This window comes from Pongo pygmaeus, chromosome 20, assembly GCF_028885625.2.
Source record: "Pongo pygmaeus isolate AG05252 chromosome 20, NHGRI_mPonPyg2-v2.0_pri, whole genome shotgun sequence".
Classification (NCBI taxonomy): domain Eukaryota; kingdom Metazoa; phylum Chordata; class Mammalia; order Primates; family Hominidae; genus Pongo; species Pongo pygmaeus.
Genome location: NC_072393.2, coordinates 7,637,262 through 7,753,335, shown reverse-complemented (window position 1 = coordinate 7,753,335; position 116,074 = coordinate 7,637,262). Strand labels below are relative to the sequence as shown.

At 50.7% G+C, this 116,074-nt stretch overlaps 7 protein-coding genes and 2 pseudogenes across 17 annotated transcripts; 4 read left to right on the top strand and 5 right to left on the bottom strand.

Annotated features, from left to right (window-relative positions):
- The first annotated feature begins 14,971 nt into the window (after nucleotides 1-14,971).
- Nucleotides 14,972-20,985, top strand: LOC129020370 (CD209 antigen). 3 transcript variants are annotated; one of them, XM_054464624.2, is made up of 7 exons: nucleotides 14,972-15,061; nucleotides 15,162-15,221; nucleotides 16,070-16,141; nucleotides 16,512-17,081; nucleotides 17,506-17,657; nucleotides 18,378-18,490; nucleotides 19,358-20,985. In XM_054464624.2, the coding sequence occupies exons 1-7, from the start codon at nucleotides 15,016-15,018 to the stop codon at nucleotides 19,557-19,559; spliced, it is 1,215 nt and encodes a 404-aa protein (XP_054320599.2). In that variant the 5' UTR covers nucleotides 14,972-15,015; the 3' UTR covers nucleotides 19,560-20,985. The 3 variants fall into 3 exon arrangements, with proteins under 3 accessions (XP_054320599.2, XP_054320600.2, XP_054320601.2); XM_054464625.2 differs by lacking the exon at nucleotides 16,070-16,141; XM_054464626.2 differs by lacking the exons at nucleotides 15,162-15,221; nucleotides 16,070-16,141 and having other exon boundaries at nucleotides 14,990-15,061.
- On the bottom strand, nucleotides 20,453-21,559 carry LOC129020331 (U2 small nuclear ribonucleoprotein auxiliary factor 35 kDa subunit-related protein 2-like; annotated as a pseudogene).
- A 6,247-nt stretch (nucleotides 21,560-27,806) lies between these two features.
- LOC129020371 (CD209 antigen-like protein 2) lies at nucleotides 27,807-33,057 on the top strand. Of its 2 annotated transcripts, XM_054464627.2 has the most exons (7): nucleotides 27,807-27,955; nucleotides 28,074-28,160; nucleotides 28,680-28,763; nucleotides 29,110-29,196; nucleotides 29,623-29,774; nucleotides 30,496-30,608; nucleotides 31,971-33,057. In XM_054464627.2, the coding sequence occupies exons 1-7, from the start codon at nucleotides 27,910-27,912 to the stop codon at nucleotides 32,170-32,172; spliced, it is 771 nt and encodes a 256-aa protein (XP_054320602.1). In that variant the 5' UTR covers nucleotides 27,807-27,909; the 3' UTR covers nucleotides 32,173-33,057. The 2 variants fall into 2 exon arrangements, with proteins under 2 accessions (XP_054320602.1, XP_054320603.1); XM_054464628.2 differs by lacking the exon at nucleotides 28,074-28,160 and having other exon boundaries at nucleotides 27,810-27,955.
- CLEC4G (C-type lectin domain family 4 member G) lies at nucleotides 30,494-46,075 on the top strand. 4 transcript variants are annotated; one of them, XM_054464621.2, is made up of 11 exons: nucleotides 30,494-30,608; nucleotides 41,060-41,198; nucleotides 42,884-42,958; nucleotides 43,235-43,345; nucleotides 43,674-43,727; nucleotides 43,918-43,980; nucleotides 44,151-44,255; nucleotides 44,588-44,677; nucleotides 44,864-45,012; nucleotides 45,095-45,210; nucleotides 45,524-46,075. In XM_054464621.2, the coding sequence occupies exons 3-11, from the start codon at nucleotides 42,904-42,906 to the stop codon at nucleotides 45,660-45,662; spliced, it is 882 nt and encodes a 293-aa protein (XP_054320596.1). In that variant the 5' UTR covers nucleotides 30,494-30,608; nucleotides 41,060-41,198; nucleotides 42,884-42,903; the 3' UTR covers nucleotides 45,663-46,075. The 4 variants fall into 4 exon arrangements, with proteins under 4 accessions (XP_054320596.1, XP_054320594.1, XP_054320592.1 ...); XM_054464619.2 differs by lacking the exons at nucleotides 30,494-30,608; nucleotides 41,060-41,198 and having other exon boundaries at nucleotides 42,617-42,917; XM_054464617.2 differs by lacking the exons at nucleotides 30,494-30,608; nucleotides 41,060-41,198 and having other exon boundaries at nucleotides 42,617-42,917; nucleotides 44,588-45,012.
- Nucleotides 46,076-61,173: 15,098 nt separating this feature from the next.
- FCER2 (Fc epsilon receptor II) lies at nucleotides 61,174-79,500 on the top strand. 3 transcript variants are annotated; one of them, XM_054464765.2, is made up of 13 exons: nucleotides 61,174-61,297; nucleotides 61,606-61,725; nucleotides 62,644-62,754; nucleotides 67,719-67,830; nucleotides 68,722-68,835; nucleotides 69,164-69,217; nucleotides 69,982-70,044; nucleotides 70,272-70,334; nucleotides 70,503-70,565; nucleotides 70,664-70,753; nucleotides 77,803-77,954; nucleotides 78,095-78,201; nucleotides 78,953-79,500. In XM_054464765.2, the coding sequence occupies exons 4-13, from the start codon at nucleotides 67,809-67,811 to the stop codon at nucleotides 79,188-79,190; spliced, it is 966 nt and encodes a 321-aa protein (XP_054320740.2). In that variant the 5' UTR covers nucleotides 61,174-61,297; nucleotides 61,606-61,725; nucleotides 62,644-62,754; nucleotides 67,719-67,808; the 3' UTR covers nucleotides 79,191-79,500. The 3 variants fall into 3 exon arrangements, with proteins under 3 accessions (XP_054320740.2, XP_054320739.2, XP_054320738.2); XM_054464764.2 differs by lacking the exons at nucleotides 61,174-61,297; nucleotides 61,606-61,725; nucleotides 62,644-62,754 and adding an exon at nucleotides 65,432-65,549; XM_054464763.2 differs by lacking the exons at nucleotides 61,174-61,297; nucleotides 61,606-61,725; nucleotides 62,644-62,754 and adding an exon at nucleotides 65,432-65,553.
- A 6,002-nt stretch (nucleotides 79,501-85,502) lies between these two features.
- TRAPPC5 (trafficking protein particle complex subunit 5) lies at nucleotides 85,503-87,737 on the bottom strand. 3 transcript variants are annotated; one of them, XM_054464774.2, is made up of 2 exons: nucleotides 87,479-87,737; nucleotides 85,503-86,120 (listed from the first exon to the last, which is right to left on the bottom strand). In XM_054464774.2, the coding sequence occupies exon 2, from the start codon at nucleotides 86,106-86,108 to the stop codon at nucleotides 85,542-85,544; it is 567 nt and encodes a 188-aa protein (XP_054320749.1). In that variant the 5' UTR covers nucleotides 86,109-86,120; nucleotides 87,479-87,737; the 3' UTR covers nucleotides 85,503-85,541. The 3 variants fall into 3 exon arrangements, with proteins under 3 accessions (XP_054320749.1, XP_054320750.1, XP_054320751.1); XM_054464775.2 differs by having other exon boundaries at nucleotides 87,330-87,523; XM_054464776.2 differs by having other exon boundaries at nucleotides 87,307-87,514.
- An 802-nt stretch (nucleotides 87,738-88,539) lies between these two features.
- MCEMP1 (mast cell expressed membrane protein 1) lies at nucleotides 88,540-91,274 on the bottom strand. Its single transcript, XM_054464743.2, has 7 exons — nucleotides 91,175-91,274; nucleotides 90,625-90,714; nucleotides 90,110-90,247; nucleotides 89,951-90,001; nucleotides 89,747-89,860; nucleotides 89,368-89,421; nucleotides 88,540-89,253 (listed from the first exon to the last, which is right to left on the bottom strand). Exons 1-7 carry the CDS (start codon nucleotides 91,266-91,268, stop codon nucleotides 89,237-89,239), a joined length of 558 nt encoding a protein of 185 aa, XP_054320718.1. The 5' UTR covers nucleotides 91,269-91,274; the 3' UTR covers nucleotides 88,540-89,236.
- Nucleotides 91,275-97,909: 6,635 nt separating this feature from the next.
- Nucleotides 97,910-99,415, bottom strand: RETN (resistin). Its single transcript, XM_054464782.1, has 4 exons — nucleotides 99,312-99,415; nucleotides 98,986-99,113; nucleotides 98,526-98,603; nucleotides 97,910-98,144 (listed from the first exon to the last, which is right to left on the bottom strand). The coding sequence occupies exons 2-4, from the start codon at nucleotides 99,101-99,103 to the stop codon at nucleotides 98,014-98,016; spliced, it is 327 nt and encodes a 108-aa protein (XP_054320757.1). The 5' UTR covers nucleotides 99,104-99,113; nucleotides 99,312-99,415; the 3' UTR covers nucleotides 97,910-98,013.
- Nucleotides 99,416-101,942: 2,527 nt separating this feature from the next.
- LOC129020662 (ubiquitin-ribosomal protein eS31 fusion protein-like) lies at nucleotides 101,943-102,714 on the bottom strand (annotated as a pseudogene).
- Nucleotides 102,715-116,074: the final 13,360 nt, after the last annotated feature.

The window sequence follows — 116,074 nt, the reverse complement described above, 5'->3', positions numbered from 1 at the left end:
TGCCCTCTGACCTCCAGTATCTGCTGTTTTGGTCTGCGGATGCTCTCATTCATGGGAATTTCCTTTGTTGTTGGGAGTTGGAGATGAACGATAATTGTTTATTTCATACCTATGATAGGCACATTTCCAACAGCTTTATAAAACTCATTCATTTAACTTTCCTACCCTTCAGTAGATCATGTGACCTCCAGTTTACAGATGGGGGAAACGGAGGCACCGCGAGATTAAGAAACTAGCCCAAGGTCACACAGCTGGTAAATGGTGGAGCTGAGATTCGAATCCAGGCAGTTTGCCTCCACACTGCACCCAGTTAACCAAAGAGGGTCTAATAATATCAAGGGCAAAATAAAAAGATTTATAGTAACTTTATTAGAATATCCCAAATTGGAACAACCCATGTGGCCACCAGTAGGTGAATGAAAACAAATATCATGGCATATTCAGAGGGTGGAATTCTATACAGTAATGAAAAAGCAAAGTACTGATACAAACAACAATTTGGATGAATCTCACAAGAGTTAAGAAACCCAGACAGAATGAATCCATTCTGTAAGATTTTGAGTTTACATGAATTTAAAGAATAGGCAGAAGAACTAACCTTTGATGGGACTCAAATTGGGGGCTTTCTGGAAGGAGTGGGTGTAAACTGACCAGAACGGCGTAGAAGGAAGTTTTCTGCTGACAATGTTCCATATTTTTTTATTGAGAAGTGGCTGCATGGTTGAATTCATATGTCAAAATTTCTTTTCTTTCTTTCTTTCTTTTTTTTTTTTTTTTTTGAGACAGGGTCTCACTCTGTCACCCAGGCTGGAGTGCACTGGCCGATCTGGGCTCACTGCAACCTCCACCTCCTGGGTTCAAGTGATTCTTCTGCCTCAACCTCCTGAGTAGCTGTGACTACAGGTGTGCGCCACCACATCTGGCTAAGTTTTGTATTTTTATTTATTTATTGGAGATGGAGTCTCGCTGTGTTGCCCAGGCTGGAATGCAGTGGTGCAATCTTGGCTCACCGTGACCTCCCAGGTTCAAGTGATTCTCCTGCCTCAGCCTCCCAAGCAGCTGGGATTACAGGCACATGCCACCATGCCTGGCTAATTTTTTTGTATTTTTAGTAGAGACAGGTTTCACCATGTTGGCCAGGCTGGTCTTGAACTCCTGACCTTAAGTGATCTGCCCTCCTCGGCCTCCCAGAGTGCTGGGATTACAGGTGTGAGTCACCGTGCCTGGCCCGTATGTCAAAATCTTTTGAACTATATATTTAAGACTTGTGTACTGTGTTGTAAATGTGTTATATATCAATTTAAAAATGGGAAATACAGAGGCAATTCAAGACGGCCGATTGGAGCCAACTGGCACTCACCTCCTCCCCAAAGAAGAATTAAATAGTGGGTAGATAATCACACTTTGAATACAGCAACTAAGAGAAAACACTGGAATTCAGCAGAGAAGTGATAGGAAACATCTGTGGCCTGGAAGGAAGGAAACAAGACAGCTGGCCCAGCCTGGATCAGCTGGGAGCACTGGGTTGGGGGGCTTCCCAGTGCAGGAACAGGGTAAGTGAGAGATCCCCTGCAGTCCACATTCCCACCATGAACTCCTGAAATCCTAGCTGTGGGAGAGCTCCTCAACCCTCATGGGCCATGAGACCAGTATAAGGTGCTGCTTGGAGTTCATGTGACAACATTACTCCAGAGACGGAGCTGACTCTGGGTTCCACACATCCCCCAACACACAAGTCGTTGCAGCACAGCACCATTTGGAGAACCCAGTCCTCACCAGACTACATCCTTCCCTGGGGCCCAACGGTCCCTGCATCTCCATGTCCCTGGAGTCCGACTGATATCCCCTCACATCCATCCAGAAGACTACCGCAGTGCCACAGTAGTTGGACCCAGGAATGTAGCAGGGTCCTCAGCACTGCAGCCCACATGGTGTCTTACATACCAGGGAACAGGCAGTGGAGCACAGTGGGGAGCCTGTCCCCAGGACAAAGGTAGGCAAAGTCCCCAGAACTTGAGAGACACCTTCCTGGGGCTGCTGCCATTGACAGCAAACCCCCACCCCTAGCAGCAGGGCCACGTTGCACCTGCAGACACCATGAGGACAGGCTCTTCCCATCCACCACCACTGCAGCCACCATCACCCAAGCACACTGCCTTTCTCTTCCCGTCACAGCCTGCATGCATGAATGCCACTGGGGGGGCCTGAGGACAGGCCTGCATGGCCTGGCACTGTCCTCCAGGTGCCCAAGCACACTACCAGGGGTCCTGGGGATTGCTCTGCTCTATCAGTCACCTTAGGCACATGCATGTACCATCAGGAGACCTAACAACAGGCCTAGAACAGGCTGGACATGGTGGCTCATGTCTGTAATCCCAGCACTTTGGGAGGCCAAGGTGGGTGGATCACCTGAAGTCAGGAGTTTGAGACCAGCCTGACCAACATGGTGAAACCCCATCTCTACTAAAAATTCAAAATTAGCCAGGTGTGGTGGTGCATACTTGTAATCCCAGCCACTTGGGAGGCTGAAGCAGGAGAATCCCTTGAACCCAAGAGTCAGATGCTGCAGTGAGCTGAGATCGTGCCATTGCACTCCAGCCTGGGCTAAAAGGTGAAACTCCATCTCAAAAAACAGGCCCAGAACAACTGCCACCAGCATCAAAGCATGCTCTCTGAAGACCTGCGGTTCACCTCACTTTGTTCACCAATATTGGCATCTGTGTATCCCTCCCAGGGACCCAGGCACAGGTACACCCAGCCTGCCGCTGCCACCACTGGGACCCAAGGACTGGCTCACATGGCACCCCTGTCCCCAGCAAAGCCTCATTGTAGCCTCTGCTAGCAACTACAGCCTAAGACGCTGAGGAATTTACAGATCACTCATGATGTTTATGGTTAAAGAAATCATACAGAGACTACACTGCTGCATGCACCCAGTCAAAGCTAAAGTGACTTACCCAACCAACACCATAGATAAGTCAACAGGAAAAAGTCTTCCCCTATGAAAGCCAATCCAAAAAATTGGAAGAAGCAACTGCTACACCACATACATAGATATCAATGTAAGAACACAGGAAAAATGAAAAGGCAAGGAAATATGACACCTCCAAAGGAACACAATAATTCTCCAGTAAGAGATTACAATGAAAACTAAATTTGTGAAATTGCCTGAAGAATAATTCAAAATAATGATCTTAAAGAAGCTCAGTTAGATACAAGAGAACATGGATAAACAATACAAAGACTACCTGAGTGTGGCAATGCATGCCTGTAATCCTCACTAAGCAGGAGGGTCCTTTAAGCCCAGGAGTTCTAGGCAAGCCTGAGAAACATAGTGAGACCCCCATCTCAAAAAATTAAAAATTCAAAGAAATTAGGAAAAAAATTCAGAATATGAATAAGAAATTCACCAAAGAGATAGAAATTATTTACAAAGAACCAAGCAGAAATCCTGGAACTGAAGAATTCAATGAGTGAAATAAAAAATACAGTTGAGAGCTACAAAAAAAAAGATTAGATGAAGCAGAAGAAATAATTCCAGAACTTGAAGACAGGTCTTTTGAAATAATCTAGTCAGATAAAAACAAAAAGAGAATAAAACATAAAAAGAACAAACAAAGCCTATATGATATATGGGGCATCATAAGGTGACCAAATATTTAAATTTTGGGTGTATCAGAGAGAAAAAGCATAGAACACCTATTTAAAAAATAATAACTGAAAACCTCCCAAGCCTAGGAAGATTTAGACATCCAAATATAGGATGCTCAGAGAATCCCAAATAGATACAAGCCAACTTCTCTAAGGCACATTATAGTCAAACTGTAAAAAATAAAAGACAAAGACAGAATTCTATAAATAGCCAGAGAAAAGCATCTAGTCACATGTAAGAAAACCCCTATCAGACTAACAATAGATTCCACAGCAGAAAACTTAAAGGCCAGGAGAGAATGGGATGATATATTCAGAGTGCTGAAAGAAAGAAACTGTCAGGCAAGAATGCTGTATTAATTTGTTCTCATGTGGCTGACAAAGACATACACGAGTCTGGGTAATTTATAAAGGAAAGAGGTTTAATTGACTCACAGCTCAGCATGGCTGAGGAGACCTCAGGAAACTTACAATTATGGTGGAGGGGAAAGCAAATACATTCTTCTTCATATGGTGGCAGGAAGGAGAATGAGTGCCAAGCAAAGGGGGAAGCCCCTTATAAAAGCATCAGATCTCATGAGAACTCACTTGCTATTACAAGAACAGCATGGCGGAAACCACTCCCATGATTCAATTGTCTCCACCTGGTACCTTCTATGACACAAGGGAATTATGGGAACAACATTTCAAGATGAGATTTGGGTGGAGACACAGACAAACCATATCATTCCACCCCGGCCTCTCCCAAATCTCATGTCCTCGCAATTCAAAACGCAATCATGCTCTTCCAACAGTCTCCTAAAGCCTTAACTCATTCCAGCGTTAACTCAAAAGCCCAAGTCTCATCTGAGACAAGGCAAGTCCCTTTTGCCTGTGAACCTGTAAAATCAAAAGCAAGTTAGTTACTTCCTAGATACAATGGGGGTACAGGCATTGGGTAAATACACCCATTCCAAATGGGAGAAATTGGCCAAAACAAAGGCCTCATGCAAGTCTGAAACTCAATAGGGCAGTCATTAAACCTTAAAGTTCCAGAGTAATCTCCTTGGACTCCATCTCTCACATCCAGGGCACGCTGATGCAAGAGGTGGGCTCCCATGGCTTTGGGCAGCTCTGCCCCTGTGGGTTTGCAGGGTATGGCCCCCTCCTGGCTGCTTTCATGGGTTGGCATTGAGTGCCTGTGGCTTTTCCAGGCTCATGGTGCAAGCTGTCAGTGGATTTACCATTCTGAGGTCTAGAAGACAGTAGCCCTCTTCTCACAGCTCCACTAGTCAGTGCCACAGTGGGGACTCTGTGTGGGAGCTCCAACCCCACATTGCCCTTCTGCACTGCCCTAGTAGAGGTTCTCCATGAGGGCTCTGCTCCTGCAGCAAACTTCTGCATGGACATCCAGGTGTTTCCATACACCCTCTGAAATCTAGGTGAAGGTTCCCAAACCTCAATTCTTGACTTCTGTGTGCCCGCAGGCCCACGGCCCATGTGTAAGTCACCAAGGCATGGAGTTTGCACCCCTGAAATCAATGGCCTGAGCTGTAACTTGGCCCCTTTTAGCCACAGCTGGGGCTGAAGCAGCTGGGATGCAAGGCACTACATCCCAAGGTTGCATAGAACAGGGGGTCCCTGGGCCCAGCCCACGAAACCATTTTTTCCTCCTAGGCCTCCAGGCCTTTGATGGGAGGGGCTGCTGTGAAGGTCTCCAACGTGCCCTAGAGATATTTTCAGCATTGTCTTGGTGATTAATATTCAGCTCATTACTTATGCAAATTTCTTCAGCCAGCTTGAATTTCTCCCAAGAAAATGGAGTTTTCTTTTCTGTCACATCACTGGGCTGCAAATGTTTCAAACTTTAATGCTCTGCTTCCTCTTGAATGCTTTGCCACTTAGAAATTTCTTCCACCAGATACCATAAATTATCTTTCTCAAGTTCAAAGTTCCACAGATCTCTAGGGCAGGGGCAAAATGCTGCCAGTCTCTTTGTATAGCAAGAGTCACCATTACCCCAGGTCCCAAAAAGTTCCCCATCTTCATCTGAGATCATGTCAGCCTGGACTTCATTGTCCATATCACTATCAGCATTTTGGTCAAAGCCATTTAACAAGTCTCTGGGAATTTCCAAACTTTTCTACATCTTCCTGTCTTCTGAGCTCTCCAAGTTTCTAGGAAGATTCAAACTTTCCTACGTTTTCCTGTCTTCTTCTGAGCCCTCCAAACAGTTCCAACTTCTGCCTGTTACCCAGTTCCACAGTTGCTTCTACATTTTGTGGTATCTTTGTAGCAGCACCCCAGCCTCTGCAGTAACAATTTACTGTATTAGTCTGTTCTCATGCTGCTCATAAAGACATACTCAAGACTGAGTAATTTATAAAGAAAAGAGGTTTAATTGACTCACAGTTCAGCATGGCTGGGAAGGCCTCAGGAAACTTACAATCATGGTGGAAGGGGAAGCAAACACATCCTTCTTTACATGGTGGGAAGAAAGAGAATGAATGCTGAGCAAAGGAGGAAGCCCCTTATAAAAGCATCAGACCTCATGAGAACTCACTCACTATCATGAGAACAGCATGGTGGAAACTGCCCCCACGATTCAGTTATCTTTACCTGGTCCCTCCCATGACACATGGGGACTATGGGAACTACAATTCAAGATGAGATTCGGGTGGGCACACAGCCAAACCATATCAAATACTATACCCAGTAAAGTTATTCTTCAAAAATGAAGGAGAAATAAAGACTTTCCCAGACAAGCAAAACCAGAAGGAATTCATCATCACTAGACCAGCCCTACAAGAAATAATTAAGAAAGTCCTGCATCTGGAAGTGAAAGGACAATATCCACCATCATGAAAACACACAAAAGTATAAAACTCATTGGTAGAGCAAAACACAAATGAAGAAGAGAAAAGACTCAAATGTTACCACTACAGAAAACAACCAAACCACAATGACAAACAATAAGAGAGAAAGAAAGGAATAAAAGATATACAAACCAACCAGGAAACAATTAACAAAAGGAAAGGAATAAGTTCTCAGACATTAGTAATAACCTGGAATGTAAATGGATTAAATTTTCCACTTAAAAGATATAGACTGGCTGAATGAATTTTTTAAAAACACCCAACTATATGCTGTCTATAAGAAACTCACTTCACCTGTAAAGACATGTATATACTCAGGAGGAGGCTGAAGCCGGATGATTGATTGAGGTCAGGAGTTTGAGGCCTGTCTGGGCCACATGGTAAGACTGCATCTCTAAAAAAATTGTTGTAAAGTTAGCCAGGTATGATAGCATGTGTCTATAGTCCGAACTACTCAAGAGGCTGAGGCAGGAGGATTGCTTGAGCCCAGGGGTTTGAGGGTACAATGAGCCATGATTGTGCCTGGGAATAGCCACTGCACTCCAGCCTAGGCAACAGAGTGAGACCCCATCTCTTAAAAAAAAAAAAAAAACACATATAGACTAAAAGTGAAGGGATGGTAAAAGAAATTCTAACAAATGGAAACAAAAAGTGAGCAGGAGTAGCTATACTTATATCAAATAAAACAGACTTAAAGTCAAAGACAGTAAAAATAGGCAAAGAAGGTCATTATATAATGATAAAGGGACTGATTCAGCAAGAGGATGTAACAATTTTAAATATATGTGTACCCAACACCAAAGCCCCAGATATATAAAGGAAATCTTATTAGATCTAAAGGGAGAGATAGACTTCAATACAATAATAGTTTGGGGCTTCAACACCCCACTGTCAGCACCAGACAGATAATCTAGACAGAAAAATCAACAAAGAAACATCAGATTTAAACTACACTTTAGACCAAATGAACCTAACAGATATTTGCAGAATATTTCATCCAACAGCTGCAGCACACACATTCTTCTCATCAGCACATGGAACATACTCCAGAAGAGACCACATGTTGGGCCACAACACATTTTTTACAAAATCAGAATTATATCAAATATCTTCTCAGACCACAATGGAGTAAAACTACAAATTAATAACAAGAGGAACTCTGGAAACTGTACAAATACATGGAAATTAAACCATGTGCTCCTGAACAACCACTGGGTCAATGAAAACCTTAAGAAAGAAATAAAAAAATTTCTTGAAACAAATCAAAATGGACACAGAGCATACCAAAATCTATGGGATACAATAAAAGCAACGCTAAAAGGAAAGTTTATAGCAATAAATTCCTACATCAGGGCCAGGCGCGGTGGCTCACACCAGTAATCCCAGCACTTTGGGAGGCCAAGGTGGGAGGCTTGCTTGAGCCCAGGAGTTCAAGACCAGCCTAGGCAACATAGTGAGACCCCGTCTTAAAAACAAAAAAACACACAAAATGCCTACATAAAAAAAGTAGAAAGATTTCAAATAAACAACCTAGGAATACACCTCAAGGAACTAGGAATGTAAAACCAAACCAAACCCAAAATTAGATGGAAGGAAATAACACAAATCAGAATAGAACTAAATGAAATAAAGACTAAAAAAACAAAAACAAAAACTCAGGATCAGCAAAAGGAATTTTTTTTAAAGATAATCAAAATTGATAAACCACTATCTAGACTAACCAAGAAAAAAAGAGATAAGGCCCAAATAAACAAAATCAGAAATGAAAAGGAGATATTACGATTGAAATCACAGAAATACACAGAAAAAAAATCATCAGAGACTATTATGAAGGACTATATGCTAACCAAATTAGAAGACCTAGAGGAAATGGATAAATTCCTGGACAACCTACAAAGATTGAAACAGGAAGAAAGAGAAAACCTGAAACAGACCAATAATGAGTAATGAGATTGAATCAAAGTAAAATGCCTCCCAACAAAGAAATGCCCAGGGCTGGATGGCTTCGCTGCTAAATTCTACCAAACTTATAAAGAACTAACATAAATTCTCAAACTAACCCAAAAAATTGAAGAGGAAGGACTTCTTCCTAACTCATTCTACCAGGTCCACATTACTCCAAGACTGAAACTAGACAATTACACAATAAAACAGAAAACAGTCCTTGCTTTCAATTGTTTTGAGTATATACCCAGAAGTGGGATTGCTGGATTATACGTAATGAAATTTTTATTTCTATTTTTTAGGGACTGCCATAATGTTTTCTCTAGTGACTGCACCATTTTACATTCCCATCAACAACACACAAGGGTTCCAGTTTCTCCACATCCTTGCCATTATTTGTTACGTTATTATTTTTTGTAGTAGTCATCCTAGTGGGTGTGAGGTGGTATCTCACTGTGGTTTTAATTTGCATTTCCTGAATGATTAGTGATGTTGAGCATCTTTTCACGTGCTCCTTGGCCACTTGTATACCTTCTTTGGAAAAATGTTTAGTCAAGTCCTTTGCCCATTTTTAATTGGGTTGTTTTTCCGTTGTTGATCTGTACTTTTGCTCATCTTTAAACTAGGTTTGTTGTTTTCTTACTGTTGGGTTTTAGCAGTTCTTTACTTACTTTGAATATGAGTCTCTCTTCTTTTGAGATTGGTTTTTGCTCTGTTTCCCAGGCTGAAGCTCACTGCAGCCTTGACCTCCTGAGCTTAAGCAATCTCCCACCTCAGCTGCCCAAGTAGCTGGGACTACAGGTGTGCACCACCATGCTTGGCTAATTTTTTAAATTATTTATAGAGACAAGATCTCACGGTGCTGCCCAGGCTGGATGATTTCTTTATATATGTCTTGCAAATATTTTTTCAAGTTTGTGGATTTTCTTTTCATTTGTCTTGATTTCAATGGGAATGCTTCTAAATTTTCTCCAGTAGAAATGGTGTTTGCTGTGGGTTCTTGATGGATACCACAACCATGTTAAGGATATTTCCTTCTACTCTTAGTTGACGAAGACTTTTAAAAATGTAAATCACGAGTCACTGTTGAGTTTTACTCAACACTTTATTTGATCTGTTGTGATACTTATGTAGGTTTTCTACTTTAAGTTGTTTATTTGATTTATTATTATTATTATTTGAGATGGAGTCTCACTCTGTAGCCCAAATTGGAGTGCAATGGCACAATCTCGGCTCACTGCAACCTCTGCCTTTCGGGTTTAAGTGATTCTCCTGCCTCAGCCTCCCAAGTAGCTGGGATGCTGGGATTATAGGCATGTGCCACTGTGCTGGCTAATTTTGTGTTTTTGGTAGAGCTAGGGTTTCACCATGTTAGCTAGGCTGGTCTTGAACTCCTGACCTCAGGTGATCCACTCACCTCAGCCTCCCAAAGTGCTGGGATTACAGATGTGAGCCACCGTGCCCAGATGGTATGCTATTATTAATAGATTTTCTGATGCCATCCATGTGTTTGTCAAAAAACTTTATTTGATCATAATGTTGTATAGGGAGAAACATGACAAACAGTACCTCAGCTAAGTTATCAAGCTTGGCTGATGATAAGTAATAAGTAATATCCATGATAAGTAATATCGTGATAAACAAACAAAAACAAAAAAACTAAAACTGTAAACAAAACATACATTTCAAGTGAAATAAAATAAATAAAATAAATGGCTGATGGAAAAATAAAATGATATTACAGGAGAAAGGACCAAGAAAAGAGGTAATAAGAATGTAGTTGGGCCGGGCGCAGTGGCTCAGGCCTGTAATCCCAGCACTCTGGGAGGCCAAGGCTGGTGGATCACCAGGTCAGGAGATCGAGACCATCCTGGCTAACACGGTGAAACCCCGTCTCCACTAAAAATACAAAAAATTAGCCGGACCTGGTGGTGGGCGCCTGTAGTCCCAGCTACTCGGGAGGCTGAGGCAGGAGAATGGCGTGAACCTGGGAGGCGGATCTTGCAGTGAGCCGAGATCGCGCCACTGCACTCCAGCCTGGGCGACAGAGCAAGACTCCACCTCAAAAAAAGAAAGAAAAAAAAAAGAACGTAGTTGGTCAGATGCGCTACAGGGGACTTTGAATTGACTATCTAGCCAAAAGTCTTATTTCCTGGCTCACACAATACTGTGGAGGCAGGGGCAGAGGGGACACTCACCTGTCTCCAGGAGCCAAAATGGCACTGACTGGTCTCCAACTTAGGGCCTGGGTGAAGGTCTCCTCCACCAAGGCTGGGTCCCCAGGTTTCCCAGCTTGGGCCAGCTCAGCTGTCACAGGGGACCAGTAGCCTATTGGCCTGCTGGTCAGAGTGGCTGGTCCCATATCACATGGCACTACAGCCGAATGTTCATCTGCTCAGCTCCATTGCCTGCTAGGGAAGATGATGGTTCTTAAAAGAGTCCTTGGTTAGTGTTACAGCTCTGCAGTTTTGATTACTGTAGTGCTGATGGGTGTCTTGCTGTCTCTCGTCAACTGCTGCCTCTCCATCTCACCAATCATCATCCTGCTGACCGATGATCACCATCTGATATGGTTTGGGTGTGTCCCTACCCAAATCTCATCTTGAATTGTAGCTCCCATAATTCCCTCATGTTGTGGGAGGAACCCAGTGGGAGATAATTGAATCATGGAGGCAGTTTCCTCCACACTGTTTTCGTGGTAGTAAGTCTCATGAGACCTGATGGTTTTATAAGGGGAAACCCCTTTCGCTTGGCTGTCTCATTCGCTCTTGTCTGCTGCGATGTAAGACTTACCTTTTGCCTTCCACCATGATTGTGAGGCTTCCCTAGCCATGTGGAACTGTCCATTAAACCTCTTTTTCTTTCTTTCTTTCTTTTTTTTTTTTTTTTTACAATCCAGAGGTCTTTTATTTTTTTTAACACCTCTGATGCCATGAATTCATAGGGAAGAGTTTCCAGCAGCTCAGCCTCCTTCCCATTGGTTCTCACAAAGCGTGCTTCTCTGGGTGGAGCAGGCTGGCGCTTCAGTTGAACCCAAGTACCTTTCTCTTTGACTTCTTTCTTTTTCTGATCATTTTCCTTCACGTGTTTCAGGAAGCTATCTCAGCTCTTAGTGTGCTTAATGTTCTCAATACACACATTAATTCTCTTGGCATGAATCTTGCCCTTGTTTGTTTACAATGCCAACAGCATGCTGGGTAACATTGTAGACTCTTCCAGTTTTGCCATGGTAACACTTGTGGGGCATTCCTTTTTGAACAGTACCCATTCCCTTGATGTCTACAATATCACCTTTCTTACAGATTCACATATACGTGGCCAAAGGAACAACTCCATGCTTTCTAAAAGGCCTAGAGAACATATATCGGGTGCCTCTCCTCTTTCCCTTTGCGTTCGTCACTTTAGCAAATTACTGGAAGATGGCGGTTATGGCCAAAAGGCACCTCTTTTTCTTACAAATTGCCAAGTTTCAGGTACGTCTTTATCAGCGGCATGAAAACAGACTAATACACCACCTCTCTGTCTTTCTTTCTTTGCCGCCACTCCACCACTCTCTGATCACCACCTCTCTGTCCCACTGACCTATCACCGATAGGCGCCTCTTGCCACCTTACCAGTTGCCGTCTTGCTGTCCCTTGCTGTTTCACCTCTCTGCCAATCACCAATTGCCACTGTCTCTGCTGTCTTACTAATTCTTCAGTGATCCCCACAGTCTCGCTGTCTCATTGCCGATCACCATCGGCAGTGCTGCATCAGTCACTGCCTCTTGCTCCCTGTCTTTGTCCCTTCGTGGTCACCAAATGTTGCAGGACAGATGAACCCCAAAATTGGGGCTTAGCCGGGGAGGGTTCTTGGCTTCGCTCTGGAAAGAATTCAAGGGTGAGCCAGTGATGTTAGACAGAGATTTTTTTTTTTTTTGAGACGGAGTTTCACTCTTGTTGCCCAGGCTGGAAGGCAATGGCATGATCTTGGCTCACCGCAACCTCTGCCTCCCAGGTTCAAGCGATTATCCTGACTCAGCCTCCTGAGTAGCTGGGATTACAGGCATCAGCCACCATGCCTGGCTAATTTTGTATTTTTAGTAGAGACAGGGTTTCTCCATGTTGGTCAGACTGGTCTTGAACTCCCGACCTCAGGTGATCTGCCTGCCTTGGCCTCCCAAAGTGGTGGGATTACAAGTGTGAGCCACCTTTTTTTTGTTTGTTTGTTTGTTTTTGACATAGAGTCTCACTCTGTTGCCCAGGCTGGAGTGCAGTATTGCAGTCTCGGCTCACTGCAACCTCCGCCTCCCAGGTTCAAATGATTCTCCTGCCTCAGCCTCCTAAGTAGCTGGGATTACAGGCATCAGCCACCATGCCTGGCTAATTTTGTATTTTTAGTAGAGACAGGGTTTTACCATGTTGCTCAGGCTGGTCTCGAACTCCTGACCTCAGGTGATCTGCCCGCCTCAGCCTCCCAAAGTGCTGGGATTACAGGCGTGAGCCACCAGTTTTGTTGTGTTTGTTTGTTTTTGAGATGGAGTCTCACTCTCTCGCCCAAGCTGGAGTGCATTGTCACAGTCTCAGCTCACTGCAACCTCTGCCTCCCAGGTTCAAGCAATTCTTCCGCCTCAGCCCCCCGAGTAGCTGGGACTACAGACACGTGCCAGGCCTGGCTAATTTTTTTTGTATTTTTAAAAGAGATGGGGTTTCACCATGTAGCCAGGAGGGTCTCGAACTCCTGACCTTGTGATCCGCCCACCTCGGCCTCCCAAAGTGTTAGGATTACAGGCGTAAGCCACCATACCTGGCCTTAGGCAGATATTTTCTATGTAATGATACTGCTCCTTGTGAAGCAGGGCTAACTCATAGGCAGTGCACCCGGAGTCAACAACATACAAGCTCTTGGCAACTGTAGTTATACTCATGTCAACTCATTTTCAGTTATATGTCAGTTAAGGGGTGGGTCAATGCAAATTGAGGGGCAGGTTCTTTAGAAGTTTTAAGCAAAAGGGCAATGATGTCCAGGTTGTTTCCATGGAAACAGGTGGGAACTTCTGGGTTGTTGCCATGGCACTGGTAAACAGTCATGGCACTGGTGGGAGCATCTTATGCCAACGAGCAATGAGGCAGCCAGGGATTGCTTTGGTTGCCATCTGCTGGTTCCTGCTGGTTTCTTCACATCATCTCATCTGGACCAGATTCTGTGTGGGTCTGCAGGGTTGTGGCCAGAAAACAAGTTCTGCCAGTTTCCTACCTCATTACCATGTGAAATGTTACCATTAGGAGAAACTGGGTTCACACTAGGGACCCCTAGGTGAGGGATTTACATATGGGAAATCTCTTTCCTACATTTGCAACTTTGCTATAAACCCAAAATTATTCTAAAATTAAAAATTTTTGAAAAAGAATACAAAGTAAAGAGCAGGTCAAAAACCACCATTTGATTATGATACATGTATGTATGTATTTTCCATTTTTAAATTGAGATTTAACACATGTGTGGTAAATGCACATCTCTATGATCAAAATATAGAACATTTCCAGCATACAGAAACCCCGTTGTCAATCTCCACCTGCTCCTTCCTGATAATTCCCATTCTGAGTCTCCTTCAAAGGTTGGTTCTGCCTGTTCTCAAAATCCACATAAAATCAAATCTTACAGTATGTACTCACTCTGTCCGGGTCCTTTTACTGTTTTGTGAGATTTATCTATGTTATTAAATGTATCAGTACTTTGCTTTTTCATTGCTGTATAGTACTCCAATCTTTGAATATGCCATTATATTTTTTATCGTTCACCTGCTGGTGGGCACGGGGCTGTTCCAATTTCAGATCATTCTAAATAAAGCCGCTATGGATCTTTTCTTTCCTCTTTGATGCTATTTCACTCTTTGGTTAACAGCATGCACTGTGGAGGCAGACTGGGTTCAAGTCTCAGCCCCACCATTTACCAGCTGTGTGACCTTGGGCTAGTTAGCTAATCTTGCAGGGCCTCCTCAGTTTCCCCATCTGTATAATGGAGGTCATATGATCTACTGAAGGGTAGGAACATTAAATGAATGAGTTTATAAAGCTGTTGGAAAAGTACCTGACTACCCTAGGCATTAAATAAACAAGCAATTATGATTCTGCCCCAACTCCCAAAGTCAGCAGGAATTCCCAAAAATGAGGACAGCAGCAGCTCAAAGCAGGAAAGCCAGGAGGTCACAGGGGACAGTGCTTCCAGGAACTGGGGGGACTACCTGCCCACCCTTGCCCTAGGTGGAGGGGGTGTAACACAGTAGCTTTCTCTTACAATTTATCAGATTTCACTAAAAGCATCCCACTGCTCAGCCATCCATGAGTGGATGAGTCCTTCTCCCTGTCAACCCCAGACCATCCCCCACTGCCTCCCTGAAATTCTTGAAAGATCCGGCCCATCTCATGCTCTGATCCCTTCCACTAGCCTTTTGGGTGACAGATCCCTACCCAACTTCCTGTTTCTCTTCCTGTGGGAGACTAGATTTAGGAAGTAAAGATCACAGGGTGGGAAATAAAAGCTGTGGCCCCCAGGAGTTCTGGACACTGGGGGAGAGTGGGGCGACATGAGTGACTCCAAGGAACCAAGACTGCAGCAGCTGGGCCTTCTGGGTGAGGCTGGGTTGGGACGCTGGGATTCTGGGAAGGGGGAAGGGATGGCCAGCCATGGCCTCAGCCTGCCCAGGCTCTGATTTCACGTCTATCCATTCAGAGGAGGAACAGCTGAGAGGCCTTGGATTCCGACAGACTCGAGGCTACAAGAGCTTAGCAGGTAGAGAGGGGTTAGCAGTTTGGGAGGAGAGACGAGAGACTCCTGGACTCCTGGGTCCTGAGGAGCTGGACGCTGGGGCCTGGACTGTTGGGTCCTGGGGCTGTGGGGCTAGGGTCCTGGACTCCTGGGACCTGAGGAGGTTGAGTTTGGGGCCTGAATTCCTGGTTCCTGGGAAGGTGGAGGCTGGGGCCAAGACTCCTGGGTTCTGGGGAGGTAGAAGTTGAAGCCTGGGTTCCTGGGTCCTGGGGAGGTAGGGTCAGGGGCCTAGACTCCTGGGTCCTGGAGAGGTAGGGGCCTGGGCCTGGACTCCTGGGTCCTGAGGAGGTGGGGTCAGGGGCCTAGACTCCTGGGTCCTGGAGAGGTGGGGGCCTGGGCCTGGACTCCTGGGTCATGGGGAGGTGGGGACTTGGGCCTGGGTTCCTGGGACCTGGGGATGTAGGGGCTGGGACACAGATTCTTGGGTCTTGGGGAGGTGGGAGCAGGTACCTGGGTTACTGGGACCTGGGGAGGGGGAGGCTGGGTCCTGGGTTCCCGGGTCCTATGGAGGTGGGGGTTGGGGGCCTGGGTTCCAGGGACCTGGGGATGTAGAGGCTGGGGCCTGGATTCCTGGGTCCTGGGGAGGTGGAAGCAGGTACTTGGTTCCTGGGACCTGGGGAGGGGGAGGCTGGGGATGGGGTTCCTGGTTCCCGGTGGGCTGCGAGCTAGGGCCTGGATTCCCAGGTGTTGGAGTGGAGGTGGCTGGGGCTGGGGTTCCTGGGTCCTGGTGTGCTGAGGGATTTGGGCCAGGCTCTCCCTGGGCCAGGCTCAGGTGGGGACACTGGCAGGCTGACGCATGTATCCTCTCTCAGGGTGTCTTGGCCATGGCGTCCTGGTGCTGCAACTCCTCTCCTTCACGCTCTTGGCTGGGCTCTTTGTACAAGGTCGGGGCAGTTTCTGAGGCTCTGGGGTCCCCAGGCCTGGCTTTTGGCTGTGGACACAGCCTGGGGCTGCCAGGTCTGGGAGGGAGGTGGGACTGAGAGCCAAGATGTTCTCCCTGGGGGTCTGTACGGGCCTCTCCCACAGCTCCTCCCCACTCCAGGGCAGGACAGGAGAGGGACGAGGAGGAGGAGGGGAAGAACCTGGCTGTCCTTGGCCTTCTGTGCTGCCTTCTCCAGGTGTCAGCTTTCCTCATCTTCAAAGGGGATTAACCGAGACCTTGGCTCTCACAAATGATGTCCCTATGGGGCTCAGTTCAGGGCTTGGCACACAGTAGGTGTTTAATAATTGCAGTTCCTTTTTTTCTTGCCCTAGTATCCAAGGTCCCCAGCTCCATAAGTCAGGAACAATCCAGGCAAGACTCAATCTACCAGAACCTGACCCAGCTTAAAGCTGCAGTGGGTGAGCTCTCAGAGAAATCCAAGCTGCAGGAGATCTACCAGGAGCTGACCCAGCTGAAGGCTGCAGTGAGTGAGCTTCCAGAGAAATCTAAGCAGCAGGAGATCTACCAGGAGCTGACCCAGCTGAAGGCTGCAGTGAGTGAGCTTCCAGAGAAATCTAAGCTGCAGGAGATCTACCAGGAGCTGACTCGGCTGAAGGCTGCAGTGGATGAGCTTCCAGAGAAATCTAAGCTGCAGGAGATCTACCAGGAGCTGACTCGGCTGAAGGCTGCAGTGGATGAGCTTCCAGAGAAATCTAAGCTGCAGGAGATCTACCAGGAGCTGACTCGGCTGAAGGCTGCAGTGGATGAGCTTCCAGAGAAATCTAAGCTGCAGGAGATCTACCAGGAGCTGACCCGGCTGAAGGCTGCAGTGGGTGAGCTTCCAGAGAAATCTAGGCTGCAGGAGATCTACCAGGAGCTGACCCAGCTGAAGGCTGCAGTGGGTGAGTTTCTGGAACCAGGGCTCCTTGGGCCTGAGATGGTCGTCGTGTGGTGTGAGTGTGCTTGAGTCACTGACCCTGCCTGAGCAGGTTTCCTCATCTGTGATATGAAAACACAGGGTAACTGTGATCATTGCCTTCAGTGTTCACAGCGGGCCAGGTACACAGTAGGCACTCAGTTAAGCCAGTCTCCTGCCTTCTGTTCTGAGTTCTAAAGCCCCAACTTCTCCTAGTCTGGAGGAGATGGGGCCAGGACTCCCGGGTTCTCATGGGGATGGGGGAGGGTCTCGGGAAGTGGGGAGGGGAATGGTCCACCCAGCGTGGACAGTCAAGGAAGGGTTCTGACTCTCAAGACCTTGAAGGCTGGGCAGATACAGGAAAATGGCAACCTAATCTAAGCCCAGCCCTGACCAGCCTCCCCCAACAGAACGCCTGTGCCACCCCTGTCCCTGGGAATGGACATTCTTCCAAGGAAACTGTTACTTCATATCTAACTCCCAGCGGAACTGGCACGACTCCATCACCGCCTGCCAAGAAGTGGGGGCCCAGCTCGTCGTAATCAAAAGTGCTGAGGAGCAGGTACACCTGGTGGGGGTCCCCGTCCTGGCCTAGGGCATGGCGTCTGGCCAACCAGGGAGGAGGTGCTCAGAGAGGACTTTGCAGAAGAGGGGTTTTGCTCCACTTGGGAAGATGGGAGGAGAAGGATATGAATGAAGGATTCTCAAGTACCCTTAGAGCAGATACAAACCAAATCTGAACATGTGTGAATGCTCCAGAAAAAAACATCAAATGTAAGCAAACCCCTGTGGCATGCTGCAAGTGGTTAACAACCAGCTCTCTGGGGGAAGAAGTCCTGATGCGTCGTTTTGCCAGTTTCCCTGGTGTAAATATCCCCATGGTGGCTGATTTCAAGCTGTTGATGTGATGTCACTCAGTGCAGAGCTGAAAGGAGATGTGCATGACCAGCAATCAGGAAATGGTTGGATCTGGCTCCAATACATTAAGCCCAGTTACGAGTAAATGTATGTGGACATGCCCAGAACATGTGAAATGGATAAACATGCAGCATTAGCAAGAGTGTGTGAGGAGAGGCCAGCTGTGCATGGGTGTGTGCACGTCAGGACACATGTGCTGTGGGATACACATGTGAGGGGGACTCAGACACGAGGGGGCTCAGGACCTAGTATACCGGAAGGCTGAAGGTTAGCCTACAAGCAGAACTTCCTGCCAAGAGATGGGGAGACAGAGCCTGGAAAATGGGAAGCAGAGCTCCCTCCTGACTCCTCCTCTACCCTCCAGAACTTTCTACAGCTGCAGTCTTCCAGAAGTAACCGCTTCACCTGGATGGGACTTTCAGACCTAAATCAGGAAGGCACGTGGCAATGGGTGGACGGCTCACCTCTGTTGCCCAGGTAGATCTCAGAAGGGGCGCCCTATCCACTGGGGCTGGAATTGTGAAACTCTGACTTGAACTTTCCCTGGGGGTCCTCCCCAACTCCCTGACACCCTAGACCCAAGAATCTGGGGGTTTTACTGAGTTGAGGAAGGTGGTCTTCATACTCACCTCCAGACAGCATGGCAGATGCCTAGAATTCCACTAGCAGAGCTGCAGGAGGAGCTTACCCCGTGGGTGGGTGTGTTAAAATATAGTGTATTAATAGGAAGTCTGAGGTCTAGTAAGGCTACCAGCTCAGGATACACCTGCCATTGTGAGTAACCTCTCATATACACAGATCCCTAGAGAGAGGACACATCACAGCTGGGGGCCACCTGGGGAAGCACCAGGGTGTGTTATGAGGCAGAGTGGTGGGGAGGGGGGACTGTGGGCCAGAGCCTTTGTTATGGTTTCTATGGAAAGGAAATGTCAAGGCCAGGTGAACAGGCTTAGGATTGGGAAGTATGAAGCATTTTTTGGGCTCTGGGGCACAGGGGCCGCCCCTCGCTGTCTGACACCTGGCCTTGGGGTGATTAGCACAGGATAGTGGCTTGGAGTACAAGAGCCCAGTAAGGCAGGTGGCTAGGGGTGTGGACTCCAGATTGGTTGGTTTGTATTTGAAAATCCCACCCTCAATAGGTGAAGTCCACCCAAGGACAGGTTGTGAGAAGAGAGGCAGGAACTCAAGGCATCGTGAGTCAGGCATATTATCAGGTATGAAGAGGGATTCAAGTCCAGCATACACACGCAGGGCAGATGTTAAGGCATCAAGATGACAGAAGGTAGAAACACAGCTCATGTAGCTGGGGGGGATAGAGGCTCACATTCCGCATGGGTTTTGCAGCTTCAAGCAGTATTGGAACAGAGGCGAGCCCAACAACGTTGGGGAGGAAGACTGCGCGGAATTTAGTGGCAATGGCTGGAATGATGACAAATGTAATCTTGCCAAATTCTGGATCTGCAAAAAGTCTGCAGCCTCCTGCTCCAGGGATGAAGAACAGTTTCTTTCTCCAGCCCCTGCCACCCCAAACCCCCCTCCTGCGTAGCAGAACTTCACCCACTTTTAAGCTACAGTTCCTTCTCTCCATCCTTTGACCTTCACAAAATCTCTGGGACTGTTCTCTGTCAGATTCTTCCTCCTTTAGAAGGCTGGGTGCCATTCTGTCCTTCTTGTCGTGCCTCCAAGTTCCCCTGGTGTAGAGCTTGTTTTTCTGGCCCATCCTTGGAGCTTTATGAGTGAGCTAGTGTGGGATGTCTTTGGGGGTGGACTTGTGTTCCAAGAATCCACTCTGTCTTCCTTTTGGAGATTAGGATATTTGGGTTGCCATGTGTAGCTGCTATGTCCCCTGGGGCGTTATCTCATACATGCAAACCTACCATCTGTTCAACTTCCACCTACCACCTCCTGCACCCCTTTGATTGGGGACTTACTGGTTGCAAGAGCTCATTTTGCAGGCTGGAAGCACCAGGGAATTAATTCCCCCAGTCTACCAATAGCACCCAGAGAGGGCATGGAGGCTCCACGCAACCCCTTCCACCCCCACATCTTCCTTTGTCTTATACATGGCTTCCATTTGGCTGTTTCTAAGTTGTATTCTTTATTTTATTATTATTATTACTATTTTTCGAGATGGAGTTTCACTCTTGTTGCTCAGGCTGGAGTGCCATGGAGCGATCTCGTCTCACTGCAACCTCCGCCTCCCGGGTTCAAGTGATTCTCCTGCCTCAGCCTCACGAGTAGCTGGGATTACAGGCAGGCGTCACCAGGCCCAGCTAATTTTTTGTATTTTTAGTACAGACGGGGTTTCTCCGTGTTGGTCAGGCTGGTCTTGAACTCCCAATCTCAGATGATCTGCCCACCTCGGCTTCCCAAAGTGCTGGGATTACAGGTGTGAGCCACCGCGCCTGGCCTATTATTTTTTGTAAGAATAAAACAGGTTTATCTGGATTTGGGACTCTGAACAGTTCTGTCTCTACTACCTGACCTCCTCCTGCCACGACTTTGGGACCTAGAAGAACTTTGGCTCCGGCTGTGACGGCTCCTGCGATTCTGGCTCCGGCTGCACCGGCCCCCTGCTGCGGTCACTATTTCTTCCTCTACTTGGTGAATTGTGCCTCTCCCGGCTCTTTGACGTGTGCTCGTGAGATTTCTTCGTTTTCCTTTCGGATTCCCCATTTCTTTTGTAGGAATAGTCTGGACTAGGGTTTCTCCTTCCCCGCAGCCTGTGGTATTTGTCGTGGTGGCCCATCCTCTCCCTCCTCTTGGAGCTCTTGCCAAAGGAGGAGCCAGTCAGATCTGGAGACAAGCAGAGGTCTCTATTGGATTTCTCAACACCGGAAGAAAGTTGCAGTGTTTTCCTCTTGGACATTGTTGTATTTCAAATAAACCACAAATCACCATTTTCCACCGGGCCACTGGGCAGAATTCACACTGAAGCTGTCGTCCTGCATACATACCATCGTCCGTTAAACAGAGAAAGAGCTGCTTGGTATTCTTCTTCCGACTGGTACTGAACATATACATTGCCCTCAGGTGAGGTTCCAAGTTGCAACTGAATCACTCTCCCCACGTTATTTTTTAATTGTTATTATTTTTTTAAAGATGGGGTCTTGCTCTGTCGCCAGGCTGGAGTGCAGTGGCGCGATCTAGGCTCACTACAACCTCCGCCTCCCGGGTTCAAGCGATTCTCCTGCCTCAGCCTCCCGAGTAGCTGGGACTCTACTAGTAAAGTACAAAAATTAGCTGGGCGTGCACCACCGCGCCCAGCTAATTCTTGTATTTTTGGTAGAGACAGGATTTCAACATGTTGACCAGGATGGTCTCGATCTCTTGACCTCGTGATTCGCCCACCTCGTCCTCCCAAAGTGCTGGGATTACAGGCCTGAGCCACCGCTCCCAGCCTCTCCCCACGTTCTTGAACTCGGGCAGTACATCCTCATAGAAATCTAGGAACTGTTGGTAGGTTTCTTCCTCGCTGTACTCCAGGCTTTCGTCGGAGTCATAGTCATCCCTCCTGCACTGCTCCATTCCAAACTCTGTAAACATGCTCTTAATAAGAAGGGTAGGACTGGATGTTGGGAAATTATGTGAACATCTATCTCCAAATCTGCAAGCTCCTGTTTTACTGTAGAAGGGACAATTAACTCCATCCTTCTCCATGACTCTGAAATCCAAGGGAGGGGGGTTCCGGGTTTTGCCGTGTGGCACCATTTTCCAACTCATTTTCAGCCTGATCCAGCATCTTCTGGATAGCTTCCTGTTTTTCTTTCTTCTGTCGTTTCTGTTCTTCCTCTTCTCTCTCTTTCCTCTGCTGTTCTTCCCATTGTTCCTTTAACTTTCGCTCTTGTTCTTGCCGTTTTCTACCCACCTCTTCCTTTTCCTTGTTTATTCTGAATTCTTCTTGTGCCTTCTGCTGTCTCAGCAACCACTCCTCATGTAATCTTTGCCTCTCTCTTCCCCATAGCTTTTCTAGTTGTTGTTCTTCAATAAAAGTGTCCTCCTCCTTCTGTGAGAGTCCTGAGTCCCTCAGTGGAGCAAGTTCCTGCTGGCATTTCTTTCGTTTCTCCTTCTTCAGGGCGGCCCTGTACTTTTTGTGGCTTGGTTTCTCTGGAAATGTCACCTTCTCGGGCGCAGCAATCTTGCCGGCACCTCCCCGCCCCTCTAGTTGTATCCTTTATAATAAACTGGTAAACATTGTAACCTCAGATCCAGTCCAATCAGGTTCAACTTTGAGTAATAAAATGGCGAGTTGTTTTTCAGTTGTCGTGGACCCCCAGGTTGCAAGTTACGTACCCTGGGCATGTCCAGATGAACCAAGTGTGCAAATCCACGTGGAACCTAAGTGCTCAGACCGAGGAACAAGGACTGAGTTAAGAAGTGGACACCACGTGGCATGATCCGTGATCCAATCAGATTGAGCCCTGGCAACACTCCACGGCATGATCCAATCAGATCAAGCCTCCTGAATCCCCTCATTACAAGATCCAATCATATCATGCCTCACTACCCTCTGTGTACGAAATCTGCCCCAGACCCCAGCTTGAAGAGACAGATTTGGGCCGGACTCCTGTGTCCTTGCTTGGCTGCTTTGCAATAAATTTTTATCTCTACAAAACCCCAGTGCTTCAGTGTTTGGTTTTCCACTGTGAGCCAGGGAACTGACCCAATTTAGTTCGGTAACAACATAAGCAAAATATTTTCCTGAGTTCTCTAAATCATTCTAGGAAATTACTGAACTTGAGATGGACTTATGGGAAGCCACAATTTTTTTGCCAGCCTGGCAGAAGTGTGGGTGCACTGTCTTTGCACCTGGCATCTGAAGCGGGGTCAGTCTTTTGGGACCTAGCCCTTTAACTTGTGGAATGTGGTGCTAACTCCAGGAAGCTAGTGTTAGAGAATTTCTTTGGTGTAAATAAGACCCCACAAACATCACTTCCTTTCTACTGATGTTGACCCCAAAGACGCGCCTTCATAAACAGCTTGCGAGCTAAATTCCATCTTACTTAGAGTTGACCTTCAACAGGCAGAGGAACTGTGAGGCTTGTTCTATGTCGTCTCCCAGAGGCTTCCGGGGGATTGGACCCAATTGCCCTTTTCAGCTCATTGGTGCCTTTGTATTGGGTTCCTTCCTTTCCCTACCTGCTCCTCTTCATTCTCCCCGTCCCCGCTGGTGCTTCTTGGAATCTCCTCCCAGATAAGCTACTTATATCCAAATCCTTGTCTCAAGCTCTTTAGTAGGGGAAACCCAAGCCAAGCTTATATTTTGATAACTACCAGGCATGGCTCTTTTTATGTGTGAGACAAGGTCTTGCTCTGTCACCCAGGCTGAAGTGCAGTGGTGCAATCATGGCTCACTGCAGCCTCGACCTCATGGGCTCCAGTGATCCTCCCACCTCAGCCTCCTGAGTAGCTGGGACCACACGTGTGCATCACCATATCTAGCTACTTTTTAAAAATTTTTTGTAGAGATTGGGTCTCACTGTGTTGCCCATGCTGTTCTTGAACTCCCGGGCTCAACTCATCCTCCTGCCTCAGCCTCCCAAGTGCTGAGTTTACAGGCATGAGCCGCTGTGGCCTGCCTGGTCGTGGCTCTTCTCTATCAAAATGTTCTCAGATATTCTTGTACAATTTTTGGATGATTTTTGAAACTACTCTAGCTTTAAAGGTTTTCGTTTACTTGTGGAATAAGTCACATGTGCACACAGAACCAAAACGTATCAATCTCTACAGTGAAAACTAAAGCTCATTCCGTCCCCATCTTCCCATCTCAAGAGGTTACTGTCCCCACTTGTAGCTTTGCTATTTATTCCCAACTAAAGCATATAACCTCTTTATTATATTCCAAATAATGAGCTTGTCAAGTTTGTTTTAAAATCTGTTTGAAAATCCTTCAATAGAATTTTGAAAATCTATCTGTGGAGCAGGTGGAGCCTAAAGGATTTTTATTTTTATTTTTATTTTTTGAGACAGAGTCTCACTCTGTCGCCCAGGCTGGAGGGCAGTGGTGCGTTCTCAGCTCCCTGCAGCCTCTGCCTCCTGGGTTCAAGCAGTTCTCCTGCCTCAGCCTCCTGAGTAGCTGGGATCACAGGCACCCACCACCACGCTCGGCAATTTTTTTGTATTTTTCGTAGAGACAAGGTTTCACCACATTTGCTAGGCTGGTCTCAAACTCCTGACTTCAGGTGATCCACCCGCCTTGGCCTCCCAAAGTGCTAGGATTACAGGTGTGAGCCACCTTCCCCTGCCTATGAAATTTTCTTTTCTTTTACAAAGTAGATTCACGTTGTTATGCAACCATCACCACCATTCATCTCGCAAACTTTTTCATCTTCCCAAGTGAAACTCTGTCCCCAGGAAACACTGACTCCCCATTCCCCGTTCCCCAGCCCCTGGCACCCACCATTCTACTTTCTGTCTCTATGAATCTGATGACTCTAGGGACCCCGTATGAATGGAATCATACAGCTTTTGTCTTGTTATGACTGGCTTATTTCACTTAGCATATTTTCCTCAAGGTTCATCATGTTGTAGCATGTGTCAGAATGTCCTCCCTTTTTTTTTTTTTTTTTTGAGATGAAGTCTCACTCTGTCGCCCAGGCTGGAGTGCAGTGGTGCGATCTCGGCTCACTGCAATGTCCGCCTCCCAGTTTCAAGCGATTCTCCTGCCTCAGCCTCCCAAGTAGCTGGGACTACAGGCGTGCGCCACCACTCCTGACTAATTTTTGTATTTTTTTTAGTAGAGACGGGGTTTCGCCATATTGGCCAGGCTGGTCTTGAACTCCTGACCTCATGATCCACCTGTCTCGGCCTCCCAAAGTGCTGGGATTACAGACATGAGCTACTGCAACTGGCCACTGTCCTTCCTTTTTAAAGGATAAATAATATTTCATTGGATGGTTATATCACATTTTTTAAATTCATTTCTCTGTCAACGGACACTCGGATTGCATCCACCTTTGGGCTCTTGTGAATCGCGTTGCTGTGAACATGAGTGTACAAATATCTCTTTGAGTCCTTGCTTTCAATTCTTTTTTTTCTTTTTTTTTTTTTTGCAGTGAAAGTTTCTTTTCCCTCTCTCACCCAGGCTGGAATGCAGTGGACACAATCAGGGCTCCTTGCAGCCTCAACCTCCTGTGCCCAAGTGATCCTTCCACCTCAACCCCCTAAGTAGCTGGGACTTCAGGCATGCACCACCATGGTCAGGTAATTTTAAAAATTCTTTGTAGAGATGGGATCTCCCTGTGTTGCCCAGACTGGTCTGGAACTCTTGGGCTCAAGGAATCCTCCTGCCTCAGCCTCACAAAATGCTGGGATTACAGGCCTGAGCCACCAAGCCTGGCTTTTGCTTTCTTTTTTTAAATTTATTTTTTATTTTGCTTTAAGTTCTGGGGTACATGTGCAGAATGTGCAGGTTTTTTACATAGGTATACATGTGCCATGGTGGTTTGCTGTACCCATCAACCCATCATCTAGGTTTTAAGCCCCACATGCATTAGTATTTGTCTTAATACTGTCCCTCCCCTTGTCCCCCAAACCCCAACAGGCCCCGGTGTGTGACGTTCCTCTCCCTGTGTCCATGTGTTCTCATTGTTCAACTCCTACTTATGAGTGAGAACATGTGGTGTTTGGTTTTCTGTTCCTGTGTTAGTTTGCTGAGAATGATGGTTTCCAGCTTCATCCATGTCCCTGCAAAGGACATGAACTCATCCTTTTTTGTGGCTGCATAGTATTCCATCGTGTATATGTGCCACATTTTCTTTATCCAATCTGTCATTGATGGGCATTCGGGTTGGTTCCAAGTCTTTGCTATTGTAAATAGTGCTGCAGTAAACATACGTGTGCATGTGTCTTTATAGTAGAATGATTTATAATCCTTTGGGTATATACCCTGTAATGGGATGGCTGGGTCAAATGGTATTTCTGGTTCTAGATCCTTGAGGAATCACCACACTGTCTTCCACAATGATTGAACTAATTTACACTTCCACCAACAGTGTAAAAGTGTTCCTATTTCTCCACATCCTCTCCAGCATCTGTTGTTTCCTGACTTTTTAATGATCGCCATTCTAACCGGTGTGAGATGGTATCTCGTTGTGGTTTTGATTTGCATTTCTCTAATAACCAATGATAATGAGCTTTTTTTCATATGTTTGTTGGGTGCATAAATGCTTTCAATTCAAGGTGAGATTTGGGTGGAGACACAGAGCCAAACCGTATCAAACATGAAATATTTCTTCATTTGTTTGTGCCATCTATGACTTCTTTCAGCAGTGTTTAGTAGTTCTCCTTTTAGAGATCCTTCATCTCCATGGTTAGATGCATTCCTAGATAATTTTTGTGTGTGTGGCTACTGTAAATGGAATTGTATCCTTTTTTTTTTCTCTCGAGATAGAGTCTTGCTCTGTCACCCAGGCTGGAATGCAGTGGCGTGATCTTGGCTCACTGCAACTTCCACCTCCCTGGTTCAAGTGATTCTCCCGCCTCAGCCTCCCGAGCAGCTGGGATTAGAGGCATGCACCACCACGCCCAACTAATTTTTGTGTTTTTAGTAGAGATGTGGTTTCACCACGTTGGCCAGGCTGGTCTCAAACTCCTAACCTCAAGTGATCTGCCCACCTCGGCCTCCCAAAGTGCTGAGATTACAGGCATGAGCCACCACGCCTGGCTGAAATTGCTTTCTTGATTTGGCTGTCAGCTTGAATGTTATTGGTATATAGAAATGCTATTGATTTTTGTGCATTGATTTTGTATCCTAAAACTTTACTGAAGCCATTTATCAGTTCCAGGAGCCTTTTGGTGGAATCTTCAGGGTTTTTTATGTATAAAATCATGTCATCAGTGAAGAAAGGTAGTTTGACTTCTTTTCCAATGTGGATACCTTTTATTTATTTCTTTTGCCTGATTGCTCTGGCTAGGACTTCTGATATATAGATATAGATACAGATATATAGATACATAAATATATATAGATAATATAGATAATATATATATAAAATATATAAATACATATCTATCTATATTTATCTATCTATCATCTATCTATCTATCTATCTATCTATCTATCTATCTAATTTTTTATTCACCTGCTGGTGCCACACAGGTTGTTCCAATTTGGAAAGAACCAAATTTAGGAATTTGGGAACAATTCAAAGCCATTATGAATATTTTATTTCCTCCTTGATGCCATTTAACCATCTTTTGGTGAATTGTCTTTGACTGTCATTGAGGCAGACCATCTGGTTTCAAATCCCAGATGTCCCACACAGCTGTGTGACCTTGGGCCAGTTACATAACCTCACTGTGCTTTAGTATCCCCCATCTACAAAATGGAAATCATATGATCTACCATAGGGTAGGAAGATTCAAGTGAACGAGTTTATAAACTTACTAGAAAAATGCTTGACTATCATAGGCATTAAATAAACAAACAATTCTGATTCAGCCCCAACTCCCAAAGTCAGCAAAAATTCTCATAAATGAGGACATTAGCAGACCACAGCAACAAAGCCTAGGGGTCAGGGAGGATGATGGTTCTAGGAACGAGGGGTACTGCCTGCCCATCCCTGCCCTAGGTGGAGGGGCATAACGAAGTCACTTTTCATTAGAACTTACTGGATTTCATTAAAAGCATCGCACAGCTCAGCTATGGAAGGAGTGGACGAATCCTTCTCCCTGTCAACCTCAAACCATCCCCCACCAGCTCCTTGAAATTCCTGCAAGGTCAGGGCCATCTCATGCTCTGACCCCTCCCACTAGCCTTTCGGGTGTTATGTCCCTACCCAGTTTCCTGTTTTTCTTCCTCAATAAGAAGAGATTTAGGGAGTGAGCATCACGGGGTGGGAAATAAGCATCGTGGTCCCCAGAAGTTCTGGACATTGAGGGACGGTGGGGGAAACATGAGTGACTCCAAGGAACCAAGGGCGCAGCCGCTGGGCCTCCTGGGTGAGGCTGAGCTGGGGCTCTGGGATCCTGGGGTGCTCTGGGATCCTGGGGTGGGGAAGGGGATGGCCAGCCCTGGTCTCAGGCTGCCCAGGCTCTGAGTTCATGTTTATCCATTTAGAAGAGGAAGAGCTGATAACTAGCGGTATGAATTTTTTTCCGAGAAACTTTGGATTCCGACAGACTCGAGGCTACAAGAGTTTAGCAGGTAGAGAAGGGTTAGTTGGAAGGGAGGAGAGAACAGAGCCTCCCAGACTCCTGGGTCCTAGGGAGGTGGAGGCTGGGGTCTGGACTCCTGGTACGTGAGGAGGTAGGGGCTGGGGCCTGGGTTCCTGGGTCCTGGGGAGGTGAGGGCTGGGGGCTTCACTCCTGGGACCTGGGAAGTGAGAGCTTGGTTCCTGGACTCCTGGGTCCTAGGGAGGTGGAGGCTGGGGTCTGGACTCCTGAATCCTGGGGAGGTGGGAGCAGGGTCCTGGACTCCTGCATCCTAAGGAGGTGGGGGCTGGGTCCTGGGTTCCTGGGTCCCGGGGAGGTGGGGGCTGGGGCCTTCATTCCTGGGACCTGGGAAGTAAGGACTGGGTTCCTGGACCCCTGGGTCCTGGGTAGGTGGAGGCTGGGGCCTTGACTCCTGCCACGTGGGGAGATGGGGCTGGGGCCAGGCTTTCCCTGGGCCAGGCCAAGGCATGGGCACCGGGATGCCGAAACCAAGCAATCTTTTCTCCTGCAGGGTGTCTGGGCCACGTGCCCCTGGTGCTGCTGCTCCTCTTCTTCACACTCTTCACTGGGGTCCTGGTGGCCATCCTTGTCCAAGGTCAGCAGCAGGCTCTCAGAGTCCTGGCTTCCCAGGCCTGGTTCTTCTGCTGTAGACACAGCTGGGGGTGGCCAGGTCCAAGAGGAACGAGGGGCTAAAAGCTGGCCTTCTGTCCCTTTGGGTTTCCAGAGGCCTTTCCCTATGACCACTCCCATCTCCACAGCAGGGGAGAGGAGGACAGGCTCTCCTGTTCCTTTCCTGCTGCTTTCTCTGGGTATCAGTTTTCCTTATCCACAAAAGGGCTTAAACAAGATTTTGGTGCTCGGAAATGACGTCTTTAGGGGCACAGTGTAGGGTGTGGCACAGAGCAGGTGTTTAATAATTTCAATTTCTTTCCTTGTCCCAGGTTCCAAGAACTCCAGCTCCCAGAGGCAGGAGCAGTCCAAGCAGGAGGAGATCTTCCAGGACCTGTCCCAGCTGAAGGCTGCAGTGGGTGAGTGGCCAGATGCCAGGGGTCCTTGGGCCTGGGAGGGTTTCCACGAGATGTGAGTTTGCTTGAGTCACTAACCCTCTCTGAGCCTCAGTTTCCTCCTCTGTGAAATGAGAACACAGGGTAACTGCGATCATTGCACTCGGTATTCAGTGGGCTGGATACACAGTAGGCACTCAATCAAGCCAGTCTCTTGACTTCTGTTTTGCGCTCTAAAGCCCTGACTTCTCCTAGTCTGGAGGAGATGGGGCCAGGACTCCTGGGTTCTCATGGGGATGGGGGAGGGTCTCGGGAAGGGGTGAGGGGAATGGTCCACCCAGCGTGGACAGTCAAGGGAGGGCTCTGACTCTCAAGACCTTGAAGGCTGGGCAGATACAGGAATATGGGCAACCTAATCTAAGCCCAGCCCTGACCAGCCTCCCCCAACAGAACGCCTGTGCCGCCCCTGTCCCTGGGAATGGACATTCTTCCAAGGAAACTGTTACTTCATATCTAACTCCCAGCGGAACTGGCACGACTCCATCACCGCCTGCCAAGAAGTGGGGGCCCAGCTCGTCATAATCAAAAGTGCTGAGGAGCAGGTACACCTGGTGGGGGTCCCCGTTGTGGCCTAGGGCATGGCTTCTGGCCAACCGAGGAGGAGGTGCTCGGAGAGGATTTTGCAAAAGAGAGGCTTTGCTCCACTTAAAAAGATGGGAGGAGAAGGATATGAATGAGGGAGTCCCAAGTACCCTTAGAGCAGATACAAACCAAATCTGAACACGTGTGAAAGCTCTGGGGAAAATATCAAATATAAGTAACCCCCAGTGGCATGCTGCAAGTGGTTAACAACCAGCTCTCTGGGGGAAGAAGTCCTGATGCGTCGTGTTTGCCAATTTCCCTGGTGTAAATATTCCCACGGTGGCTGATTTCAAGCTGTTGATGTGATGTCACTAGGTGCAGAGCTGAAAGGAGATGTGCATGACCAGCAATCAGGAAATGGTTGGATCTGGCTCCAATACATTAAGCCCAGTTACGAGTAAATGTGTGTGGACATGCCCAGAACATGTGAAATGGATAAACATGCAGCATTAGCAAGAGTGTGTGAGGAGAGGCCAGCTGTGCATGGGTGTGTGCACGTCAGGACACATGTGCTGTGGGATACACATGTGAGGGGGACTCAGACACGAGGGAGCTCATGACCTAGTATACTGGAAGGCTGAAGGTTAGCCTACAAGCAGAACTTCCTGCCAAGAGATGGGGAGACAGAGCCTGGAAAATGGGAAGCAGAGCTCCCTCCTGACTCCTCCCTCTACCCTCCAGAACTTTCTACAGCTGCAGTCTTCCAGAAGTAACCGCTTCGCCTGGATGGGACTTTCAGATCTAAATCAGGAAGGCACGTGGCAATGGGTGGACGGCTCACCTCTGTCATCCAGGTAGATCTCAGAAGGGGCGCCCTGTCCACTGGGGCTGAAACTCTGACTTGAACTTTCCCTGGGGGTCCTCCCCAACTCCCTGACACCCTAGACCCAAGAATCTGGGAGTTTTACTGAGTTGAGGAAGGTGGTCTTCATACCCACCTCCAGACAGCATGGCAGATGCCTAGAATTCCACCAGCAGAGCTGCAGGAGAAGCCTGCCACTGGGGAGGTGTGTTAAAATATAGTGTATTAATAGGAAGTCTGAGGTCCAGTAAGGCCACCAGCTCAGGATACACCTGCCATTGTGAGTAGCTTCTCATATACACAGATCCCTAAAGAGAGGACACATCACAACAGATGAAGCACCAGGTGGGTCATGAGACAGAGAGGGGGGAACTGTCAGCCAGAGCCTTCATTATAGATTCTGTGGGAAGGAACAGGGCCAGGCAAGGAGGCTTAGGATTGGCAGGTATGAATCATATATCAGCAGGCTCTGGGGGTAGGCTCTGTCCCTAGCTGTCTGACACTTGGCTCGGGCGGGTCACCTGAGGTCAGGAGTTTGAGACCAGCCTGGCCAACATGGTGAAACCCCGTTTCTACTAAAAATACAAAAAGTAGCCGGGCGTGGTGGCGCACACCTATAGTCCCAGCTACTTGGGGGGCTGAGGCAGGAGAATCACGTGAACCCAGGAGGCAGAGGTTGCAATGAGCCGAGATCAGGCCACTGCACTCCAGCCTGGGTGACAGAGTGAGACTCTGTCTCAAAAAAAAAAAAAAGATAGTGGGTTTGAATGCAAGAGCCCAGTAAGGCAGGTGGTTAGGGGTGTGGACTCCAGATTGGTTGGTTTGTATTTGAAAATCACACCCTCAATAGGTGAAGTTATTTCAAGGACGGGGTGCAGCAAGAGAGACAGGAACTCAAGGCAATGTCACTCAAACACTATGGGGTGTGCAGAGCAATACGTGTCCAGCATACACATGCAGGCCAGATATTAAAGCATCAAGAAGCCAGGAACGGTGGCTCACACCTGTAATCCCAGCACTTTGGGAGGCCGAGGCAGGTGGATCACCTGAGGTCAGGAGTTTGAGACCAGCCTGGCTAACATGGTGAAACCCCGTCTCTACCAAAAGTACAAAAATTAGCCAGGCCTGGTGGTACACGCCTGTAATCCCAGCTACTCAGGAGGCTGAGGCAGGAGAATCGCTTGAATCCGGGAGGCGGAGGTTGCAGTGAGCCGAGATCACACCACTGCACTCCAGCCTGGGTGACAGAGCGAGACTCCGTCTCAAAAGAAAAAGCATCAAGATTTCGGAAGGTAGAAACACAGCTCATGTAGCAGGTGGGGGCAGAGGCTCACGGTCCGTATGGGCTTTGCAGCTTCAAGCAGTATTGGAACAGAGGAGAGCCTAACAATATCGGGGAGGAAGACTGTGTGGAATTTAACGGCAATGGCTGGAACGACGACAAATGCAGTGCTGCCAAATTCTGGATCTGCAAAAAGTCTGCAGCCTCCTGCTCCAGAGATGAAGGGCGGCTTCTCCCCTCAGCCTCCATATCTCCGACTGCCCATGCAGTGTAACGGAACTTCACCACTTTTAAGCCAGGGTTCCTTCTCTCCATCCTTGGACCTTCACAAAATCTCTGGGACTATTCTCTATCAGATTCTTTATTTTTGTTTTGTTTTGTGAGATAGGGTCTCTGTCACCCAGGCTGGAGTACAGTGGCATGATCACAGCTCATTGCAGCCTCAGCCTCCTGGGCTCAAGCGGTTCTCCCACCTCAGCCTCCTGAGTAGCTGGGACCACAGGCACACATCAAGCCCCACTAATTTTTACACTTTTTGTAGAGACAAGGTCTTGTTATGTTGCCCAGGCTGGTCTTGAACTCCTGAGCTCAGGTGATCTGATGGTCTTGGCCTCCCAAAGTGCTGGGATTACAGGCGTAAGCCACTGTGCCTGGCCTCTGTCAAATTCTTCATGCCCATGGGCCTGGGTCCAGTCTGTCCTTCTTCAGATGCCTCCAAGTTCTCCTGGTGTAGAACTTGTGTTTCTGGTTCATCTTTGGAGCTTTATAAGTGACCTGGTGTGGAATGCCTTTGGAGGGTGGGCTTGGTGTGTTCCATTAACCTACTCTCTCTTTCTTTTGGAGATTAGAGTATTTGGATTGCTGTGTGTAGCTGCTACGTCCCTTGAGGCTTTATCTCATCCGTGCAAACTACCATCTGCTCAATTTCTGTCTACCAGCCCCTGAACCCCTTTGAATGGGGACTTACTGGTTGCCAGAGCTCATCTTGCAGGCTGGAAGCACCAGGGAATTAATTCCCCCGGTCAACCAATGGCACCCAGAGAGGACATGGAGGCTCGATGCAACCCCTTCCACCCCCACATCCTCCTTTCTTTTATGCATCTCTTCCATTTGGCTGTTTCTAAGTTGTATCCTTTGTAATAAACTGGTAAACACTATAGCCACAGAAGTAGCCCAATCTGGTTCAACTTTGTGTAATTAAATGGCCAGTTATTTTTCAGTTGCCATGGACTCCCAGGTTGCAAGTTACATACCTTGATCATGCCCAGATGAACCAAACAAGCAGCCACGGGCAGAGCCTAAGCGTTCGATCCAACAAATGGGGACCGAATTAAGCGGACACCACATGGCATGATCTATGATCCAATCAGATTGCACTCTGACACCATCCCATGGTATGATCCAATCAGATCAAGCCTCTCACATCACCTCATTACATGATCCAATGAGGTTATGCCTCACTACCCTCTGTATGTAAAATCTGCAGCAGCCCGCGGCTGAGAGAGACAGATGTGAGCCAGACTCCTCTCTCCTTGCTTGGCTGCCTTGAAGTAAACTTTTATCTCTACAAAATCTGTGCTTTGTTGTTTGGTTTTCCTTTGCACATGGGTAAACAGACCCAATTCAGTTCGGTAAGAACATAAGCAAAATGTTTTCCTGAGTTCTGTGAGTCATTCTAGCAAATTACGGGACCTGAAAGGAGTTGTGAGAACCCCCAGTTTTTGTTGGGCAGGCGGAAGTGTGGGTGGCCTGGGCACCCCCTTTGCACCTGGGATCTGAAATAGGGTTATTCCTGTGGGACCGGGCTTTTTAACTTGTGGAATGTGGTGCTAACTCCAGGTGGCCAGTGTTAGAATTAGATAATATTTTGGTGTAAAAAAAGACTCTACAAATGCCACCTCCCTTCTACCAGTGTTGACCCCAAGGACACTCCTTCATAAGCAGCTTGCAGGCTAAATTCCATCTCATTTAGAGTCAACCTTCAACAGACAGGGGAACTGTAAAGCTTGTCTGTACCATCTCCCTGGAGTGCAGAGGCTCCCAGAGGAGCTGAGTCCAGTCACCCATGTGGGTCAGAAGCTCATTGATGCCTCTGAATTGACTTTCTTCCTTTCCCTACTTGACTGTCTTCACTTTCCCCTTCCTCTACTGATGCTTCTTGGAATCTCCTCCCAGATCAACTACTTGTATCCAAACCCTTGTCTTAAGCTCTGCATCTAAGGAAACCCAAGCCAAATTATAATATTTTGATAACTACTAGGCATGGCACTTGGTGTGGGTGTGTGGGGGGTGTGTGTGTGTGTGACGAGCTCACTTTTTCACCCAGGCTGGAGTGCAGTTGCGTGATCACAGTGGTTCACTGCAGCCTCGATTTCCCGAGCTCCAGCGATCCTCCCACCTCAGCCTCCTATGTAGCTGGGACTAGAGGCATGCACCATCACAACTGGCAGATCTTTTTATTTTTTGTAGAGACGAGGTCTCAGTATGTTGCCCAGGCTGGTCTCAAACTCCTGGGCTCAAGAGACCCTCCTGCCTCAGCCTCCCAAAAAGCTGAGATGATAGGGATGAGCCACCAAGCCCTGCCCTGTTATGGTTCTTGTTTATTCAAAATGTTCTCAGCCACTCTGGTGAAATATTTTAGATGATTTTTAAATTACTCTATCTTTAAACCTTTTATTTTGCTTTTTGAATGTCGCTTGTGCACATGGAGCTGAAACATTAAGCTCTACAGTGAAAACAAAAGCTGGCTCACTTGTCATTCTCTGACCTCGAGAGGTTATTCTCCTTAGTTGCAACCTCTTTATCATATTCCAGATAATCTGCTTGTCAGGTTTGTTTTTAAATCTGTTTGGCAATCCTTCAATAGAGTTTTGAAAAATCTATTTGTGAGCAGACAGAGCCTGAGGATTTTTAGGAACCTACTCTGTATGTCTGATACTGTAATGGTGAATATATGTCATTATACATTCGTCCAAAACCATAGAACGTAGAACACCAAGAGTGAACCCTCATCTAAACTACAGACTCTAGGTAATAATAACAGGTCAATATCAGTTCATCAATTGTAATAAATAAAACACTTGGCCAGGCCAAGTGTTCTTCTTATATGAGGTATCCAGATAAATTCATAGCGAAAGAAAGCAGAATGGTGATTATCAGGGGCTAGGAAGGGAAGGGAATGGGGAGTTAGTGTTTAATGCGGTCAGAGATTTAGTTTGGAAAGGTGAAAAAAGGTGGAGAAAGTTAGTGGTGATGGTTGCCCAATAATGTGAATGTGCTGAAGTCACTGAATCATATACTTAAAATGGTTACAATGTTGGGAGGCCAAGGCAGGTGGATCACTTGAGGTCAGGAGTTCGAGACCAGCCTGGCCAACATGGTGAAACCCTGTCTCTACTAAAAATACAAAAATTAGCCGGGCATGGTGGTGCACGCCTGTAATCCCAGCTACTTGGGAGCCTGAGGCAGGAGAATCGCTTGAACCCAGGATGTGGGGGTTGCAGTGAGCCTAGATTGCACCACTGCACTCCAGCCTGGTTGACAGAGCGAGACTCCATCTCAAAAAAAAAAAAAAAAAAAAAAAGATTACCGTGATAGATTTTATGTTATGCATATTTTACCGTAATAAAACTCTTATCAAAAAATCTATTTAGGCCAAGCATGGTGGCTCACGCCTGTAATCCCAACACTTTGGGAGGCTGAGGCAGGTGGATCACTTGAGGCTAGGAGTTCAAGACCAGCCTGGCCAACATGGTGAAACCTCATCTCTACTAAAAATACAAAAACTAGCCAGGTGTGGTGGCATGCGCCTATGATCCCAGCTACTCGGGAGGCTGAGGCAGGAGAATCAATTGAACCCAGGAGGCAGAGGTTGCAGTGAGCCGAGATCACGCCACTGCACTCCAGCCTGGATAACAGGGTGAGACTCCGTGTCAAGGAAAAAAGAAAATCTATTTAGGATTTTTATGGGGTGGCATTTGTTTTAATTTAGGATCTTTTGGATGGAGGGTACCCCTTCAGTTATTAAGAGAGACAGAAAATGGAAATAAGGATTTTATTACTTACAGGACCTGGAGGGTACATGGCATATCCGGTGGCCACACACAGCATGGCGGTTAGAGAGTGCTTGGGGGATGGGAGAGGGAAGAGAGAGAGATCCATGGGCCAGTGCCCTCACTGGGGTTCACGACTTCATCCAAACAGATTTCTGGTGAGGAGATTTATTTGGTGGGTTTAATGCAAGCAGGCATGGGTTCTAGGAGATCTCACTGTGGCTGAGAGGTGGTCACTACAACGTTTGTGCACAGTCTGCAGAAACTGCAGAGTCAGGGGAGTCATCTGCAGGGCTAATTCAGTAGGGTATGTCCAGCTGTCCCACAGGCAGGTGGTCACCATGGGGAGGTTGGATAAAGCAGATATCTGGATCAATCCCATTGAGGAACTGGGAGGAGGTGAGCTAGAAATGGTTTCCAGAGTGAGTAAGCCCTGCTTCCGGTATGAGACATGGGAGACATATTCAAAATGGGCATGGGTCCAACACGAATTATAGGAATTCACTACAGCATTACATTTATAAATTAATTTTGGAAGAATTAACCTCTTTAAAATACTGAGTGTTCTTTTGGGGAACTCATTTTGTGTCTTTTTTTTTTTTTGAGACAGAGTCTCATTCTGTCACCCAGGCTGGAGTGCAATGGCACGATCTCGGCTCACTGCAACCTCCGCCTCCCGGGTTCAAGCAATTCTCCTGCCTCAGCCTCCCTAGTAGCTGGGATTACAGGTGCCCGCCCAGCTAATTTTTGTATTTTTAGTAGAGATGGGGTTTCACCAGGTTGGCCAGGCTGGTCACGAACTCCTGACCTCAAGCAATCCACCTGCCTCGGCCTCCCAAAGTGCTGAGATTACAAGTGTGAGCCACAGCGCCAAGCCTTGTGTCTTTAGTTATTTAGATCTTAGCTACATGTAAGGGCTTAATCTATACTTTTCCTATAATTATTCTTTAATGTTCAAGAATTTTTCTTGTGGTAGCTCATGCCTATAATCCCAGCACTTTGGGAAGCAGGAGGATCCCTTGAGCTCAGGAGTTCAAGACCAGCCTGGGCAACATAGCAAGACCAAGAGGGTTTTCTTTCTTCCTGTATTTGCTGCAACATAAGAAAGCTGCTCCTTTTATAGAATAATCTTGCTGAGATCTTTTTTTTTTGAGACGGAGTCTCGCTCTGTCGCCTAGGCTGGAGTGCAGTGGTGCGATCTCGGCTCACTGCAAGCTCTGCCTCCTGGGTTCACACCATTCTCCTGCCTCAGCCTCCCGAGTAGCTGGGACTACAGGCGCCCACCACCATGCCCGGCTAATTTTTTTTTTTTTTTTTTTTTGTATTTTTAGTAGAGACAGGGTTTCACCGTGTTAGCCAGGATGGTCTCTATCTCCTGACCTCGTGATCCGCCCACCTCGGCCTCCCAAAGTGCTGGGATTACAGGCATGAGCCACCGTGCCTAGCTGAGATCTTTAATTAGTCTAGAAGTCCCTAGAACTTCCTAGATGCAAGATCGCGGCTTCCAAATATTGTCAGCTTTGACTCATCCTTTCCAATATTTACAGGTCTTAATTCTTTATATTTCCTTATTGTATCGACAAAATAGCAAGAGGGGCATCTTTATTGTGTTCTTGATTTTACTAAATATGCTTCTCACATTTCACTATTGAGTAAGGTGTTTCAGCAGGCTCACAGAAATTACCCCTTATCCAGCCAGAATCAGTGAGCTAGGGCTGCCATGACAAAGTAGCACAAAGCGGGGACTTTGAACAACAGAAATTTATTCTCTCACAGTCCTGAAGGCCGGAAGTCTGAACTCAAGGTATCAGCAGGGCCGTGTTTACTCTGAATCGCGTAGGGGAGAATCCTTCCCTGCGTGTCTCTAGATTCTGGTGGTTGCCGACAACCTTTGGCATTCCTTGGCTTGTACCCCCATTGCTGGAATCTCTGCTTCTGTTGTCATGATTTTCTCCCTTCCTACCTCTTCACATCATCTTCCCTCTGTGTCTCTCTCCCCTCATTTTGCTTTGTTTTGTTTTTTAGGGATAGGGCTGGGTGAGGCAGCTCACGCCTATAATTCCAGCACGTTGGGAGGCAGAGGTAGGAGGATCTATTTGAGGCCAGGAGTTCAAGACCAGCCTGGGCAGCAAAGTGAGATTGAATCTTTACAAAAAAAAAAAAAAAATAGAAAAACTGTCTGGGTGCCGTAGCTCACGTCTGTAATCCCAGCACTTTGGGAGGTCGAGGTGGGGGGATCACCTGAGATGAGGAGTTCCAGACCAGCCTGGCCAACATGGTGAAACCCCATCTGTACTAAATTCAAAAAATTAGCCGGGAGTGGTGGCATGCGCCTGTAACCCCAGCTACTTGGGAGGCTGAAGCAGGACAATTGCTTGAACTCAGGAGGCGGAGGTTGCAGTGAGCCAAGATTGCACCACTGCACTCCAGCCTGGGCAACAAGAACAAAACTCTGTCAAAAAAAAAAAAAAAAAGAGAGAGAAGGAAGGAAGGAAGGAAAAAGAAAGAAAGAAAGAAGAAAGACAGAGAAAGAAAGAAAGAAGGAAAGAAAAGAAAGAGAGAATGAGAGAGAGAGAAAGAAAAAGAAAAAGAAAGAAAGAAAGAGAGAGAGGGAGGGAGGGAGGGAAGAAGGAAGGAAAGAAAGAGTTGGGCATGGTGGTGCTCCCCTGCAGTCTCAGCTACTTGGAAGGCTCAGGCAAGAGGATCACTCGAGCCCTGGAGGTCAAGGCTGCAGTGAGCTGTGATTCTGCCACTGGGCAAACAGAGTGAGACCCTGTCTCAAAAAAAAAAAAAAAAAAAGAGGATCTCGCTCTGTTGCCCAGGCTGGAGTGTAGTGACATGAGATTGCCCTGCCTCAGCCTCCTGAGTAGCTGGGACTACAAACATGTGCCACCACACCCAGCTAAATTTTTTTTAGAGATGGGATCTTCTTGTGTTGTCCAGGTTAGTCTCCAACTCCTGGCCTCAAGCGCTTCTCCAGCCTAGTGCTGGGATTACAGGTGTAAGCCACCACAGTTAGCCCCAGCATTGCTTTTGGGGGACACTGTTCAATCCACTACACCGTGGACATTTTGAATTTGTTCTGGATCTTACCAAAAATGGTTCTCATGTTTCACTATTAAGGAAGGCATTTCTGTAAGATCCTGGAAATTGCCACTGCTCAAATTAAGGAAGCTTTATCCTGTTCTGTGTTTACTAAGCATTTATTTTTTGTGCTTATCTTCATTTTAAATGCAGAATGAATGTTGAATAGACATATCTCATAATTGTAATGTGGAAAGGACAAAAACAAGTTCCGGAAGGATATAGACCATGTGATGACATTTTAATAAAGCTCCCAGATGTGCAAAACAGCCGAATATATTCACCATTGAAAGATGTGTAATTAAAGCATTTTAAGATAGGATAAACACCAAGTTTGGGAGGGCAGTGGCCTTGGGGAGGGGAATAAGAGGAGGGTGGGGTACAAGAGACCTCCACTCTATTTGCTATGATTTGTTATGTGATGATGTTATGTTATTTGTTATGTGATGTTATTTGTTATGTTATTATGTTTGTTATGTGATGTTATTTGTTACATTTTGTTATTTGTTACATGATGATTTTAAAGAAGATCTGAAATATGTGAAGATATCAAAACTTGATAAAGCTGAATGGAAGACATAAGCGTTTTCATTTTTTCCTGCATACCTCTTTGCATACTTTATAATAAAAAATAAAAGCAAAGCCAAAATTCAGAGCGACAACCAATACACCATATGCCCTTTGCAGTGGGCTGGCTTCCCTGGTTACAGCAACCCTCTCATCTCTGCAGAGAATGGAAACCAGAGTGGTCATGGCCTTGGAGCTGAATCCTGTGAATTTCACCTTCTTCCCACATTCGCCCAAACCTCTTGTCCCTGCTCTTCAGGTCCTTGTATGATGTGAACCCAGCTGATACCCTAGCCCCAGATGACTGCCCCTGAATTAGTCTCAGCTTCTCCAACAAGTCCTGTTCCCTTACTCTCCCAATCTTTGCATGTGCTGATACCATGTTGGGGCCATTCTTTAATGTATCCATCTCCTCTGGAATAATTCTGACTCCTTCCCCAGGCATCACCTCCTCCAGGAAGCCCTCCCGGCTCAGCCAGTGTCTCCAGTGGTCCTCACAGTCTCCTATACTTCCCAGACTCATCAAATTGCTTCAAATTGCCTGGTTACATGTTCCCTGCCCACCCGAGAAACAGGCCTCCCTTCCCTGTCTTAGGCCGGGGTAGATAGTGGAGGTCTGCTGCCTCCTTCTAGGACCTCTCTTCCCCTCTCAGTTACCCCACAGCGAGGTCTGGGCACGGGACATTGATGGGCAGCCTTCTGGCTTCCTCGCTAAGCTGGGCAGCTCCACCCTGGCTCGCCAAGGCAGCTTCAGCCACAGGTGTATCCAGCTAAGCGCCACTTTCCTGCCCCCTTGCCTTTGCCTTGGCTGTGCCCTGTGCCTGGTGTGTCCTTCTTTTCTCTGTCCACAATACACATGTCCTCGAAGCCACACGTCTCATGCTATCTCTTCCAGAAAACCCCCTCCGATTTCCCAAATGAACTAATTCTATCTCCTCCATAAGGGCTGATGAAACACTTCCATGTAAATCCTTTCCCCAGAACACATTCTGATGGTTGCCTTGGACAGAGGTTGTGCAATTCTTGCGGGGTTTCATTTCCACTCCCTGAGCCAGGAAGCCATCTACTCTCTGCTCAGTGTCAGCCAATTGCTACTGCATTTATGGAAACTTTCATGAGGACTTAATTCTACACATCCCCCTCTCCCACCCCACCCCCAAAATATTACTCCGGAGAGTCAGTTGCACATTGCTGGGTGTCTGACCCTATTCCCTGCCTCAACAAAACCAGGAGATGTTGGTATGAAGCCTGACACCCTGGTCTGAGTTTTGTGTACAAGGCTTGTCTTTTTAGATGTGTGTTTTTTTCTTCACCTTCCTTTCCCTTCCATGTTTCCTTTACAAAATCATCTTGTTTTTTAATTCCATTTTATTGTGAATGCCTTTCATTCCTGGAAGAAGAGGGGGAAAATAGACAACAAGTACAATTTATTTATTTATTTATTTATTGTTGAGACAGGGTCTCACTCTGTCACCCAGGCTGGAGTGCAGCAGGCACAATCGCAGCTCACTGCAGCCTCAAACTCCTGGGCTCAAGCGATCCTCCAGCCTCAGCCTCCTGAGTAGCTGGGACTACTGATACACACCACCATGCCCAGGTAATTAAAATTTTTTTTTAATTTTGTAAAGATGGGGTCTTGCTACATTGCCCAGGCTGGTCTTGCGATCCCCCTGCCTTGGCTCCCCAAGGCGTTGAAATTGCAGAGCTGAGCCACCGCGCCTCGGCTCAAATAAAATTTTGAAATGAAAAAATGGATAAGGGTTTTTGAGAGGCTCAAGAAGATGGAATGTGTTTACATATCTACAAGAGGGGCTGGAACATTCTATTAAGTGCTCAACATTTCACCTTGTCAGTGAGGCTGGCCCTGGCCACCCTGGCCACTGCCCACTGCCTAGTGCCCATCCCAGTCCTGCCAAGCACTTATCCTACTGGACTTTTTCTTCCCTTAATTTTTTTTCATAGCATTTATGCCTTTTGAATAGAGTATACTACGGTTCCCACCTTTTGCAGTATGGACATTAGGAGTCAGATCATTCTTTGCTACGGGAGATGCCCTGTGCATTATAGGGCTTTGAGCAGCATCCCTGGCCTCTACCCACTAGATGCCTGGAGCGCGCGCACACACACACACACACACACTCACACACACACACACACATTCTGTGACAACCAAAAGTGTCTGCAGACATAGCCAAATGTCCCCTGGTGGGCATAATTGCCCCTAGCTGAGAACTACTATGCTGTACAACTTATGTTTTCAATTATGTTTATTACATTGACTATGGAGTCTGTCTCCCCACACTTCTAGAATATTAGCTCCAAGAAGAGAGGAATTTGCTTATTTTATTCTCTGATGTGGCCCCAGTTCCAAGATCAATGCCTGGCATATGGCAAGTGCTCAGTGTTTGTTGAAAGAATGCATGAACACTGAGCGTTTTTGATGTGCCTGAAATGGTGCTAGGTAGACATGTATAACCTCATTTTCTTCCTTTTTTTATTTTTTCAATTTTTGTTTTCTTTTTCATATATATATATATATATATATTTTTTTTTTTGTAGAAATGAAGGTCTTGTTATGTTGCCCAGGCTGGTCTGGTCTGGAACTCCTGGGCTCAGCGATCCTTCCACATCGGCCTCCCAAAGTGCTGGGATTACAGGCGTGAGCCAGCGAGACTGTCTTGTTTCTTTATCATAGCATCTTTGTGAGAGAGGCCCATCTCTATCTCCTTTACAGTGGGGAAAACTAAGGCTTCTAGAAGCTACCTAGAACCCACACAGTGGTAGAGACCTGCAGCTCAGCCGGCTACCTCCCTAACAAACCTGTTTGTTCCCTTCTGGTCCAGAGGGACTGGATCAAGGTCAGGTTCAAACCCAGCCTCTGCAGGCATCTGCAGGGGAGTTGAGAAGGGACTTGAACTGGCCTGGGGGGCTATGCCCGAGGGGGCATTCTCAGGAGCCAGCAGGGGTTACAATTTGGTCGGGTTCAGTGTGTCCCTCTCGGGATAAAACCCAGCCCCAGGCCCATAAGAGATGGGGACTAAGCTCCAAAGAGAAGCCTCCAGCACCAGCCTGGGGATGGAGCTGCAGTGGCCAGAACCAGGAGGCTGGAACCACCTCGCCTCACTCCAGCCCAGCCCAGCCCAGCCCAGCCTTGAAAGGGCCGAATCCTGTGATTGGTCCACGGGTTCCCATTGCCAGGAATTAAGGCCAAGAAAATGGGAAGGAAGGAAGGGAGTACGTAGGTCCAGTGAGAACAGGGGTGAAATTTGTATCTCTGCCCAGGACGGGGTGCCTGCACTGCCATGGACACCACCAGGTACAGCAAGTGGGGCGGCAGCTCCGAGGAGGTCCCCGGAGGTATGAGCAAGGACACTGCCCCATTCCTGCCCCAGTGTCTGGGGTTTGATGGGGGAGGGGAGGGAAGGGTTGAGACAGGCCAGGGTTGTGGGTGCAGGAGAGACACCACAGGCCATAGAGCCAGTTGGACCAGGGTCTAATTCCAACTCTGCCACTTAGAAGCTGTGTGACCATAGGCAAGTTACTTAACTTCTCTGAATCTCAGTTTCCTGGGAGGAACTCAGGCCTCCAGGGCTCAGTCCTGGGGGACCCAGCATGCCGTCATTGTTATGCCAGGGCCCTGGGGACGCTGGGTGCACTGGAGCAGGAGACCCCTCTTCTTGGCTCTGGCTGTCCTGGTCGCCACAGTCCTCTGGGCTGTGATTCTGAGTATCCTATTGTCCAGTGGTGAGTGACTCTCGATGGAGAGGCGTTGCGTCCGGCTCCCCTGGGGACACAAAACCCCCACTGCACGGCGCACCAGCTGCATCCTGGCGTCCTGTTCGCGTCTGAGTGTGAGCAGAGTGTGTGTACATCTTTGGGCCGTGTGCACTCACGCGCATATGTGTGCAAGTCCCCGCGCGTTTGTCTCCTATCGGCGTGTGTGCACATCGTGTGAGCTGTATGCCTGCCCGCCCGCTCCATGGTCCCGAGTTGGGGGACCCTGCACCCTCCCCCCGGGCGAGGGGAGGATTCCCGAGTCCCCGGCCTCGCCTGCAGGAGCCTCTCTCCGCAGCCTCCACGGAGCGCGCGGCGCTGCTTGACGGCCAGGACCTGCTGAGGACAAACGGTGCGTGCAGAGCAGGGCGCCTGGGCCCCCGGGGCGTGCGGGGCGGGAGCGTCTGAGACCCTGGAGATGGAGTCTCGAGTGCTTGGGGACCCTATGGTCCCTGAGGCTGGCCCCGGGGTGGGGAAAGAGGTCCCCTGAGTCCTCCCAAATGACCCGAGGGGCATGCATTTTGGGGCGGGGGTCGTTCCAGCCTCGAAGCAGACGGCGGCGCTGGGTGCCCTGAAGGAGGAGGTCGGAGACTGCCACAGCTGCTGTGAGGGGGCGCGGCCCAGGCTATCGGCGCAGGGACGGGGTCTTGCGGCCGCGATGGGAGGCGGGCCGGGGCCGGGGCCGAGGCCTGCGGCGGGTGGTGAGGGGCGGGCTGGTCTCCGAAGTCCCGCCCCATCCTCGCCGCCCTCGCCCCTCTCACCCCGCGGCTCCCAGGCTCGGGGACGCAGGCGCAGCTGCAGACCACGCGCGCGGAGCTTGGGGAGGCGCAGGCGAAGCTGATGGAGCAGGAGAGCGCCCTGCAGGAACTGCGTGAGCGCGGTGAGGGCCCGACGCGACCCCAGCCCTGAGCCCTGGCCGCGTCCCCCGACCCCGACCCGGTTCTGAGTGCTGACCCCCGACCCCGATCATGCACCCCGTCCTGACCCTGACACTGCACTCTGACCTTGACTGCCACTCCTAGCGCCAGCCACACCCAGACCCTGCCCAGTTGTAACCGCCCTTGACCCTGTGCCGTCCTGCACGCTGGCACCGAGGGTACAATGACCACAGACAGGTGTCCTGACCTTTAGCTAGTCATGACCCTGGTCCTGGCCCTGACCCTGGTCCTGGCCCTGACCCCAGCCATAATCCCCGCTCCCTTGACCCCGCAGTGACCCAGGGCTTGGCTGAAGCCGGCAGGGACCGTGAGGACGTCCGCACTGAGCTGTTTCGGGCGCTGGAGGCCGTGAGGCTCCAGAACAGTGAGGGAGACGGGGGGGGGTTGGGGGCGGGCTGTGAGGGCGTAAGTGGACCCTGTCCCTCCTGGACCTTGGCCTGGTTCTGTGTCTCCACCCCTGAGCCCGCGGGGCCGAACCCCTACCCACTGCATCCTCTCGGTGCGTTCCCTCTGGAAGCACGCGACCTCTCTGACCCTCGCCACCCCGCAGACTCCTGCGAGCCGTGCCCCACGTCGTGGCTGTCCTTCGAGGGCTCCTGCTACTTTTTCTCTGTGCCAAAGACGACGTGGGCGGCGGCTCAGGGTCACTGCGCGGATGCCAGCGCGCACCTGGTGATCGTTGGGGGCCTGGATGAGCAGGTGCGCAGGGGGAGGGGGCGTGGTCAGGCGGTGGGGCGGGGCGGGGCGGACTCTGCGGGCTCAGATGTCCCCTCCTTTCTAGGGCTTCCTCACTCGGAACACGCGTGGCCGTGGTTACTGGCTGGGCCTGAGGGCTGTGCGCCATCTGGGCAAGGTTCAGGGCTACCAGTGGGTGGACGGAGTCTCTCTCAGCTTCAGGTGAGGGAAAGGCTCCTGGTGAGACCTGGGGAGGGAGACAGGTTAGGCTCTAGAGGACATGCTTTGGCTAGATCTCAGGGACCCCTCGGCTGGGGCTCCATGCTTAGGGATGGGCAGGCTGGACCCAGGAACTGTCCTCAGGTTAAATTCTGGGCTTTAAAAAGTTATATACCAGGTGTATACTCAGGTTAGACAGTTGGGGTGTCTAGAGTAGACCCAAGCAATAAACAGGCTACAGCCTGGAGAGGAAGGCGGGACCCCGAGTTCATCCTCCGTCTAGATTCCCAGCAACACCCCCACTCAACCACTGTAGCCACTGGAACCAGGGAGAGCCCAATGACGCTTGGGGGCGCGAGAACTGTGTCATGATGCTGCACACGGGGCTGTGGAACGACGCACCGTGTGACAGCGAGAAGGACGGCTGGATCTGTGAGAAAAGGCGCAACTGTTGACCCCGCCCAGTGCCCCGGAGCCGCTCCCACTGCAGCACGTGGTACCCTGGGGGCTGCTCTCCTCCCGGGCTCCTGGAGCTGATTGCAAAAGAGTTCTTTCTTCCTCATCCACCACTACTGAGTCTCAGAAACACTCGGCCCAACATAGATAGCCCTGTCCAGTCCAGTGCCTGGGCTCTGGGACCTCCATGCCAACCTCATCCTAACTCCACTCACGCAGACCCAACCTAACCTCCACTAGCTCCAAAATCCCTGCTCCTCCATCCCCGTGATATGCCTCCACTTCTCTCCCTAACCAAGGTTAGGTGACTGAGGACTGGAGCTGTTTGGTTTTCTCGCATTTTCCACCAAACTGGAAGCTGTTTTTGCAGCCTGAGGAAGCATCAATAAATATTTGAGAAACGAATCCAGGATCCTGGCTCTGGTGAGATCTTCTATGCTTTATCCTGGATGTCCTAGTTTAATCCATACGAGTGACCCCTGGACTCTCTCAGTGACCTCTTGGCCTTTGGTGGGTAACTTGCACTGGTCCAGGAGGGCTTGAAGGTAGGGGCAGTTTCCCACTCTACACCATTACTTCCTCAGTACCTGGCATGGGGCTTGGCTCAGAGGGTGCTGGGGACACAGAAATGGGTCAGACGCAGTCCTTTCCCTTGGGACCTCTGCATTCTGGTCTAGCTGGGCACAGGAACAAAGTGACCATTAATTTAATGGATGAATGCGTGGAGAGGACATCTGAAGCATTTGGAGGGGCCACCTTTGTCTTTGGGGAGAGGGACTGTCCTGAGATACTGCAGTCTTTGAGAAGACTGTCACCTCATCGTGGAGATTATGGGCATCCTGAGACAAGCCCTTGAGGCAGGTGGGGGACAGGGTACCCTGATGGAATGAGCAGGTCCTTTCTGCTCCATGCATCTAGGGTCTGTGACTATTGGATGGGTCGGTCAGGAAATACATTCCAGAGAAGGTGGATTTTCCAAGGGACAATGGAATTTTGAGTAGATGAAGCTGGGAAGGTAGGACTTGGGAGGCAGAAGGCCCAGGAAGAAAAAGGCCTGGAGAGTGGGTGTGGTGGTGCAAGCTTGTAGTCCCAGCTACTCAGGAGGCTAAGGTGGGAGAATTGCTTAAGCCTAGGAGTTTGAGACTGCAGTGAGCTATGATCATGCCTGTTGATAGAGTCACTGTTCTCCATTCTGGGCAATGCATTGACACCGTGTCAAAAAAAAAAAAAGGAAGGCTACGAGGTTGGAAGAAGGTACACAGATTGCTAAATTCACACGGCAGTGTATGTTACATAGAACCTGGCTTTCTCAACGAGGGACTTTTGATCTGAATTCACCCTACACTCCCAGTTTCTTACTTCCATCTCGGAGAGTTAGGGGCTCTCCAAGAACTTCCCATGGAGACAGGTTCAACAGGGGAGTGACAGGTTGGCAGCTTTTAGTTCTGTGCAGAACTGAGTCTAGAACTACAGGCTGCTGGGAGCCCCCAGGCTGCTGGACTGTATAACAGCATCAACTGAGCAGGAAATAGAAGAACACTATCACATTCCCTGGCCAGGTGGAAATCTTCCACTGCTGTAACCTGTCAACCCCCCTATCCTCTGATCCCTCTAAACCTGCAGTCTGGAGCAGGCACTGGGCAAGTCCAGGAGCCTATTGACTTGCCTACTGGACTGAGGGCCAGGCTGCTGGGCTTCCAGATACAGTTGGCTTGGAGGAGTGTTTGAATTTCCCACCACTACTGTAATGGATTTTGCTGGGCAAAAACCAAGGTCTAAGGATGTATTAATCCGTTCTCATGCTGCTAGTAAAGACACACCTGACACTGGGTAAGTTATAAAGGGAAGAGGTTTAATGAACTCACAGTTCCACATGGCTGGGGAGGCCTCACAATCATGGCAGAAAGGAAAGGAAGAGCAAAGGCATGTCTTACATGGCGGCAGGCAAGATAACTTGTGCAGGAGAACTCTCATTTATAAAACCATCAGATCTTGAGGCTGGGCATGGTGGCTCACACTTGTAATCCCAGCACTTCGGGAGGCCAAGGCAGACGGATCACGAGGTCAGGAGTTCGAGACCAGCCTGGCCAAGAGACCAGCCTGGCCAATATGGTGAAACCCCATCTCTACTAAAAATACAAAAATTAGCCAGGCGTAGTGGCAGGCGCCTGTAATCCCAGCTACTCAGGAGGCTGAGGCAGGAGAATTGCTTGAACCCGGGAGGCAGACGTTGCAGTGAGCTGAAGGTCATGCCATTGCACTCTAGCCTGGGTGACAGAGCGAGACTCCATCTAAAAAAAAAAAAATTAAAAAATTAAAAAATAAGACCATCAGATCTCGAGACTTATACACCACCACAAGAACAGTATGGGGAAACTGCCCCCATGATTCAATTATCTCCACCTGGCCCCACTTTTGATCCATGGGGATTATTACAATTCAAGGTGAGATTTGGGGAGGTGGACACAGCCAAACCATATCAAAGGGAAAACGTTTCTTTACCTCTTCTTTAGCTTTTCTAGAGCTGTTGTCCTCATCTTTCTTGACTCCTGGCCCCTTCTTCCATCTTCAAAGGCAGTAGGGTAGCATCTAGCTTCAGCTATGACAATTACTCCTTCTGTATCAAATCTCTCTATGAATGCCCCCACAATCACCTTTTTTTTTGAGACAGGGTCTGGCTCTGTCACCCAGGCTGGAGTGCAATGGCACGATCATAGTTCACTGCAGCCTCAACCTCCTGGGCTCAAGAAATCCTGCCGCCTCAGCCTCCCAAGTAGCTGGGACTACAGGCATGCACCACCACACCCAGCTGTTTGTTAGTTTTTTTGTAGAGATGGGGTGTCACTATGCTTCCCAGGCTGGTCTTGCCTCCTTCTTATATGAACACTTGGGATTGCATTTAGGGCCTGACCCGATAATACAGGATGATCTCCTGTGGTTCCTTTTTTTTTTTTTTTTTTTAATTTTCTTTTTGAGGCAGGATCTTGCTTTGTCACCTGGGCTGGAGTGCAGTAGCACGAACGTGGCTCACGGCAGCCTTGACTTCCCAGGTTCAAGTTCAAGCAATCCTCCAGGCTCAAACAATCCTCCTGCCTCAGCCTCCTGAGTAGCTGGGACTACAGGTGTGTGCCACCATGCCTGGCTAATTTTTTTTTTATTTTTTGTTGAGAAGCAGTCTCATTACGCTGCCCAGGCTGGTCTCAAACTCCTGAGCTCAAGTGATTCGCCTACCTTGGCCTCCCGAAGCACTGGGATTACAGGCATGAGCCACCGCTCCTGGCCTCCTGTGATTCTAAATGCAGTTCTGCCACTATTCACCCAGACAGTGCAGACTCCACCCACAGGTTAAGGACACAGTCCCCATCAAGACTGCTCTCATTTCAGATACCAGCTACAAGTTTGGGGATCCCCGGCCACCCACATTTCTGATCAACTGCCTACAAATTCTCCTGACCCTTTCAGGTTCCATAATTCACTAGAATGACTCCCGGAACTTAGGAAAATGCTATACTTACTATTTCAGTTTGTTTTTTGTTTTGTTTTGTTTTGTGTTTTGTGTTTTGTGTTTTGTTTTTATTTGTTTGTTTGTTTGTTTTTTGAGACAGTGTCTTGCTCTTTCGCCCAGGCTGGAGTGCAGTGGTGCGATCTCAGCTCACTGCAACCTCTGCCTCCTGGGTTCAAGCAATTCTCCTGCCTCAGCTTCCCAAGTAGCTGGGACTACAGGCATGCGCCACCACCATGCCTGGCTAATTTTTATATTTTTAGTAGAGACGGGGTTTCACCATTTTAGCCAGGATAGTCTCAATCTCTTGACCTGGTGATCCACCCGCCTTGGCCTCCCAAAGTGCTGGGATTACAGGCATGAGCCACTGTGCCTGGCCCTGATTTCAGTTTTCTTAACAAGATACAAATCAGGGCCTGCCAAATGAGGAGATACATAGGGCGAGGTCTGGGAAGGTCCCAAACACAGAGCTCCTGTGTCCTTCCCTATAACATCAGTACACATCACTCTCTCTATGCCTTCCCCACTCCCAGGGTGATGGGTTCACCAGCCAGGAAACTCCACTGAGCTCAGTGTCCTGAGTTTTTATTAGGGTTTCAGTATGTAGGCAGGATTGATCCAATTACTCCTTCAGTGTTTCAGTTTTGTTTGTTTGTTTTTTTGAGACCAGGTCTTGCCCTATTGCCCAGGCTGCAGTGCAGTGGCACAATCATAGCTCACTGCAGCCTCAACCTTCTGGGCTCAAGCGATCCTCCCACCTCTCAGCCTCTTGAGTAGCTGGAACTACAGGCACATGCCACCACTCTGTCCAGCTAATGTTTGTATTTTTTGTAGAGACGGGGTTTCACCATATTGTCCAGGTTGGTCTCGAGCTTCTGAGCTCAAGTGATCCTCCTGCCTTGGCCTCCCAAAGTGCTGGGATTACAGGCATGAGCCACCTCACAAGGCCTCAGGAGTTTTTAGTGGGGTCTCATTACATAGGCAGGATTGACTGAATCACTGGCCTTGTGATTGAACTTTATCTCCAGTTCCCCTTTTGGTCAAGTGGCTACAAATTCCAACCCTCATGGTTGATGTTTCTGGCATGACCAGCCCCCATCCTAAGCCACCCCGTCATATAAACCCAAGTGTGGTCCAGGGCCCTGATGAATAACATAGACTCGCAGCACTTGGAAAGTTCCAAGGGCTTCGACGCTTCCTAGCAGGAACCAGGGACAAATTCTTCACCACACAAGCTCTTCCCATCTTGAAATCCATCACCACGTCTGCAAAGTGTCTTTTGCCATATAAGGTGACGTTCACAGGATCCAGGGATGAGGACATGGTATATTGCAGGTCATCACAAATCTGTATTAGCCAGGGTTCTCCAGAAGGACTGAACTGCTAGGATATATGTGTGTGTGTGAGATATAGTTAGGATATTTTTCCCCACCCAAATCTCATGTTGAAATGTGATCCCCAGTGTTGGAGGTGGGGGCTGGTGGGAAGTGTTTTGGATCATAGGGGCAGATTATTCGTGAATGGCTTGGACCATCCCCTTGGTGATAAGTGAGCTCTCACTCGAAGTTCACATAAAATCTGGTTGTTCAAAAGTGTGTGATACCTCCCCTGCCACGCTGTCTCTTGCTCCTGCTTTCACCATGTGAGACACCTGCTTCCCCTTTGTCTTCTGCCATGACTGGAAGCTTCCTGAGTCCCCTCCAGAAGCAGATACCTCTGCTATGCTTCCTGTACAGCCTGCAGAACCATGAGCCAATTAAACCTCTTTTCTTCTAAATTACCCAGTCTCAGGTATCTCTTTATAGCAATACAAGAATCGCCTAACACAGCTGGGTGTAGTGGCTCACGCCTGTAATCCCAGCACTTTGGGAGGCCGAGGCGGGCAGATCACTTGAGGTCAGGAGTTCAAGACCAGCCTGGCCAATATGGTGAAACCTTATCTCTACTAAAAATACAAAAATTAGCCAGGTGTGGTGGTGGGCGCCTGTAATCCCAGCTACTTGGGAGGCTGAGGCAGGAGAATCACTTGAACCCGAGAGGCGGAGGTTGCAGGGAGCCGAGATCGCACCACTGCACTCCAGCCTGGGTGACAGAATGAGACACCATCTTGAGAGAAAAAAAAAGAACAGCCTAACACAATATTAAAGGGAGTTTATTTGGGAGAATTAGCTCACACAATTACAAGGCAAAGTCCTATAGTAGGCCATCTTCAAGCCCGGGAAAGACAGAAGGTGGTAGCATGGCTCAGACCCAGTCCAAAAGCCTTAAAAACCATGGAAGGGGACAGTGCAACCTTCAGTCTGCAGCCAAAGGCCCGAGAACCCCTGGGAGGCCACTGGTGCAAGTCCCAGAGTTCAAAGGCCAAAGAACCCAGAGGCTGATGTCCAAGGGTAGGAGGAGAGGAAACCAAGTGATTGGCACAGCAGGGGAAGAGAGAGGAAGCAGACTCAGCGAGCAAGCCAGCTTCTCCCACCTTCTTCCACCTGCCTTTGTTCTAGCCACGCTGGCAGCCGATGGGATGGTGCCCACTCACACTGAGGATGGGTCTTCCCCTCCCAGTCCACCGACTCAAATGTCAACCTCCTCTGGTAACACCCTCACAGACACACTTAGAAACAATGCTTCACCAGCCATCCAGGCGTCTCCCTCCATCCAGTCAAGTTGACACCGGGTGTTAAACATCGCAGCATCACAGCACAGGGCAGAGCCAGCTGAGATAGACTCCCAGGTGGGACAGCAGTGAGCTACTTACCTAGAGGTCTAACTGCTTGATGAGCCAGGTTAAGTGATGGTCTGGATGATGCAGACAGATTGTAATCAAACACACTGACAATGAGGTGGAGACTCCGGATCAAATGAAGAACAACAGAGACAGAACGACAGACGGACTTCATGGCTGGGTGTGGTGGCTCACACCTGTAATCCCGGCACTTTGGGAGGCTGTGGTGGGCGGATCACCTGAGGTCAGGAGTTCGAGACTAGCCTGGCTAACATGGCAAAACCCCGTGTCTATTAAAAATACAAAAAAATTAGCCAGGCATGGTTGTGGGTGCCTGTAATCCCAGCTACTCAGGAGGCTGAGGCAGGAGAATCGCTTGATCCCGGGAGGTGGAGGTTGCAGTGAGCTGAGATCACGTCATTGCACTCCAGCCTGGGTAACAGAGTGAAACTCCATCTAAAAAAAAAATTTTTTTTTATAAAGAACAACAGATGGACTTCAAGTCTGACCGACAGCCTCAATGGGGAGCCCCTGCCAGGCTGTCGTGACAAATGTACAACAACAGCACAAGCAGGCACAAGAGGTTTCAGCATCTCCCCTGAGGATGGAGCTGAGAAAGTGCCAGCTGTGGCTGAGGCAGAAGGAAGAGAGGCTGAGTGCAGTGGTGTGCACCTGTCATCCTGAAACCCACCCAACAGTCTCATAGAACAGGGGTCCTTATCCCCCAGGCCACAGACCAGTACTGATCTGTGCCCTGTTAGGAGCCAGGCCACACAGCAGGAGGTTAGCAGCAGGTGAGCAAGCAAACCTCATCTGTGTTTACAGCCACTCTCCTTTGCTTGCATTACTACCTGACCTCTGCCTCCGGTCAGATCAGCAGCGGCATTAGATTCTCATAGGAGCATGAACCCTATTGTGAACTGCACGTCGAGGGATCTAGGTCGTAGGATTACCTAATGCCTGATGATCTGTCACTGTCTCCCATCACCCACAGATGGGACTGTCCTAGTTGCGGGAAAACAAGCTCAGAGTTCCCATTGATTCTGCATTATGCAGAGTTGCATAATTATTTCATTACATATTAAAATGTAATAATTATAGAAATAAAGTGCACAATAAATGTAACTCAGTTGAATCACCCTGAAACCATCCCCCACCCCAGTCTGTGGAAAAGTTGTCGGCTGGGTGTGATGGCTCATGCCTGTAATCTCAGCACTTTGGGAGGCTGAGTTGGGCAGATGACCGGAGGTCAGGAGTTTGAGACCAGCCCAGCCAACATGGCGAAACCCCGACTCTACTAAAAATACAAGAATTAGCCGGCCGTGGTGGTGTGTGCTTGTAATCCCAGCTATTCGGGAGGCTCAGGTGGGAGAATGGCTTGAATCTGGGAGGCGGCAGTTGCATTGAGCCAAGATCGTGCCACTGCACTCCAGCCTGGGCAACAGAGCAAGACTCTGTCTCCAAACAAAAAAGAAAAAGAAAAATTGTCTTCTACAAAACTGGTCCCTGGTGCCAAAAAGGTTGGGGACTGTTGCCATAGACAGTTCTTTTCAATAAACATAGAAATTGACCCTGCGGTCTTTTTTTTTTTTTTTTTTTTTGAGACGGAGTCTTGCTCTGTTGCCCAGGCTGGAGTGCAGTGGCACAATCTCGGTTCACTGCAAGCTCCACCTCCTGGGTTCACGCCATTCTCCTGCCTCAGCCTCCTGAGTAGCTGGGACTATAGGCATGTGCCACCACGCCCCGCTAATTTTTGTATTTTTAGTAGAGACAGGGTTTCACCATGTTGGCCAAGCTGGTCTCAAACTCCTGACCTCCAGTGATCCACCCTCCTCAACCTCCCAAAGTGCTGGGATTACAGGTGTGAGCCACCATGCCTGGCCTGACCCTGTGGTCTTAAAGCTTGAAATCTAGCATTAGTTTTATCTGGCCAGGCGCGGTGGCTCACGCCTGCAATCCAGCACTTTAGGAGACTGAGGCGGATGAATCACTTGAGCTCAGGAGTTTGAGACCACTCTGGCCAACTTGGCAAAACCCCGTCTCTACTAAAAATACAAAAAATTAGCCATGCATGGTGGCGGGCGCCTGTAATCCCAGGTACTCGGGAGGCTGAGGCAGGAGAATCGCTTGAACCCAGGAGGCAGAGGTTGCAGTGAGCCGAGGTTGTGTCACTACACTCCAGCCTAGGTAACAGAGAGGGACTCCGTCTCAACATAAAATAAAATTAAATTAAAATTAAAAATAAAAGGCTGGGCGTGGTGGTGCACACCTGTATTCTCCTGTACTTGGGAGGCTGAAGCAGAAGGGTTGCTTGAGCCCAGGAATTCCAGGCTACAGTGAGCTATGATTGTACCACCGCACACCAGTCTGGCAGAGACCCCAGACAGCAGAGTTAAATTGGACTGCCCTGGGATCCTGTCCACGGCCAGTGCATGCCCTGGAGCCCTGGTACCCCCAGGCTCAGATTCTGGGGGCAGCAGGGCCCAAGGGAGCTCCAGGTCAGGAGCCCAGAGAGCCAAGTGGCTGGCCTGGATATTTCCGTCCTTTCCTCACCACCTGCCATCCGCATTTATGATCAGCTCACAAGCCCTACCTCCCATTTGCCTGGCTGTAACCCACCAGTGTTCCAGAAGGCCCATAAAGACCCCAAATGAGAGAGTCAGGTCCCAGGCCCCAGGCCACACCCTCCACTCCAAGATTCAACTTCTCTGGGAAGAAAGGAATCCCTGGATCCTATCCCTATTTCTGGAACAGACCTTAACCTTCAGTTGGCTTTTGTTTTCCTGGAATATTGGTGGTGCCAGGAAAACTATTCTAAAGGCTGACAGGTGGATGAGTGTGATGGTTCACGCCTGTAATCCCAGCACTTTGGGAAGCTGAAGTGCGAGGATCATCTGAGACCAGGAGTTTAAGCCCAGCCTGGGTAACATAGTGAGACCCCCAGCTCTATAAAAAGAAAATTTTAAATTAAATGAGCTGGGCGTGGTGGTACATGCCTGTAGTCCTATCTACTCAGGAGGCTGAGGCAAGAGGCTTGAGTGCAGGAGTTCAAGGTTACAATGAGCTATGATCACGTCACTGCAGCAGTCCACCCTGAGTGACATAACAGGATCCTGTCTCTATTTCAAAAAACAAACAAACAAACAAAACAAAATACAACAAAAAACAGGCTAGGTGCAGTGGCTCACGCCTGCAATCCCAGCACTTTGGGAGCTGAGACAGGTGGATTGATTGCCTGAGTCAGGAGTGTTCAACCAGCCTGGACAACATGGTGAAATCCCATCCCTATCAAAAATACAAAAAATTAGCCAGGTGTGGTAGCATGTGCCTGTGGTCTCAGCTACTCAGAAGGCTGAGGTGGGAGGACCACTTGAACCTGGGAGGTGGAGGTTGCAGTGAGCTGAGGTCACGCCACTGCACTCCAACCTGGGTAACAGAGCACGACCCCATCTCAAAAAAAAAAAAAAAAAGGGCTGATGGGGATGCAGGAAGTGGCCTGTGCCTGACAAACCGTGTGACATTTCCCCAGAGCCTGGTGGGACCGACGCCAGACCCAGGCTGAGCCCCTCAGCATTCTCAAGACAGACCCACTTTCCTGGAGTTCCCAGGGGCTCGGAGAAGCCCCTGTAAGACCTGAAATACACCTGTAACAACCCTGGGGCACAACACCAATTGCTTAGAACACCATGAAAGGTCTGTAGTAGGCAAAAAAATGCCTTCCCCAAAGATGTCCCTGTGCCAATCCCCAAATCTGTGAATATGTCATACCTTAGGTAGGTATCACAAAGGGATTTTGCACATGTGATTAAAGTAAGAGTCCTGGCTGGGCACCGTGGCTCATGCCTGTAATCCCAGCACTTTGGTAGGCCAAGGCAGGCAGATCACTTGAGGTCAGGTGTTCGAGACCAGCCTGACCAACATGGTGAAACCCTGTCTCTACTAAAAATACAAAAATTACCCAAGCATGGTGGCACATGCCTGTAATCCCAGCTACTCGGGAGGCTGAGGCAGGAGAATCGCTTAAACCCGGGAGGTTAAGGTTGCAGTGAGCTGAGATGGCGCCACTGCACTCCAGCCTGGGCAACAGAGCCAGACTCCCTCTCAAAAAATTAAAAAAAAAAAAAAGACTCCTAAAATGGGAGAGATTATTTTAGGTTATCTAGGTAGGCCTGAAGTAATGACAGGTGTCCTTAAAAGTGAGTGAGAGAGGCAGGAGAAAATCAGAGAGGTAGAAGCCCTTCAGAAGGGGCAGAGTGCTGTGATGTGAGGGCTCCACCCACCATTGCTGGCTTTAAAGATGGAGGAAGGGGGCCAGGTGCAGTGGCTCATGCCCATAATCCTTGCACTTTGGGAGGCTGAAGTGGGCAGATCACCTGAGGTCAGGAGTTCGAGACCAGCCTGCCCAACATGGCAAAACCCTGTCTCTACTAAAAATACAAAAAATTAGCTGGGTGTGGTGGTGCACGCCTGTAATCCCATTTACTTGGGAGGCTGAGGCAGGAGAATTACTTAAACCTGAGAGGTGGAGGTTGCAATGAGCCGAGATCACGCCATTGCACTCCAGCCTGGGCGACACAGTGAGACTCTGATGAAAGAACAGAAAAGAAAAAAGAAAAGAAAAGGAAAGAAAAGAGAAAAGAAAAGAGAAAAGAAAAGAGGAAGAAAAGGAAGGAAGGAAGGGAAGGAAGGGAAAGAAAGGAAAGAAAGGAAGAAAGAAGGGAGGGAGGGAGTGAGGGAGGGAGGGAGGGAAAGAGAGAAAGAAAGAGAGAAAGAGAAAGAAAGAAAGAGAGAGAAAGAGAAAAAAGAAAGAAAGAGAAAGAGAAAGGAAGGAAAAGAAAACTGTCATAGTGAAATGTTGGAGTTCAGATCATGGTTGCTGCCCTGCTGGGGCCCACAGTCTGGCAGAGAGAGGAAGAGGTGGTGAGGACAGATAGAGGGTGTGCCCACGTGATGAGGTTTGACATGAACAATTCTGGAAAAGTAACTCCTTCGCTGCATTTCCGGCCTGGGGAGTGGGGTACAGGGAGAGAAAGTAGGGTCTGCCCTGGAGAGACCAATGGGGGTTTGTGCTGGAAAGCAGGGCATGGAGGCAGAGAGGGGCACCTTCCAGCCACTCCCTGATTCTTTTTAGGGGGTGTCCCGACCACTAGCCCCCTGAGTGACCACAGGGCAACTCTCTCTGGGGCTCAGTCAGCAAATTGCTGGTGACCTTGGAGCCCAGCTAGGGTTTCCTGGATAGAGCAGCCCCATGGTGATCCCGCTTTCCAAAGTCATGACTTTGAGACAGAGTAGTCTGTTCTTATCAGCCTCCCACCCCCTCCCCCGATCCCAGGAAACCCCCTCAGATCCCGAGGGCTTCTTCCTAGGAAGGCTGGGGAGTGTGGGGAAGTCCCCAGGGTGCTCTGCAAAGAAGTGGGGGCAGATAGAGTATCCTCGTCAGGCCTGTCCCCCAAACCACCATGAGGATTCTTACCTTTCCTGTGTCCCCAGAGCCAGACACAGCTCAAAAGGATGAATGTAGCGGACGCCAACAAAAAGCCCAGAGTTGGGGCCGGGCGCGGGGGCTCACTCCTGTAACCCCAGCACTTTGGGAGGCTGAGGTGGGTGGATTATTTGAGGCCAGGAGTTCGAGACCAGCCTGGCCAACATAGGGAAACCCCGTCTCTACCAAAAATTAGCCGGGCATGGTGGTGCATGCCTGCAGTCCCAGCTACTGTGAAGGCTGAGGCACGAGAATCGCTTGAACCTGGGACACGGAGGCTGCAGTGAGCCGAGATCACGCCACTGCACTCCAGCCTGGGCAATAGAGCAAGACTCCTCTCAAAAACAAATAATAATAATAATAACAACATCTGTCTCCTAGGGTATAGTGGTCAGCTGAATAACAGCTCCCCAAAGATGTCCGCATTCTAATCCCGGGAACCGGTGACTAGGTCACCTTATATGGCAAATGGGGCTCTGAAGATGGAATTACGTTAAGGGTCTTGAGATAGGAGATCACTCTGGATTATCCAGGTGGCCCAATGTCATCACAGAGTCCTTACAAGAGGAGGCAGGAGGATGAGAGTCAGAGAGAGATTGGAAGAGGCTGTGCTTCTGGCTGTGAAGATGAAGGAAGAGCAGGACATGGTGGCTCATGCTTGTAATCCCAATGCTTTGGGAAGCCGAGGCAGGAGGATTGCTTAAGGCCAGTAGCTGGGGACCAGCCTGGGCAACATAGGGAGACCCTCATCTCTACAAAAACCCAATTTTTTTTTTCGAGGTGGAGATCTCGCTCCGTTGCCAGGCTGGAGTACGGTGGCACGATCTCGGCTCACTGCAACCTCCGCCTCCTGGGTTCAAGTGATTCTCCTGCCTCAGCCTCCCGAGTAGCTGGGATTACAGGCATATGTCACCAAGCCCAGCTAATTTTTGTATTTTTAGTGGAGATGGGGTTTCACCATGTTGGCCGGGATGGTCTCGATCTCCTGACCTCGTGATCCGCCCACCTCGGCCTCCCAAAGTGCTGGGATTACAGGCGTGAACCACCATGCCTGGGCCTACAAAATAATTTTAAAATTAGCTGGGCGGGTGGCATGTACCTGTGGTCCAAGCTACTCAGGAGGCTGAGGTGGGAGGATGGCCTGAGCCCAGGAGGTCAAGGATGCAGTGAGCTGTAATCATACCACTGCACTGCACTCCAGCCTGGGCAGCAGAGTGAGACCATCTCTCCAAAAATAAAACAGAAAGGCAGGCCATTGTCACTGGAGAGGCATACAGAGGGGGCAATACAGAGGAGAAGGTGTCAGCCACACAGGGCCTTGCTGGCTGCTGGGTTGGGAGCTGCTTAATTATGTGAGAGATATTTTTCAGGAAATCGTACTAAAAATGTTCTCATTTTTAGAGCCTGCCTATATCTGGCATTGGGCTGAAGGCTTTATGCACACAGCAACCTATGTGACAGATTTTACAGATGAGGTTATCCCCATTTTACAGGTGAGGAAACTGGGGCCCAGAGAGGATTAAGTCACATGGCAGGTAAAGGGGTGCAGCTGGGCTGGGAACCCATGGCCTTTAGTTACCCACATCAGGGGTTACACAGTGGTGGCAGTGACCAGGTGTGTCCAGCAAAGAGGCAGCACCCACCACTGTCCTGGCAGACCCAGAAACCGGCATGAGATCAGCAGGGACAGAGAAGAAAAACACACGATCCCACACCAAAGTCCCTAGGGGTCTGGGGGCCTGGGACCCTGAGGATGAGGTCTGGAGGCCTGGATTCCTGGGTCTTTAAGATACTAAGCCTCACTCACACCTGTAATCCCAGCACTTTGGGAGGTTGAGGTGGATGGATCACCTGAGGTCTGGAGTTCAAGACCAGCCTGGCCAACTTGGTGAAACCCCATTTCTACTAAAAATACAAAAATTAGCTGGGTGTGGTGGGTGACTGTAATCCCAGCTACTCGGGAGGCTAAGGCAGGAGAATCACCTGAACCTGGGAGGTGGAGGTTGCAGTGAGCTGAGATCGCGCCACTGCACTCCAGCCTGGGCGACAGAGCGAGACTCCATCTCAAAAAAAAAAAAAAAAAAAAGAAAAAGAGGCTAAGCCTAGGTCTGTGAGGGTGGGGTCTGGGGGCCTGGCTTCCTGAGTCTTCAAGAGACTAAGCCTGGGTCCCTGAGGATGGGGTCTTGGGGCCTGGCTTCCTGGGTCCCTACCGGGCTGGAGGCGTGGGTCTCTCAGGGATTGAGAGGCTGGAGTCCAACCATCTGGGTCCCTGAAGGGCTGAGAATTTGAGTTCCTGAAGATGGGGTTTGGGGGTCTGTCTTCCTGATCCTTAGGGAGCTTAGCCTGAGTCCCTGAGGGTGGGGTCTAGGGGCCTGGCTTCCTGGGTCTCCAGGAAGGTGAAGGCCTGGGTCTGTGAGGGTGGAGCCCGGAGTCCAGGATTTCAGGGTCTCTGAGGGCGTTCTTGGAGAGAAATCCCCAAATCTCCCAGGCTGGGCCTGGGCTGCTCTCAGAAGTCTCAGGACCTGCTGGCTCAGCTCTCTGGTCCCTGAAGTATCCTGAGGCCTTGAGGGGAGGGGGCAGGGAGGCAATGAGCGATCCAGGACCCCCCTCCTGGAGTTCTGGGGGGCCCTCTGGAGGGAAGGGTGTGGACAACCCCATCTCTGTGTCCCCTCTTAGCCTGAGGACTCCCAACCACACATACCAGTGCCCCCAAGCTCTCCCCACCCCACTGCCACAATCCACACCAAAAAAACAGCCTGGGTTTGGGCTCCAGATCCCGAGGTTCCCGGAAGACGAAAGTGCACATCCAGGCTCTTCTCATTCCACACACCCCTTTCCTCTTCCTGTTGACTGGCTCTCTGCCTGAGTGGGGGTCGGGAAGCGGAGGGAAAGGGGTGCATGTGACCGTGACTCAGGGCCGCCCTCCTGGCCCTTCTAGGAGTGGGGCATAGGTCCTGTCCCTGGGGAGCCCCCAGTCCCAGGAGGGGCCCATCCAGTGCAGGAGCTCAAGGCTGGGAAAAGAGGGGCCCTTAGGACTATGGGTGGCAGGGAGGGGTGTCAGGGAGGCTTCCATACAAATTGGTGCTGCGGGTTGGCTCAGCACTTTAGGCAGCAGCTGCCCGTGCGAAGGCTTGGAGACAGCCTGGTGTTTCAGAATTGTGTGAAGTTAAGGCACTCTGTGGAGTCTTGGAGAAAGAGGTATGGGTGCGGCTGGAGAGACCAGCTGCCAGGCCTGAGCAGGCAGGACCCTTGAACTCCAGGACATGGGGGAGCTGGAGCTTTGGGCCCAGGGCAGAAGGGAGCCATGGATGGTTGTAGGCAGACAGAAGATATGGGCAGGTGGTTGCCGTTCAGGGAAGACACAGAGGAGGGGTTTCAGGGAGACCCTAAAGGAGGCTGTCATGAAGGTCTGGTGGGGGTAAGGACCCTAAGGGGAGCTGTCATGGGGGCTGGAGTTGGGTAAATAGGGAGTGAGTTTTTCATGGGGACACGGTTTCAGTTTGGGAAGATGAGAAAGTTCTGGAGATGGATGGTGGTAATGGTTGCACAACAATGTGAATGTGTTTCATGCTGCTGAACGGTGCACTTAAAAATGGCTACGATGGTAAATTTTATGTTATGTATATTTTGCCACAATGAAAACAAATAAAGCGTCATCTAGGAATCATGTGTTCAAAGCAGCGCTTCTCAACCACGGTGACTCTATTGGCGACTAGTGGCCAGAGATGCTTCTAAACATCCAACAATGCACAGGACGGCATCCCAACGAGGAATCATCAGCCCCAAAGTCAACAGTGCAGTGCGGGAGAGACCCAGCTTTGAACACACCTCCTCCTGGAAGCCCCCCTGGATTTGACACACCTACTGCCCTTCCTCCCCACCCCTGCACCCTTTCCTTCTCCCCTTTGTAACCCCAGGAGAGGTTAAACAGGTAGGGGAGCCCAGGGCTGTGTCGGGATGGGGTTAGAGTCAGGGTCGCCAGGCTCCATCCCGTTGGGACACAGCGCCAGGCCCTGTCCCAGGTGTGGGGGTTCTGTGATTAGAGCCGCGGACGTGCCTCCGTCCTGTGCAGAGCAGAGGTTAGGGCTGGGATCAGAGCATCGTGGGGTGAGGGGATCGAGTTGTAGTTGAGCTGGGGTTACGGTCAGGGCCGGGGCTGGGATGAGAGCTCAGCTGGAGATGGTTGAGGGTTGTTGTTGCTGGACACCCTAAACTCCTTCCTGTTCAATTCTGATCTAGGTCAAACGAGGAGCGAGACGCGGCCTCCCCCAACATGCAGAGGATCCCAAATCTGAAAGAAGAACCGACACCCACAGATCTGGGGCCCACATCCGCACAATTTTCTGTTTTTCCCCCGAAGTGAGTAAGAGGCTTGTTAATACCGCAGAGGGGAAGCGGGTGGGGCAGTCCCGTGACTGGGTCCTTGGGGCCCCAAAGCATCCTAGTGTTTGAGCTGAGTCTTGGCAGGAACCCAGCGGGCAGGGGGCTTTCACCCCTGGGAAGGACATGATGGAGCCGGTGGGGTTGGGCTGGGGCACCTGGGCTTGTAGAACTCAGAAACACCAAATTCCAGCTGGGCACAGTGACTCATGCCTGTAATCCCAGCACTTTGGGAGGCTGAGGCAGGAGGATCACTTGAGCCCAGGAGTTTGAGACTAGCCTGGGCAACATAGTGAGACCCCATCACTAACAAAAATTTAAAAAATTAACCAGGCGTGGTGGTGCGTGCCTGTGGTCCCAGCTACTCAGGAGGAGAAAGTAGGAGGATCTCTTGAACCTCAGGAGGTTGAAGCTGCAGTGAGCCGAGATCGCACCACTGCACTCCAGCCTGGGAGACAGAGTGAGACCCTGTCTCTAAAAAAAAATATGGACAATTTTGTTGTATAGTTTAATTTAGTAGCAATGGATGCTGGGCACAGGAATTTTTTTGTTTGTTTGTTTGTTTTTTGGGATCGCCCAGGCTGGAGTGCAATGGCGCAATCTCAGCTCACTGCAACTTCCGCCTCCCAGGTTCAAGCGATTCTCCTGCCTCAGCCTCCCGAGTAGCTGGGATTACAGGCACCTGGCACGACTTCTGGCTAATTTTTGCACTTTTCGGTAGAGATGGGGTTTCACCGTGTTGGCCAGGCTGGTCTCAAACTCCTGACCTCAGGTGATCTACTCGCCTCAGCCTCCCAAAGTGCTGGGATGACAGGCATGAGCCACCACGCCCAGCCAGACACAGTTCTTAGTGTCTTGTGTGCATATTAACACATCTAATTTTCATCACCACCCTAGGAATTTGATGCTTTGGTGATCAATGCTGCCTTTTGTGAAGCACAGAGAGGTTAGGTGACTTGCCAAAGGTCACACAGTACTTCAATGGAAGAACCAGGAATTTGAACACAGGTAGTGTGGGTCAGGCGTCTGCAGCCCTAGCCACTATGCCACCTAGACTTCTATATACTAAGACCCCTTGGCACTTTGCCCACCCTCCTCGTCCTTCCCAAAATGTGTCCCCTGATCCTTAACCCCCTCCCCACTCTCAACTGGGGAACTCCAAATCCCCACTCCTGGGTGGGCTACCTCCCATGTCTCTCACTCCAGAAGACACCCACCTGTGCCCCTACAACCCACCTCCCAACCAGGAGGGGGCTGGGCTGGGCCATCCACTAGGGCTGGACGTTCCCACCGTGTCAGGGAGGGGCCTGGCTGAAATGTCCCCTGGACCCTGCACTCCAGAACAGCTGGGACCATGCTGCCTTGTCTGTCACCCTGGACCGAGTGGCCCTTGGTGCATGCCTGTTGAGTGAATGACTGACTCTGGTGGTCTAAGGCTGTTCATTTTGGGTCCCAAAATGTCCCGTCCACCTTGATCTGGGGTAATGGCCGAGGACCGAGATGGTAAAGAAGTGAGGGAGGGGCCGGTGCGGTGGCTCACGCCTGTAATCCCAACACTTTGGGAAGCCGACGTGGGTGGATCACTTGAGACCAGCAGTTCAAGACCAGCCTGGTCAACTTGGTGAAACCCCATCTCTGCTACAAATACAAAAAATTAGCCAGGTGTGGTGGCACGTGCCTGTAATCGCAGGTACTTGGGAGGCTGAGGCAGGAGAATCACTTGAATCCGGGAGGCAGAGGTTATTGGGAGCTGAGATCGTGCCACTGTACTCCAGCCTGGATGACACAGCAAGACTCTGTCTCAAAAAAAGAAAAAAAAAAAAAGGAAGGGAAAGAGTTGGCCGCTGAGCATTGGAGAGGTCGCTGGGGGCTGCTGGGTGGACATAGGGACAGCATTTGAGGCCAAGCCAGGGTGGGGTCACTGGGGGATTTGTCATGGGGGCAGGTAGGGTTGGGAACCCTAAGGGGGTCTGCCGTGGTGGCCAGGTGGGTGTGAGGATCCTGGAGGGTCTGTTTTGGGGGGCAAGACAGGAGGTGGGGCCCCAAGGAAGGCTGTCATGGGGGCAGGCTGGGAGTGGCGAGGCCATGGAGGAGGCTATCCCAGGGACAAGGCAAACCAGGCAGGGGGAACCCTAAGAGGGGTATGTCACTTGGTCCAGGGGGAAGAGGGAGCAGCTGTGGGGATGGGGAGAAGCAGGTTATTTTTTTGAGAAAAGCCAGGCCCTGGTGCTGGGTGAGCGGTGGGGTAGAAGATCGAGAAGCGCTTGGACAAGGCCTGGGCCTGGGCCGGGGTGTCTGGGTGGATGGACAGACTGTCCCACCAATGGGGACACAGGAGGAGGAAGAGGAGGAGGAGGAGGAAGCTTGGGAATAAGTCCAGCTGGGCCGTGTTGTGAGGACATGGGGATGAAGTCTTAGTTCCAGGATGGGGCTGGGATGGAGTTTGGTGTTTCTTTTCTGTTTTTCTTTCTTTTTTCTTTTCTTTTTTTTTTTTTTTTTTTGAGACAGAGTTTAGCTTTTGTTGCCCAGGCTGGAATGCAATGGCGCAATCTCGGCTCACTGCAACGTCTGCCTCTGGATTCAAGCGATTCTCCTGCCTCAGCCTCCCGAGTAGCTAGGATTACAGGTGCCCACCACCATGCCCGGCTAATTTTTTTTTTTTTTTTTTTTTTTTTTTTTGCATTTTCAGTAGAGACAGGGTTTCACCATGTTGGCCTTGAACTGCTGACCTCAGGTGATCCACCTGCCTAGGCCTCCCAAAGTGCTGGGATTACAGGCGTGGGCCACTGTGCCCGGTCTCTCTCTCTCTCTCTCTTTCTCTCTCTCTCTCTCTCTTTCTTTCATCTCACTATGTTGCCCAGGCTGATCTTGAACTCCTGGGCTCAAGTGATCCACTCACCTCTGCCTCCCCAGTAGCTGGGACCACAGGCATGCACCACCATGCCCTGCTAATTTTTATAGTTTTTGTAGAGACAACGGCTTGCTATGTTGTCCAGGCTGGTCTTGAACTCCCAGGCTCAAGTGATCCTCCCACCTCAGCCTCCCAAAGTTCTGGAATTACAGGCGTGAACCACCATGCCCAGCCAAAATTGTCCATATTTGACCTGAATATTATCTCATGTATCTTTCTTTTTCCCCCCCTTCCCTCCTTCCCTCCTGCTCCTCCTTCTCCCTCTCCTTTCTTTTGTCTTTTTTTTCCCTTCCTCTGCCTCTCTCTCCTCTTCCCTTTTTTCTTGCTGGGACTCAAACCTGGGACATTTGACCTGGGAGCCTATTTGCTCAATCATCAAGAGACATAATCTCATGGTGGGGTGTCTGCTGGTAAGAGTCGGCTGGCAGGATCCCAACTCCAGGCCATCCTTCTAACCCAAGAGGCCCTGCCTCTGCCTAGAGCCTTCCGTGGCTCCCCAGGGCCCTCTGCGATCGGCCATAGTGGTATAGTGATTCAGTGTGCAGTAATAGTGGTTCAAATCTTGACGCTACCACTCACCTCCTTCAGCCCTGTGGGAACTTGCTGCTTAACATCTCTGGTTCTCACCCGATTCTCTTACCTGAGAAATGGAGATAATAATAACACGGACTTCACCGGGGTGTGGGGAGCACCAGGAGAGGCCATGCGTGTAATGTTATCTGGGTGGCAAGCCCATATTTAGGTCTATGAAAATAGAAGCTGTCAGTGGCTCTACTTTCAGAAGAAAGTGTCTCTCTTCCTGCTTAAACCTCTGTCTCTGACGGTCCCTGCCAATCTCTCTGGTCGACCCCAACACACTAGGAGGACAGACACAGGCTCCAAACTCCACTAAGTGAGTACGTATCTGTGTGTGTCGGGGGTTGGCCATGGGAAGTGGAGATCGAAGCGCTCTTGGAAGAAACGACCTTGGGCTGAGCCTCAAGGGATGACCAGGAGGAGGTCAAAGCCAGAGAAGGGCGGTGGTGGGTGGTGAGGGGGCAGAGGTGGGGGCTGCAGTGTGGACAGAATCTCGAACCATTCGGGTCCCTGATTTGGGGAAGTGAAAGCAGGCCATCTGGTCTGAGATGAGTTTGGTGAGTGCGCTGGGCCGATCACAGAGGGCCCTGGGGAGCCATGGAAGGCTCTAGGCAGAGGCAGGACCTCTTGGGTTAGAAGGACGGCAGGAATTGGGATCCTGCCACCCGGTACTTACCAGTAGATACCCCACCATAAGATTATGTCTCCAGATGATTGAGCAAATGGGCTCCCAGGTCAAGGGTCCTGGGTTTGAGTCCCAGTCCCACCACTGCATGATGGGGACAAATGACTTACCCTCTTGGAACCTCAGTTCCACTGAGAGAGGCCCCACAGAATGAGGACACTCTCCCAGCATCCTGCCAGTAGGTTTACTGAGCACCTACCGTGTGCTGGTGCTTTGAATACTCCCAGTTTACAGACGAGCAAACTGAGCTGCTCATCCAGGGAGAAGCCAGGACTCGGGCTCAGGTCTGTCCAGCTGCCTCCCTGGACAGTCCCAGTCCCAGGATGGTGACACCTCCAGGCTCCTCTCACAATGTCAAAAGGGCCAGCTTGAGCTGCCGCTAATCAGAGCCTGGCCGCCCCACACCCCACCTCCCTGAGGCTCCGAGAGAAGGGACTTACCTATAGTCAAGCAGCGAAAGAAGGTAGCCAGTGACCTCCAGGCCTGAAGGACCCCAAGTCCCATGCTCCTCAGCACATAGTAGATGCTTTAAAGTCAGAGGACTTGGTCAGGCACAGTGGTTCACGCCTGTAATCCTAGCACTTTGGGAGGCTGAGGAGGGCAGATCACCTGTGGTCAGGAGTTCGAGACCGGCCTGATCAATGTGGTGAAACCCTATCTCTACTAAAATACAAAAATTAGCCAGGTGTGGTGGTGGGCGCCTATAATCCCAGCTACCTGGGAGGCTAAGACAGGAGAATTGCTTGAACCCAGGAGGTAGAGGTTGCAGTGAGCCAAGATGGTGCCACTGCACTCCAGCCTGGCAACAGAGTGAGATTCCATCTCAAAAAATAAAAAAATAGGCCATGCGCAGTGGCTCACGCCTGTAATCCCAGCACTTTGGGAGGCCGAGGCAGGCGGATCACGAGGTCAGGAGTTTGAGACTAGCCTGGCCAACATAGTGAAACCCCGTCTCTACTAAAAATACAAAAATTATCTGGTCGTGGTGGCACGTGCCTATAGTCCCAGCTACTCGGGAGGCTGAGGTGGGAGAATCGCTGGAACCCAGGAGGCGGAGGTTGCAGTGAGCCAAGATCGTGCCCCTGCACTCCAGCCTGGGCAACAGAGCGAGACTCCATTTCAATAAATAAATAAATAAATAAAGTCAGAGCACTTTACAGATGCCCTGGGGACATTGGCAGAGGAGAAGGCTGAGGCCTGGGTTATGGGCTCTTAGCATTTCTCAGTGGGACGTGGCACAGAGTAGATGTTTCATAAATGTTTAGAATCTGAAGACCCACTGTGCGCAGCCCCGCACCAAAAACCTCAGGTATACTGTGATCTCATTGGATCCTATCTTGGCCTCATGAGTTGGGTGCTGTCATCAGCCCATTTTACAGAGGGGAAAACTGAGGCTGAGAATGGTTGAATTCCTTGGCTGAGGTCACACAGGCAAGGCAATTATAATAAAAGCTGGTGATATTTTTAGGACAGATCACCAACCAACAGTATAGGTGTTCTCAGTATCATCATTTGACGAAGGAGGAAAGAAGTTTCCAGGTTAATTAAGTCATTTGTCAAGATCTCACGTGTGCACCTGCTGTGTGGCTCAAGTGTGATGGGCTCCGGAGTGCCCCACTTCTGATCTCAGGCTGCTGTCTCTCCACACCAGCTGTGTCTCCCCGCTAACCACGCTAGTGAGTCGAGATTGTAGACTAAACAAAATCAGCAAATGGCCACTGAGTCCCACCAAGTCCCAGATGCTATCCTGCGCTGGTAACTAGGGTTTGACGCCTCACCCTAACCGTCATTAAATCCCAGATCAGCCAGAGCTGTGATTGTGCCCACTGAGTGGACTGCGTTGTCAGGGAGTGAGTGCTCCATCATCGGGAGGATCCAAGCAGGACCGCCATGGAGGAAGGTCAATATTCAGGTAGGAGGACTCTCTGGTTCTAACATTGGCAGAAGCAATGACCCTTAGCTACTGCCTTTCACCCAGAAGAGAAGGGGGGCTCCCCAGTCCCTCTCTGGGAAAGAGGGTGAATTTCTAAGAAAGGGGCTGGTGTGAGTAAGGAGGTGAGGTCGGACTGACTTTCCTGGCGCAGAGCTGGGAAAGCATGGAAAATTGAGGGCTCCTCCTTTTTCTGATCCAACACCCTCCTGACCAAAAAAGAAAAAGAAAAAACAACAACAAAAAAAAACGGCTCCAGCTAGGGAGCTGGGAGCCCAGTAGAGTCAGAGGCCAAGTAGAACAGGAACTTGGAACAAGCAGAATTTAGCATAATGAATCCTCCAAGCCAGGGTGAGTGCAGAGGGCCAGGGGCTTGGGGTGGGACATCCAGATAGACATTTGGGTGGGGCCTGGGAGAGCTTTGGAGGTCTGGATGTTGGATGACACCTGGGAAAGCAGCTGGGGAGTGGCTCCGATGTTGGGGAAGAACTGGGACTCAGCGTCCTGGTTTAGGGAAGAGACTCCAGGTTGGGGACATGTGCAGAGGTGTAAGGGTGAGCGCTGGGGGGCCAGAGGGGAAGGAAAAAGCAGGACCTAGTCTTCCGGAAGTGAGGCTGAGGGCCTGGCATTGGTTGTGGGGGCTGAGGGAGTCTTAGCTCTTGGTCCCAGATCCGTCTCTGTGGACAGTGACCCAGCACTAAGTCAGGTAAGGAAGCTGTGCAAATGGAGCTGGGGGTCCACCGAGACCCTCTGCTTCAGTGTGGGCTCTGGACAGGCTCCCAGGCTGTTGGGGGCTCTGGGTAATGGGGAGACGGACAGGGCCAGCGTCCAGCTTCACCCCGCACCCATAGTCAGTCCCTCCACCCCCGGCAGAGATCGAGGAGCTTTCCAGGAGGCGGTGTTGCAGGCGCGGGACTCAGATCGTGCTGCTGGGGCTGTTGACCGCCGCTCTGTGGTCCGGGCTGCTGACTCTGCTTCTCCTGTGGCGTGAGGACACCCCCAGCTCCACATGGTCCCCCCAACTCATGGGGCCCTTCTGTGTTCCCTCCCTCACCCCCATCTCAGAGCCTGGGGAGCCCAACGCACCCCTCAAAGCCCAATTTTCCCATCCTACCTCCCACCTTGCCACTGCCAGCCCTTTCCCATCCCCCCCTCCAGAGCCCCTCACCCCCCACCCAGCATCCCTGTCCTCCACCCTTTCAGCACCTCCATGGCTTATACCCAAGACCTCCATTCCCAGCTGGGAGGTGGGGTGCAGGCAGGTGGGGGCACTGCCAATCCCCCCTCTCCACTCCTCTTCTCTCCTCCTCCCCAGACTGGGACACCACACAGAGTCTAAAACAGCTGGAAGAGAGGGCTGCCCGGAACGGTATGAAGGGGTCAAAGTGGAGGGAGTGGGGGTGAGGGTTAGGATGCCCAGCTCTCATCCCGCTCCTCTCTGGGCCTCAGTGTCCCCTTGATAAGGAACTGAAGGTCAACCTAAGTTGCTCCCTGTCCTAGGCAAGGCGGGGACCCAGGGAAGCTTGGAAAAGTGCCTGATAGCATCCTAATACAGATGCTTTCCCGCTTGCAACGGGGTTATGTCCCCATAAGCGCAAAGTACGTTGAAAATAGTTTAAGTCAAAACTGTGTGGCTGGCTGAAGGCTTTGGCTCCCTACCACTGCCCAGCATTGCAAGAGAGTTAAGGTTTCCACTAAATGCATATTGGTTTCAGACCATTGTTAAGTCGAGCCATTGTAACTTGAGCTATTGTAAGGTGAGCCATTGTAAGTCGGCAGCCTTAAGCATCTGTAGCATAAGGATTTTGTAACTGCTTTGTGCCTCCACTTCCTCATCTGTAAAACGGGCATAATTTTAGTGCCGTGAGACAGAAACAAGCTCTAAGATTTGTGAAGTGCTCTGATAGTTGCCTACTGCTTTCATAGTTAATCCTGGGTGAGGGAAAGGTACACAGGTTCATTATATTCCTGCATATACCTTCCTGAGTACACTCCTCCTGCTCCAGTAAATGAACAAACAGCAACAGCAGCTCTTGTGACTATGTGAGAGGGTCCCTGAGCCTGGGGCATGGGCGGGGTCTAAGGACCTGCCTTTGAGGTTCCTGGGATATCTCTTCCCTCCCGCCGCTCCAGTCTCTCAAGTTTCCAAGAACTTGGAAAGACACCACGGTGACCAGATGGCGCAGAAATCCCAGTGTGAGTGACTCCTGGAGTTGGGGTTGCAGGGGAAAAAGTGAGGGGGTCTTGGATGACTTCCTGGACCCAGAGCGTTAAGACTCACTGTGCCCCACCCCCGACACCCGGGAACTGCAAACTGAGCAGGTGGTTCTAAGAACCCAGGCAAAGAGGCCAAGAGAGGGTGGGGGTAGATGGGGGAGACAATGAGGACCTGCTTACCATAAAGCCCCCTCCCCTGCAAACAGCCACGCAGATTTCACAGGACCTGGAGGAACTTCGAGCTGAACAGCAGAGATTGAAATCTCAGGGTAAGAGACTGGGATCTGGGGTATGGAGCCAGATTGGGTAGGAAGGAGGGAGTGTCTCAGTGTCTCAGAGCCCTGGGGAACCATGAGGCTGGGGGGCCAGGCTTGGGGGCCACCCTCGGCCTGTACACATCCTCCCTGAGACCAGCCCTGCGCTCCTACACACACCAGACTTGGAGCTGTCCTGGAACCTGAACGGGCTTCAAGAAGATCTGAGCAGCTTCAAGTCCCAGGGTGAGAATTGCGAGGGGATGGGGCAGTGGGGGAGGGAACGGACAAGGAGGGGGTCTGCCAGTCGGTCTCTGAGCACCGCCCCTTGTCGACTCCCCAAGAATTGAACGAGAGGAATGAAGCTTCAGATTTGCTGGAAAGACTCCGGAAGGAGGTGACGAAGCTAAGGATGGAGTTGCAAGTGTCCAGCGGTGAGTGTGTGAGTCTCTGCTCAGGATGACGCGTGACTGCACCTGGGGCTCAGGTGTGTTGGCAAATGTGAGTGATGGCACGCATGTGTGACGTGAGGCAGCATGTCTATACGTTTGTGTGACCCAAGTGCCATCGGGAGGACACAAAGATATAAGTGCAGGGTGGGGAGTGTGCTTGGATTCGAGGCAGAGGTGTGTGTGACGACGGAAATAGGACTAAGTTTCTGATGGGGCAGGACACATGGGGCATGCATAAAACACCCCTTATTCTATTTTTTAAGAGAAGGGGTCTTGGCTGGGCATGGTGGCTCACACCTGTAATCCCAGCACTTTCAGAGGCCGAGGCGGGTGGATCACCTGAGGTCAGGAGTTCGAGACCAGCCTGACCAACATGGTGAAACCCCGTCTCTACTAAAAATACAAAAATTAGCTGGACGTGGTGGTTCACGCCTGTAATCCCAGCACTTAGGGAGGTCGAGGCGGGTGGATTATTTGAGGTCAGGAGTTCAAAACCAGTCTGACCAACATGATGAAACCCCTATCTCTACTAAAACTACAAAAATTAGCTGGGTGTAGTGGTGCGCGCCTGTAGTCCCAGCTACTCGGGAGGCTGAGACAGGACAATTGCTTGAACCCGGGAGGTGGAGGCTGCAGTGAGCCAAGATCATGCCACTGCACTCCAGCCTGGAGACAGAGCAAGACTCCGTCTCAATAAAAATTAAAAAAAATTAACCAGGTGTGGTGGCGGGCATAGGTAATCCTAGCTACTTGGGAGGCTGAGGCACAAGAATCACTTGAACCCAGGAGGCAGAGGTTGCAGTGAGCCGAGATCATGCTGTCTTCGCACTACTGCACTCCAGGGCAACTGAGCGAGACTCTGTCTCAAAAAAAAAAAAAAAAAAAAAAAACAAAAAAACAAAAAACAAAAGAAAGATGGAGTCTTACTCTTTTGCCCAGGCTGAAATGCAGTGGTGCAATCATAGCTTACTGCAGCCTCTAACTCCTGGGCTCAAGAGATCCTCCCACCTCAGCTTCCAGAGTAGCTGAGACTATGAGTGTGTGCCACCATGCCAAGCTAATTTTTTATTTTCCTGTAGCCACAGGGTCTCACTTTGTTACCCAGGTTGGTCTTGAACTCCTGGACTCCAGCGATCCTTCCACCTCAGTCTCCCAAAGTGCTGGGATTACAGGCATGAGTCATTGCACCTGGCCCTAGCTAATTTTTTTATTTTTTGTAGCGACAGGATCTCGCTATGTTGCCCAGGCTGGTCCTGAACGCCTGGGCTCCAGCAATCCTCTCGCCTCGGCCTCCCAGAATGCTGAGATTACAGGCATGAGCCGTCTTGCCTGGCAATTTCTTTCTGATTCCAACTGCGTCCTTTCACAGATTTGGAGGCTCCTACAATTTTTTTCCTCTTCTGCGTTAAAGCAGTCCAGTGTTGACCCTTGCTGGGTTCTCCTCGCTGGTATCCTCTGCCTGATGTGGCCCAGTGAGGAGTTATTAGTAGGATTCCCATACACATAGCCCTCCTGGTAGATTGTCTGACCAAGCCAGGGAGCCGGACGGGGGTAATGTCTGCAGTGATGGGACAATGGAGATGGTGGCCTCTTTCCCAGGGGTGGCAGTAATGGAGGCAGTGTTGATCTCGGGAGGCTAGCAGGCTGCAGAGAGAGCAGACATTCAGTCACTGTACCCTTAACGTGGGGTAGGAACCAGGTGCACTGGCTCACGCCTATAATCCCAGCACTTTGGGAGGCCAAGACAGGAGGATCACTTGAGTCCAGGAGTTTGAGACCAGCCTAGGCAACACAGCAAGATCCTGCCTCAAAAAAAACATGAAAAAATTAGCCAGATGTGGTGATGTGTACCTGTAGTCTCATCTACTCGGGAGGCTGAGGTGGGAGGATCACTTGAGCCCAGGAGTTTGAGGCTGCGGTGAGCTAGGATTGAGCCACTGCACTCCAGCCTGGGCAACAGAGTGGGACCTTGCCTCTAAAGAAAAAAAAATTAATGTAGGGTAGGAGCTGGGGTTTTACAGCCCTGCCATTCCCCCAACCAATGCCCCCACCCTTGATTTTTGGTCTTTGACCTCTGGGAAGCCCCAGCTGCCCTAACTGGGGCGGAGAAGAGGAAGTTTCTGTGCTTGGTGTGTTGGAGTCCCGTCCCCTGGGATGTGAGGTGGCTTTGGGAATCCCAGGCAGAAACCTCAGTGTGGTCCCTCAGGGAGAGGCACAGGGGAAGAGCACTCCGGACCATGACAACTTCTGACAGGTCACCTCCTAATTCTTCCCCAGTCCCTGAAGTCTCCCCGAAATCCAGCCCCACAGCCTGGGATCTGAGCCTGGCTCTGAGGTTGTCTCTGGGTGACTATGTAACAAACAACCAAGACACCTTCCCCTGAAGTTTTCTTTAAGGGCTCAGAAATGTCCTCTTCCTGGTTTTGGGGTCTGGGTTTTCGTTGTTGTTGTTTTTGTTGTTTAGAGACAGGGCCTGGTTCTGTCACCAAGGCTGGAGTGCAGTGGCACAATCATGGCTCACTGCGGCCTCAAACTCCTGGGGTCAAGTGATCCTCTCATCTTGGCCTCCCAAATTGCTAGGATTGCAAGTATGAGCCACTGCACCTGGCCACCTCTTCCTGTTTTAACGCTGCACCTCCAGAGGGCTGAGTACTGGTTACCATTTCATAGGTGAGAAGCACACCCATCTCAAGCTACTGCAGACCCTAAGCCCCTTAGAAAAATCTGACCACGTGAGGGTGGGCGTGGTGGCTCACGCCTGTAATCCCAGCATTTTGGGAGGCCGAGGCAGGAAGATCACTTGAGCCCAGGAGTTCGAGACTGGCCTGGGCAACATGATGAGACCCTGCCTCTTAAAAAAAAAAAAAAAAAAAATCTATGGCTGGGCACGGTGGCTCATGCCTGTAATCCCAGCACTTTGTGAGGCCGAGGCAGGTGGATCACTTGAGGTCAGGAGATCGAGACCAGCCTGACCAACATGGTGAAACCCCGTCTCTACTAAAAATACAAAAATTAGCTGGGCATGGTGGTGCATGCCTGTAATCCCAGCTACTTGGGAGGCTAAGGCAGGAGAGTCACTTGAACCCTGGAGGTGCAGGTTGCAGTGAGCTGAGATAGCGCCACTGCACTCTGGCCTGGGAGACAGAGCAAGACTCTGTCTCAAAACAAAACAAAACAAAACAAAAAACATCTGACCATGTGTTGTGGAACCTTCCCTGCATATCACTATAGGAAAACCTACTTTCTTAAAGCGGATTTTTGCTATGTTGCCCAGGCTAGTCTCAAACTCCTGGGCTCAATCGATCCTCCTGCCTCAGCCTCCCAAGTAGCTGGGACTACAGGTGCACACCACTGCTGAAAATCTATTTTGAAGCAAGAAAGATTTGATCCAGTAAAAGTGGGTTTAACCTCCCACCTGGGAGTTGATAGCAACAATGTCTGGGAGTCTCCTTGGGGTGGGGGGAAGGGGAGAAAGAGACCATATTGAGGGATTGTGGGACCTAGACTTGCAATCCCATTGGCTCTCCTGACCAAAGCCTCCCACTGAAAGAAAATCATCTCAATTTCCCAGACATTGGCTAGGAGTGCTGTTTTGGGGTGTTCTGCCAGTGATGATGACCAGGGCTGTTGGTAGGGATGGTGCTTGGGGAAAGTAATCGCTGGTGGACCTGGCCACAGCACTGATTTTGCTGTTGGTGCCAGTGAGGAAGACATGGCTGGTGTGGTTGGTAAAAATGGTGTTGGCTGTGGTGTGGGTGGTGGAGATAGGCTGCTGCTGGTGGTGGGTACCTCTGTTAATGATGTCGGTGATGAAGGTGTTGCTGACCTTGGAGGGGTTTGTTGGTGGTTGAAGTGCTGCTGGCCATGAGGTGTTTGTCATGGTGGGGTTGGTGGCTGAGGCACTGTTGGCTACGAGGTGTTTGTGGTGATGATGGTGGTTGAAGTGTTATTGGATATTAATGTGTTTGTGATGACAGGGATGGCCGCTGACGTGCTGCTGGTCATGGTGTTGGTGACTGAAGTATTGCTGGCCATGCATGTGTTTATGGTAATGGTGTCAGCAGTTGAAGCATTGATGGTCAAGAATGTATTTATAATAATGGTGTTGGTGGTTGAGCTGCTTCTGGCCATGAGGTGTTTGTGGTGACGTTGGCGTCAGCTGAGGTATTGCTAACCACGAAGTGTTGATGGTGATGGTGTTAGTGACTGGTGTTCTGCTGGCTGTAAGGTGTGTGTGGTGACAGTGTTAGTGGTTTATGTGTTGTTGGACATGAATGTGTTCGTGGCGCTGGTGTTGGTAGTTGATGTGTTGTTGGACGTGAATGTATTCATGCCGATGGTGTTGGTGGTTGATGTGTTGTTGGACATGAATGTGTTCGTGGTGATGGTGTTGGTAGTTGATGTGTTGTTGGGCGTGAATGTATTTGTGCCAATGGTGTTCGTGGTTGATGTGTTGTTGGACGTGAATGTGTTCGTGACAATGGTGTTGGTAGTTGATGTGTTGTTGGACGTGAATGTGTTCGTGGTGATGGTGTTGGTAGTTGATGTGTTGTTGGACGTGAATGTATTTGTGCCGATGGTGTTGGTGGTTGATATGTTGATGGACATGAATGTGTTTGTGACAATGGTGTTGGTGGTTGATGTGTTGTTGGACGTGAATGTGTTCGTGGCGATGGTGTTGGTAGTTGATGTGTTGATGGACGTGAATGTGTTTGTGGCGATGGTGTTGGTAGTTGATGTGTTGTTGGATGTGAATGTATTCATGCTGATGGTGTTGGTGGTTGATGTGTTGATGGACATGAATGTGTCCGTGGCGATGGTGTTGGTGGTTGATGTGTTGATGGGCATGAATGTGTTCGTGGCAATGGTGTTGGTAGATGATGTGTTTTTGGACATGAATGTGTTCGTAGCGATGGTGTTGGTAGTTGATGTGTTGATGGATGTGAATGTGTTTGTGGCGATGGTGTTGGTAGTTGATGTGTCGTTGGACATGAATGTATTTGTGGTGATAGTGCTGGTGGTTGAGGTGCTTCTAGTTGTGAGGTGTTTGTGGTGACAGTGTTTGCAGTTGCAGTGTTGCTGGCTGTGGAACTGGCGATGTGGTCATGGTGTTGGTGACTGAGGTGTTGCTGGCCATGGGTGTATTTATGGTGATGTAATGGTGGTTGAGGAGGTGTTTGTGGAGATGATGTTGGTGACTGATATTCAGCTGGCTGTAAGGCATTTGTGATGATGGTGTTGGTGGCATTTTTGGCCATGAGGTATTTGTGGTGCTGGTGTTGGTGGTTGAAGTGCTGCTGGCATGAGGTGTTTGAGGTGATGAGGGTGGTCAAAGTGCTGTTGGCGATGGTGCTTGTGGCTGAGGTGCTGCTGGCTGTGGAGCTGGTGATGTGGTGATAATGTTGGTGATTGAAGTGTTGCTAGCCATGGATGGATTTATGGTGATGTTGGTGGCAATTGAGGCACTTCTAACTATGAGGTGTCGATGTCGATGGTGTTAGTGATTGATGCTCTGCTCACTGTGAAGCATTTGTGATGGTGGGATTTGTGGCTGAGGTGCTGCTGGCTGTGGAGCTGGTGATGTGGTCATGGCGTTGGTGATCGAAGAGTTCCCAAGCCATGGTGGATTTAAGGTGATTATAATGACAACTGAAGTGCTTCTGGCCATGGTGGTGCTTCTGGCGATGGTGCTGGTGGTTGAAGTGCTGTTGGACATGAATGCGTTTCTGGTCATGGTGTTGATGGTTGAGGGGCTTCTAGCTGTGAGGTGTCTGTGGTGATGGTGGTTGAAGTGTTGTTGGACATGAGTGTGTTTGTGGTCGTGGTGTTGGTGGTTGAGGGGCCTCTAGCTGTGAGGTGTCTGTGGTGATGGTGGTTGAAGTGTTGTTGGACATGAGTGTGTTTGTGGTCGTGGTGTTGGTGGTTGAGGGGCCTCTAGCTGTGAGGTGTCTGTGGTGATGGTGGTTGAAGTGTTGTTGGACGTGAGTGTGTTTGTGGTCGTGGTGTTGGTGGTTGAGGGGCCTCTAGCTGTGAGGCGTCTGTGGTGATGATGGTGGTTGAACTGAGTGTGTTTGTGGTCGTGGTGTTGGTGGTTGAGGGGCCTCTAGCTGTGAGGCGTCTGTGGTGATGATGGTGGTTGAACTGAGTGTGTTTGTGGTCGTGGTGTTGGTGGTTGAGGGGCCTCTAGCTGTGAGGCGTCTGTGGTGATGATGGTGGTTGAACTGAGTGTGTTTGTGGTCGTGGTGTTGGTGGTTGAGGGGCCTCTAGCTGTGAGGTGTCTGTGGTGATGGTGGTTGAAGTGTTGTTGGACATGAGTGTGTTTGTGGTCGTGGTGCTGGTGGTTGAGGGGCCTCTAGCTGTGAGGCGTCTGTGGTGATGATGGTGGTTGAACTGAGTGTGTTTGTGGTCGTGGTGTTGGTGGTTGAGGGGCTTCTAGCTGTGAGGCGTCTGTGGTGATGATGGTGGTTGAAGTGTTGTTGGACGTGAATGCATTTGTGGTCGTGGTGCTGGTGGTTGAGGGGCCTCTAGCTGTGAGGCGTCTGTGGTGATGATGGTGGTTGAACTGAGTGTGTTTGTGGTCGTGGTGTTGGTGGTTGAGGGGCCTCTAGCTGTGAGGTGTCTGTGGTGATGGTGGTTGAAGTGTTGTTGGACGTGAGTGTGTTTTTGGTCGTGGTGTTGACCACGTGGGACACGAATGTGTGGTGGCAGTGTTGGTGCTTGTGGTGCTTCTGGCCATGAGGTGTTTGTGGAGATGCTGACGGTGATTGAGGTGTTGATGGTCGACACCGTGCTCTGCTAACCAGGAAGGTGTTTGTGGCCATGGTGGCTGAGGTGCTTCTACTATGGATCTGGTCAGCATCATAGCTCCAGCAGAGAACACAGCCCATGAGGCCGTCTGTTAGGCCCTGGGGTGGGTCTGCTTTTAGCCGGGACCCCAGGAGTGGCCCTAGGAGGGGCGCTGCCACCTAGTCTGCCCAGGGTGCCCAAGGCACCTCCGTTGGCACCACCCCTGAGCCTCTCCTCCACCCCAGGCTTTGTGTGCAACACGTGTCCTGAAAAGTGGATCAATTTCCAACGGAAGTGCTACTACTTCGGCAAAGGCACCAAGCAGTGGGTCCACGCCCGGTACGCCTGTGACGACATGGAAGGGCAGCTGGTCAGCATCCATAGCCCGGAGGAGCAGGTGGGCCCGGGCTCTGCAGAGGTGGTGGGCAGCATGGCGAGGCTGGGGAGACCCCCACCCCACTCTACCCAACCTCTCGAAGTGGGCTGGAAGGCCCCGGGCACACGTCTCCGGTCCTCCAGCCCTGTCCTGCCCCCCAGGACTTCCTAACCAAGCATGCCAGCCACATTGGCTCCTGGATTGGCCTTCGGAACTTGGACCTGAAGGGGGAGTTTATCTGGGTGGATGGGAGCCACGTGGACTACAGGTGAGGAGGGGGCCTCTGGGACCCAGGTGAGGGGGCCTCTGGGACCCAGTTGAGGAGGCGGAAATACCGTGGAGGGAGGAGCTCCCTGGATAGAGTGCACCGGGAAGCGGGTGACGGCTCAGAGAGAAGGGTCTCTAGGGTGCAGGGGAGGAGGATGCCAGTGGGGGCTGGGGGACCTGGCCAAGGCTTCTCTGACCTGGAGGAGGGGATATAGAGGAAGGGGCTCAGGGAGGAAGTTCCATGCACAGATTAGAAGCGTGAGTCTTGGCCGGGCAGGGTGACTGGTGCCTGTCATCCCAGCACTGTAGGAGGCCGAGGTAGGTGGATCACCTGCCGGGAGTTTAAGACCATCCTGGTCAACATGGCGAAACCCCTCTCTACTAAAAATACAAAAGTTAGCCAGGCATGTTGGCGGGCGCCTGTAATCCCAGCTATTTGGGAGGCTGAGGCGGGAGAATCACTTGAACCCAGGAGGCGGAGGTTGCAGTGAGACGAGATCGCGCACTGCACTCCAGCCTGGGCAACAGAGTGATTCTGTCTCAACAAAATAAATAAATAAACAAACAAATAAATAAATAAGAGTGAGTCCTGGGCTACAGGGTACGGGGCACCAGAATGAGGTCCAGGTCCCCAGGCACAGACTCAGGATGGGGCAACCGGGGGTGAGAAGGGAGGGTGCAGACTCAGAGGGCTGCCGGGAACTGGGCTCCTTCTCCCCACCCCATCCCCGACCCAAAGCCTTTTGCTCCAGCAACTGGGCTCCAGGGGAGCCCACCAGCCGGAGCCAGGGCGAGGACTGCGTGATGATGCGGGGATCCGGCCACTGGCACGACGCCTTCTGCGACCGTAAGCTGGGCACCTGGGTGTGTGACCGGCTGGCCACATGCACGCCGCCAGCCAGCGAAGGTTCCGCGGAGTCCATGGGACCTGATTCAAGACCAGGCCCTGACGGCCGCCTGCCCGCCCCCTCTGCCCCTCTCCGCTCTTGAGCATGGATACAGCCAGGCCCAGAGCAAGACCCTGAAGACCCCCAACCACGGCCTAAAAGCCTCTTTGTGGCTGAAAGTTCCCTGTGACATTTTCTGCCACCCAAACGGAGGCAGCTGACACATCTCCCGCTCCTCTATGGCCCCTGCCTCCCAGGAGTACACCCCAACAGTACCCTCTCCAGATGGAAGTGCCCCCAACAGCACCCTCTCCAGATGCAGCCCCATGTCCTCAGCACCCCAGGACCTGAGTACCCCCAGCTCAGGTGGTGAGTCCTCCTGTCCAGCCTGCATCAATAAAATGGGGCAATGATGGCCTCCCACATTTGTTCCCTTCTTGGAGCCTGGCTGGGTCTGGTCTCTGGGTGTGGCACGTGGGATCTGGGAATTCCAGAGTCTGATGCCTGAGACCACCTTTGAAAGTTGGAACATCAGATCTTTGGCCGGGCGTGGTGGCTCATGCCTGTAATTCCAGCGCTTTGGGAGGTCGAGGCAGGCGAATAATCTGAGGTCAGGAGTTCAAGACCAGCCTGGCCAACATGGCAAAACCCTGTCTCTATTAAAAATACAAAAATTCAGCTGGGCACGGTGGCTCACGCCTGTAATCCCAGCACTTTGGGAGGCCGAGGCAAGCGGATCACAAGGTCAGGAGATCGAGACCATCCTGGCTAACACGGTGAAACTCCGTCTCTACTAAAAATACAAAAACATTAGCTGGGCGTGGCAGCGTGCACCTGTAGTCCCAGCTGCTGGGGAGGCTGAGGCAGGAGAATGGCGTGAACCCAGGAGGTGGAGCTTGCAGTGAGCCAAGATTGCGCCACTGCACTCCAGCCTGGGCGACAGAGCGAGACTCCATCTCAAAACAAAAACAAAAACAAAAACAAAAATTCGCTGGGCGTGGTGGCGCACACCTGTAATCCTAGCTACTCAGGAGGCTGAGGCAGGAGAAGTGCTTGAATCTAGGAGGTGGAGGTTGCAATGATCCGAGATCACACCACTGCGACAGAGCAAGACCCCCAACTAAATAAAGAAAGAAAGAAAGAAAGAAAATTGGGAGCAAGCAGACGTGGTAGCTTACACCTGTAATCCCAGCACTTTGGGAGGCTGAAGTGGGCCGATCACTTGAGACCAGGAGTTCAAGACCAGCCTGGCCAACATAGTGAAACCCCGTCTCTACTAAAAAAAATACAAAAATTAGCCAGGCGTGGTGTCAGGCGCCTATAATCCCAGCTACTCGGGAGGCTGAGGCAGGAGAATCACTTGAACCTGGGAGGCAGAGGTTGCAGTGAGCCAGGATCGCGCCACTGCACTCCAGCCTGGGTAACAGAGTGAGACTGCGTCTCAAAAAAAAAAAAAAAAAAAAAAGAAGAAGAAGAAAAAAGAAACAACTTGAGGAGCAACTGAAGTAGAATTCTATCTCCTGTTTTTATTTTTTCCTGCTCTATTACAAGGAGAATGTGCAGGACATGAAGCCTCTGAGGTCCAATGGCGCCTTGGAATATTGTAGGGGAAGGTGGTGGATCACCCTGAGGCGGGGAGGGTGTGAGTTGACTCATGGAAGTACCCAGAACAGGGCTTAGTACACAGAAGGCGCTCAGTAAGTGCTGGCTGGCTGGACAGGCTGATGGGGAGTTGGCCCGGTCAACCGGAGGCCATTTTGGGTCTGGAGGTGTTAACCCTACTCAGGGTCTGGGAGGCTGAGGTGGCACCAGCCTCAGGCTCAGCCAAGGTCAACCCATGCCCGAGGCCACGGGAGGGAGGCCAGGAGCACAGGGTCCCCTCTCCACCCTCCTCTACCAGTGGCTCAGGCCAACACTGGGGTCATTGCGCCTCTTCCCTTTCCCCTGACACCACCTCCAAGTCCAAGACCATAAGAAATGCCCGTGGGCTCTGCTGTCAAATGGCGTTCACAATCACTCACTGCTCACTCCTCCTGCCACTGCCTCGACTGGAGCAGTCACCTCCACCCGGGGCTCTCTCTTCACTGCCCGCTTTCCAGAAGTTTCCTCCAGCTCAGATAAAAGGCCAAAGCCAGCTGGGCACAGTGGCTCATGCCTGTTATCCCAGCGCTTTGGGAGGCCAAGGTGGGAGGACCGCTTGAGTCCAGGAGTTTGAGGCCAGCCTGGGCAACATAGTGAGGCCCCGTCTCTACAAAAAATACAAAAATTAGAGGTGTAGTGGTGGGCGCCTTGGTCCCAGCTGCTTGGGAGGCCGAGGTGGGAGGACTGTGCCCCTGCACTCAGCCTGGGCGACAGTGAGAACCTGTCTCAAAAAAAAAAAAGAACAAAAGAGAAAGAAAAAGCCAGCCAGGCGCAGTGGCTCACGCCTGTAATCTTAGCACTTTGGGAGGCCAAGGCGGGCAGATCACTTGAGGTCAGGAGTTCCAGACCAGCCTGGCCAACATGGTCAAACCCTGTCTCTACTAAAAATATTAGCTGGGTGTGGTGGCAGACGCCTATAGTCCCAACTATTCCGGAGGCTGAAGCAGGAGACTTGCTTGAACCCAGGAGGCTGAGATCGCACCACTGCACTCCAGCCTGGGTGACAGAGTGAGACTCCATCTCTAAATAATAATAATAATAATAATAATAATAACAATAAATCTGTGTGACCATGGGCACATGACTTCTTTTGGAACCTGCCTGTGAAATGAGGTGATGCTGCTTGCCCAGCTCACCAAGGGCTGGTGCCTGGCTCCTCCTCCTCCTCTTCCTCTCACCCACCCACCTGGAGGGTCCAGGGGAGACCTTCCTTGCAGCCCAGAGCACCGTAAGTTAGAGCTGCTGTGATCAGAAGCTGCCGGACCACAGGCTCTTCTTTCTCTTCATCCTCCCTTGCCCCAACCCCGGGCCCAGCCTCATAACCCTACAGCTTGTTCAAACCTTTTCCCTTCTCCTCAAGCCCCCTAACTCACCCTCGGTGGCCGGTGGGGACGGGGCGTGGGAACAGACCCTGGGCCCTGCACTCCCAGCTTACAAATTCCCGCAGCCCCTCTTCCTCCCTCCCGATTTCTCTGACATCCTTCACAGCCCTGCCTCTGGACAGAAGAATAGCCCCTGCCCTGGCAGGCCCTGGAAGCCCTTCTCGCCAGGATCTCGGAGGACCTGCCTGGGGCTGCTTAGCCCAAAGCGTCCTGCATTTTGCTCTGAAATCCAGCTTCTCAGACACCATGTTCCTCTTGCTCCGTCCCCCATCCAGGACTGTGGTTTCTGTCTGTGCTGAAGCCCAGACCTTCCTCCAGAACTCCAGACCCCAAACCCCAAGACCTGTGCATCTGCTGGCCCCCTAGACACCTCCCCCTCATTCCAGATCCAGGCTGTCACCCTGCCCAAGCCCTCTCCCAGCGCCTCCCTCCACCTCCAACAGCCAACAGCTATTCCAGGATCAGCCCTGGGCTATGCGTGGTGGTTGCTCAATGGTTTCATTCATCCTAGAGACGCCACCTTCTCTCCAGTGTGCTGAAGCCCACCCTGCTCAACGCCTCTTGCTGGGATGGCTGAGACTGCCCTGACCAAGCCCTCAGCCCTGGTCCACCAGGCAGCCCAATAGAGCATCCTAAACAAATCTAGAGGCAACACCGACCCCTTTGGCCCTTCTCATAACCAGTGAGGGGAGCCCAGCTGACAGTCCCTGCAGTTCCTTTTCTGAACAGACCTGTCTGTTCACATTCTGGGGGGCGGGGGAAAGGAAGCAGGGAAGATTGGGTCACGGTTCCCCAAAAAAATCTGGAAGAACTTTCCTTGGGGGAGAGGAGGAGTGATCAGGAACCAAGTGTGGTGCACAAAAAGGGAAAGGAAAATTGCCTGAGGTGTAATACATTACATTTTTTTTTTCTTTTTTAAGACAGGGTCTCACTCTGTTGCTCAGGATGGAGTACCAGTGGCGTAATCTTGGCTCACTTCAACCTCCGCCTCCCAGGTTTAAGTGATCCTCCTGCCTTAGCCTCCCAAGTAGCTGGGATTACAGGTGCCCGCCATCATGCCCAGCTAATTTTTGTATTTTTAGTAAAGATGGGTTTTGCCATGTTGACCAGATTGGTCTCAAACTTCCGGCCTCAAGTGATCTGCCCACCTCGGCCTCTCAAAGTGCTGGGATTACAGACATAAGCCGCCACGCCTGGCCTTATTTCAAATTCTTTTTAGACAAGGTCTCACTATGTTGCCCAGGCTGGATACCAACCCCTGGCCTCAAGTGATCCTCCTGCCTCGGCCTCCTGAATAGCTGGGACTCCAGGTGTGCACCACTGCACCCCACTTATTTTAAATTTTTTTAACAAGGAAAATGTGTTTGTATCATCCTGGACTTTAAAATTAACTTTAAAGTATTGACCAGACTGGCCAACACAGTGAAACCTCGTCTCTACTAAAAATACAAAAAATTAGGTAACTGGGATTACAGGCATGCACCTCCACGCCCGGCTAATTTTTGTATTTTTAGTAGAGATGGGGTTTCACCATATTGGCCAGGCTGGTCTCGAACTCCTGACCTCGTGATCCACCGCCTCAGCCTCCCAAAGTGCTGGGATTATAGGCGTGAGCCACCGCGCCCGAACTTTTTGTTTTTTAGATGGAGTTTCACCCTTGTTGCCCAGGCTGGAGTGCAATGGCGCAATCTCGGCTCACTACAACCTCCACCTCCCGGGTTCGAGCGATTATTCTGCCTGAGCCTCCCAAGTAGCTGGGATTACAGGCATGTGTCACCACACCCGGCTAATGTGTTGTATTTTTAGTAGAGACGGGGTTTCACCATGTTGGCCAGGCTGGTCTCGAACTCCTGACTTCAGGTGATCCACCTGTCTCAGCCTCCCAAAGTGCTGGGATTACAGGCGTGGGCCACCGCACCCAGCCCCTCCTGGTGATTCTGATACCCTAAAGCCTGCATCTCAATCTAAGGTCCCCAGGAATCCCCTGGGGGCCTGGCTAAAATGCAGCCTCAGATTCAGCAGCTCTGGGGTGGGCCTGAGACTGCATTATGGACCAACTCCCAGTTGATGCTGCTACTGCTGATCTACAGAACACACTTTGATTTGGCTCACACCTGTAACCCCAGCACTTACGGAGGCCAAGGCGGGAGGATCGCTTGAGGCCAAGAGTTTGAGACCAGCCTGGGCAACCTAATAAGAGCCTCCATCTCTACAAAAATTTTTTTTAAATTAGCTGGGCACGGCTGGGCGCCCCGTGGCTCACGCCTGTAATCCCAGCACTTTAGGAAGCCGAGGTGGGCAGATCACGAGGTCAGGAGATCAAGACCATCCTGGCTAACATGGTGAAACCCTGTCTCTACTAAAAATACGAAAAATTAGCCAGTCGTGGTGGTGGGCACCGGTAGTCCCAGCTATTCGGGAGGCTGAGGCAGGAGAATGACATGAACCCGGGAGGCGGAGCTTGCAGGGAGGCGGAGCTTGCAGGGAGGCGGAGCTTGCAGGGAGGCGGAGCTTGCAGTGAGCCGAAGCCGAGATCGTGCCACTGCACTCCAGCCTGGGCGACAGAACAAAATCCTGTCTCTGAAAAATATAATAAATGAGGGAAGAAGGCAAACAATCCCCCTCAGCCTGTTTTCTAGGCACACGGTGACACCCCCTCCTTTACATGTTGTCTGTGGTTGCTTTCAATACATCAGCGGAGTAATGGGACGAGACCACATGGCGGCTGAGCACGGTGGCTCACGCCTGTCATCCCAGCACTTTGGGTGGCTGAAGTGGGCGGATCACTTGAGGTCAGGAGTTCAAGACCAGCCTGACCAACATGGTGAAACCCCATCTCTACCAAAAATACAAAAATTAGCCGGGTGTGGTGGCAGGCACCTGCAATCCCAGCTACTTGGGAAGCTGAGGCAGGAGAATCGCGTGAACCCCAGAGGTGGAGGTTTGCAGTGAGGTGAGATGGTGCCACTGCACTCCAGCCTGGGCGACAGAGCAAGACTCTATCTCAACAAAGAAAAAAAAATAATAAAGACCACATGGCATAAAATATTGCCCATCTGGCACTTTGCGCAGTTTGCCCACCCCCAGTCTAAAGGAGTCTGTCTCAGCCTGATGCGTCTCCCAGGACCCCATGCCCCCTCCAGCCTGCAGACAGCCTCCAACCGTGATTCCAGAACCTGCCAGCATTTCCTACCAACTCCTTCTGTCCGGTTTATTTCTCCCCACCACTCCTGGTCTCACTGAACCCCCCAACCCTATGGCCAGACCCGCCCCCACCGCCCCTACTCTACTGTAAACACATTTGGACCTGGTCTCGCTCCCCAGCCTGGGGCAGCGTTGTGGCTCAAGGTACTGAGTGGATCTGAGGTCCCCACACAAGACACAAGACACACTTGGGGAGGGGCTCTCTGTATCCTTTATCTCCGGCAGGGTCAGCGGCCCTCCAAGGCCCGGTCTCGAGCGATGACTGCCTCCTCGAACTTGATCATGAGCGTGGTGCCCTTGTGCCAGTGCGCCGTGACCTTGGCAGGGAAGCCGCTGTGTGTGAGCACCGCCTCCACGATGCCCGCCGTGAAGCTGGCGCAGTTGAGTGTGCTGTTCTCCTTGGGCACGGAGATGTAGGTGTTGATGAGCGGCTCGCGCTCGATGATGTAGAAGGTGCGCGCGTCATCGTTGGCCTGCTCCAGCTTGTCCGCCTCCTTGCCGAAGAGCGCCTTCCACACGGCGCCTTTGACGAAGAGCAACGCGCCTAGCACCTTGGTCTCACGCCGGGCACCCTTTTCGCGCGCCACCAGCGCATCCAGCACGCGCGCGCCCACCTGGCGGCCCAGCGCGGCCAGGCGCGCCTGCAGCTCGGCCACGGAGAAGACGCGGCTCTGGCAGTGCTGTACCAGCTCGGAGAACAGCAGCGCGAAGGCGCTCAGGCTCACCTCGGTGCGCGGCCGCGCCAGCGCGCGCTCCAGCAGCGCCGACTTCCCGCGCGTGAAGCGCGCCTCCATGCCGCCGCCACCCTGCGGGAAGACCAGGAAGCGCAGGTGTCAGGGGCAATGGGAAGGGGACCAGACCGGGAGGGAAGGAGGGAGAACCGCGAGGGGCCCTGGGACACCCTTGCCCCACGCCACTGTTGTGTGCTCCAGTGCCGACTTCCCACGTGCAAAGAGATGCGCGTAAAACACGCCTCGATTACACATAACCAGATAAATCAGGGAAGGGGAGAGTCATACCCTCGGCAGGCAGCGGGCTAGCGGGAGTGGGGAAAAGGTGGGAGGAGAGACACGAGGGGGAACAGAAGAGGGCACCCGAAACCACCCAACCCTCAGGCATGCAGACGGTTCAATTGCGAAAGCGCCTTCCTGCCTGCTCCGCCACCTACGGGAGTAACTAGAAAACTAGTGTATGGGGAGAGGGGCGTCAGATCTAGGGCAGGGAGGTGACAAAGATGAGGCACCACGAGGGGATATGGGCAGTCGCCCCTGCCTCGCCATGCGCTCCGGCACTGACGACCCTCAGGAACTTTCCTGCCCGCCCTCTGCGGAAAGCCAGAGTAAAGAGGGTGGAGGGTGGGAGTGGGGTAGGAGCGTGTCAAGACCAGAGACCAGGAGGGTTGGGGGCTTTAACAGGGGAGATCCGTGGGGCAGGGAGGGGCAGGGAACCCCCAACCCCAAGCCCTCAGGCAGCTCCGATGTGTCACGCAGGAACCCTTCGTCCTTTGAGACGCGGATGGGCCTGGGTTCTGAAGGCTGGGAGGAGGGGCCCAGAGGTGTTGGGAGCCTCCCACCCTCGTGCTCTCCAGAAAGGAAGCTGGATGCTGAGCAAACTGTGGTCCTCCCATCAGCTGTCGGTGCGGGGAAAGCGAGATGGGGTAGGGGGCTCCTGGAGAGAAATGGGGTGGGGAGCAGGCGCCGAGACGGGATCGGAGGGGCAGCTGAGAACCCGCCCCCATCATGCATGGGGAGGTTTGTGGATGCTAAGCCGACCCCAACGAGGTCTGCGTAGGAGGTGGGAGAACCAGCGGGGAGGGGGGGGTCCCAGAGGCTCCGGGCCGCCCCCGCCCCAGCATGCAGATCCGTCCGTGCCGAGGGCCCTGGGCGCGCGAGATGGGAGAGGGATCGTTAAGACCCCACCACCGGGCTGCGATGGGGGCTGAAGTGAGCTGAACTGCCGCAGCGTCAGGGCCCCGCGACCCTCGCCCTGTACCTCTACACTGGGGAGAAACCCACCCTCCTCGCAGCCTCCTGAGGGGGGCCGAAGCGAGCGGGCCCGTGATCGCGGACGCCGAGACCCCAGCCCAGGACCCACACGCCCGCGGGGAAGGGGCCGGGGAGCGGACGAAGCTCGGCGCGGGCAGGGGGGGTGGGTAGGGTCTCACCAGGAACCGCAGCCGTCTGCTCGGCCGAGCTGCTTTACGGCGCCGTAAAAGGCGCTGCGTGCGCAGGCGCGCGACGGGCCAGGCGTGTGGGCGGGGCGCGCGCGGCGGTGCCCGAGAGCGGCCGCAGGGGGGCGCGCGAGTCCGCGGAGCCGGACCCAGGGACTTGGCCCACGGCTGTGATGGCTGTTCCGCGCGTGGCCAGGGTCTCGCTGGCTCTGGGTGGCCCACGCTGGAGGGGACGCTTGCAGACCTAGTCACCTGCTCAGGGCACACGTATGACAATGGGCCAATGTATACCCTTGCACATGGACACACCTGTTGGCGTTTCCAGGCACTCCTATGTCTTTGGGGATGGGTTCAATTGTCTCAAGTGCATCCATGTGGCCGGGCGCGGTGGCTCCCGCCTTGTAACCCCAGCATTTTCGGAGGCCGAGGTGGGAGAATCACTTGAGGCCAGGAGTTTGAGACCAGCCTGGACAACATAGCTCGACCCCCACCTCTTTAAAAAAATTTGGCCAGATGTGGTGGTGTGAACCTGTAATCCCATCTACTCGGGAGGCGGAGGCAGGAGGATCGTCTGAGCCCAGGAGTTCGAGGCTGCAATGAGTCATGATCGTACCACTGCCCTCCAGCCTGGGTGACAGAGCAAGACCCTGTCTCAAAAAAAACAAAAACAAACAACAACAACAACAACAAAACAAATCAAGTGCATGCATGAGCGGTGGACATAGTACATTAGGGTCATGTACACTCACGGATACATGCTCAGTGGCATAGATACACTCACGGGCACAATTACACAAGTGGGTACACGCTTAGGGCTTGTATATATCCTTGGTCCCAGGTACACTCAGGAAGATGTTGTATGCTCAGGGGCACCCACTCTGGGACACACGGAAGACACAGGGAATGAGTTACTCATTCACAGACACACAGGTACTCACGCAGGGCACTCAGTCTCGCCCACCCTCGTGCCCCGAGGTCATTGTCACGTGCAGACTCTCCCTCTCCCCAGGTCCCAAAACCCCTCTCCTTGCCCCAATAACAGGTCCCATAGTGACGCTGTTTTCCCTTGACTTTATTTATCTTCGTAAGTCACAAAATGTGAGTGCAGAGATAAATGACTGTCTGTGTGCATGTGTCCTGAGCACACAGGGTGGCATAACTTGGCACACTCATAATGACACAGCCGTTCACCCAGGCACAGATAGTGACAGGGCGCACATGGCGACACCCACATGTGCAGAGATAAATCTCCCCCACCATGACATGGGTAGACACAAAACACACTGCAGTACACTCTAGTATGTTTACACAAACAGGGAGACAGGCCCGTGCAATGCATGTCACCAACACCCACACTCAGAGTGACACCTGCTGGAGGTCCTCAGACAGCCACCCACCGTGACATGCTGAGACTCACATATGTCACATGACACAGGCATGCATGCCACATTCACTGTGACTCTCAGTCCTATTCATTCATCACCTTTCTGGGAGATACACTGAAATGTCCTCCCTTTGCAAAATGCACACACACTCGCACGCACACACGTGCACACATGCACACACACGCACGCAGGTGTACACACACACGAGCAACTCCGAGACACTCATTCACCATGACTCAAGGTTTTTCTATATATGGGACGAGGGGCAGGTTCACACTAGTCTGGAGGGGGGTCATTTCCCGTCTTCATTGGCAGGTGCAGCCCCATCTTCCAAGCTGTGGCTTTGGCTGCCACAATGTCCTCTCATTTATTGAGGTGAGGACTCTGGGGATGGGGAGAGATCCACAGTGAGGCAGATCCTGCCCCTGGGAGAGGAGCTGGGGCCAAATCTGAAGCCCCACTCACCCTCCTCCACCTCCCCTCGGGGCGCCAACTTACGTGGCATTTTCTGCAGCACCTCCAAGATTTTCTGTACCTTTGCATCAATGTTTCCTATGCCCAGGGGGCGGGGAGGGTTGGGTGGGAACAGATAAGTCAAGCTGCAGTGGAGCCTCAAACGAAGCCCCCACCTTCCTTGGAAGCCCCCTCCCTGCCCCACACCCACCCTAGGGTACAGCAGAGCCCATGGATTTGGGGTTCCCAGGAGCCTTTCAATACCCACAGAGCAACCCAGACGGTAACACCCATCGCCCCTCCACAACTTGAGCTTTGGGAGGGTCGGACCCCGGCTTTCTCCTCCGCTGAATCCCCTGCCCCCAGCTCAGCTCCGGGCATTGGTGACAAATTCCCCCCATAGAAGGCAAGACTACAGAGGCACCTGCTAATAGCTTCTCTAATTTCTCCACCTTGCTCCTGACCATGGTGATGCTCTGCTGAACGGAATCCCAGCCTCCCTTCTGTCTCTCTTCGCATGCTTGTATGGAGTTTGAGACTGAGGGCATGAAACAGGGGTGTCTGTGCATCCATTCCTCTCCAGACCCCCACCATGACCCCATGGGTCTCCCTCAGACCCTCCACTCACCATTCCAAAGCTCCCTTTTAAAGCCTAGCAGCTCCTTGGACATCTCAGCATCTGTTCAGGAGGGGCAGGAAAATCCTTGAAGCACCCAGGGAGAGAGAGAGAGAAGGACAAGGGAGAAAGTCTAGGCCCCCCAGCACCCTCCTCCCAAGAAGTACTCACTCTTCACCATGATGAAGGCTGACAGGATGATGCAGAGGACGAAGGCCAGGGCTAGGAGGATGTACAGGCTCAGGATGGCTCTGTACAACCAGGAGGGGACCTGGGTGGAGTCTGAGGGCGGCCTGCACTGGGCTGGGACTGGAGCAAAGAGGCAGCGAAGTGACCTTGAGGGGCCAGCACCACCACTCAAACCATCCTCACTGTCTCTAACACCATGGACACCTCGCTCGTCCCAAAACCATCAGCAGCTGTGTTCATGCAGCTTGCCATCATCATCAACAACACTGCCGCCACCAGCCACCCTCAGCGATCTAACACCGTCACCATCACAGACCCCCTCTCCAGCATTCCCCAACATTGTCATCATCAACAGACCTCATTAGCACATCAACAGCTGTCACCTCTTCCTTCCCCATCGCCTCCTCCCTTCCACGCAGCCCCGGGGGCCCTGCAGTTGCCCGCCCGCCTGCCCCTTCCCAAGGTGATGGGATGTGAGCAGGTGCGTGTCTGCTCACCTTGGCTCGTGGGTCGTGAATGACCACCCTTCGCATGGTCCTGGTTTTTGAAGGCCAAGGTGATATTCTCATAGTCTGGGTCACGGGCACCTGGGAGGGGTTGGAGACCTGCTCAGAGCTCTGTGGTGTGGAGAGTGGATCTGGGATCTTGTTTTACCCAACCCTTTGCACTCAATAAATTGTAAGGGGTGAAAGATAAGGAGTGAGAAGCTAAAATCTGCTTTTTGATTAAGCAGAGCGGGTGTTTGAGGGTTTGAGTGATCACACCACACACACATCCACACACACATCCACACATCTTGGAGGGGAAGGAGCCCCCGGCCCCCACCTTTGACCCCTTACCTCTCCCATCTGAACTCTCCTTTTTTTATTTTTATTTTTTTTACAGACAGAGTCTCTCTATGTTGCCCAGGCCAGTCTCCACCTCCAGGGCTCAGGCAATCCTCCCGCCTCAGCCTCCCAAAGTGCTGGAATTATAGACGTGAGCAACGGCCCCTGGCCCCCCAATCTCTCCTTCTTAACCCCTCCCTTCCACCTCGAGGTCCCTAACCTTGATTCTTGGCTGAGGCCCCCCGTTTCTTGTCCTTGAAGGCTGGTGCTTGCATCTTGACTTCCTGGTGCTTGTAGATTTCCTCCACTTCCATGCTCCCCAGCCCGCGAATTTGTCCATACACGTCCCCGCCCACCGGAAAGTGTTAAGGCAGATGAGGAAATCTGGAGGTGGGGGGAGGAAAGAGGGGGAGCAGCCTCCTCTTTTGAGGGATCCATGACTCTTGCACCCTGGGGCACCCTTATCCCTGCCCCGATCAAGAGGGTCTTGGGAGCCAAGAGGTCTCAGAAAGGACCAAGAAGATAAACCTCTAGACCGGGAGACAGTATTCGACACTCGGAAATGTTACAGGAAGCTGTGGTCTCTGTGTGTTTCTGTGTCTACCTGGATGGACCTCACCCTCCTACCTCCTCTCCGTTTCAAAAGAGAAGCTGTGACACCTCAGTGTCCCAACTTTTTGGGTAAGAGCAACCAGTCTTGGAGACAGGACACCTGGGTCCCCCCTACCTTCCTTCCTCCAGCCTCAGCTCCACCCCTCAGCTCCACCCTCAAGAAGTTCTTCTACTTCTACAAGTCCCCGTGGAGGAAAAGCACAGATGTGAGGCAAGGGGAACTAACCACTGGAACGCCACACCCACATCTGAGACTGAGGACAGACCCACATCCTTCCCTCCCTCCCCAAATCCCCTGCTTTTATACACACCTGGAGGAGGCCGGGCGAGGTGGCTCACGCCTGTAATCCCAGCACTCTGGGAGGCTGAGGTGGGTGGATCGCCTGAGGTCAGGAGTTCGAAACCAGCCTGGCCAACATGGTGAAACCCCGTCTCTACTAAAAACACAAAAATTAGCTGGGCATGGTGGCGAGCGCCTGTAATCCTAGCTACTCAGGAGGCTGAGGCAGGAGAATCGCTTAAACCTGGGAGGCGGAGGCTGCAGTGAGCGGAGATCACGCCATTGCACTCCAGAATGGGTGACAAGAGCAACACTCTGTCTCAAAAAAGAACACCGGAGGAACAGTTTCCTCTGCACCTGGAAAATCCAGGTTTCTCATTCTCATCCATCCATCTGCTTATCTACCCAGATACTCTCTCTCTCTCTGTGTCTCTCTCTCTCGCACACACACGTACACACACAGGTCTGCACACGGACACACATCACAAACTCATTTGTATACTATTTGCCTTGTGACACTCAGAAAAATAGACACAGGCATGCGTTCACATGCCCGCACTCTGTCTAGAAGGTGTCTTAGTTCACTTTGTGTTTATCTGATCTTGAAAACAGGGGTTACAAAAGGCATGAAGTAGCTGGGTATGGCGGCTCGCTCTATAGTGCCAGCTACCCAGGAGGCTGAGGTAGGAGGACCATTTGAGGCCAGGAGTTTGAGACCACCGTGAGCAACGTAGCAAGACCCTGTCTCTTTAAATGTTTTTTAATAATTTTTTTTTGAGACAGGGTTTCACTCTGTTGCCAAGCTGGGGGTGCAGCAGCGTGATCATGGCTCACTACAGCTTTGACCTCCCTGGCTCAAGTAATCCTTCGGCCTCGGCTTCCCGAGTAGCTGAAATTACAGGTGGGCACTACTCCACCTGGCTAATTTTTCTCCTTTTTTGAGATGGAGTTTTGCTCTTGTCAGCCAGGCTGGAGTGCAATGACGCTATCTCAGCTCACTGCAACCTCCGTATCCCAGGTTCAAGTCATTCTCCTGCCTCAGTCTCCCAAGTAGGTGGGATTACAGGCATGTACCACCACCCCAGGCTAATTTTGTATTTTTAGTAGAGACGGGGTTTCACCATGTTGGTCAGGCTGGTCTCGAACTCCTGACTTCACGTGATCTACCCGCCTTGGCCTCCCAAAGTGCTGGGATTACAAGCATCAGCCACCGTGCCCGGTCTAATTTTTCTTATTTTTTGTAGAGATGAGAGTCTCAATATGTTGTCCAGGCTGGTCTTGATCTCCTGGGTTCAACTGATCCTCCAGCCTTGGTCTCCCAAAGTGCTAGGATTACAGGCATACATTTTTATTTTTATTTTTTTCTGGCCAGGTGTGGTGGCTCACGCCTGTAATCACAGCAATTTGGGAGTCTGAGGCGGGCGGATCACCTGAGGTCAGGAGTTAGAGACCAGCCTGACCAATATGATAAAACCCCGTCTCTACTAAAAATGCAAAAATTAACTGGGCGTGGTGGCAGGTGCCCGTAATCTCAGCCACTCGGGAGGCTGAGACAGGAGAATCGCTTGAACCCGGGAGGTGGAGGTTGCAGTGAGCCGAGATCGCGCCATTGCACTCCAGCCTGGGCAACAAGAGCAAAACTCCGTCAAAAAAAAAAAAAAAAAAAAAAAAAAAAGGAAAGAAAGAAAGGAAGGAAGGAGAAGAAAAGAAAAAAGAAAAAACAAGTATAAGACTGTCTTATGTGCAGAAAGTGATGATGTTTTGGTTAAAAATATGTGGTTAAATTTCAGACAACTTGAATGTTGAGAAATGAGCGTCGAGATCTGGTGAGGATAATGTTCTGTTTCCTAAAATATTGCCAAATCCTGTGTCTCCAAGAAAGATCAATTTGATAATGACTTCATGCCAGCTCCTCTATTTGGTCTTAGAAAGAAGTCAGTTACTGAGCTATAGGACCACCTTCTAATGGAGCAGACGGACCAATTGGATGTGGGCTCTGCCTTGATGGCAGGCGCAGGGGGTGGAGCCACAGTGCTGCACATTTTCCAGGCTTGGGTGGGGCTGAGACCCGGCTCCAGGCTCTGGACTTCCTCTGAGAAAAAGGTCACGCTAAACCAGAGGCCCACAAGCAATCATGTCATGTGGGAAACATCTGCAAAGCTGCCTGACCAGCACCCGTCCCTTTCATAGGGTAACATTCTCAATTTTCTTTTAAGAAAGAAAATGTGTGCTAGGTCCAGCAAACCATAAGCTAGGGATTGGTTTACAGTGGACAAATGATCCAGACCCAGCCAATCAGAGTATAAGATTGGGCAGAGAGGCAGGCATTTGAGCAAGATCCAGCCAATGAAACTCTGGTCTGGGATTTTTATTGGTTTAACCAGGGGGAAAAAAGCATTCTCTTTTTTTTCCAACCCTCACTAGGGCTGCCACAATGGGAGGATGTAATGGGAGCTGTGACAGGGAAGAATCTACTTGAGAGCGAAGGCAGTGCTGAGAAAATGAGACCCAAGAGGAAGTCTGGGTCCTGGAGACATCATTTGAGACCCTGGTTCCAAGCCATACCTGAACTTGTCGTTCTAACCCTGGGCTTGTCAGTTACACAAACACGAAACTTCCTTTTAGTTTTGCCCAAGCTAGTTTGAAGTGGGGTCTGTTGTACTTGCAAGCAGAAGAATCTTGCCTTGGCTGGGCTCTGTGGCCCACGCCTGTAATCCCAGCACTTTGGAAGGCCGAGGCAGGTGGATCACTTGACGTCAGGAATTTGAGACCAGCCTGGCCAAAATGGCGAAATCACCGTGTCTACTAAAAATACAAAAATTAGCCAGGAGTGGTGTCGGGAGCCTGCAATCCCAACTACTCAGGAAGCTGAAGCAGGAGAATCACTTGAACCTGGAGGTGGAGGTTGCAGTGAACTGAGATCGTGCCACTGCACTCCAGCCTGGACAACAGAGTGAGACTCCATCTCAAAAAGGAAGAAGAAGACGAAGAAGAAGGAGGAGGAGGAGGATGAGGAGGAGGAAGGAGGGAAGGAGGAGGGAGGAGGATATCTTGCCTACCACAGGGGGTCTAGGCATTAGCTATTGAGGAAATGGAGGCTCTAATAGGGGGTTTGCCTGTCCACATCACCTGGGCAGATATGACCTCCAAGTCTGCACTCTGGGGCAGGAGAATGTCTATGTTGGAATTGAGGAACCAGAAGAGATCCCTCTTAGGGTTCAGATACAGGACTATTGGATGGGGGTTGGAGACAAATAGTTCTGGGGACAATGGAGCATCCCCGCCCCCAACACATACACAGAGCAGTAAGGGGCAGGGCCACACACAAGGCACTAGGCTCACCCTCTCTGGCCCTAGCCATGCTTCTGACTCAGTGGTCCTGCCCTACCCCCATGATCTCTGTGAAGTCAGGAGAGAGGGTCTGGGAAGGGAATCCCTGGGCTGGAGTCTGGGTGGGGTCCCTGGCACCAGAAGTGGTTGTAATCTCTGCTCATGGCCACCAGCATCAGACAGGGGGCTGGGACCATCACAGGGGGTGGGTGGCAGTGGGAGGAGAGTCCAAAACATCCTGAAAACCAGAACCTCACTCTATCATCTATTGTCCAGGTGTGACATTTGAGTCTGGGATCCCTTTCAAGACTAGCTGCTAGGAATTCTGAAGTCTGTGGTGGGAAATCAGGGACTGGATGGCAAGACTCCTGGGTCAGGCTTCCTGTAGAATTGGACCCTGAATCACCTGAATTTGTGCCCCAGGGAGCTGGGGCAGGGGATGCTGAGGCTTTTGCCCACTAGAACAGGGGCCCCCAGCCACCGGGCGTTGGGAACGGGGCCACACAGCAGGAGGTGAGTGGTGGGGAAGCGAGAGAAGCTTCATCTGTATTTACAGCCACTCCCCATCATTCGCATTACCACCTGAGCTCCACCTCCTGTCAGACCAGCAGCAGCATTAGATTCTCGTAGGAGCAAGAATCCCATTGTGAACTGCGCATTTGAGGGATGTAGCTTTCTCACTCCTTATGATAATCCAATGCCTGATAATCTGTCACTGTCTCCCATCACCCCCAGCTGGGACCGTCTAGTTGCAGGAACACAAGCTCAGGGTTCCCACCGATTCCACATTATGGTGAGTTGTAGAATTATTTTATTCTATATTACAATGTCATAATAATAAAAATAAAGTGAAAAATAAATGTAATGTGCTTGAATCATCCAGAAACCATCCCCGCTCCCCCCCCACCCCATACACACACCAATTGTCTTCCATGAAAACAGTCTCTGGTGCCAAAAAGGTTGGAGATCGCTGGATAAGCATCAGATACTTATCCAGGGTGCAGTGGGGACTTGAGTCAGAAACGCAAGAGTCTGCCTGGAACATGTGTGTGTTTGTGTTCCTGCATCATCTTTACCCACCGTGGTCAAATCTGTGATTCTCTGTACATCGGTGCGGCGGGAGGGGGAGGGTGCCTTTCTGTGTCCAAGAGTGTCTGTGGGCACATGGGTGTGTCTGTGGATGTGGTGTCTCCATGTGGCAGTGGTAAGTGGGTTGTGTACTCTGTGTGTGCAAGTGGCTGTGTATAGCTGTGTGTGCATGTGCAGTATGTGCGCGTCGGTGCTGTATCTAAGTGTACACGTGGCTACTGATCAACAAACATTTACTGAACATCTATTGTGTACCATGCTCTATTCTAAACCCTGGGGGGGCTGGGTGCAGTGGCTCACCCCTGTAATCCCAGCACTTTGGGAGGCCGAGGTGGGTGGATCACCTGAGGTCAGGAGTTTGAGACCAGCCTGGCCAACATGGTGAAACCCGCTCTGTACTAAAAATACAAATTAGCTGGGCATGGTGGTGGGCACCTGTAATCCCAGCTACTTGGGAGGCTGAGGCAGGACTATCGCTTGAACCCAGGAGGCAGAGGTTGCAGTGAGCCGAGATTGTGCCACTGCACTCCAGCCTGGGCGTCAGAGTGAGAAGACCTTGTTTCAAAAATAAAAATTAAAAAATAGGCCAGGCGTGGTGGCTCATGCCTGTAATCCCAGCACTTTGGGAGGCTGAGGCAGGTGAATCGCTTGAGGCCAGGAGCTCAAGACCAACCTAGCCAACATGGTGAAACTCCTTCTCTACTAAAAATACAAAAATTAGCCAGGTATGGTGGCGAGCGCCCGTAGTCCCAGCTACATGGGAGGCTGAGGCAGGAGAATCGCTTGAACCCAGGAGGCAGAGGTTGGCGGTGAGCCGAGATCGCACCACTGCACTCCAGCCTGGGCAACAGAGCGACAACTTGTCTCAAAAAAAAAAAAAAAAAAAGAAAGAAAGAAAGAAAAGAGAAGAGGGGAGAGGAGAGGGGAGGGGAGGGGAGGGGAAGGGAAGGAAAGAAACGAAACCCTGGGGGGATCTAGGAGCAGACAAGTCCCCTGCTCTGTGTTTTTATAATCTAGTATCCAGGAAGGGGTAAGCACCCTGTGTGTATCTGGTTGTAACTAACTACTCACAACTGCACTTGCCTGTATGAAAACGTGAACTTGTGATGATGCGTGACATCAGGTAGGCGTCCCTGACTGTCCGTAACCCAACTTTGCCTGTGCCTTGGGGGTTCCTCCTTGCAGGTAGGAAGTGAGGGATACAGGTTCCAGCTCTGGGCTGAGACATGATTCAGGGGCCCACCCTGACCTGGGGCTCCTGGAGTCTTGGGGCCCTGGAGGGTCCCGTCCACTGCCCAGACTGACCCAGGTCCTAGATGAAGCCTCATTATGAGGACTGGGGGAAAATGACCCAGCCACTTCCTGGGGAGGTCGGAGACCCCAGGGTGAGCGTCAAGGTAGCCTCAAAGATGAGACATCACCTCTTGAAGGCAGCCATGAGCCTTAGGTGGTGACGTCACTAGAGGAAGTTCAGGCCCTATTTTCGGAGGAAGCAGTTGGAGACCCCATAGGAGGAAGGGGGACGGGGCAGTAGAAAGTCGCGGTGTCCCCGCCCCCTCTAGCAGCTGCGCGCCCCACTCTCTTGGAGACGCTAGATCAGTCCCTCCAGGCCTACTAAAGAAACCACGCAGGGCTCAGATCCGCTCCATCATCATCATCATTATCTCCAGGTTTATTTCCAGCTCCCCCGCAACCCCTCCGGACCTGGAGCCGCCTCCGCCCGCGCTGTGCACGCGCTGCGCGCGACCTCAGGGCTGCACACGACAGCAGCGCGCTCCGGTCCAGTCCATGCCCGCGCACTGGCAGTGACATGTGGTCTCGGCGCGCACATCCCACGAGCCACAGGCGGAGCCACAAGTGCAGCCGGTGACGGCGAAGCCTGCAGCCCGGAACAGAGGAGCGTGGACTCTGAGCTGGGAGGCTGAGGGTGGGAGCGGGAGGCGGGGGTGGGAGCGGGGGCGGCGGGGGGAGCGGAGGGTGTGGGAGCGGGGTGGGGTGTGGGAGCGGGGGGGATGGGAGCCGGGGGGTGGGAGCGGGAGAGGGGTGGGGACGGGGACGGCTGGAGGCTCCAACCACGGAATGGGCACTGGAGGCAGGGAGTGAGGGTGGACACCAGTGTCCAGATGGGCGGAGAAGGCTGGGAGTCAGGACCAAGATCCTAGGGGAGTAGAGGCTGGACATGGGGAACATGGCGGGGAGGGGCATTCCCAGGGGACTTGGAACAGAAATGGGCACCTGGACAACAGTCTTCTGCACTCACCTCGGGGGCAAGTAGCCAGGTCCCCCCTGGAGGTGACGCTCTGGCACTCCAGGTCAATGCTCCTTATTGCCCTAAATACTGGGAGACCGGAGGGAAAGAGACAGGGGGAGCCGTGAGACCAAACGGTCCCTCCCCCATCCTCCCGCTACGTTCGCCCTGTTGGTTTGGAGCTAGGTCCCTGTGGGCATAGGAGCTCACTGGCCTCCAGGACCCTGTCTTGAGTTGGGTGTTTTGGAGTAAGGGAAGGTTTGGAGTGAGAGCGGGGATTGGGTTTGGAGCTGTGGATAAGATGGGGACAGTCGGAGGGGTTGGGAGTGGAGTTGGGGTTGAATTTATGATCTGGTTGGATTTGAGGATGAGATTTGGTGAGCGCTGGGGCTGGGTTGGAGTCAGGTCTGTGCCAGGGATCAGTGAGGTCTCTGAGACCCTTGGGGAGCTTGCCCAAGTGGGCGGTCCTTACTTAGAGAGCTGGCGCCCTCCTGGATCTTCTCGTTGATGGCTTCTTCCAAGGAGCACAGGCTCTCGCTAGACACCAGCAGCCCCAGGACAGGGAGAAGGAGGAGACAGACAGCTTTCATCCTGCAGGCGCTGAAAGAGGGAACCAAGAGACCCACAGCTGGGTCAGCCCTGCCCATGTGGGGAAGATCCGGCCCGTGGAGGGAGTGGGATCTGGACCCCCGGACCTGGACCCCTGTCCCCGGCTGTGGGGGACAGGGGTGGAGGCTCAGCCTTGATCCCAGGCTCCCCGCTGGTGCCATGGCAAGGGCAGGAGCAGCTGTCACTTACCCTCTCGGTGGGCTCAGCTAACCAAATGTGGCACACGAATTCCTGCACCGCGGCTCTTTCTTTGAGGCCTCTTGGGGTGGGGCTTCCTGTCTTGGCTAATAAGTCCCTGGGCCCCCAACCCTCCGGCCCCACATCCGGGGCCAAGAGGAAGCCCCTGAACAGACAGTAAGGGCTGGAGGAGGGAGGGAGCCTCCCCGCTTCCAACAGGGCCTCCCTCTTCACATCCAGAGACTGGTCAGGAGGTGGTGCCCCAGGGATAATGCCAGGGGCTGTGGTCTGAGGAACAGGTAGACAAGCAGAGTTTTGCATGCAAGGGTAGCTGATGCAAACATGACAAAAATAATGTCTCTTGCTAGGCATGGTGAGGACAAGCACTTGTAGTCCCAGCTACCCAGGAGGCTGAGGTGAGAGAATTGCTTGAGCCCGGGAGTTCAAAGCTACAGTGACTTATGATCACACCACTGCACTCCAGCCTGGGCAACAGAGCAAGACCACTTCTCTAAAATAGTAATAATAATTATGTCCCTGGGTGAGAATGACATACCACATTCATACCCAAATGCCCATGAGCAATAGAACTGGTAAATAAAATCATGGTTTATGGCCGGTGGCTCACGCCTGTAATCCCAGCACTTTGAGAGGCCGAGGTGGGCGGATCACTTGAGGTCAGGAGCTTGAGACCAGCCTGGCCAACATGATGAAACCCTGTCTCCATTAGACATACAAAAATTAACTGGGCGTGGTGGCGTGTGCCTGTAATCCCAGCTACTTGGGAGGCTGAGGTGGGAGAATCACTTGAACCCGGAAGGCGGAGGTTGCAGTGAGCTGAGATTGCGCCCCCGCGCTCCATCCTGGGTGACTAGCTTGGGCACCATAGCAAGACTCCATCTCAAAAAGAAGAAAGCAAAATCATGGTTTATTCCATCAATGGCATCACCTACAACAGAAGTTGGAAAGCCACTGCTCATGGGCCAAGGTCCAGTTCATGTTTCTTCTTGGACCACCCATGAGCTAGGAATGGTTATTACATTTTTATTTGTTCTTTGTTTCCAATACAATGGGCTTTTTTGTGGTAAAATACATATAACATACAATTTACCATTATAACTTTTTTTTTTCTTTTTTGAGACGGAGTCTTGTTCTGTCACCCAGGCTGGAGTGCAGTGGCGCATCTCGGGTTACTGCAAGCTCCGCCTCCTGGGTTCGCGCCATTCTCCTGCCTCAGCCTCCCAAGTAGCTGGGACTACAGGCGCCTGCCACCATGCCTGGCTAATTTTTTGTATTTTTTTTTTTTTAGTAGAGACGGAGTTTCACCGTGTTAGCCAGGATGGTCTTGGTCCCCTGACCTTGTGATCTGCCCGCCTCGGCCTCCCAAAGTGCTGGGATTACAGGTGTGAGCCACCGCGCCCGGCCTTTTTTTTTTTTTTTTTTTTGAGACGGGGTCTTGCTATGTTGCCCAAGCTAGTCTCAGACTCCTGGCTTCAAGTAATCCTCCCACCTTGGACTCCCCAGTAGCTGAAGCTACAGGTATGCACCATCTTGCTCCATTTTAACCATTGCTTTTGTTTGTTTCTTTGTTTCAGAGTCTCACTCTGTTGCTCAGGCTGGAGTACAGTGGCTCAATCTTGGCTCACTGCAACTTCCGCCTCCTGGGTTCAAGCAATTCTCCTGCCTTAGCCTCCCGAGTAGCTGGGATTACAGGTGTGCACCACCACGCCCGGCTAATTTTTTGTATTTTTAGTAGAGACGGGGTTTCACCATGTTGGCCAGGCTGTTCTCAAACTCCTGACCTCAAGTGATCCGCCCGCCTCAGCCTCCCAAAGTCCTGGGATTACAGGTGTGAGCCACCATGCCTGGCCTATTTTAACCATTTTTCAGTGCACAGTTCTGTGTCAATAAGCACATTCATGTTGTGCAGCCACCACCGCCATCCATCTCCAGAACTTTCTCCTCTTTCCGAACTGAAACTCCGTCCCCATGAAACACTCACTCCCTATCCCTCTCCTCAGCCCTCCATCCTGCTTTCTGTCTCTACGGATCTGACGACTCTGGGGACCTCCTAGGAGTGGAATCACACAGTGCTTGTCCTTTTGTATCTGCTTATTTCACTGGGCATAATATCCCCAAGGTTCATCCCTGCTGCAGCCTGAGTCAGAACTGTTTTCCTTTTCACGGCTGCATCACATTCCCTTGTGTGGATGAACCACGTTGTGTTTATTCCTTCATCCATTGATGGACACTTGGGTTGCTTCCAGCTTTTGTTTTGTTTTTTGTTTGTTTGTTTGTTTTTGTTAGTTCACATCTTTTGTGGGTTTTTTTTTTCTTTTTTGTGACAGAGTCTCGCTCTGTCGCCCAGGCTGGAGTGAAGTGGCACGACCTTGGCTCACTGCAAGCTCTGCCTCCCAGGTTCACGCCATTCTCCTGCCTCAGCCTCCCTAGTAGCTGGGACTACAGGCGCCCGCCACCACGCCTGGCTAATTTTTTTGTATTTTTAGTAGAGACGGGTTTTACCGTGTTAGCCAGGATGGTCTCGATCTCCTTACCTTGTGATCTGCCTGCCTTGGCCTCCCAAAGTGCTGGGATTACAGGTGTGAGCCACCGCGCCTGGCCATCTTTTGTTAATTCATACAGTTATTTGTCTTCTGGTTTGTTGAAGCAGTAAGTCAGACAACATTTGCCACAATAATGTCTGTCGAAGTGGCTTACCATAAACAATCCAGCACCACATTCATCAGAAGGGTAACCTCGATGAAGGTGACTAATTTTGCCATTCTCATCCACCTTATAATATTTCAGGACAGCCAGCTTCACCTTCTTTCTCTTGTGCTTATTCTTCTTGCAGGTAAGACTTCTTCTTCTGGCTGGGCACAGTGGCTCACACCTGTAATCCCAGCACTTTGGGAGGCCGAGGCAGGTGGATCACGAGGTCAGGAGTTAAGACCAGCCTGGCCAACATGGTGAAATCCTGTCTACTAAAAATACAAAAATTAGCTGGGCGTGGTGGTGTGTGCCTGTAATCCCAGCTACTTGGGAGGCTGAGGCAGGAGAATTGCTTGAACCGGGACCCCGGAGGCAGAGGTTGCAGTGAGCCAAGACTGCACCACTGCACTCCAGCCTGAGCTATAGAGCGAGACTCCATCTCAAAAAAAAAAAAAAGACTTCTTCCTTTCCTTAGCACCACCACGAATTCTCAATACAAGATGAAGAGGAGACTCCTTTTGAATGTTGTAGTCAGACAGAGTACGTCCATCTTCCAGTGCTTGCCAGCAAAGATAAGTCTTTGCTGATCAGGAGGAATTCTTTCTTTACCCTGGATCTTGGCCTTTACATTTTCTACCATATCCAAGGGTTCAGCCTCAAGGGTGATGGTCTTCCCTGTAAGGGTTTGCAGGAAAATCTACATTTTGGTGGCGGCTCCACCACAGATGGCGGATCAAAAAGGTTTTTGGTTTTAGTTTTTTTGAGACAGAGTTTCGCTCTTGTCACCCAGGCTGGAGTGCAAGTGGCACGATCTTGGCTCACTGCAACCTCCGACTCCTGGGTTTAAGTGATTATCCTGCCTCAGCCTCCGAGTAGCCACAATTACAGGCATGTGCCACCACCACATCTGGCTAATTTTTTTTTTTTTTTTTTGTATTTTTAGTAGAGATGAAGTTTCATCATGTTGGCCAGACTGATCTCAAACTCCTGATCTCAAGTGATCTGCCCGCCTCGGCCTCCCAAAGTCCTGGGATTACAGGTGTGAGCCACTGTGCCTGGCCTGCTTCTGCCTTTTGGCTATTGTGAATAATGCTGCTATGAACATAGACGTGCAAATATCTGTTTGTAGTTCCTGCTTTCAATTCTGGGCATATGCCCAGGAGTAGTACTGCCTGATCATATGGTAATTCTATGTTTAACTTTTTGAGGCACTGCCAATTTTCACATTTTTAAACCATAGGGAAAAAAAAAGTTTTGGTTTTTTTTAAAGACAAAGTCTGGCTCTGTTTTCCAGGCTGGAGTGCAATGGTGCAATCATAGCTCACTGCAGCCTCAAACTCCTGGGCTCACGCAATCCCCCCTTCATCAGCCTCTTGAGTAGGTGGGACTACAGGCATGTGTCACCACACCTAACCAATTTTTTAAATTTTTTTGTAGAGGTGGGGTCTCACTATATTGCCCAGGCTGGTCTCAAACTCCTGGCCTCAAAAGATCCTGCCACCTTAGCCTCCCAAAGCACTGAGATTACAGGCATGAGCCACTGTGCCTAGCCAAAAAATATTTGTAATGTTTAGTGAAAATAAAAATCATATAAAATTCAAATTCATATAATTTTCATAAAGAGTCCATAAAGAAAATTTTCTTAAAACATTGTCAGCTGGGTGTGGTGGCTCATGCCTGTAATCACAGCACTTTGGGAGGCCAAGGCGGGTGGATCACCTGAGGTCAGGAGTTCAAGACCAGCCTGGCCAATGTGGTGAAACCCCATCACTACTTACAATACAAAATTAGCCGGGTGTGGTGGCACGCGGCTGTAATCCCAGCTACTTGAGAGGCCGAGGCAGGAGAATTGCTTGAACCTGGGAGGCAGAGGTTGCAGTAAGTCAAGATGGTGCCATTGCACTCCAGCCTGGGCAACAAGAGCGAAACTCTGTCTCAAAAAAAAAAAAAAAAATGCCAAGCTCAGTGGCAGGCACCTGTCATCCTAGCTACTTGAGAGACCAAAGCAGGAGGATTGTTTGAGCCCAGGAGTTTGAGGGCAGTCTGGGCAACATAGTGAGATCCTGTCTCTACAAACACACACACACAGTTTGCTACCCCCTTTTTTTTGAGAGGGAGACTTGCTCTTGTCACCAAGGCTGGAGTGCAGTGGCACAACCTTGGCTCACTGCAACCTCTGCCTCCCGGGTTAAAGCGATTCTCCTGCCTCAGCCTCCCGAGTAGCTGGGATTACAGGCAGGCGCGCCACCATGTCCGGCTAATTTTTGTATTTTTAGTAGAGATGGGATTTCGCCATGTTAGCCAGGCTGGTTTCGATCTCCTGATCTCAAGTGATCCGCCCGCCTTGGCCTCCCAAAGTGCTGAGATTATAGGCATGAGCCACTGCGCCTGGCCCCATTTTTTAATATATCATCAGTGACTGCTATCACGTCCATGGCAGAGCTCAGTAGCTGTAGAGTGGATGGACAGTAGGGCCCCCAAAGCTGAGAATGTTTACTATCTGACTCTTTACAGAAAACATTTTTTGTACCCCTGGTATGTGGTGATGAGTGAGAATGAGACAACAGTCCATGGATTACAGCTACACCCAACCACATGGCTGATTCTCATGAACATAATGTTAGCATAGAAGCCAGACGCCAAAAAGAACATACCATACAAATCCATTTATTAAAAAAAAAAAGGGGGCCGGGCGCGGTGGCTTCTGCCTGTAATCCCAGCACTTTGGGAAGCTGAAGCAGGCGGATCACAAGGTCAGGAGATCAAGACCATCCTGGCTAACACGATGAAACCTCATCTCTACTAAAAATCCAAACATTTAGCCGGGCGTGGTGGCGGCGGGCACCTGCAGTCCCAGCTCTTCGGGAGGCTGATGCAGGAGAACTGCGTGAACCTGGGAGGCGGAGCTTGCAGTGAGCCGAGATGGCGCCACTGCACTCCAGCCTGGGCAACAGAGAAAGACTCCGTCTCAAAAAAAAAAAAAAAAAAAAGGATGACAGCATGGGCAACATGGTGAGACCCCATCTCAACAAAAAAATTACAAAATTTAGCCAGGCATGGTATTGTGCATCTGTGGTCCCAGCTACTCAGGAGGCTGAGGCTGGAGGATGACTTGAGCCTGGGAGGTTGAGGCTGTAGTGAGCTATGATTGCACCACTAGACTCCAGCCTGGATGACAGACCCAGACCCTGTCTCAGAACAATAATAATAACAATAGGCTGGGTGTGGTCGTTCATGCCTATAATCCCAGCACGTTGGGAGGCCTAAGAGGGTGGATCTCTTGAAGTCAGGAGTTCAAGATCAGCCTGCCAACATGGTGAAACCCTGTCTGTACTAAAAATACAAAAATTAGGCCAGGTGCAGTGGCTCACACCTGTAGTCCCAGCACTCTGGGAGGCTGAGGCAGGTGGATCACTTGAGGTCAGGAGTTCAAGACCAGCCTGGCCAACATGGCGAAATGCCTTCTCTACTAAGAATGCAAAAATTAGCCAGACATGCTTGCTTGAACCCAGCAGGCGGAGGTTGCAGTGAGCCGACATCACGCCACTGCACTTCAGCCCTGGGCAAAAGAGCGAGACTCTGTCTCAAAAAAAAAAAAAAAAAAACTAAACTAAAAATACAAAAATTAGCCAGGTGTAGCAGCAGGTGCCTGTAATCCCAGCTACTCGGGATGCTGAGGGAGGAGAATCGCTTGAACCAAGAGGTGGAGGTTGCAGTGAGCCAAAATCATGCTACTGCACTCCAGCCTGGGCAACAGAGAGACTCCATCTCAAAATAATAATAATAATAATAAATGAAATACAAACAAAACTAATTTATGCTATTGGAAATGAGGATGGAAGAGTCCTGGAGAATCAGAGATAGTGGTGATAAAAGCATACCAGGAAGGCCCCTAGTGAGGGGAGAGTTTTGTAAAAATTTTGAGCTGTAACTCTCATTTGCACAATATTCTCTATGTATTTATATATCAATCAACACGATGCGTGTGATTAAATCCCTGTGTAAATGCAACGGTGCACACAGGTTCAAAGCGCAGGCAATATTTATTGAGCAACTATTATGTTCCACATGCTGTGTTAAACACCGTGTATACAGTAAGAAGCAGAGGGATGCTGCCCTTGCCCGGGACAAGTTGGCCCTTGTCAGTCAGGGGAAGGCAGACACCAACAAAACAGCAATAAAAAGGCCGGGCAATGGGCCGGGCATGGTGGCTCATGCTTGTAATCCCAGCCTTTTGGGAGGCTGAGGCGGGCGGATCACCTGAGGTCGGGAGTTTGAGACCAGCCTGACCAACATGGAGAAACCCCTTTTCTACTAAAAACACAAAATTGGCCAGTCGTGGTGGCACACCAGGCGGGTAGCTGTAATCCCAGTTACTTGGGAGGCTGAGGCAGGAGAATTGCTTGAACCCGGGAGGCGGAGGTTGTGGTGAGCCAAGGTTGCGCCATTTCTTTCCAGCCTGGGCAACAAAAGAAAACTCCATCTCAAAAAAAAAAAGGCCGGGCACTGTGGCTCACACCTGTAATCCCAGTGCTTTAGGAGACCGAGGTGGGTGGATTGCTTGAGCCCAGGAGTTCAAGACCAGCCTGGCCAACACAGTGAGACCCTCCCTCTGTACAAAACATAAGAAAACATTAGGCAGGCAGTGGTGGTGCCTTCCTGTAGTCTCAGCTACTCAGGAGGCTGCGACAGAAGGACCGCTTGAGTCCAGGAGTTGGAGACTGCAGTGAGCTATGATCGCACTACTGCACTCCAGCCTGGACAACAGAGCAAGACCCCATCTCTAAAAAAAACAAAACAACAACAACAAAAAACACCAATAGAATGCTCAATCAGCCATCAGCCTCAAGGACCCTTCCATCTCCTAAGGAGAGGAACCCTTTTCCGTGAGAACCTCTGGCCTAACAATCAGCCCCACATGGGGGAATCCAGAAAGTATTTTGGGGGGAGGAAAAGATGTCTGAAGGGAGGGTGGAGGAGGCACAAGGGTTAACCAGGAGAGGCAGTTAGGGAGGGCCTTCTGGGTGGAGGGAGAGGACTGCGTGTTCCAAGGCCCTGAGGCAGAATGGAGTGTGTGCATTTAGAGGAACTGAAAGCAAATTTGTGGGACAGGGGATCTGGAGGGGAAAAGTGAATTCCACAGGCTCCCTGTCTCTTCTGGTCCTAGCAGGAACTTTCAAGTCCATTTTCGTCCAGATATTTCCGCACGCTCAAGTCCCAGCTCATCCTGCCTCCTTGAAGACATGACTTCTGTCTCTTCTTGAGCTACTCTTTGACACACCCTGGACAAAGGGTAGCTTGGAAAGAGACAGAAACCATGTTATTGCCAGGTGCAGTGGCTCACACCTGTCATCCTTGTGCTTTGGGAGGCTGAGGCGGGAGGATCGCTTGAGGCCAGGAGCTTGAGACCAGCCTGGACAACATAACAAGACCCCATCTCTACAAAGATAAAAGGGAAAAAGCCGGGCGCAGTGGTTCACGCCTGTAATCCCAGCACTTTGGGAGGCCAAGGCGGGCAGATCACCTGATGTCAGGAGTTCAAGACCAGCCTGGCCAACATGGCGAAACCCTGTCTCTACTAAAAACACAAAAATTAGATGGGCGTGGTGGCAGTCACCTGTAATCCCAGCTACTCAGGAGGCTGAGGCAGGAAAATCGCTTGAACCCAGGAGGTGGAGGTTGCAGTGAGCTGAGATTGCACCACTGCACTCCAGCCTGGGTGACAGAGTGAGTCTCGATCTCAATCAATCAATCAATGGAAAAAAAATTAGCTGGGTGTGGTGGTCCATGCTGGTAGCCCCAGCTACTGAGGAGGCTGGGGTGTGAGGATCACTTGAGCCCAGGAAGGCTGAGACTGCAGTGAGCCATGATGGCATCACTGCACTCCAGCCTGGATAACAAAGCGAGATCCTGTCTCAAAAAAAAAAAAAAGAAAAAGAAAAATCATTTTTTGAGAGCTCTGATTTTTCAAACCCTTTGGTCTCAGAACTCTTCAGGTAAAACCTTTTGAAGGACACAAAAGAAGTGGGCAGCTGTGATGACAGATTGAGGAGAAAGCAGGGTAGGCATGGAACCCCTAGGGTTCCCTAGGGACCCAGTTTGAAAACTCTTGGTTCAGTAGCAGGAAAAGGCAATATGCCCCTTAATTCTCTTCTAAAACATAAAATCCTTTAACTTCCTCTGATTTCTACCAGTAAAACTGAGCTCTACTGACCTCAGTTTTGTACCTAATGCTATCTAATAAAATCCCAGAAACAGTGATTTTTGAAAAATCCATTTTGTTGATGTGTAATTTACATACGGTAGAATGTGCCTATCTTATGGTTTTATGCATTGTTTTTCTTTTTCAACTTAAAAAATTTTTTTTTTTTTTGAGAAAGAGTCTCACTCTGTTGCCCAGGCTGGCATGCAGTGGCACAATCTCAGCTCACTGCAACCTTCACCTCTCGGGTTCAAGCAATTCTCCTGCCTCAGCCTCGTGAGTAGCTGGGACCACAGGCATGTGCCACTACACCCAGGTAATTTTTGTATTTTTAGTAGAGACAGGATTTCTCCATGTTGGCCAGGCTGGTCTCGAACTCTGGACCTCAAGTGATCCACCCACTTTGGCCTCCCAAAGTGCTGGGACCACAGGCACACACCACCACGCCCAACTAATTTTTGTATTTTTCGTAGAGATGGGGTTTCACCATGTTGCCCAGGCTGGTCTCAAACTCCTGGCCTCAAGTGATCTGCCTGCCTCGGCCTCCCAAAGTGCTGGAATTATAAGCATAAGCCACCATGCCCAGCCCTCTTTATCAACTTTTATTTATTTTTTCATTTTTTGAGACGGAATCTCGCTCTATTGCCCAAATTGGAGTGCAGTGGTGTGATCCTGGCTCACTGCAACCTCTGCCTCCCGGGTTCAAGCGATTCTCCTGCATCAGCCTCCCAAGTAGCTGGGATTACAGGTGCCCACCACCACACCCAGCTAATTTTTGTATTTTTAGTAGAGACGGGGTTTCACCATGTTGCCCAGGCTGGTCTGGAACTCCTGGCCTCAAAGCGATCTGCCTGCCTTGACCTCCCAAAGTGCTGGGATTACAGTTGTGAGCCGCTGCGCCTGGGACCCTCTTTATCAACTTTTATTTTAGATTCAGGGGATACCCGTGCCAGTTTCCTACCTGAGTATATTGCATGATGCTGAGGTTTGGGGTATGAGCGATTGTGTCACCCAGATGGTGAGCACAGTGTTCAACAGTTAGTTTTTCAACCCTCATGCCCCTTTTTCTCACCCCTCCCTGGTAATCTCCAGTGTTCATTATTGCCACCTTTGTCCATGAGTACCTGAAGTTTAGATCCCACTTGTAAGTGAGAACAGGCAGTCTTTGGTCTGCTGTTACTGAGTTTGATGCATTTTGACAAATGTGTCTACCTGCCTGCTGCACGTTTTGGTTTTCCCAAGAATTATTTTCTAAAAATCAGGTTTTGTTAAGGTGGCATTTATGTACATTAAAATTCTGCACACGGTCTTGTAACCATCACCAGCAAATACGTATTTATTTATTTATTATTATTTTTTAGAGATGGTGTCTCACTCTGTCTTGATCTCCCACGCCGGGGTGCAGTGGTGCCATCAGAGCTCACTGCATCCTCCAACTCCTGGGCTCAAGCGATCCTCCTGCCTCAGCCTCCTGAGTAGCTAGGACTACAGGCACCCACCACCACCCCCAGTTAATTCAAAAAATTGATTCTTCTTTGTAGAGACAGGGTCTCATATGTTGCCAGGATCCTTGCTCTTTGACCTCCCAAAGTGCAGAGATTACAGGCATGCACCACTAATGCCGAGCCAAATACTTATAATTTAAATTATCGTTGGGCTGGGTGCGGTGGCTCACGCCTGTAACCCAGCACTTTGGGAGGCTGAGGGGGAAGTTCACCTGAGGTCAGGAGTTCCAGATCAACCTGGCCAACATGGTGAAACCCTGTCTCAACTAAAAATACAAAAATTAGCTGGACATTGTGGTGGACGCCTGTAATCCCAGCTAACTGGGAGGCTGAGACAGGAGAATCGCTTGAACCCAGGAGGCAGAGGTTGCAGTGAGCCAAGATCGCACCATTGCACTCCAACCTGGGCAACAAGAGTGAAACTCCGTCTCAAAAAATAATAATGAAATAAATTATAGTTGGAAAAAAGGGGTTTCCTAAAGACCCAAAGGAAATGGCCTCTTTGTTCCTGAAGCCACAGAGAGGATTTTTCTGCTCCCCACAACTAGTTTTCCTTGTGAAAATTCATAATTGCTACCAGCTTGTTCTCCTCTCTGTCACTATACATCTGTCCTTGAAGCCTTATTTGAACAAAGAGTTCTGGTATCACTCCGATGCCTAGAAACTGTTGCCGTTCTGTGAAACCGACCACCAGAGGAAATCCATGCTTCTCATTGGTTGCCTTACAAAGATGGTAACTTGTTGCCCTGGTGACAATGTTACAATGACAGGTGGCTCTGCCAAATCAGAACACAATAATACTTGCTTCCCCTCCTGGGTGAAGGATGGAAAATAAAAGTAAAAGCCTTGACGGCTGTCAGACTTCTTTACCAAAGAGCTGGAAAGCACTCCTTGGCCCCATTTATGCAAACACTTCTCATCTACAGATGATCCAGCTTCGGAGTGGGAGTCTAAGCGGCTGCCACGACCACCGCTTGGCAGAGGACAGGCTGGGGGCTCTGGCATGACCTGCAGGGGCCAGGCTGTGACTTGGAGCAAGAGGTAGCAAGAACCTCAAGGCAGTGAACATCAAAAGAGAGATTTCCAGGGCTAAACACCCTAGGTTTTTTCTTCCTTCTGAACCCTAACCCTAACCCTCTTGGCTCACTGCAACCTCCACCTCCCGAGTTCAAGCAATTCTCATGCCTCAGCCTCCCGAGTAGCTGGGATCACAGGCGTGCGCCACCATGCCCAGTTAATTTTTGTATTTTTAGTAGAGGTGGGGTTTCCCCCTGTTGGCCAGGCTGGTCTCGAACTCCTGAACTCAAGTGATCTGCCTGCCTCAGCCTGCCAAAATGCTGGGGTTACAGGCGCCAGGCCAAGTATCTTATTTTAAAGGTTACAAAGAATATAGATGTGGATAAAGTAAAAGTTTCTTTGCATGACTACTTTCCTGCAAGAAATGAGGGGGAGGGGATTACGAAACAACTCACACCCCCCAACTGAGGAACTGTCGATGAAAGGAAAGGTGCTGACGGGCCCGTCTGGCCATGGTTTCCTGGAATAAAATTGAGCCACACACCTCCACAAATCCCCAGCCTCCGGCATGTACCCCAGAAGTACTCACACTCCACCTCCTTCTGTGATCGCAACAGCCCTACGCAACATTACAGAGGGCAAAACCCATGCTAGGGAAGGTGGGGCTACTGTCAAAATGTCACCAGGGCCAGGCACAATGGCTCACGCCTATAATTCCAGCTCCTTGGGAGGCCAAGGCGGGAGGATCCGTCGAGCTCAAGTGTTTGAGTTCAGCCTGGGCAACATAGGAAAACCCCCGTCTTTACAAAAACTTTTTAAAAATTAGCTGGGTGTGGTGGCATGCCCATGTAATCCCAGCCGCTACTTAGCAGGCCGAAGGGGGAGGATCTATTGCTTCAGCCCGGGAGTTTGTGGCTGCAGTGAGCTATGATTGCACCACTGCACTCCATTCTAAGTGACAGATAGAGACTCTCAAAAAAAAAAAAAAAAGCAGGGCACGGTGGCTTATGTCTGTAATCCCAGCACTTTGGGAGGCCGAGGCAGGCAGATCACCTGATGTCAGGAGTTCGAGACCAACCTGGCCAACAAGGTGAAACCCCGTCTCTACTAAAAATACAAAACTTAGCTGGGCATGATGGTGGGTACCTGTAATCCTAGCTACTTGGGAGGCTGAGGTGGGAGAATCACTTGAATCTGGGAGGTGGAGTTTGCAGTGAGCCAAGATTGCGCCATTGCACTCCAGCCTGGGCGACAGAATGAGACTCTGTCTCAAAAAAAAAAAAAAAAAAAAATTGGGGCGCATTGGTGGCTCACACCTATATTCCCAGCACTTTGGGAAGCTGAGGCAGGAGGACGGCTTGAGGCCAAAAATTCAAAACCCAGCCTGGGCAACATAGCAAGACCCCATCTCTATGAAAAAAAAAAAAAAAAAGTCACCAGGCCAGCTAGCCTAGATTTCAGAGCCAGAATTTGTCTAATGCCATTGTCTTTACTTTTTCTCTCTTTTTTTTTTGAGACAGAGTCTCACTCTGTCACTCAAGCTGCAGGGCAGTGGGACAATCTCAGCTCACTGCAACCTCTGCCTCCCAGGCTCAAGCGATTCTCCTGCCTCAGCCTCCCAAGTAGCTGGGATTACAGACATCCACCACCATTTCCAGCTAATTTTTGTATTTTTAGTAGAGGTGAGGTTTCACCTTTTTGGTCAGGCTGGTCTCCAACTTCCCAGCTCAGGTGATCTGCCCACCTCAGCCTCCCAAAGTGCTGGGATTACAGTTGTGAGCCACCACGCCTGGCCTGCTCTTCATTCTTTTTTCAGAACTTTCTCAGCTGCCAACAGAGACAGAAACTGAATCATCTCAGAAGGGAATGAAGGAGGCTGAGGGCGGGTGGACTGCTTGATTAGGAGTTCGAGATTCGCCTAGGCAGAGACATGGCAAAAGCCTGTCTCTGCTAAAAATACAAAAATTAGCTGGGCGTGGTGGCACATGCCTGTAATGCCAGCTGCTTGGAAGGCTGAGGCAGGAGAATCACTTGAACTCGGGAGGCAGAGGCTGCAGCGAGCCGAGATCGCACTACTGCACTCCAGCCTAGGTGACAGGGTGAGACTCTGCCTCAAAAAAAAAGAAGGGAATGAAGGACACCCAAAATGGAGCCTCTGTCTGCCAGGGCTTTGCTATCCTGGCCTTCCCACCCCAGCCCTGGAGACCTCATCTCTGATCTCACCAGAGCGTAACCTTCCCATTCGCAGGGCCATTTCCTTACCCAGAAACCTTTTCACAATGTTCTTGGCAGCAGCTGTTGGTCAACTGTGTTTTAAGGTTTTTGAGCAACTTTACAGAAAAAAAAAAAGGGAAGCTCCCCTCAATGTCTGGGTCTCCCCCTGGGTGGCCTCTCTTTGTCACCTTACTCATTTCCACGAGATTTCCTTGCTTCATTGAGTTACATCACCTCCTTTTCCTGTCTGGGGCCAGGACGCCTCCTCTGCAGGTCTCCAGCACTGATTCCTTTGTCCCCGATTTCTCTGCCAGGGTTGCTGGCTTCACCATCCCACCACCACTGCTGCTGGCCCAGCCCGCAGCTTTAATTTCCCTGGACCCTCATGTTTTTGTTATTTGTGGGTTTTTTTTGGAGATGAGGTCTTGCTCTGTCACCCAGGCTGGAGTGCAGTGGTGCAATCACAGCTCACTGTAGCCTCCACCTCCCAGACTCAAGTGATCCTCCTGCCTCAGCCTCCCAAGTAGCTGGGCATGCACCACTAGGTGCAGCTACATTTTTTGTAGAGGCAGGGGTCTTGCTATATTGCCCAGGCTGGTCTCAAACTCCCAGCTTTAGATGATCCTTTCACCTCAGCCTCCCAGAGTGCTGGGATTACCAGCATGAGCCATTGCACCAGTTCTCTCATGTATTTTTTTATTAATTGATTTATTTATTTACTTATTTTGAGACAGAGTCTTGCTGTACCATCCAGGCTGGAGTGCAGTGGCGTGATCTCAGCCCACTGCAACCTCCACTCCCCCGGTTCAAGTGATTCTCCTTCCTCAGCCTCCCAAGTAGCTGGGATTACAGGTGCGTGCCACCATGCCTGGCTAATTTTTGTATTTTTAGTAGTGACGAGGTTTCGCCATGTTGGCCAGGCTGGTCTCGAACTCCTGACCTCAGGTGATCCACCCAACTCGGCCTCCCAAAGTGCTGGGATTACAGGCGTGAGCCACCGCACCCAGCCTCCCTCATGTATTTTTAAGCGGAACAGGTTCAAGATCACAAATGTTTTCCTCTCACTATTTCAATGAGTTTATATTCTAGAATCTCCTGCACACCACAGGAAGGAGAACTCTCACCCTGCAATGCACATAAATACATGAGCTCACCATTGTTCTCACCCAGTAATCAGAATCATTAATGATAATAATTAGTAATAAATTTATTTTTACTATGTCTAATAAATTAGATAGTAATTATTATGGCAGCCAAGCGTTCCTGGGTGCTCCCTAGATGCTTCCAATGGAGCCACACATGACCCTCAGGGCTGTGCCCATTCCAGGCTCTTCTGCTGAGCTCATGTAACCGCTTGCCTCAAGGCATTCCGCAAATAGTACATAAGTCAATGTATCATGTTGTCACTTTCTGTACAAACCAGCTAGTTCCTGAGGGAAGCAGAAAGCCTTTTTCAGAAGAACCACAGCTAATTCCAGTAGAAGGAATGATAAAGTTAGACATAACCCTCAAGAGAGTAATGAATCAAAAATGGATGGTGGGCCAAGCGCGGTGGCTCATGCCTGTAATCCCAGCACTTTAGGAGGACGAGGCAGGTGGATCATTTGAGGTCAGGAGTTCAAGACCAGCTTGGCCACCATGGTGAGACACCGTCTCTACTAAAACTACAAAAATTAGCCTGGCATGGTGGCGCATGCTTGTAGTCCCAGCTTCTTGGGAGGCTGAGGCAGGAGAATTGCTTGAACCCTGGAGGTGGAGATTGCAATGAGCCAAGATTGCATCACTGCACTCCAGCCTGGGCAACAAGAGCGAAACTCTATCTCAAAACTAAACAAACAACAACAACAACGAAACTGATGGCTGCTAACAACTTTTTTCTTTTTTTTCCTTTTTTATTTTTATTTTTTTATGATACAGGGTCTCACTCTATTGCCCAGACTGGAGTGCAGTGCTGAGATCATAACTCAGTGCAGCCTCAACCTCGTGGACTCAAGTGATCTTCCCACCTCAGCCTCCCATGTAGCTGGGAATACAAGCAATTGCTGCCACATCTGGCTAATTATTTTATTTTGTTTTATTTTATTTATTTATTTTTTGAGACAGAGTCTTACTCTGTCACCCAGGCTGGAGTGCAATGGCATGATCTCAGCCCACTGCAACCTCCGCCTCCTGGATTCAAGTGATTCTCCTACCTCAGCTTCCTGAGTACCTGGGATAACACGTGTGCACCACCACGCCTGGTTAATTTTTGTATTTTTAGTAGAGACGGACGGGGTTTCACCATGTTGGCCAGGCTGGTCTTGAACTCCTGACCTCAAGTGATCCGCCCATCTCAGCCTCCCAAAGTGCTGGGATTACAGGTATGAGCCATCATGCCCGGCCTTTATTTTATTTTCAGTAGAGACAGGGTTTTGCTGTGTTGCCCAGGCTGGTCTCAAACTCCTGGGCCTAAGTGATCCTCCTGCCTTGGCCTCCCAAAGTGCTGGGAACTACAGGCGTGAGCCACTGGGCCCAGCTCCTGCTAACATCTTTATGTGGAGAGTTACTGGGGACCAGGGACATTCCCCAAACCCACCCATCAATCGTAGTGACATGACATTATGGACCCCCTGATGTGATGTGCCAGCAAGTACCCAGCCCCACCAGCATTATATTATTCTGGCTACAACTGACCCTTATTCCAATAGAGCATGTGGTTCTAAGCCATTTATAGGGTAAACATTGGGGCAGGGATGGGGAGAGAGGAAGCAACCTGCCAAATCCAGAATGAGGATCATTCCTCAGTACCAGAAGAGAACCAGAAAGAAAGCACCCTAAGTGGGGATACCACGAGGAAGTAAAGCAGGGGCCTCTCCAAGCTGGGGAAGGGAAGGAGGAAGGAGTACAATAGCTTGCAAGGCACAGCATTGCGGATGATGGGAATAGCAGGTGCAAAGGTTCTGGGGCAGGGACAGTGTGGTGTGTTTGAAGAACAGCAGCCAGGTCCACCATGAGGTGGGAAATGGACTTGGGGGAAGGGATCTCCTAGGATAATTTTTTTTTTTTTAGACAGGGTTTCGCTCTTGTTGCCCAGGCTGGAGTGCAGTGGCGTGATGTCTCACTGCAACATCTGCCTTCCGGTTTCA

Bases quoted from the DNA above. Each gene is read 5' to 3' on its own strand.
- RETN (XM_054464782.1), bottom strand. From the start codon at position 99,103: ATGAAAGCTGTCTGTCTCCTCCTTCTCCCTGTCCTGGGGCTGCTGGTG. The intron at 98,604-98,985 runs GTAAGGACCGCC...CCGGTCTCCCAG, and splicing joins GGAGGGCGCCAGCTCTCTAA to TATTTAGGGCAATAAGGAGC. The intron at 98,145-98,525 runs GTGAGTGCAGAA...TCCGGGCTGCAG, and splicing joins CCTGGCTACTTGCCCCCGAG to GCTTCGCCGTCACCGGCTGC.
- CLEC4G (XM_054464617.2), top strand. From the start codon at position 42,632: ATGGGGACTAAGCTCCAAAGAGAAGCCTCCAGCACCAGCCTGGGGATG. The intron at 43,346-43,673 runs GTGAGTGACTCT...CTCTCTCCGCAG, and splicing joins GAGTATCCTATTGTCCAGTG to CCTCCACGGAGCGCGCGGCG. The intron at 43,981-44,150 runs GTGAGGGGGCGC...CGCGGCTCCCAG, and splicing joins CGGAGACTGCCACAGCTGCT to GCTCGGGGACGCAGGCGCAG.
- LOC129020370 (XM_054464624.2), top strand. From the start codon at position 15,016: ATGAGTGACTCCAAGGAACCAAGACTGCAGCAGCTGGGCCTTCTGG. The intron at 15,062-15,161 runs GTGAGGCTGGGT...CTATCCATTCAG, and splicing joins GCAGCAGCTGGGCCTTCTGG to AGGAGGAACAGCTGAGAGGC. The intron at 16,142-16,511 runs GTCGGGGCAGTT...TTCTTGCCCTAG, and splicing joins GGCTGGGCTCTTTGTACAAG to TATCCAAGGTCCCCAGCTCC.
- FCER2 (XM_054464765.2), top strand. From the start codon at position 67,809: ATGGAGGAAGGTCAATATTCAG. The intron at 69,218-69,981 runs GTATGAAGGGGT...CCGCCGCTCCAG, and splicing joins AGAGAGGGCTGCCCGGAACG to TCTCTCAAGTTTCCAAGAAC. The intron at 70,335-70,502 runs GTAAGAGACTGG...TACACACACCAG, and splicing joins GCAGAGATTGAAATCTCAGG to ACTTGGAGCTGTCCTGGAAC.
- TRAPPC5 (XM_054464774.2), bottom strand. From the start codon at position 86,108: ATGGAGGCGCGCTTCACGCGCGGGAAGTCGGCGCTGCTGGAGCGCGCG.
- LOC129020371 (XM_054464627.2), top strand. From the start codon at position 27,910: ATGAGTGACTCCAAGGAACCAAGGGCGCAGCCGCTGGGCCTCCTGG. The intron at 28,161-28,679 runs GTAGAGAAGGGT...TTTCTCCTGCAG, and splicing joins AGGCTACAAGAGTTTAGCAG to GGTGTCTGGGCCACGTGCCC. The intron at 28,764-29,109 runs GTCAGCAGCAGG...TCCTTGTCCCAG, and splicing joins GGTGGCCATCCTTGTCCAAG to GTTCCAAGAACTCCAGCTCC.
- MCEMP1 (XM_054464743.2), bottom strand. From the start codon at position 91,268: ATGGAAGTGGAGGAAATCTACAAGCACCAGGAAGTCAAGATGCAAGCA. The intron at 90,715-91,174 runs GTTAGGGACCTC...AACCCCTCCCAG, and splicing joins GGCCTCAGCCAAGAATCAAG to GTGCCCGTGACCCAGACTAT. The intron at 90,002-90,109 runs GTGAGTACTTCT...CCTCCTGAACAG, and splicing joins AGCCTTCATCATGGTGAAGA to ATGCTGAGATGTCCAAGGAG.